At 50.3% G+C, this 109921-nt stretch overlaps 2 protein-coding genes across 5 annotated transcripts; one reads left to right on the forward strand and one right to left on the reverse strand.

Annotated features, from left to right (window-relative positions):
* The first annotated feature begins 11597 nt into the window (after positions 1-11597).
* On the forward strand, positions 11598-23532 carry FAM110A (family with sequence similarity 110 member A). 3 transcript variants are annotated; one of them, XM_059896837.1, is made up of 2 exons: positions 11598-11758; positions 21968-23532. In XM_059896837.1, exon 2 carries the CDS (start codon positions 22064-22066, stop codon positions 22949-22951), a length of 888 nt encoding a protein of 295 aa, XP_059752820.1. In that variant the 5' UTR covers positions 11598-11758; positions 21968-22063; the 3' UTR covers positions 22952-23532. The 3 variants fall into 3 exon arrangements, with proteins under 3 accessions (XP_059752820.1, XP_059752821.1, XP_059752819.1); XM_059896838.1 differs by lacking the exon at positions 11598-11758 and adding an exon at positions 18561-18597; XM_059896836.1 differs by lacking the exon at positions 11598-11758 and adding an exon at positions 18766-18962.
* Positions 23533-50738: 27206 nt separating this feature from the next.
* On the reverse strand, positions 50739-91202 carry ANGPT4 (angiopoietin 4). 2 transcript variants are annotated; one of them, XM_059896072.1, is made up of 9 exons: positions 90700-91202; positions 71614-71769; positions 70015-70136; positions 67251-67483; positions 63432-63547; positions 60724-60825; positions 59108-59274; positions 53886-54016; positions 50739-52915 (listed from the first exon to the last, which is right to left on the reverse strand). In XM_059896072.1, the coding sequence occupies exons 1-9, from the start codon at positions 91006-91008 to the stop codon at positions 52755-52757; spliced, it is 1497 nt and encodes a 498-aa protein (XP_059752055.1). In that variant the 5' UTR covers positions 91009-91202; the 3' UTR covers positions 50739-52754. The 2 variants fall into 2 exon arrangements, 1 of the variants encoding a protein (XP_059752055.1); XR_009497490.1 differs by lacking the exons at positions 50739-52915; positions 53886-54016 and adding exons at positions 57531-57623; positions 58510-58611.
* Between the last annotated feature and the right edge of the window lie 18719 nt (positions 91203-109921).

Consider the following 109921-nt stretch of genomic DNA (forward strand, 5'->3'; position numbering starts at 1 on the left):
GGAGGTGTGGGCGGGCCAGGAAAGTGGCCCATTCCCAAGACTCCAGAAGGTTCTGGGGAAGGACCTGGGATTCCTGGAAGACCATGCTGCAGTGGGAAGAACACTGGAGGGGAGTTGGGAAGGGGTGGATCTGTCCCTGCTCTGATTTGGGCCTCTGTGTTTCTGTCTGTAAAGCTGGGGAAATAGTGATGCCAGGACAGGTCTTCCACCCCACCCCTCCCCCACTCCTGCCAGGGATCCTGAGGACCTGCGTGACCTTCGTGCCCTGGCTTCCCATCTCTTCCAGCTCCATACCTCTTTCTCTGTTCCCCTCCTGTGCTCTGGCTGGGTCTTCCTGCTCACTCTCTGGGCTGCAGCCCAGACGTGACTTCCTTCTAGAAGCCTGCCCTGCCCCCTCGTCTGGACCCCACAGCTGCCCGTGATCACTCACAACTGTAATCCTTGTGCCTTCTCTGTCTCCCCCACTGGCTGTGGGCATGGAAAGCAGAGAGCTTCTGTCTTGTTCACCACTGTATCCCCAGCCCCTACCCCAGTGCCTGGCACATAGTAGGAGCTCATAAATTTGTTGAATGAACAAATGATTATTATTGCATTTCTCATCCCAATCTCTTTGCCTCTTCAGGGGTTTCAGAATGGGCATTTGGTCCTTCATTCACTCACATATATATATATATATATATATATATTTTTTTTTTTTTTTTTTTTTTTTTACATTTTCTTTCTCCATTCATCTGTTGATAGACACATTGTTTCCATGTTTTGGCTATTGTAAATAATGCTACAATGAATATGGGGGTGCAGAAATCTCCTTGAGATAGTGATTTCATTTCCTTTGGGGCTATACTTGGGAGTGGAATTGCTGGCATGGTAGTTCTATTTTTAATTTTTTGAGAAACTTCCATACTGTTTTCCAGAGTGGTTGTGCCAGTTTACCTTCTCACCAATAGTGCACAATGGTTTCCCTTTCTCCACATCCTCACCAACACTTGTTATCTCTTGTCTTTTTTTTTTTTTAAATCTCTTGTCTTTTTGATGACAATCATTCTAACAGGTGTGAGGTGATATCTCAGTGGTTTTGACTTGCATTTCCCTGATGATTAGTGATGGTGAGTACCTTTTCATGTACCTGTTGGCCATTTGTATGTCTTCCTTAGAGAAATGTCTATTCAAGGATCAATCCCTTGAAGCCCATGCACCGTAGTGAAGAATGGCCCCCCTGCTCGATGCAACTAGAGAAAGCCTGTGCACAGCGACGAAGACCCAACACAGCCAAAAATAAATTAAAAAAAGAAAAAGTACTTTACAGGATCAATTCCTTATGAGATATATGATTTGCAAATATTTTCTCCCATCCTTTAGGTTGCCTTTTTATTTTGTTAATTGTTTCTTCTTTTTTTAAAAATAAATTTATTTATTTATTTAGTTTTTGGCTACATTGGGTCTTGGTTGCTGCACGCAGGCTTTCTCTAGTTGCAGCCAGCGGGGGCTTCTCTTGTTGCAGAGCATGGGCTCTAGGCACGCAGGCTTCAGTAGTTGTGGCATGTGGGCTCAGTAGTTGTGGCTTGCAGGCTCTAGAGCGCAGGCTCAGTAGTTGTGGCACACGGGCTGAGTTGCTCTGTGGTATGTGGGATCTTCCCGGACCAGGGCTCAAACCCATGTTCCCTGCATTGGCAGGTGGATTCTTAACCACTGTGCCACGAGGAAGTCCTGTTAATTGTTTCTTCTGCTGTACAGAAGCTTTTTCGTTTGATGTAGTCCTAGTTGTTGACTTTTGCTTTTGTTGCTTGTGCTTTTGGTGTCATATCTAAAATATTGCCAAAACCAATGTCGAGGCATTTTATACTCATGTTTTCCTGTAGGAATTTCACAGTTTCAAATCTTAGGTTTAAGCTTTTAATCCATTTCCAGTTAATATTTTGAGTGTTGTAAGATAGGGGTCCAATTGCATTTTTTGCATGTGGATATCCACTTTTCCAAGCACTATTTATTGAAGAGACTATCTTTTCCTCATTGAGCATTCTTGGTTCCTTTGTCAAATATTAGTTGACCATATATGCATGGGTTTATTTCTGGGCCCTCGATTGTTTTTATACCAGTAACATACTGTTTTGATTACTATAGTTTTGTAATATTGATTGATATTTTTAAAAGATCTGCCTGCACTGGGTGGAAGATGGATGTGGGGAGAGAGGGCAGGAGTGACCCAGAGTCTGAAGCAGGGTCCAGGCATAGATGGGACAGGTGAGCCCATTTTGTGCCCATCCCCAGGGTGAGGAGTCTGAGGAATCTGTGCTGAGAATGGGCCTGGGGCTTGCAGTGTCTGGACCTGCGGGTTGGGCCCCAGCAAGAGAGAAGGGGAGGTGGGGCTCCTGCAGCACTGCAGGCTCATTTGCATCTGATTTGCATATAGAATAGAGAGGTCAAGTTGAAAGCTGAAAAGGCCTGCTCCAGGCCCTTAGGTGGAGGGTCTTGGGTGTTAAATTTCCACAAAGATTCTGTCTCTGGGGCCACGACCTTCCAGTTCTAGAGGGGCTCTACTCCCCCCAGCTGCACTCTGGCCTGGCCCTGCCATCTGGGGTTGGAACACTAGGAGGACAAAGGCCCCTCACTCTCAGAACACTCTTCCCCTGCAAAATCCCATCTGTCAGGCCCAGCCTCTGACCTTCCAGGCTCACAGGCTGTAGGATTGGGGAGGGGAGACCCCCGAGCCCTGAGGAGACCCAAGCCTCCCCTCCCAGCCTCCACCATCTGTCCTGGTCTGCACAGGCGTCCTTTTGCTTCTGCCGCCTCATCAGCGTGATCCAGGCTAGTCACCTCCCCTTTCTGGGCCTTGGTTTCCCCATGTGTCACACGCAGAGGTGGGATTGGGTGGAGTATCATTTGTCACAATTAGAAAATTACTGGGGAAAATATAATGGAATAGGAACAAAACGGTGTTATTAAATTCTAGTCTACCTTCAAGTAAAAGAAGCCGGGCACATTTACTTCCTTGAGGTAACCAGACTTGGTGCAAGGGAGGAGAAGAGGAGTAACTTTGACTCTAGAGCTATACTATTGAGTACAATAGCCACTAACCTTGTGTGGTTATTTTCATTTAAATTAATTAAAATTCAATAAAATTTAAAATTCAGTTCCTCAGTTGTGCTTAATCACATTTCAAGGTCTCAATATCCATGTGTGGCTAGTGGCTACTCTACAGGACAAATATAGAACATTTCACCCACACAGAACATTCTAGCAGACAGTGCTGCCCTAGAGGATTTATTTGGTACATCTAATTAAAAATAGTTATCCCTCTTTTCTCCTACTGTGGGAAACACTGGGTTTGATTTTTAACCTCACAGTGAAAACCACCATCTCTTTCTTTCTTTCTTTTTTTTTAGGGTATTGTACTTTAAAAAAAATTTTTTATTGAAATATAGTTGATTTGCAATATTGTGTTGGTTTCAGGTGTAGCACAAAGTGATTGAGTTTTATATATATATATATATATATATATATATATATATATATATATATATTCTTTTTTAGACTCTTTCCTATTATAGGTTATTACACGATACTGAGTATAGTTCCCTGTGCTATACAGTAGGACCTTGACTATCATCTCTTTCCACTCTGACTTGCCCTGGTGTCAGGTGATGGCCTAAGGACCATTTCACTATCACAGTCTAAGGGATGAACATGATGGGCATCTAGGGTTTTAGACTGAAGGGATTCTAAGGATTTGATGACCTCAGGATTTAAAAATTCTGGGATTTTCAGGTTCAAAACTTGTCCCCACTCCTGAAACCTGAAGGATTTGGGAGTGGAGAGCTGATGGAGCTCAGCTGGGGCCAAATCCCCCATGATCCTCAGGCTTGTCTGCTCCCTCCCCTACTTCCCTCAGCGGCCCACCTGCCCCCTACCCCCAGAAGACTGTTGGACGCCCTAGTTGTTTGTGCTGGCACCTGGTGCAGCTGGCTTCCTGGCTCCAGGACCCAAGCCCGTGTGCTCTCTGCCAGGATTTGAGGAGATCTATCAGGAGTCCCCGTGATTGTGCTGTATAATCTCTGACATTGTCATTAGCATAGCACCTTTTTTATTGAGCCACACTCTGGCCAGGTTTTGCTGGCATCATCTTGGGTACTCAAGGTAACACCTTACAATGTAGGTGAAATTATTCTTCTGATTACAGATGAGGAAACGGAAAGTTCAGAGTTTAAGGAACTTTCCCAAGTCAGGCAGCTAGTGGGTGGTAGAGCTAGATTGGAACCATGACTGGCTGACTCCAGAATTCCCAGTCTTGACCTTAAACTGCTTCTCTTTATGTTTAAAATCGAAACTCCCCTCTGTGGCCTACAGACTCTCAGCAATTTAATATCAGTCTCTTCCTCTGCCTCCATTCTAGCCACTGGCTTTTTGGCTCACATGTACTAAGCTCATTCTTACCCCAGGCCCTTTGCACATGCTGCTCCCTCTCATCCTTCCTCTTGATTTCCACGTGGCTGCCTCTTTCTTACCCTTCGTGTCTCACCTCAGAGGAGAGGCCTCCCTGACCATGCTATATAAAGCAGCCTCTTTTCTTTCATGCCTGTTTCTTTACTTTGCTTCATTTTTATTTATAACATTTCTCATTTCTTGGTTCACTTGCTCATCTATTGTTCTGTCTCCCTCACTAGAATGTAACTCCTTGTGTTTTCATCTCTCTTCTTAGTAATTGGCACAGACCAGGGGCTCAGATAATATTTGTTGAATGAGTGAATACATCTTGAAATAAGACAAGAGGAAGTCAAGGAGGGAGGTCTGCAGGGGCCTCCAAACAAGTAGCTGCCATCTCCTCATTGTCCAGACAGAAAGCTGAGCCTCAGAAAGATGGAGAGATGGAGGCATGCTCAGCCCCAGCAGCAGCTCAGTGATAACAGTCCCACCTGGACAGCTCAGCCCTGTTTTTATACTTGCCAAGCCCTTTCTCAGATGCTATATCCTGGGAGCTCTCATCACCTCCATTTACCTGATAAAAGCCCGAAGCCTGCAAGGTCAGGAGACTCTTCCCAGCTGGGAGGGTCACTGTAGTGTCAGAGCAGGGGTCCCAGGTTTCCTGTCTCTGCAGGTGCTGGCTTCACTCTCAGCCCTTGCTGGGGCAAGGGGTTGAAAACAACAGACTCTGAGTCCAATCTCCCTCCCCGACACAATAGAAAGGGGCCACAGACCTGTCCACAGTGAGCTTTACTCACTGTTGGGTTTTACTCTGATGGAACAGCCCAGGATTCAAGCCAGAAACTTTTTAGTGGAACCAGAATTTCACTCTGACCCATAACAGTAATTCCAATAGTAGTAGTGGTAGTAATCATGAGGTTTGTTGATCACTTACCATATGTGACAAGTCCCGTGCAGAATGCTTGGTTCCCATTACCTCATTTGACTCTCATAACATCCTTGTGAAGCGATATCACCATTCCCAGTTTGTAGTGGCGGAGATGTAGCTCAGAGAGGTGGAGCCACTTTTCCAGGATCACACAGCCAAGAGAATGTGGAACCAGCATTTGAACACATGTCCATCAGGGCCCCCGACCTGCACCAGTCTCCCCTCTGGAAGGCCCTTGGGAGGAGAGAAGCAGGGAGGATGGGGGATGTACAGGAGCAGTGGACAGGCTCTTTCTCAGTTCTGTTCTCAAATATTAATTGAGTGCCTGCTGTGTACACTGGGCTGGACCCTGGGGTGTGGGAGAGGAGCAGGCCAGTCCCTGCCACCCCTAGTGCTCACTGTTGCCTTCGTGGGGAGAGTGGACCTGTAAGTGGACATGCAACACAATCTGATACATCAGGAAAAATCCAGGAGACTCGGTAAAGGGTCTCCCAGCTCAGCCGGGGAGGGGGTCAGGAAAGGCTCCAGGAAGTGACTTCCACAGGACAAGGCGGAGTGAGCCAGGAAGAGCATGGCAGGCGGTGGGCACACAGGGGAACATCAGGGTGGCGGGTGGGCACAGCTCCAAGCAGCCGGATGTTGTAGGGTGGGCTGCACAGGGCTGGGGGTGGGAGAGTAGAGGCTGCGAGGGCTGGGCTCTCCGGGTGCTCCTCCTGAGCTGAGCTCTCCCCTGCTGCGTCTCCTGGCTGCTTCTTCCTGGGAATCCAGGGGGACTGGTGCCCCATGATCTCATGGCTCTGTGGTTGCTCTGATCCTGCCTAGTTTAGAATCAAATCCTTTCTAAGGACAGAAACCCAGAATCTCGCTTGGGTTGCGTATTCAGGGCACCTTTCTGAGTCCACTCAAGTTGAATGTTACTACCTCCATTGTACAGATGGAGCAATTGAGGCTCAGAGATAGGAAGGGCCAGCAGGGCGTGTCCTGGAATATCCCCATTGGAAGCTGGGCCTGATTCTTTGGCAGGTGGAACCTGGCCCCCTGGAGGCACTGCGGTAGTTTGAGAGGCATGTGTGGTGGGGACTGGAGACTGAGGACAGTTCCTGGGTCTGGGAAATCTGGTCCCAGGGGAAGCAGCCTGTACTTTAAGCGAGGCACTGGCAGAGGAGGAAGGGCCCCTTGTCACATCCTGGAGACGCACCTTCTATACATGGTGTTTTCACTGTTCCTGTGGGCTGTTTAGGAAGTGTTCTGAGGACACAGGACTTCAGGGTTGAGTATGTTTGGGAAACAATGGAGGAAGCAAAGAGAAAGAGGAGTTTCTGCTCCAGGCCTTCTCAGAGTCTTTACTATGGTTAAGTGCATTGCCAATCTCTAACTGCAGGAAAAGTGGGCAAAGAAGTGTGGACCCTGCCTTCTGGGAGCTCACAGTTGGTAGAGGAGACCCAGACACAAGAACACACTGAATGTCAGGAGGCTGGAGAGCTATGAAAAGAAATGTGAATGATGGGGGGGAGGATGAGGGTTTTCCCTGGGAGGATGACACTGAGCAGAGACTGGAAGGACGTGAGGGAGGAGGTGAGGAGGCAGCTGTGTCTAGGGGAAGAGAGGCCCAGGCAGTGGGAATAGCATGTGCAAAGGCCCTGAGGCAGGAGGGTGCTTGGTGTATTTGAGAAACAACAGGAGGTTCGGGGGCTGGAGCAAGATGGGCTGAGGGGGAAGGTGATAGGACATGGGGTTGACAGGGATCAGCTTCCAAAGGCCCCCGTATTCAAAGCTTGTTGGGGAGCCCTTGGAGGGTTTGGTCAGGGAGTGCCTGGGGACACGCTGCCTCAAGAGCTTGTACTATCAAACAACCTCATAAGAACGGTAGCAGAAACAACAGCCATAGGGTGTAGAGGGTCAGTCAGGGTATCATGCCTCTGATAAACCTGGGAGGTAGGCATGGTTAACACCTGTTTTCCAGGTGAGGAAACTTAGGCTTAGAAAGAAGTGCTTGCATCTACATAGTAGGTGCTCAAAAATATTTCTGGAACAAATAAATGAATTGAGAGAATATTTTAAAAATCTTTCCATATCACTTAATATTCTTCAAAAACATCATTTTTAATGGCTGTATGGCATTCTGTTCCAGTCCCATTCACCATGCATTGCCCTGTGGCCAGGAAATTAGGTTATGTTTTTTTTGGGGGGGGGGAGGGGCATTAATAGCAATGTTATAGTAAATATTATTGTTGTTAAATCTTTCTGAATCTCTTTCATTATTTGGTTAGGGTCAGTTTCTTTTTAGAAACAGTTGCTAGATCAGAATACAGGACTATTGACACAGCACAAAATTTCTCAAAATTTTTTGAGAAAAGTGACTCTGTTGCCCTCCAGAAAGAACATCTCAATTGACTCTCTCAGCTGCCGTGTTGGGAGGGACATATTTGGGCTGAGTTTTCTTTTAATTCACTACCTTATTCTGTTCTCTCATAGAATATCCTTAAAAGTGTTGTTTACTTTTTTAAAATAGATAATATGTTTATAAGGTACAAAATCCAAAAGGTTTAAAAAATACTTTCTAAAAAGCTTTTCTCTTTCCCCTGTTCCCCAGTCAGCCCAGTAGCCACCACTAGGACCAGTTTCTGGTGAGTCCTTCCAGAGAAATTCAGATACAAGGAAATGTGTATGGAGAGGACACCCTTTGAATTAAATGAAACAAAACAAAATACAGCCATGGGGTGCACAGAAAATAGGGAACTGACATCTGAGGCTGATTTCATCTTGGTTTCAAGCTGAGTGAAGAAAACACTGCCAAGCATACACCCTGAGCAAACCATAATTCAAAAAGACACATGCACCACAGTTCATTGCAGCACTATTTACAATAGCCAGATCATGGAAGCAACCTAAATGTCCATCAACAGATGAATGGGTAAAGAAGATGGGGTACATATATACAATGGAATATTACTCAGCCATAAAAAGGAATGAAATTGGGTCATTTATAGAGACGTGGATGGACCTAGAGACTCTCATACACAGTGAAGTAAGGCAGAAAGAGAAAAACAAATATTGTATATTAACACATATATGTGAAATCTAGAAAAATGGTACAGATTTGCCATTTGCCTGTTTGCAAGGCAGAAATAGAGACACAGATGTAGAGAACAAACGTATGGACACCAAGAGGGGAAAAGGGGGCATGGAATGAGATTGGGAGACTGGGATTGACATATATACACTAACATGTATAAAATAGATAACTAATGAGAGCCTGCTGTATAGCACAGGGAACTCTACTCAGTGCTCTGTGGTGACCTAAATGGGGAGGAAAACCAAAAAAGAGGGGATATATGTACACATATAGCTGATTCACTTCGCCGTACAGCAGAAACTAACACAACATTGTAAAGCAACTATACCCCAATTAAAAAAAAAAAAAGAAAACACTGCCAAGGTCAGGCTGCCGGAGGAGGCAGCGGAGCAGCCACAGGCCTGTGTACAGGGCGGGATGTTACTGTTGCTCATGTGCTGGGTCAAGATAAGGCATAAGGATCCTCCAGCTCCCTCCGCTCTGGACACACTAAGGACAGCTTGGCCACCTTCTTATTCTTACGGGCTCTCCCTCCCCACCCCACACAGTGGGGAAGGGGAAGGACTGGGACGCTTTCAATGACTCTCAACTGGCACCAGGTGCTTAACAAATCCTTGAAATAGAGGTCGTTCCCAGTATGTTGTTGGCACATGAAGATGCTCAGCGTCCTGGAATCTGAGTGTGTCCAAATAATCTCTCTTTGTGTGGCCTGATTTGGAATCCGGGGGAAGTTCCTTCTGCCCTCCGTTTGCCTCACTTTCTTAATCTGGGAATGAGGCTCAGGGTTTTGGTGGTGTTTGTTTTAAGCTCCAGGGCGTGCAGGGCAGAGGCAAGCTTCGAAGATGCAAGGGTCAGCAGGGCCTTTATCCAGGCATCTCAAATATCTCCCAGCTCCTGATTAAGACTATACATTTCGGAGAAAAATTAGACCATGGCACCATTGTTGTCATTCCTATTTTAATGACAGGGAAGCCGAGGTCTGAGAGGCACTCTAGTAATGTGTTCATATGGTCATAGGCTTTTGTAAAATTTTCCAAAGTGAGGTAATTTAACCTCATTCTGTTAATACCACCATCTCCTTCCAGTCCGACTTCCCCTTGTGTCAGCTGAGGTTGGAGTGAGTGTGAGCATTTTGGGGATCTGGCTAAGAGGACCTTGACATTTAATTTGGGTTCAGTGGTTTTATTTATGTTGTTTCCAGTCACTTTTGTGAGTAGATAATTATTACCAACTGCCCTAGTATAGGAATGGCTTCCAGGAATACCCCTACCTGGCACACTGAGCTGACTCACCTGGCACTGTGACATGAAAGTGCAGAGTCAGAGGTTGCAGCTCCATATACATGGATGGTCTTACGGTGCCCAATACCACCAGTATGAGGTAGTAGAGGAGAGGTTTGGAATGTATACATGGAACCGGAAGCTTGTTTATGGAAAGTTTTATGGAGGTATGTCAAACAGGTAATTCATAAAAATAATGTTATTTTTCTGGACTTTGTAATCTTCCTTTGTAGAATTTGTCATTTGTTGAGGTTTCTTTTATCTTTCTAACCAAATCACCACTTTATTACCTAATTTTATATCTGTAATTATGTAGTCCTTTTCTTAAATAACACTCCCTAAATTGTTTAAGCCCCAGGAAGTACAAAGTCTGGACCTGCTCCTACTCAGTTTTCTCTCTGTCTTTTAGGATCACAGACCCTCCTTGCCTCTCCTCACTGCTACTGTCAAACTGCAGTTACACGGTAATATAACAGAATGGCTGAGAGGACTCCTGCTGGATCCAGACAAACCTTAGTTTTCTCATCTATAAAATAGGAATATTAATAGAATCTCTCTCCTCAGACAGTAATGAAGGCAAATGAGAAAATGTGGGTACATTTGAGCACCATCTAGCAGAGGGCACAGTTAGTGCCAGGTTTGATATTTAGCTGGTCCTCACAGACTCCCTGTTTATGATAGTATCTGTTCTGATATGGTTAGTTGGTGCCCATGCCAGAACATGCAGTCATTGTTAGCTGTTTATTATTAGGCCTCCTCCCACACCTGTCCAAGGCATGTACACAGTCAGTGCTCAGTCACTGACAATTCAATCAGAGAATGAAAAACACCACCTGGGATAGAAAGAGGCTGAGTCCAAACTGAGCAATGCCCTACACCCAAACAGTGACTCACAGCTAAAAAATTTGCTCATCTGGAAGGGGTGTTAGAGTTAATTTTTCTAATCCTCTTTAAAAAAATGTATTCTTTTTTTCCCTTGACTGGTTTAACTATTGGAAATTTGGAAAATTCATACAAGCAGAAAGAAGAAATTAACTGCTGTTATTATAAATGTTTATACATAAATATAGTACATGTGATATTACCATTATGTATTTAATGCATATTTATGTTGTACATAGTGCTTTGAAACATACTTTTTAAAAATTTAATACTTTCTTAGTGTTTTCCCCATACTTTAAGTGTATTTTAACTGCATCATTTTTAATGACTGCATAATATTCCTCATCAGAAAGTGGGGATAATTAAAGGTACCTATCTCAGAGGGTTATGCCATGAGCACTGACAAGAGTTTTGTCATGCAAAGCTAACTGGTATGTAAAAAACTCAGTTCTTCTGCAGGATGGATTTATATAACCAGTCTCCTTTCACTGAGCACTGAAGTTATTTCCATTATTTTGCTATGATAAATAACGCTGGACTATATTAATCTTTGCTCACATCTTTGGTTATTTTCTTAGTAAATTTCTGGACTGCTGGGCATGCACATCTTAACGCTAACTCACTCATAATTGTGCAGTTAGGGGAACAGAGAGGGAAATGGGCTTGCACTGGCTCACACAGCGCGTTAGCTGAAGTCGGGACTAGCAAGGAAAAGAATTAGGTGCCTGAGCTAAAGAGGCTGCCGGAAGAACCTGAGGCCACTGGGGAGGTGAGCGGCGGGGAGGGGCTGCGGAGCCGGGGTGCTTCCTCGCCCGGCCGAAGCTAAGCGGTCGCCTGGCAACGCGGGCCGCGCGGCGTTCGAACGGAAGAGAGAAACCAATCAGGATTTCCAGGGCAAACCATTCCGGTGTCGGGGGTGGGAGTGGGGCGGCGCGCTCACTTCCCCTTCCCCTGCGCCCCAGGACCTTCGCTCTGTTGGGGGCCTTGGGACAGTCAGGTCCCCCGGCTTATCTCAGTTAAGGAGGACAGCTGCGAAGAGGCCCCGCGGGTCCTCACGTGGGGCTGAGGCCTCCCGAGCCGCGTTGGGTGCGGCCATTCCCCGCCTGGGTCCGAGCTGTCAGCCTCCTCAAGACCCGCACTGGAGGAGCCGGACTCGCCTAGCGTGGGCTCCAGGTGAGGGCACGGGTGGTCCGGGGCGCGAGCCCGGGTCAAGGGGCGGGGGGCTCCATTCACCGAGCGCGTGCGGTGCGCGTCCTCCCCGAGTCGTACCTGCCGAGAGGTTGTGGTACCCCATTTCACAGATGAGAACGCTGAGGCCCAGGAAGGCAAGTGTCTTGCTCAGGCGAAGTCTGGCAGAGAATCCGATTCAGGTCCTTCTGCTCCATCTCTCAGCCTCTAGTCTGGGTAGATCTAGATTTACCTTGAGAAACCCAGACGGGTAACCGGTGGTCACTTTCTTAGCCTCTTACCAACCAGAACATGGCCAGTAGAGCCCTGGCTGCATCCCCTCCCGGCTGCCTCTTCCCCGCAGCGTCCTGGGGTCTCCTCCAGGGCATCTGTCTTCACTTCTCCGGAAAGCCAGCGGGTGGATTTAGGGCTCACTTGGGATCCTTCCGCTCACGGGGCTCTGAATTACAGTGCTGTCCCCCTCAGAAAAAAGAGCTGGGGGGATCGGGAGGGACTGACATTCCTGAGCTAGGTGCCAGGTCAGCAGCTGATGGTTTGGTCCTGGACTCTTGGACCTTTGGCTGTAGGACTCTTGGGAATCTACCCCAGGTTGGGGGAAAGGGTAGAGGCACACCCTCAACGGAAGACACTAGTCACCAGAGACTTTGGAGTTGGGGGTGGGCCCGGGACCCCTCCTGGTAGAGCATCTGACCTGCACCAGTCCTTGCTTCCTGGGGAGCCCCCACCACAGGTTGCTATTGTTGTTTTCCTTTTGTAGGTGGGGAAACTGAGGTTCTAAGAGGTTAAGCCCCTTGCTCAAAGTCACATGGTCAGACTTGGCAACTCTGGGGCTGGTTCCCAGTCTATCTGGCTTCCATCTTAGAATCCTAGACACTCAGAATTGTAGCATCTGGGAGTCTTGAATCTCTTCAAGGGGAGTTACTTACCCTCTCTCCTCCAAACCCGTCTCCTGGCTTTGGGTAGAGGAGCTCTGGGAGATCAGAAAGAAAACAAGTCTTTCCTTCATTCTTTCAACAAATATTTACTGCCTTCCTATGCCCTGCCCTCCGCTTTGTCTATTTTGTTTTTCTCAGTCGCGTTTACCCCATCTGATGTCATATAATTTCACTTATTAGCGAGTTTATTATCTTCACTGACTGGAATGTGATACAGGGAGGGGCTAGGGTGAGACAAATGAGGTAGTTGCCTCCAGTGCAAAATTGAGGGGTACCCAAAGCCCCAGTAATCAAATGACTAAAGCTAACATTGATCATTTGCTCTGTGTTCTGCTGGTGGGAGACCAACTGGTATGGCCTCCATGGAGCACAGTCCCCCATCTCTGTCACAATTACACATGCATCCCCCTGACCTAGCTGTCCCACTTCTAGGCAGAATGACGTAGGCACAGTGAGGCTGCAGTGTGGTTTGTGATAGAGACTAGACACACACGCTCAATGGCCATCGGTAGGGGCTGATGGGCTCTTTATGTACTGATGTAGCACAACATATATTAAGTTTATTAATAACATTATAATTAATAATATGTTAATAACACGTATTATTAAGAACAACATATATTATTCAGTGAAAGAGCAAGACGAAAACAGTGCACAGAGCATGTTGCCACATGCATAAAAAATAGAAAGAATATATGTCCATCATTGCTTGTATGTGCCTAAAATCTCCGTGGAAGGACATACAACCGTTTGATCACACGATTCCTGCAGGGAGGGGAACTGGGTGGCTGGGGATAGGAATGGAGGGAGTTTTTTTTTTTTTTTGAACTTCATTCCCTTTATAGCTTTTGAATTTTGAGCCATGCACATGTATCATCTGGTTGAAAAAAGTATGTATGTATGTATTTTAGATTATTTATCTAATCATGAGACCACTGCCCTGTCTGTGATCTGTCATTAACTTGCTTGTGACTTTGGGCAAGTTTCTTCACTTCCTTGGGCCGAGAAAAGAAGCCATGATGGTGAGCTCAGGCCCAGGCAGAGGGCAATCTGGGCCAGGAAGTGGGCTAGGTTGTGGGTCTGTCCCAATCCCACCTTCCCTACCCTATCCTGCGTGCCAGGCCCTTCCCTAAGGCTTTGCATGTGGTATCTCTCTTACTCAGTCTCCACTGCTAGTCCCTTTGTCCTCATTTTGCAAGCTCGGGTGCAAACCTGAGGCCCAGCGGATTGAGTTGGTGGACGTGTGAGGTCGTAGGCCAAACAGTAGATCGCTGTCTTAGGTGGCTGCACCCACACCCCTCCCACAGCCTGTTTGCCTCTCCCTTCCTAAGGTCTGTGCAAGGTTGCCCTGGGCAAGGCTGACTCCAGGCAAGCCAGGGCACGAGCATCTGGGAAAATTCCAGAAATAGTGTGGGGTTTGGTGTGGCCCTGGAGGATGCCCAGCTGGCTGTCTCTGACCCTGACAGCTGGGCTGAAATCGAGCAGGGCTGTCCTACTGGCTGGCTGTCTCTGCTGCCAGGAGCCTTCCTGAATCCCTCTGGGGCAGGAGAGGGCCTCCCTGTCTCCGCCCAAGTCTGGGCCGAGCTTCTGCTGAATAGAATGAGAAGCAGGTGGAAGGGAGGGGTGAGGTGGGAGTGCACGATGTCATGAAAATGAAAAACATCAGAAACCACACCTCCTGCCCCCTTAGCAAAAAATAGAAATCCCTGACACCTCTTGAGCCCTTACTGTGTGCTAAGTACTTTGCAAGTATGAACTCCTTTAATTCTCTCAATTCTATGATGTATGGTAGTTATTATTGCTGTTATTTTCTCCTTATGAAGGGAAACTGAGCACAAGAGATGTTTAATAACTTGCACCTAGAGCTGGAATTGGAATCCAGGGAGTCTGGCTCCAGACTCTGCACCCTCTTTCTTTTCTTTTTCTTTTCTTTTTTTTTTTTAATGTATATAAAATACAATTTACCATTTTAACCATTTTTTTTTCTCTCTCTTCTCACAGCTTTTAAGGATTGCTTTTTTTTTTTTTTAATTTTATTTATTTATTTATTTATGGCTATGTTGGGTCTTCGTTTCTGTGCGAGGGCTTTCCCCAGTTGCGGCAAGTGGGGGCCACTCTTCATCGCGGTGCGCGGGCCTCTCACAATCGCAGCCTCTCTTGTTGCGGAGCACAGGCTCCAAACGCGCAGGCTCAGCAACTGTGGCTCACGGGCCTAGTCGCTGTGCGGCATGTGGGATCCTCCCAGACCAGGGCTCGAACCCGTGTCCCCTGCATTGGCAGGCAGATTCTCAACCACTACGCCACCAGGGAAGCCCCATTTTAACCATTTTTAAGTGTACAGTCCAGTGGCATTAAGTTCATTCACATTGTTGTGCAACCATCACTAATGGAAACTCCATACCCATTGAACAGTAGTAATTCCTCATTCTCTTCTCCCTCCAGCCCCTGGCAATCACCTTTCTACTTTCTGCCTCTATGAATTTGACTACTCGAGGTACATCATATAAGTGGAATCATACAGTATTTGTTCTTTTGTGGCTGGCTTATTTCACTTAGCGTAATGACTTCAAGGTTCGTCCATGTTGTAGCATGTGTCAGAATTTCCATCATTTTTAAGGTTAAATAACATTCCACTGTATGTATATACCATATACCACATTTTGTTTATTTATCTGTCAATGGACACTTGGGTTTTTTCCACCTTTTGGCTATTGTGAATAATGCTACTATGAACATTGGTGTACAAATGTCTGTTCAAGTCCCTGCTTTCAGTTCTTTTGGGCATATACCCAGAAGTAGAATTGCTGGATCCTATAGTAATTCTATTGAAAAATTTTGCCTAACCGCCACACCGTTTCCACAGTGGCTGCACCATTTTATATTCCCAACAGTGCACAAGGTTTCTAATTTCTCCTCATCCTCATCAACACTTGTTATTTTCTGTTTTTGTTTGTTTGTTTGTATGTTTGATAATGGCTATCTTATGGGTGTGATATGGTATCTCATTCTGGTTTTGATTTGCATTTCCCTAATGATAAGTGATGCTGAGCATCTTTTCTTGTGCTTATTGGCCATTTGTATACCTTCTTTTGGAGAAATAGCTACTCAAGTGAGTCTGCATTCTTAGATTTGTAACCTCTGAGAGAAGTGGTCAACATTCAGTCTGGGCTGATGAAGACCTCACCCAGGAGTTGGGCATTGGAGCATCTGTTTCGTGGAATAGTTATCACAGCTCACATTTTGGTGGCGCTTGTCATGTACAGGCCTCACACTGGGAGGGAGGCACTGTTAGGGATCCTGTTTTACAGCTGGGGAAATCAAAGCATGGAGAAGTTAAGTATCTTACCCAAGTTTCATAGCTAATCACTGGTGGACCTGGGATTTGAACTCACTCTGGCTGGTCCTAGAGTCCATTCTACAGGGGTGTCCAGGGCGCTGGAGTGGAAAAGGGCATTGCCGGCAGTGGACCCAGCGTGTGCAGAGATTTGGATGTGGCAGCTTTGGAGGACGGACAGGGCTCAGCTAGAGTTGTCTGGATTCCAGCTTGAATAGGGGCTCCTGGAGGCTGGAGGAGGAGTGGGACAGGTGGGGGAAGGCCTGGGTCAGGGTTTGGGGGTGGGAGGAGGCTTGGTGCTGAGGGGCCTTGGTCTTTGAGGTGGCCTGGGTTTTAGTCCTGCCACTTGGTCAATGGCATCCCCTCTTGTGCTTTGTCACTGGAGGAAGGAAATATGGAAGAGTGTGATGGAGTTCTTAGCCCAATGGGCGAGATAGGAAACAAGTGATAGTGAATATCTAAAATGACAGGGTGAGATGAATGCTTGGAAGGGAACAGACTGGGTAAGAGAGTTGGCAGGAGCCTCAGGGTGGTCAGGGAAGCCTCTCTGAAGAGGCGAAGAGGGAAGAGGTTCCAGGCAGAGAAAGGATGGTGCAAAGGCCCTGAGGCAGGAAAGACCTTGGTGTGCTCAGGAACAGCAGGGAGGACTCTATGGCTAGAGCAGGAAAAGCTGGAGATGAGGTGGGAGAGGAGGGCAGGGACTGGATCTTGGAGGGCCTGAGGGCCAAGTGGAGAGTTTGGATTTTATTCTCAGGAGATGGGGAGCCTTGGGGGCTGGGGATGGGGTGGTTTAAGCAGAGCTGTGATGACATCTGATTTCTGTTGGGAAAACATTGCCATTATTGCCCTCATTTTATAGCTGAGGAAACAAGACCCAGAACCATAGCCAGGGAGTGATTCCTAAGGTGGCTTCTCCCTCTGGGGCCCAGAGAGAGAGGCTATAGATTCCTTAGGAGTTCCCCAGTGAGTGGCCAAAGCCCAACACTGAGGACTGTCTTCTCCACACCCCTGCCCCCCAGACCCGGGCCTGGGTTCAAGTTCTGGCTCTGCCATTTACCAGCTGTGTGACCTCAGGCAAGTGGCCCCACCTCTCCATGCCTCAGTTTTCTCAACTGTAAAATGGTCATAATAGTAGTATCTACCTTATAGTGTAGGTGTGAGGATTAAATGTGTTTACACATATAAAGAGCTTAGAACAAATGCCAGGTACAAAGAAAGCACTTGGAAAAGGTCTTACCCATTTTATAAAAATTGTCACTGTTGTCTTGCTTTTACTACTGTTAGAACCTAACTGAGCACAACCACTCCCCCTAATCCTTCCCCACTGTTGCCTTAGTAGAGGGCTAGGCAGGGACACAGCAGGCTGCTGTGGAGAATGATGGTCTTGTCACCTCCCTTATCCCCCTAAAATCAGGACCCAGGGGCTGGAAGTGGCTTCAGGGCTGACTCACTCCCAGGTGGAGGAGAGCTGTTCCTTGAGTCACTTCCTGTCCCCTCATGCCCTCCACCTCAACCCTGGTGCAGCCCCTACCAGGCACAGACATGGAAGTGGGCCCTCTTTGACCTCCCTGGGGCTCAGGTCGGAGCCCAGTGCGCAATTCCTTCTCTGGGCCTCAGAATCCCAGTGGAAACTGGCTTAATCAAATGTCCCACCTGAAGTGACATAATAGAGCTTGGGCTGGCAGAAGAGACAATCACCTCCCTCCCAGGAGTTCCTTCCTGCAGGGCTACAGTCTCTTCATCTGTAAAATGGGGATCAAATAGTTCCTCCCTCCCAGGGCGGTCCAGAGATTTAAATAAGTACAGTGTCTGGCACTCAAAAATTCTAGTTATTATTATTTCTATTATTGCTATCCTTACTAATGTTTACAGCTTGCACAAAGCTTCTACAGGCACTCTCAAGCTCTAAGAACTCACACTGACCTGGCCTGGAAGGTGGGGCTTTCCTTTATTGACAGAATGGAAGGCCAGAGAGGTCCAGCAACCTGCTTGGGGACACACAGCTAGAAAGGGGTGGCATTAATTAAGGCTTGGTCTGGGGGGAAAGTGCCCAGGTTGGACTCTCCAGGGTGACTTTGGCAACTGACTCAGCCTGTCCCAGCCTCAGTTTTCCATTAGTCAAATGTGGATAATAATAGAGCTCCCCTTGTAGGGGTTGTTGGGAAGATTAAAATGGGTTAATTAACACCAGGAGAAGTTAATACATTAACTGGTGGTCATTGTGGCTGTGAGAAAGGGGGACTCAGTTTTTCCATCTCCAAGATGGGTGCGGTTGCCTGAGCTGGCCACTAAGACTCTGTGCGCCAGACGTGCGGGCCAGTGCAGCTGTGGGATAGGTGGGCCTGGCTCTCGGAAGAGCTTCCTGGGGTAGGCCGGGGGCGGCTGGGGTCGGGTCCCCGCCGCTGCCTGGCTTTCGTTCTCCCTTTTCGAGTAATACCTGGGCCGGCGTGTTCACCTGCCCGGGGCCGGCCGCCGGAAGTTGCGCAAACGCGTGTTACCTGAGCCCAGGTGGGCCGGGCCGGAGCAGCGCAGAGCGGCGGCAAGGGCGCAGCCAGGTACGTGCGGGCCGGAGCCGGGGGGCACCGGGCCGGGGTCGGGGGCTGCCTGGGCACCTCTCCCTCCTCCTTGGGGAAGGCGGGGCCCGGGCAGGGCCTCACCTTCAGGCCTAGACGAGGCTGTGGAATCGTGCCATCAGCTCCCTCATTTAAGAGCCAGGACAACCCGGGCTCAGAGAGGGGCGGCGAGCAGACAGAATCACAGAGCATGTCGCCGGGCTCTTGGCGTCCTGCGCCGCTGGGAGTCTCCAAGATTGCCCCCAATTGGGAAGGGCAAAAGCCAGACCAGGGATCCGTGCTCTCCGTACTCCCCCTCCGCAGCCACCTGAGGCTGACGCCAGGGAAGCCGGTGGGGAGTGAGCAAGGTGAGGCTGCGTGCCCCGGGGATGCCAATGAGAAGGGTCCGGGGCCGGCGCTTCTGCGGTCATTTGTGGATAGTGTTTGAAATCCGTGGGTGGGGCGTTGGGCGATGAGAGGAGGCCTCAGAGAGGACACGAGTCCCACGTGGGGACCGGGACCCTGGCTTCAACTTGCAGGAGCCACAGCACATCGTGCTTTGCCCACCTGTGAAATGAGTCTTGTTCACTGATTAGCCTCCTTTGTCCGCCGCTTAGGCTCGGGCAGACTCTTCTGGAGAATGCTTAGAGACCCCTGCGAGAGGGGCGGTCTCAGGAGTTAGGTCAAATTCATAATAAAAACAAGGAGTCCAGTTCATGCAGCGCCGCCTTTTTAACAGGTGCTGAGGAAAGTCCTCAACTTGTTTTTATCGCTCCATCCTCACGGTGACCTGGAGGATCAGGAAGGTGTATTTTTAACAGCATTTCACACATAAGGAAACCAAGTCTGGAAGAGGCGCAGCTGCTTGCGCAAGGCGCACAGCGGGCGAGGGGGCCAGCTCCGGGCGAGACGGCCAGCGGCCCCAAAGCCGGGCTTGGCTTCTAGCATCTGTCCGGGTCCCGCCGGAAGAGCCCCTGGGGTCTGCATGTCCGGCCGGAGGGGGTGGGGGCCCGAGCCGGGTGGAGGGCGGAGGGGGGGTGTCGCAGAACGTTTGCCCTAGCCCTGCCCATCTGAACTCCTTCCTCCTTCTGTTTCCCGGGATGGTGCCCGGGAGGAAACAGCTGCCACCAACGGGTTGGACTGGTTTGGGAGGCGGCGGCCGGGGGGTAGGGCAGAGTCTAGCTACATTGACAGGGCTCAGCAAGGCTGCCTTTCCCGTGACCCTTCCCTCCTGAGGTCTCCTTGGGGATGGGCCCTGAGTGGGGCAGCCTTTCTCTCCCACCTACTCTATCCCTTCTAACTCGGGAGCAGCTCTGGCTCTGGGCCAACAGCCTCCAAGGTTCTATTGTCAACTTGCCTTTGCTGCAGAGGTCTCAGACTGGGGGCTGGGGGCCAGACTGGGGCGGGGGGCAGATATGTTTGCAGGCATGTTTTGTTTGCCCTGTCCATGCACTGTTTTTAAAATTATTATTATCAAATATGCTAAGAATCTAGAGTTTCCATGCACTCTGGATTCCCAGCTTCCTAGAACATTCTATACCTACCATCTTGGACCCATATGCCTGCAGTAGGGTGGGTAGGCCCCTCTCTAGCTTATCCCTGGTCTGCCTGCTTACATTTGGTCCCCATAGGTATTTCAGCTCAGTAAAAATTTATTGACTGCCTATTATGTGTAAAGGGCAATATCTTGAAACTGAGATACAGTGAACAAAACAGACACCCCACCCCCACCCCCACCCCCTTCATGGAGCTGTTTTAGGAGAATGTGAGCAACAATGAGTACAACTATTCGGTTTTTTTAGATAAGTGAATTAGGCTTCATATGAATTTGTGTCTTATTTATTGTCTCTGGGACCTAGGTTGGTCACTTCTTTGAGTCTCAGTTTCTCCATCTGTAAAAATGAGGTGACAATGACCCGTATCCCAGACTTGGAAGATTACAGGAAAGGATGGTGTCAAATGTCTAGAAGACAGATTCCTCTCTCCCCTCCCCGATCCAGACTCTTCCCTCCTGGCATTCTGGATATCTAGGTGGGGCTGTCCAACATAGCTTTCTGCTATGGCCGGAAATGCTTTAATCTGTGCTGTCTAGTATAGTGACCACTGGCCACATATGACTATTGAGCCCTTAAAATGTGGCTAGTGTGATTCAGGAACTGAATTGTGTGTATTTACTATAAATTTAAAGTTAAGGCTGAGTAGCCATATGTGGCTAGTGACTGTTGAATTAGACAATACAGGTTTAGATGGCCTGAGCTACAGGTCCTCTTGAGGATCACCTAGACAGAGTCCCTTTCCCCCATTTTACACATGAAAGGGTTCAGGACTTGCTCTATGGGTTTTCTTCTGGCCCATCTCCAGGGGACTGCGGGGGGCACTTTGTGGCTCTAGCCCTTCCTTGGAAAAAGGGACAGGGGTGGCCTGATGGCTGGGGTACTGGGCCCTGATGCTTAGGTGATCATGTGGAGACTTGTGCATCCAGATGTGGGCCCTCCTGCCTATGCGTGTCCATCCTACTGCTGCTGGCAGATCCAGAGTCTGCTGGATGCTCCTAAGCAGGGCTGTGTGATCTTGGGCATTTCCAGCTTCTCTCAGAGCAGCATAGCTCAGGGCTGACGTTTCCACCTGACAGGCATCCATGGATCACTGTGGGCCTGGCATTGGAATTTCATACTGGAAGCTAATGGGTGTCTGGACTCCACTGGGGCAGGGGTGGGGACTTTCTACACTCCTCCTCCACAAGTTCTGCTGCTATGCCTGGGGCCTGGCATGTCTAGGCGGGTGGCACAGGGCAGCTTCCTGCCTGGGTGAGTGTGGGGTGGAGGTGGTACCAGGCTTCCTGTGGGTATTCCAGGTGGGGTGTGGGGTTGGAGCCCTTTCTCTTGGTCACTCAACCCCAAGACCCCTGCGCAAGCACCTCCCTGCTTGGAGGCAAGGGGCAGAGCCACCAACTTGCTGAATTAGGTTAATCAAGCTCGCCTCCCTGGGGTTCAGTTTACCCATTTGCAAGATGGAACTGTGAAGAGGACCCACTAAAGTTGAGCCGGCTGGTGCCCAGCACTCAGCCTGGAACCCCCTTTGCTTCCTTTAAAATGTGCCATGTCCCGTCTTTTCTGCACAGGCTGCCCGTGTCTTTCTTCTTTGGCACCTTTTTTTCTCTCTGCCTCAGCTGGGCTGGGCCCTCGGAGAAGGAGGGGGGGTGGGCGGAGCCACAGGGCCGTGAGCGGGTGCTTTCTGCCTGCTGATTGGCTCTCTGTGACTCAGAGGCGTGGCCTTTACCTTTTAATGGGGAAGGCGTCTTCAGCCTCTCTCAGTCTTTGCAGAGCCTTTGTCTGAGTGTGCTCTGACCCTTTCTTTCTTTCCTCCCCTGCAGCCGTTGCTGTGTCCAGCTGCCAGCTTTCTGCCTGGATCTCTGTCTCCTCATTTCTCCAGTCTCCTCAGACAGAAGCCCTCGGGGTATGTAACAGCCATGCCTGTGGACACGCTGACTCCGGGAACCCGAGACACCCCCGCCCTACCTTTCCGCCTACAGACCAAGGTCCCCGGCTACCTGCTACAGCGGCCAGCAGACTGTGGAGCCCGGAAACCTAGTGCTGTAGAGCGCCTGGAGGCCGACAAGTCCAAGTACGTCAAGAGCCTGCATGTGGCCAGTACCCGCCAGGAACCTGTGCAGCCCCTGCTGTGCAAACAGCCACTCTTCAGTGCTGGAACTCGTCGCACGGTGCTCACGCCTAGCCGCCGAGTCCTGCCTGGCCCCGGCCGCCGGCCCCAGCTGGACCTGGACATCCTGAGCAGCCTCATCAACTTGTGTGATAGTCCTGTGTCCCCTGCTGAGGCCAGCCGTACCCCCGGACAGTCAGAGGGGGCCCGCCAGGCTCCCCCAGCCACCCCCCCACGCCCACCACCCAGTATTGCTGCAGTCCGCCGAGTGGATGTCCTTCCCCTGCCAGCGTCACCTGCCCAGCCCTGCCCATCACCAGGCACTGCCGCCACCTCTAGCCCGGCCCGGCCCCCAGGTTTGCAACGCTCCAAGTCAGACCTGAGTGAGCGCTTCTCCCGGGCAGCAGCTGACCTGGAGCGATTTTTTAACTTCTGCGGCCTGGACCAGGAGGAGGCACGGGGATTGGGTGTGGCCCACCTAGCCCGGGCCAACTCAGACATCGTGTCCCTGGCTGGGCCCAGTGCTGGGCCGGCTAGCTCCGAGGGGGGCTGCTCCCGCCGCAGCTCTGCCACCATCGAGGAGCTGGCCCGGGAGCGCGTCCCCTATGGCGTGTCAGTGATAGAGCGCAACGCCCGGGTGATCAAATGGCTGTATGGGTTGCGACAAGCGCGGGAGACTCCAGCAGCTGAGGGCTAGGCCTCCATGGGACTCGACATTCGCCACGGGACAGATCTTAGAGAAGCCATAGGCCCCTTGACCTCTCCTGCATCCATTCCCTGGCTTGGGGCAGACCAGAGGCTGCTGCCTCGTGTGAACTTGCTATAGAGGCAAAGGCTCAGAGGCTGGACCAGCATCCATCTGACAAGGACTGACCTGGAGAGAGTTGGCTCTTGACTTTGGACTACCGCCTACGCCTCACATGTAGGGTTTTGACATGGATGTACCCCTGCTTGTGGGTTTGGATTTGGGGCACTTAGCCCTTCCCACTGAGAGTGAGGGACTAAGGGATCTCACCAGAGCTGTCTGCCCAGCAGCTCTGTTTCTTTCTTCCTTCCTTGGCCTCTGTCCTTTACTGACTTCCTCTTCCTTACCCAGTGGGCCTTGGTTCCCTGGGAACTCACCCTGGGGTGGGGGTAGGAAGGAGTGGCCTATCCACATTCTTCAAGGGGCTTGCCAGCCTGGGCCTAGGTGGGTAGACTACAGAAAGGACTGGTAGGAGTCTGCACTGCTCTGACTTCCCTCCTCTTGGTTAATAAACACAAATGCTTGTTTTTCAAGTGCTGGGTCATCAGACTCTTCTGTGTACACAAGGGGAAAGGGTGGGGGAAGTCTTGGGGTGGGGCCTTCAAAACTCAGTGATTGTCCACCCCAGTATCTGGGGGGGGCATGAGGCCAGTGGCTGGCTCTGCCTGAGGCTTGCCTCACAGGGCACCCTCATAACCCCTCTGGGAGGCTAGCTGATGGGCCTCCTTCTTAGTGGAGGACGCTGGGTCTGGCCACAGAGTGAATCGGGAAAGAACTGGGAAGAGGACTGGGGACTTGCCCCTGCACCAGGAAGGGGACCTGCCTGGGAAAGGCTGACAGGTACATGGACCCTCCCCAACCGTTAAGTGTTCTGCCCTTTCCCATCCCAGCCCAGTTCCCAAGAGGGCAGGAAGCTCAGAGAGGGCAAGCCCTGAACTTGAGGTCACCCAGGCCATCGACTGGAGATTGGAAGTGGAAATTCTTAGAGGAAGAGGGACTTGAGGTGGATAGCAAAAATGAGTGGCCTTGCCTCCAACTCTAGGTGACCCTCGGCAAGCCAGTCCTCCCTCTGTGGGCCTCAGTGGGAGAGTTGGAGGCATGGTCCTGTTTGGGTTGGGGGAAGGGGAAGGAGGTGGCTGGCACTGGGCTTTGAGGTCTCGGCTCCTTCCCGTCTCCCTCCAGGTTAGTTACCTGCTAGGAGACCCCTGTCCCCCACCCTTGGCTGGTGAAGCAGCCAGGGCCGGGCACACAAAGGGTGAAAGCCTGGGTGGCCTCTGTATCCCCTCTTCCCGCGGGGGGGTGGCAGGGCTGGGTGGTGCTTCCTCTCCCGCAGGCTGCCTGGGCTGCAGCACTCAGAAACAGGAAGCTCTAATGGGGGCCCTGGTGACAGGTTTGATGTAGGTTTTACTTTAAGCATAAAGAGGAGATTTCTGTTGGGCTGTTGACAGACATCCAGGTCAGCCCAGCTGTCTGTCTGTCTGACAGTCCACAACCAGTCCCCAGGGGACTTGGCTGGGCCTGGGCCATTTGGGGAAACAAGGGGAAATCGGGTTATAGAAGAGGATGGTGTTCAAATTCTTGAGAATGGAGTTCACCCCTCATGATACAGACGGGGAGACTGAGGCACAGGAGGGGAATGACCCGCCATAGGCTCCCAGCAAGTTTGGCAACGCAGGAGCTGCGCCTCCTGGTCCCCATGTTAAAGGAGTGATGGGGTCGGGGGGATAATCTGGGTAAGCTCTGCAGAGGTCATGTCCTTTGAGGTGTCAAAGAGCTTTCCCTCCAAGGCAACCCAGCCAGAATTCGGTGCTAAGGATTGCCCCTTGCCATGAGCTGCCAGACCCCCAGAAACACAAGAAGGCCGGAGTGTTGGCTGCATTTTACATGTGAAGAAATTGAGGTTCGGGTCACAGGACTGTTGGTGATGGGCTGGGAGACCCCTTGTTCCTGGAGGAAGTTTAAGTGCTGGGCTCAGACCTTTCATACTAAACCTGTCACTGAGTCCTCAAGGTGACTTTTTTATGGTCACCTGAGAAGGTCACCTCTTGTCTTAGAGCAGGGAGGGGTAGTGGCTTGTGGGCTGTCACAGAGCAGGCCTGCACTCCAGCCTGGGGTCACACCCTGGCCTGCTGGACACCCCAGTCACCGGCACTCTGGCTCCTTGATTCTCCCGACACACGCCTCACCTCTCTTCCCCATTCTGGCAGCCTTTCCTCCTAGTCACTATTGAGCACCTACTGGATGCCCAGCGGTTGACAAGACAGCCATGGGCCCTGCCAAGTCCAGGGGGAGGGAAGGGGCAGACAAGCAGAAACTAGTCATTTACACTCAGGGACTTCTGCCCTAAGACCAGAGCTGTTCCTAGGAGCTGGGCCGGGGCGAGCCGAGAGGAGCATTGGGAGGGTCTGTTGGAAGAGAGCAGGGAGGGATTCTTGGAAGTGGGGAAGGTGTCACATTGAGCCTTGACTTCTCTGACAGGGGCTGCCTGCTTCTGGGAGGGCTTCCCCTCCTCCAGGATTCTGTGGAGGGAGTGGCTAGGGGGTACCCACCGGTCTACCAGCCTCGGGGATCTGCAGAAACAGGCCCTCTATTGTTTTGCCTCCAGTTGGAGTGTGAGGGGCAGTGAGTGGCAGCCGCTGTGTTTCAGGCGCTCTGAGGGTCTGCACCTGCTGCCCTGTCCCCTGGGGCCGCCTGGCTGCCATAGCAGCTTCCCCAGGCCAGATTGGCCCCAGCTGCCTAGCCCCTAATTAGGCAGAGATGAGATCTGCTCCCTGATCTATTTCCCACTAGCTAATTACACACACGTGGGCTTGGGAGACTGGCAACCTGGCTGGTCACTTCTGTCATGAAGGTGTGATGGGCTCCCTGGGAAATGTACCCATCCCTACCTGCCGGACCTCAGTTTATCCTTCTGGCAGAGGATGGGATATAGCAAGGGGCATCGTTCATGTCCCTGATGGATGAAATGGTTCTGGCTTTGTTAATGAGTTGCTGAAGGGGACCAGGGGGAGGAGACCCCCATCCTGCCTGACATCCTGTGTCCAGCGGGAGTATGCGGGTCCATCCAGGCCCAAGACAGAAGCCCCATCCAGTTTTTTTTTAAAATTTAATATTATTTTTCAGATAGTATATTCATATATTTCCCCCAAAATTCTATTAAGAAAAATTTCAAACTTAAAAGTTGAAAGAATTATATAGTGAACACTTATATATCACCTACTAGATGCACAATTGTTAATATTTTGCTGTATTTCCTCTGTCAGACATCTACCCATCTATCCATCCATTAAAACAACTTGGTTTTTTTTGAAGCTTTTCAAAGTAGGCTGCAAACATCAATACACTTCCCCTTAAAGGCACTTCAGCATGCATATCATTAGCTAGAGTTCTGTATTTGTTTATGGTTATTCTTGGGAGTGGGAGGTAAAATTTATATACAGTGAAATGCATAGATCTTAAAGGTACCATTTGCTGAGTTTAGACAAGTACATACTGTACCCCAAACCCTAGTCAGGATATAGAGCCATGAAAAGTTCCCTCACGTTCCTTCCCTGTCAGTTCCTGTCCCCAACTCATGGATGGATCTATGTAAATTAAATACTACTAATAAAAACATTCCCTTGCCCTGTACTTCCCACTCCCAGCCCTGCTCCCCAAAGCAACCACAGTCAACTTTTTAAACTATTTCTTCTGGTACTTTACTCCGTATTTCTAAGTAACATTTTTTTTCCTGCTATTTTCTTGATTATTTTAGGCAAATATTTACTTTCAGATCTGATGTCCCCACAGCGTGGCTTCTGCAGCCTGACTGCCTGGGTTTGAATGCCAGCCCTTCTCCTTACTGGCCAGATGACCTTGGGCAAGTGACTTAACCACCTTATGCCTCAGTTTCCTCATCTGTAAAATGAGAGTAATAAGAATATTGAAGTTATTGGACTGTTACGAGGATTCAACATGTGAAGTGCCTAGAATAAGGCACATCACCCAGTAAGTGGTCAAAACTCTTTCTTTTTGTAGTTATTATTATCAAGGAAGACAATTTTTCTCACCCTCCTTTCCTTTCAAAATCTACATTTATCACAATTTTTCATTAAATGATTAATTAATGTTATTTATATTGTGACCATATAAATATTGTTTCTTGCCAAGATGCGTATTACAGTTACATTTCCCTTTTTGTGCAACTCTGTTCTTCCTGGAGTTACTACCTGCTTTGCTTTTCATTTGCTTAGTTTCCTCTTTACTCATCCTTAATTCTCTGACATCCTCAATTTCCCCATAGTTACACATAGAAGATACTTTATTGGTTCCAATTTTCTTCCTGAAACCCTTCATGTGCTTTTTAACAATCCCACCCCCCCTTTCAAAAACAACAATGGAACCAATTTAAAAAATAGAATTTCAAACACAAGTACAATTTGTAAGATAAGCATTTGTGAGCATCCACTCTCTGTCCCTGCTCACATGGGTCTCTAAGAGGAATAAAAACTGAGGCTGCGACCCCACTGCCAGGCCTCTCCATTTACCCACAGGAACCCCTCAGCACTGTCTGCTCACAGCTGCCAACCTCTGGCTTGTCCTGTGCCCTTCGCTTTATTCATCTATTCATTCAGCAAAAGTCTACTGGGTCCTTCTTCACCCCTGGAACTGTACTGGGCAGTGCCAGCAACATAGAGCTTGGGCAGTGTCAACCCATCTGTTCCCAGATTGGCATTTACATTGACATTACATTACATTGACAGCCAGGAGAGTGGTCTGAATAGAGGTGTATGTGGGGTTGGGTGATGGCTCTGTGTGTGTGTTTGTGTGTGTGTGTGTGTGTGTGTTTGTGAGACCTGTAGGGGCTAGTGAGTGTTGGTATGGGTGCCAACAGATTTTATATGAAAAGTCATCTGTGTGCATTTATGCGCATATGCTTATGTGCATAGATGTTGTCTGCACAGTGTGTGTTCACCAGGTATATGTATCAGATAGCCCTTGCTGTGTAACAGGCCACCCTAGACCCAGTGGCCTAAAACAACAAATTATTAGTTTACGATTCTATGAATTGGCAATCTGGTCTGGGATCAGCTGGGCAGTTCTGGTCTTACTTAGGCTCACTGATGTAGCTGCAGTCAGCTGGGGCTTGGTGGTCTTGGAGGGCCTCACTCACATGTCTGGCAGTTGGCAGGGTGCTGGGGTGCTTCAGTTCACCTCCAGGAGGCTAGCACGGGATCATTCACATGGTGATCTTGAGGTTTCGTGTTCAGCTCCAATGCACGAGTGCTTTTTAAAGCCTCTTCTTGAGTTATGATTACTAATGTTCCATTGGCCAAAGTGACATGGTCAAGTCAGATTCAAGGGGTAGAGAAATAGACTCCATTTCTTAGTCATATTGCAAAGGGCATGAGTACAGGCATGGAGGAATTTTTGCAGCTGGTTTTCAATTTATCACAGCCTATGTGTGCTGGGTAAAGTACCGGGGGAAGTTCCCACCTTTGGAATCAGAAAAATCTGGATTTTTTGTTGCCACCACTTGTTGTCTGATCTTCGTCAAGTTGCCTCGCCTCTCTGAGCTCTGTAAACTGGATAAAATTGAATGACGTGAGATGGTCTTTGTAAGTGCTTATTCTATTCATTTGTTCATTCATGCAACACATAATAATTAGGGCCTACTACATGCCAAACCCTTGGCACGCCCTGCGGAGGTTGCAGTGAACAAAATGAACCAAAACACTTGCCCTTGGGAGGCTTAGTCTAGGTTGCGGACAGACACCAATTGATCATCCCAATAATTTTATAATCACTAAGATTAGGTCCTGAAGGAAGGAGAGGTTGCTGACCTGACCAGGGAGGTCTCGGAAACCTGAGATATCTGAGCTGAGATGTGAAGGATAGGTAGGAGTTAACCAGGAGAAGAGAGGGTAGGAGTGGAAAAGGATTCCAGATTGAAGGACCAGCATGTGCAAAGGCCCTGTGGTGGGAGGAGTAGATTATTGGAACAGAGAGAGTAGAGTAGTTGAGGCTGAACTTGGAGCATAAGGGCCTGACTGTCTGAGGCTATCAGAGCCTTTGAACAATGTGAGGGTCTATCTTGCCAGGCAGCCTGAAAAAAAACCCCAAAGGTCTAACAGTGTTCTGCAAGGCCCTCATGACCAGGATCCCTGTTACTCCTCCCCCTTCCCCTTTACCTACTCTGATACAGCCCGCTGCTTCCCTGATGTTCCAGAAACACACTAGACACATTTCTACCTCAGGGCCTTTGTACTTACTATTTCCACCGCCAGCATCTATCCTACCCCAGGTATCCACATGACTCACGCCCTCACTTCATTCAGGTCTCTGCCCACATGTCACCTCCTCAGAGAGGCCTTCTCTGACCCACCCACTCACTGCCCTCCGCAGCTAAACCATCAGCACCCAACAGCCACTAGTTCCCTACCCTGGTTTATTTTTCTTGCTGGAAAAATACTCCCTCCCCCCACCTCCCACCGACACTTACAGTAAACAAAGGCCACATTATATTTCTTGTGTGTGTGTCTCTCACTAGAATGTAGCTCCAGGAGGCATGGGCTCTACTTTATCTAGGCTGTGTCCCCCACCCCTGGGGAACAAGAGGTGTTTCATAACCACTTGTTGGGTGAAGGAATGAATGAAAACAAGTGAGTGAATGGCATGCTGGAAAGAACTGACTCCTAGAAATTAGGAGATCTGGCTTCAAGCCCCAGCTGGGTGAGCTAGAGAAATCATTCACCTTTCTGTTCCTTGGTCTCCCCAGCTGTGCTGTGAGGTGTTTGTGGTCTCTAGGTTGGTTCTGGGTTTGGAAAGGAAGACTCCAGGCTATGGAGGGTTAGGGCCTATCAGGGAGGAAGGGAACTGGGGCCCTCCGCATGGCCTTCCTGGGGATGAAAATAGCCTAGCCCAACCCCTAGGTTGGCCCCTTACCCTCACTGTGGCACGCAGCTGGAGCCAGGGGGCTCTGTCTGGAGCCTGCCAGCCTGGCGCTGGGCTGGAATCAGACCGCCTGACAGCTGGGCCAGGCAGCCCTGGGAGGTTCTTAAGGGCAAACTGGGCCTATTGGATGCCCCCAACCTCCCTCTGCACCTCCCCTTCCTTTCTCAGTGTCCACTGGCAGGGTAAATCCCTTAATCCTCTACATGTCTGCAACCTTTGCAGCTTGCAAAACTCTTTCTTGGTCTGTGTCTAATTTCACTCTTCATGGTAGCTGCTTTACTGGTGGGAGCATTAAGCCTCAGAGGGGACAGCTGCCTCATTGGAGGTTACATAGCCAGGACCTAGTGCAGTTATGGGGGAACCCAGGTCTGGTGCAGCCCTGCGCTGCCCTGCCTGCCTCTGTGTGTGTGTGTCTTGTGTTGTGTGTGTGTGTGTGTGTGTGTGTGTGTGTGTGTGTGTAGGGTGGCATTATCATGGTTAAACCTCACTGCCAGTGCCCTCCCTTCACCACCAGCTCCCAGAGTCTCTGATAGGATGGGGGTTAACAGCTTGTGGAATCAAAATGCCTGGGTTGAGATCCCACCTTTGCTGCATCCTAACTGGGTGGACTGTTGTGTTACCACTGTCCCCCACCTCAACGGCTGCCAATAGGACAAATCCCTTAAATCTGGACACCAGTAGGACTAACATTATATGCATTGACCAGGTTTTAAAAAATTGAATTAGTTGCCAGTATTTAAGCATTTAAACAGTTGGAAGAGTCACATAGACAAACCAACTATGAGCATCTATGAGGCCCCAAGCCCCTACTGCGTGCCTGGCACAGAGCAAAGTGCTCCCAGGGGAGCTCATTCCTGGGCATGAGTGCCATTGTGACGTGGGTACCATTTACCACATCCTCCAACGAAGTCTCAGAAAGGTGAAGCCATGTGCTCAAGGTCACACGGCCAAGGAGGGCAGAGGTCGGGAGGGAGGTGAGTTTGAGGGGGCCGGGACCCCAGCACTCACTCTTCTGGGCTCCTTGAGACCGACCCAGTGGCGTTTATTCAGGCAGGTGTGTCACTCCCTCTCTGGGTCTCGGTGTTCCTCTTGGCAAAATGGGATGGGGCCCAGGTGAATGGAGAGGGCCTGCCCCGGCTTAAGGGGCAGTGGGGCCCTGTCCCAGCTCAGGCTCACTCCTGAGAACGGGGGCTCAGTGGGCCCAAAACTTCTGGGTTCTCATGAAAAGCGAGATCTCAAAAACCATTTATTTTATTTTATGTTTTTGGCCGCATCACACGGCTTGTGGGATCTTAGTTCCCCAACCAGGGATTGAATCTGGGCCCCCAGCAGTGGAAGCGTGGAGTCCTAACCACTGGACTGCCAGGGAATTCCCTCAAAAAGAATTTAGGATGTTGTTCTCTTGCTATTTAAATGTGGGCAAGTAACTACTTAAATGTAAAAATACCCCATACAAAGGCTATAGGTATTTATTACGCCATTGTTTGTAATAACAAACAACTGGAAATATGCATCAATGAGAAGTGGTTAAATCAGCTCAGCCCAGCCACGCAATGTCCCATTGCGGCACTGGGAAGATGCACTGCACGCACTGGTGTGGGCTGGCAAGGTACTTGGTTCCATGAACAGAGCAAGATGTGAGACCAGGCACCATGTGCTACGTTTGTGGAAACCAGAATACGTGCCCAAACCCTCTTGTACTGGCCTTCAGTCTCCTGGAGAGCTACACAGGGAACCCGATACACTGGCTGCCTGGGGGGAACTGGCTGGCTGGAGCCAGGGGTGGGAGGGAGACTCACTTCTTCCTCTTTGTACCATTTGAATTTTGAACCATGTGAATGTATTATCTATGCAGAAAAAATAAAAATAAATTCAAAATAAAGTAACATAAAGTAGACGGCAGGAAACCTGAAACAGACAGACAGACAAACCTCAGGCTGCAGGCCCAGTCGGCTCCGCATCTCCCCTGGGGCAGCCACGGCTGCATTCTGGGCTCTGCGTGGCTTGGTTTTGTGGCTCCACCCTCTACCGTAATATTTTGGTTTCCCCACACACGGCACTCACAGGAAACCCCAGCCAATGGGCATCAGGTTCCGGGCTGGACCGTCTGGTGGTGGGCATGACACATCCCTGGGAATGGCATCATCCAAATGCTCGAGTGATGACACAGCCCCCAGTGGAATGATGGCACTTCCCGCAGTCCCACAGGCCTGGCTGGTCTGGGGTTTGTCTCGCAACCTCCAGGTGGGCGTGTGGACACTGAAACAGCCACCCCCATTAACTAGCTCTGAGCCTTCAGGGACTGAATTCATCCATCTACCCAATACTCTTTAAGCACCTACTATGTGCCGAATACTCTTCTAGTCACTACAGAAACAGCAGAGAACCAAACAAATAAAACCTCGTGCCCTCCGGTGTGGGGAAAGGCAATACCTACCAGCGAGTGGAAGTGCTATGGAGGAAGAAGAAGCAGGGAAAGGAGGTGGGGCTCTAGGGTTTTTCCATTTTTACTGACGTAGAATTGATATACAATAAAACTGACCCATTTTAGGTATATAGTTTGGTGAGCTGACAGTTGTATACATGTGTGTATCCACCACTCCAGACAAGTTATAGACATTTCCATCCATCGTGTAAAGTTCCCACATGCACCTTTGCAGTCAATCCCCAACTCCCACCCCACTTCCCATCTGGAAAGCTGCTGGTCAGTCTTCCTTCACTGTGGATTGGGTTTGTCTTTTCTGGTGTTCATACAAGTGAAATCTGGCTTCTTTCACTCAGCGTAACGCATTTGCGATTCATCCATGCCGCTGCGTGTTAGTTCCTTCTGATCGCTGAGCATCCCGTGGTATGGCTGTCCACGTTTTGTTTATTCATCCAACCTATTGACGGTCATCTGGGGTGTTTCCGCTTTTTGGCTATTACGAATAAACCTGCTATGGATATTCATATACACTCTGGGAGTGGAATTGCTGGGTCTAGTAGGAAGTGTACGTGTAACTTTATTAAAAGTGAGAATTGTGCTTTTAAATAGGGTGGTGGGGGCAGGCTTCACCAGGTGACATTTCAGCAGAGGCCAGAAGGCGGTGAGGGGAGCCTTGTGGGTGTCTGCAGGGAAGAGTATTCTAGGCAGAGGGAACTGGGGGGTGGTGTGTCTGAAGAACAGCGTGGAGGCCAATGTGTTGGGATCAGGGTGAGTGAGGCGGAGAGGCCTAGGAGGTGAGGTCAGTGCGTAACAGGGCTGGATGGTGTCTGGCCCTGTAGGTCATGGTGAGGACATTGGCTTTTACTTTGAGAACCCACGGGAGGGTTCTGAGCAGAGGTGGGACAGGATTGGGCTTGTATTTTAACAACCCCCTTCCCAGATTTCCAAGTGGAGAATGGGCTGTAGGACAGGGAGCAGGGAGGCCAGCAAGAAGGCTAGTGCGATAGTCCTGGTGGGATAGCAGGAGCTGACTGGGGTTAAGGTGGCGGAGGGTGAGGAGTGTCAGATTGTGGGTCTACTCTGAAGGTGGAGCCACAGTGGAAGCATTGGATATGGGAGGTGAGGGAAATAAGGACATGAAGGATGGCTTGGCCCCGAGGTGGCCTTTAGGAGCTGAGAGTTACTGCCAGCCAACAGCCAGCAAGGAAATTTGTAACTCAGGCCAGCAACCCCAAGGAACTGGACTCTGCAGATCACCTGAATGAACTTGGAAGACCCTGCGCCTCTGCAACAGAACACAGCCCAGCTGACAGCTTGATTCAGCCTGGTGAGACCCTGAGCAGAGAACCCAGCTGTGCCATGCCCAGACTCTGATCCATAGAAACTGTAAGATGTTGTTTGCAGTCACTAAGTTTGTGATAATGTTTTACTCAGCAATAGATGACTAATACAGGCATCCTAGAATCCTACAATGTCAGAGCTCAAGAGGTCCTTGGCAACCACTGAGTCCAACCTCCTCTTCTACAGATGGGGAAACTGGGGCCCAGAGAGTAGCTAGGCCTCAAACCGTGGTCCCTGCAGGGAGGAAGTGTCAGGCAGAAGCTGCCCCAGCGCTGGAGGCCCTGCCAGGACCAGCCCCTCATCTCCTAGGAGGCTGCGGTACCAGCTCCTCTGCCAACCCCTCCTCCGTCTGGGCACTGGCCTCCTGGAGAGCTGGCTTCTGGCCACCCCCTGAATACCCTCAGCTCCCGGGCCAGCAAACTCAGGCAGGTTCCCTGTCAGGCCAGGCCCGGTGCCCAGGAGGGAGGAGCACCCTCGCCCCCAGCAGAGCAGGGCCCAAGGGCATAAGAGCCAGGCCTGAATCTGAGAGCCCCACGGAGAGGGACAAAGCACAGGCTTAGGTCAGAGGGACCGCGGCTAGAATCCCAGCTCTGCCATTCACTGGCTGTAAGACTCTGGCCAAGGGAAACCCCTTTGCTGAGCTGCAGTGTCCGATCTGTGAAATGGGAGCAGGAATGCCTTCCTCCAGATGGCCAGTGAGCTCAGGTACATGAAACTGTTAGTGGGAGCTCCGTAAATGCACAAATGCACGTCCCCAACCTCTTCCTTCCTATGGGCCTCAGTTTCCCCATCTGCTAATTGATCTCATGCCTTAGACGTGTTTTGGGGGCCCTTTTAGCTCTAACAGTTGACCATTTTAGGGTTCAAATTCTGGCTCTGCTTCTTATCAGCTGTGTGACCTTGGATAAGTCACTTAAGCTCTCTCAGCCCCAGTTTTTTAACTTGTAAAATGGGCTATTAATAATACATATCATTACCCGAGAGACGCAGGTCAGATACCTAGGCTAGTGTCTCAGAAAATGTCAGCTAGTTTTATTATTGTCATCATTATCATCGTTCCAAGAATGTGAGTTAGGTGGTGCCAACTCACAGGGGCAATAGGGCAGAGCCTCCCAGGGTGGGGGAAGTTTGGTTTCCTTGGAGACAAATGTTTGTGGGCTGGGCCTACAAACATTTCTGGGAAAATAAAACTAGTTCTTTTCCCCCAGCCCTCTGGCTCTGCACCCATCTTGAACCAAGCCTTGAGTATCACAGTGCTTATAAACGGCAACCCCACAGGCAGGTTTTGGGAAACAAAAATATGCATTTATTTCTCTTCCCAGTTCTGAGAACCACCTCTTGCTTTTCTTTAGAGGAATACCAGTAGCTTGTGCAAACACCTGGAGGTGGGGATGTGTGTCATAGACACAAACTGGGGTGGGCATCACCACGAGGTCCCCGCTGGCCATGTGTGAATTATGCACGCTGTCCTCTGACCACAGCTAATTCTCAGTTGCTTCCAGACACCTGACTGCAGGCTGGGCAGGCCAGAGTCTCTCCCAGGAATTTGAAACTTGAATGGAGGGCAGATAGGCAGAGCCCCTCCCATAAATCCACTGCAGGCCCTTGGTTAGTCACTTTCTGGTGTTTGTCACCCAACTTCACCTTGGCCAACATGGTGACTGGGGGGACAGAGCATTGTGGCGGGTTGAGGGCTGACTGTGGGATGGGACAGTAACCCTCTGGTCCATGCAGGAAGCTGTCAGTTGCTTCTGCCTGGAGAGAGCACTGGACTCGAAGTCTGGTTCTCCACAACTTTCTGGCTGTGTGACCTTAGGCAAATCACTCAGCCTCTCTGTGTGGTCCAGTGGGATGGGACCACAGGGGACCTCAATGAGCAGATGGGGAAACCGAGGACCAGGAAGAGGAGGGAGGGGTTTTACTTAAAGCCACACAGCAAGTTTAGGACAGACCCTGGAGAGCTCCTGGGTCCCCCAAATGTCAGACCTGGGGATGGGACAGTCCCTGGAGTAGGAAGTTTGTCTCTAATTAGTGGCAGGGCTTGTTTCCCCCAGGTGAACCTCAGACCCCAAGCACTTCACAGATCACAAATTCCTTTCCCAACCAGTTGTCACATTTGGCCCAGCAATATTATCAATGTCACATTCAGGGGCTGAGCAAACTGAGCCCAGCGAGCCCCAAGACAGACTTGTCCAACGTCACACCACAAGTTCATGGCAGTTTGAGCCAGATCTGAAAAGCCTGTGCTTTTTGCTCTAAATCAGTGTTTCCCAAGCTGGTATTTGGGGATGCACTGGGGGTAGTGGTTAATGAGCTCCCCATAAGACTTTTTAAGTTGCTTGCTTTCATTTTGACAGTAACCCTAAAAGAGTAACTTGAATATATCATGAATCATCTGCATGACCACAGGTGAGTCCTATCTGAGATTGTATTTGGATTTGGGGTCACACTGGCATCAAAGGATAACATTTATTGAGAACCAACCATGGGCTGGGTACTGTGTTTTGTACTTTTCATGTAGTATTCATTTAACCCTCACAACAACCCTATAAGATAGGTACTATTATTATCCCCATTTCACGGAGGAAGTTGAGGCACAGAGGGGTTAAGTAATTTGCAACAAGGTCAACAGCAAGTATGGAGTGCAGCCAAGATTGGAACCCAGGCTGACTTTGGAGCCTGTGATCTTGACCACAATGCTTTACCACTGTAACCAGCTCAGAGTGGTGAGAAAAGGCAGGCGTGGCCTTGATATGTAAAATGAATTCCTGCTAAGTGAAGGCCATGTGATGCAGAGGTAGAGGGTGGGAAGGAAGTTTTGCCATGGGTAAATTAGAGACAAGTGGTGGGAGAATAAAGTCAGCAGCACACAGAGTTGGGTGGAAGTATGTGACGAACCCAAAAGAAATGGCAGCACAATTGAGTGTCCCACATTCACACTGCTAGTGACAATTCAGGTTTAGCAAAGCAACATTGTCCATATCACTAAATTAATATTGTTACATTGATGCTGTGACAGTATAACTTAGTGGTTAGGGCTTAAGAGACACGATTCCTGAGTTCAAATCCATCTTCCTCCTTGCCTAGTCCTCAGACTATGGGCAAGTCACTCAACCTCTCTGAGCCTCAGTTTTCTCATCTCTAAAATGGAACTATAATAGCACTAGAAAGACTGCTGGTTCCCTATGCAATTCCCTTCTCTTCCTTTTCTTTGTTGACCAAACCCTGATTTTATTCCTGGTAGCAATGTACCCAGCCAAAACACTACATTCCTAGTCTGTCTTGCAGCTACCTGTAGCTAATGAGTGGAAGTTGCTAAGTGAGGTGTGTTGGAAATATCCTTAGAAGATGCTGATGCAGCTGAGAAGAAAACCAATTTGCTTTTTTTTCTCTTCCTACATGGAACTCGGGCATTAAGGCTGGAGCCCCAGCAGCCATCTTGGATCAAAAAGGACCTGGAGGATGAAACCATATATGGAAGGATGAAACAACATGAAGCCAGAAGGAACCTGAGACATTGGTGACACCATGGAGGCTGCACCAGCCCTGGCCCAGAATGATCTTTCCAGACTTCTTTTTTAAAATAAACTTTTTTTTTTTTTGAAAGAACAGTTTTAGGTTTACAGGATTATTGCAAAGATAATACAGAGACTTCCTATGTACCCCACACCCAGTTTTCCTTATTATTAACATCTTATATTAGTATGGTACATTTGTCACCATTAATGAACCAATATTGTTACATTATTATTAACTAAAAAGTCCATTCTTCATTCAGATTTCCTCAGTTTTCCCCAGATGTCCCTTTTCTATTCCAGGATCCCATCTAGGACACCACATTACATTTGGTCATCATGTCCCCTTAGGCTCCTCTTGGCTGTCAAAGTTTCTCAGACTTTTCTTGTTTTTGATGACCTTGACAGTTTTGAGGAATACTGGTCAGGTATTTTGTAAAATGTCCCTCAATTGGGATTTGTCTGATGATTTTCTTATAGTTGGACTGGGTGATGTGTTTGGGGAGGGAGGTCACAGACACGAAGTGGCAGCCTCCTCATGTTCTGTCGAGGGTAGATACTGTCAACATGACTTAGTGTGGAGGTGAACTTTGATCACTGTCAGGTTCCCTCTGTAAAGTTACTCCTTTTCCCCTCTTCCTATGCTGTGCTTTTTGGATTAAGGTCACTTTGCACAGCCCACACTCAAGGAGTGGGGAGTTAGTTAGGTTCCCTCCTTAAGGGTGGAGTATCTACATAAATTATTTGGAATTCTTAGGAGAGTTATCTCTTCTATTTGTTTGTTTATTTACTTATTTATATCAGTATGGGCTCATGGATATTTATTTTATTCTTTGGGGTGTAATCCAGTAAAACTTTATTTTTTTTTGCTCAAATTGTTCCACCTTTGGACCTTGGGATCCCGTTCTGTTGGTTCCCCAGACTTCTCGACTTGAGAGTAAAACAAACTGAGGTAGATTTTTAACAGCAATGGTCTCAAATTCCTCCCATTCCTCCATGCTCATGGCTTTGCAATGTGACTTTATAGCTTCTGGCATCAAGACCTGACCCTCTCTCCATCCCTGGAGTCTGGGCTGGGCCAAGTGACTTGCTTTGACCAATGGGAAGAGGCCAAAGCATGAAAGGGACTTGTGCATTGGGGCTGCTGCATCCAGGACCCTAAGACCACCATGTGAGCAAGCAGTGCTAGCCTGTGGAGGAAAAGAGGCCGTGTGGCCTAGTCACCTCCACTACCCTTGCCTACAGCCAGGCAGCAGCCGCGTGCGGGAGGCCTTCGACCATAGCTGACTGCAGATGGATGACAGACCCAGAGGCGAGCCATCCCCACTGAACCCAGGCCACACTGCCCACCCACAGGGTAATGAGCACATCAGTGGTCAGTTTAAGCCACTAGCTTGTGGGGTAGTTTGTTATGAAGCAAAAACTAACTGCTACACAAGCCACTTTCTTTTGCCAATCTGTTGAGTTTTCTGTTACATGAAGTCAAGCCTAATTCTAAAAGGACTCAGTATTTACTTCATAGGGAGGTTGTGGGACTTGAATGAGCGAGGCAGGGACAGTACATGTAATAGTACCTCGGTAGATTAATAGTAATAATAATAATAATAATAATTATGTAATTATATTCTATTTCTATAAGATATATAAGATATACAATATAACCATTATGGTTATATAATAGTTATTATTATTAGTTTTGTAGTGAGTTAGTATTTAATTTGTAACTTTGTGTCAGATTATAGTTGTTTGAAGACTATAAGCTTCAGGACCTGAGACCTCATTTTGTGAGCGGACACGAATCAGTAATTTTCTGTCCATGCCTCCAGCCCAAGACCACCAGGAGCACACCAGTGGTGGTTAAACACGGTGGCTTTATCACCCACTGCAGGGAGGGAATGCATGCCATGGGGAACCCAGGTGTCTCAGTAAGAGGGTGTCAGAGAAGGCTTATCATAGGATTTGGGCTTGTGTGAAGTGATTTTGAGGAGAGTTTAGGGAAGTGGGGTTTTTCTCTCGATTGGATGCTGTCAGGAATGGGAGTCATTACAGGCTTGGGATCTTGATAATCTTCTCTAAAGAGAAGGTCGGCTAGAGCCAGGCTAACTCTGGTAAGTGGTGAAGAAGCAGCAGTCACTGTGTCAGGCGGGGTAGGGGGACGGTGTCTCAGCAAAATGTTTGGTCATTCTGCCTGAGACATGATTACAAGTGGTCTTGGTTTTGTCTTGAGTCATCAGCCCCAGAGCACCTTGTCTGTCGCTGGTGTTCTGTGAAATTGTTTATGTTCGATGAGACATCAGCTGTCACCTGTGAGTGTCAGGCCAGTTTGCAGCAACGTGATCACCATCCACGCCAGCTCCTGGATGGCACGGCTGCTTTTCTCTTTCTCAGTTTAAGTCAACACTGGTGAGTCTGGGAGGATTCCTTCCCCCTTTTAAAGAGCTCAAGTTGAAGCAAAAGTTCACTCCTGCTCAAACCGGACAGCTATTTTTAGGCACTTTTCTTCTCCCAGAAGTTTTCCTCTCCCACTTACATATTATATTAACACTACCTTAACCATATAGTTATAGTATTAATTGTACATAAATGAATTATATAACTAATAAGATAATAGTAATAATAATATTTATCATGCACTTGCTATGTGTCAGGTACTGTTCCAAGCATTTTATATCTATTCGTTTAAGGATTCTTAACCTGGGGTCTTACCACAGTCCTTGGATGGAATTTATCTTCATTCATGTTTAATTAAATTCAGCACTTTCGGGCTTCCCTGGTGGCGCAGTGGTTGAGAATCTGCCTGCCAATGCAGGGGACACGGGTTCGAGCCCTGGTCTGGGAAGATCCCACATGCCGCGGAGCAACTAAGCCCGTGAGCCACAACTACTGAGCCTGCGCGTCTGGAGCCTGTGCTCCGCAACAAGAGAGGCTGCGACAGTGAGAGGCCCGCGCACCGCGATGAAGAGTGGCCCCCGCTCGCCACAACTAGAGAAAGCCCTTGCACAGAAATGAAAACCCAACACAGCCAAAAAAAAAAAAAAAAAAAAAAATTCAGCACTTTCTTCAGTTATGAACATGGAGACAAGCCACAGTGGTATTAGGGCCTGGAACTTTGTCACCATTAGAAACCATGGCTACTTTCATATCCTATCGGTGGTTTCAGATAGCTCAGAATGTTGTTCACATCCACCGTTACTTTGAAATTGCAGTACTAATGACATCCACCACTATATCGTGCAATAAGTGTTTTTTTTTAATTAAAAAATTTTAAAATTTTATATTGGAGTATAGTTGATTTACAATGTTGTGTTAACTTCAGGTGTACAGCAAAGTGATTCATTTATACAAATACATATATCCATTCTTTTTTAGATTCTTTTCCTATATAGGTTATTACAGAATACTGAGAAGAGTTCCCTGTGCTATACAGTAGGTCCTTGTTGATAACCTATTTTATATATAGTAGTGTATATATGTTAATCTCAAACTCCTAATTTATCACTCCCCCCCATAATAAGTGTTAACAAAGAATCATATATAATACTATGCCACAATTGTGTTCTTTAAAAATATTTTGATAACCACAATTTTAATAAATTTTTTTCCTTCAAAATCTGATGCATTTTATTTCAAGCATTTGAAAATATCATTCTGAGAAGTGCTCCATGGCTAGATCCAAAAGTATCCATGACAAGACAGATGTGAGGAGCCCTGTGCATTGATTAAATCCTCCAGTGACCCCCAGGAGCAGGTATTATTACCAGCATGTTACAGAGGGGGATATGAGGCACAGAGAGGTTGTACAGTTTGCTTAAGGTCACGCAGATATCAAGTTGTAGTGCGTTATTTAATCTGAGAGCTGCGTTTACAGCCTATGGTCTGCTGTGGGCTTGTTCTCTGTGTTATGCATATGCATGTGAATGTCCCTAGGCAGGTGTCATGCGTGTGGGTGTACGGATCTCCGTTTCTATACGTGGGTGTGTGTAGTGCATATAGAAAAGGGAACCAAAAACACCTGTCCACTCTGGGCCTTCTGTCTGACTTCTGGGATCACTTGGATTAATTGCATCTCCACATCCCTTGGGCCCTGGAAAGTGAAGGGCTGGGTTGGGGAAGGACAGTGGGGCCAGGCCCGGGGGAAGGGGCAGCAGGTGGAGGTGGGGTAGGAGGGCAAGCATGGCCCCAGGGCTCAGCCTCTGGCCTGGGTCTAGATATGTAACCTGGGCACAGCCTGGGGGGAGGGGAATTTGGAGGAAAGAGGAGGCAGTTCCCATAGTGAGCCCTTCTCTTGGGCACTTGTGACTGGAGGCAATCTGGGACCACAGTCCCTGTGCCAGGCTGCCTGTGGGGAGTGGCAGTGCTGGTGAGAACCGTAAAGGAAAACCCCACTGTTGGAGGGCTCCTCGGCTCTCAGGACCCCACTATAGCACCACTTCACTGCTGACGCCAGACTGGGTTTTCCACACATCAAGCAGTTCTGTGACACCAGCTGGGTGTGTTCTACAATTTAACTCAATTCTGACACTACCTGGAATTAGTGTCAGATCCTACAAGAGTGCCCTCCCTCCACTTCAGACACGAGTCTCAAGTTCAGGTTGTCACCTGTGCTTCTGACAGACCAGCTATCAATCGGAGTTTCCCAAGACCCCCTCCCCAGGTTTCATTAATTTGCCAGAGCAACTCAGAACTCAGGGAACCAGTTTACCTACTAGATCACAAGTTTATTGTAAAAGGATAAAACTTAGGAACAGCCAGATGGAAGAGATGCGGAGGGCAAGGCATGTGGAAGGGGGGGCGTCGCTCCTATGCCCCGCCTGGGTCCCCACTCTCCCTGCACCTCCACATGTTCTCCAGCCCAGAAGCTCTCTGAACCCCATCCTTCTGGGTTTTTATGGCAGCCTCATTACACAGGCACAGTTGATTAACTCATTGGTTGTTGGTGATAACCTCCAGCCTGTCTTCATTCCAAGGGTTTAGAACTGTGTGCCAGAAACAGAATGAAGACCAAATCTATACATTTCTTATTATAAATCACAATATCACAGTAGTCTAGTAAAGCCTGCCCCCTACCCACACAGGGGTCCTGGGGTTCATAGCCTGAGGAGACTGAATTTCCAGAGGGGTCTTTGGATGTGAGCCATCTGAGCCACAGAGCTAAAGGCTCTTCCCACCCCATGGCCCATGGGATAGGAGTCCCCCAGAAGGGGCCCTTAAATATTCTCCCTGAATATCTCTCCCTGCTCCTCAGCTGTACCTCTCAATATATCTTTCCAAAAATGCCAAGTCTAGTTAATTGTTTTCATCCCCAATGTTAAATGATATCAATAACAATAATACATATATCACATGGATTATTTGTGGTCATCATTTGCTAATCCTCATACTTGTGCCGCACTGGACCAATGATTATAGCTCTGTGATGTGCTTTCTAAGGAGTCGGGGCAGAATGGAAATAAATCACAGCAAGTCACCTCATCTCATTTTCTCATTTAAAGAACAGAGACGGTTACTTGCAGAATTGGTGAGGATTAAAAGAAATATCTGTATTTCCTCAATTCTATATGGTAGCCTCTATGTCTACCCAATGCTATGTCTGAGGAAATTCGGGCAGGAAGAGAAAATAACAACTTGTATCTTATCTAATAACTTAAAAAAAGAACAGCTTTACTGAAGTAAAACTGACATGATGAATTACACGTATTTAAAGCAAAGCATTTGGTAAGATTTAACATACGTATACACCCGTGAAACCACCGTAGTCAAGATAATGAACCATATCCATCACCTATAAACGTTTCCACGTGTGTAATTTAGAGCAGGGGCTCTGGGAGCTCCCATTTGTCTGTGATTTTCAGAAGGATCATTCTCTTGTTTCAATGCTCTGCTGTAGTCTTAACCTTCTTGATGACGGTATATTTGAACTTGTGTTTTGTAAATGAAGTCTGATGGGACGGTGGCTCATGTGGCCACACAGGAGATGTGTGTGCATTAGTTCCTTGCTACCTTATTAGTATATGCGTTTGTGATGCCTGCTACGTGGCTTCTGTAACAAGCTTATTTTGTATGTAGGGCCGCACGCTCAGAAGGGCTCCTCTCTTGTTTTAATGCTCTGCTGTCACATCTTGAAATTCTTAATAACTGTCATCTTGAAATTTTAAATTTTATCTTTGAACCTATGTATTGGAAGTGAAGTCCAATGGGCAATGGATCTTGTGTGTGAGCAGAAGAGATACATGCGATATGGGTGTTCACCATTCACATACAGTGTTCACAGTGCCCCATGAGCATAGAATCCTGGTGAACCCACAATGCATGGACGTTCAGCGAGACTCAAAATGAGTACAAGGGAAGCATGTTGTATCTTTGGTAAGGAGGGGCACAGCCCAAAGAGGCTATACTTTCTGTTCAAACTAGAAGTTTGAAAAAGTCACAGAAAAAAGGTAATGGTGTTCCAAGAAACAAGGACAATCAAGGAAACTTAACATATCCTTTCTTAGTCATGTTACTTCCCTGTTTTAGCCAATCACTTACACTGAAAATGAGGACATAGAAGGAAGGGGAAACATAGGACACCCCGTACTTCCCTTTCCTTTCAGCCTTCCTTATTCATTAGTAAGTAGGAAGTAGGGAGTGTTGGTAAAATGTGTGAATATCAAGAAGTGAAATAAAAGCAATTCAGTTGGTTTGGTGCAGCTGTGCACTGTCCTGGTAAGAATGTATGAACTATGAAATACCAATGGTGTAGTTTCAGTGATTCCACATATGAGTTAAATGCTCTTATATTGCATTTAAAACTGTCATTGCACAATATAAACACGAATGGTAAAATTCATGCTAATAATTTAAAATTAATTTTTCTTAGAACAACATTTAGTAGTAAATAAAAAACACCATGACAAGTTGAGAGAGACTAGAAGAGAGGAAACAGCTTTATATTTCAGTACTCCTACTGGCACGTTTTTCCTACTTTTTGAAAAAGGGGGACCACATTTTCATTTTGCATTGGGCCCTGCAAATTATGTTGCTGGCCCGGTTTGGAAAGCTTGCTGTCAGGACGCTTCCTCTCAGAACGCAGCTGCCATGTTGGGAGCAAGCCCAAGCCATACGGAAAGGGCACGTGTAGGTGCTCCAGTCAACAGTTCTGCCCAAGCCCAGCCTTTGGGGCATCCCAGCACAGGTGACAGAAATACAGCCTTCAGATGATTCCACTCCTACCTCTCCTAGCCCTCTCCCAGCCCCACCTCAACTTCCAGACACCTCCATCCATCTGGGTCTTCCAGCTGAGACCCAGCCTTCATGGAGTAGAGACAAGCCATCCCTGCAGTACCCTGTCTGAGTTCCTGATCTACAGAATCTGTAAACAAAATAAAACACATGGTTGTTATATTTTGCCAGAGATTAGGGTAATTTGATATGCAGAAATAAATGTATCCTAGTTTATTCATTCGGGTTGATTCCAATCTTCTGTTAATACAAATGAAGCTGCAATGAATAACTTTGTGCATAGTTTATGTATATTTAGGGCAGATTCCTAGAAATGAGGATTACTGTGTCAAAGGGTAAAATGCATACACAATTTTGTTAGTTATTGCCAAATTCCTCTCTAAACAGCCTTCTTTGTGTTTACAGTATATTTGTACATGTATAATTCCCCTCCCCAACATACCTACAGGGAAACATACATAGAGAAAAATGCATAGAGGTACAGCTTGATGAATTCTTGATGAAACTAAACACATGTGTACCCTCACCCAGGTCAAGAAACAAACATTCCTAGCAACCTAAAAGCTGCCCTAGTCCCCCTCCCCAGTGAATACACCCTTCCGTGGTATGAATTTACCACTATTTATCCAATTTCCTTTTGGTATTTCCCGTTAGGGGCTAATACATTCTATGCTCCTTGGTTTTTATTATAGTCATCAGAACCTGTTGCACAGATGTCAGGTTTGTTAGATCCTCCTCTATGGTTCTGCCATTCTGTTGGGTTATTGTTCTCAAACTAGGTTCCTATGGAACCCTGGTGTTCTTTCTCAAATGACAGGAAAAAGAACAAATGCATGGATTGGCTCTTCTCAGTGCAAAAATTTCCCTAAAACCTTTGGGGTTCGTTCCCACTTGTTGGCTACCAAGTTTTAGCAATGACAGATGTTCAAGAAACAGGAAATAATGGGAAGACCCAGAAATGCCATGGGCTGCTACTGAGAATAACCGTGGTCATCATCTATGGCAAAGTCTTTTGCATGGGGATAGGGTCTTTTATGTACAGTACATAGATCTCTAATCTTCAAAAGCCTTCGTGAAATAGGTATCGTGACCCCTCTTTCACTGGGAGTGAAAACCCAGGCTCTGAGAGGGGAAGTAACTTGCTCAAGGTTCATTGCTCACATTGGAGGATGGGAAAACCTATAGGCTCTGGGCTCCCCAACGGCCCTGGCTTCCTTCGGTTTAGACCACATCTTTGTGTCCTCTTCTCAGTCTGGCACCCAAGGCTCTGCCTCCTCTGCCTCTTTCAGAGCTCTGGCCTCTTCCTTCCGCTTCCTGAATGTTCTCAAGCTTTTCCCTGAGCCAGCCCCTGGGCCTTTGCACATGCTGCTCCCTCTGCTTGGAACCCTCTTTCTCCTCTTCACCTAACTCCTCCTCGTCCTTCAAGGATGCCTTCCCTAAGTTGGTATCCTTGCTCCAATAGCACTGTATAGTTCTCCTCTCACTGTCACTGTGCTTTTGGTTGTTTGGTATTGAATTTCTGTCTCCCCCCACCCACCCCAGACTGTAGGCACCTTAGAGCAGGTGTTTGTCTGTCTTGTTCATGGCTGTGTCCACAGAGCCTAGCACAGTTGCTGGCACACAGTAGGCACTCAATAACATTTGTTGAGGGAAGCGACCATCTTACTTGAGTCTCATGGCAACCCTGTGAAGCAAGCAGGGCTGGGCTGCTCACTCTCATTTTACAGATGAGGAGAGTGAAGCCCAGAGAGGGAAGGGTCCAGTCCCCTGTGATTTGTGAACACAACCAGGCCTGGGTGACTGTGGTCCTGACACATCTCCCAGACCGAGGGGTGGGGCCTCAGCCAGCCAGGGGGACTTCCAGGGCTCCCGTAGTCCTCCCTTGTTTCCCACATTGGAAGTGACAAGTGTGACCCTCCCCTGCCCAGGACCTGGTGGGCGGGGTGGGGGGGGTTGCGTGGGTGCAGCGGGAGGTGGGATCAGAGCGGCGAGAAGGCTGAGGAGGTAGACAAGGAAGAAAGCTAAGTCCTACTTGCAGAAGAGTTGGGGGAGGCGGAGCTGTGGTCACATTCTGAAGCCAGGGCAGGGGAGTCAGGAAGTCAGAAACAGGAAGGAAGCTCCCGTCCCTGCCCCAGGAGGATCCAGAGGACTCAATGGCCTTTATCTTCCTGTGTGTTTCAAGCACTGGCCAGCTTGGACTCAGCAATTGCTTATGTATGTATTTATTTTCCTTTAATCTTGGTCACAGGGAAGATAAGACTCTGGAGCAGGTGATTTGGGTCCAAAACCACCTCTGAAACCCCTCACTGTGTGACTTTGGCCAAGTATCTTGGCTTCTCTGGACCTCCATTTCCCCATCTGTAAAAGGGGGAGATGATAATAGTACCTATCCCATACGGTCATTATAGGGTTTCCCCAGATATTCTAAGGGAAGTTCTTCGTGGGGTGCCTGGCATAGAGAAATAATGCCACAGAGAACTTACTATGTACAGGCCCAGTACGAGGGCCCTTACAATTTACTAAGCCTTCATGTGGATTTTGGAGGCTCCAGCATGATCCTTGAAAGGGACAGAATTGGGACTTGGACCTAGCTCTCTACAGAACCAGAGGGCTGAACCAAAGAACCATGTTACTTAGAGAGAGCAGCTGCTGCATGCTGGGGCCCTGCATTCTGTTCCATAGGGCAATAAAGGTCAAGTGGAAATGGACAGTTCTTCTAGAACAACTGATGGCCATCTGGGACCCTTTCTTCCGAAGGAATACTTCAGGCCCGAAGCCTCTGCACTCCAGTTTAAGAACCCCTGGAGCAGGAGTGGAGCTGGAGAGGGGCTGAGCTAGGCGGTGAGGAGTCCTCCTTGTAGGCTGGGCTCAGGGTACTTGGGAGCCACTGAAGGCTCTAGGCAGGGGAAGTGACATGACTGTAGGCCAGGAGGGAGCAAACCTGGAGATGGGGCTCTATCGGGAGGCTGCTGGGATCTTCCAGGCAAAACATGAGGCTGGGGTGAGAGGGCAGGTGCTGGAGGGGAAGCCGTACCGGATGTCTTGCTTCCCTTCCTGCCAGCTGGGAAATGTCACCTTTGGGTACAGCTTGCCCTGCTCCCAGAGAAGGAAGCTGTGGTCGAGGATGGCAGAGCCACCCACCAGACATAGACGGCTCAACTCCAGACATACACAAAAGAGAAATATTTAACTTAACTGAGTTTTGGGGTCTTTCTGCTACAGCAGCTTATCCTGTACCAGAACTCACTGTGTGACCTCAGGCAAAGCACTTTACTTCTCTGAGCCTCAGTTTCCACATTTGTAAAACAGGGGCAATAATAGAACCCACTAGGATTCAGAAGTGGTGTGTGTAGAACTAACACGGAGGAGCCATGCAGTTAATGCCCCTTATCCCCACACAAGCCCCTGGTTGGCCCCTAACTCCCGTTTAGCCCAGTGGCAAGACTTTTATTTTCTCTTCCTCCTTCTGACTCCCTTGGTGGCACAGGCTCAGGGCAGTGGACACAACAGACGTTAGACCCAGGGTCTGGATGACTTTCAGACAGAGGTGATCCCTCTCCTGAATTTTACAGATTAGGAAACTGAGGTCCAGAGAGGGGCAGGAATTTGCCCCAGCTCCACAGCAACTCGGGCAGAGTGGTGCTGGATCCAGTCTTTCATGGGCACCAGGGTGGGGAGTTGATTTCCGATATAGATGTCGGGGGTACCTTTTCCCACCTCTCTCCCCTGGCTCACTGGCTCAGTGGCATCACTCTCCCACACTAGCCTCCTTATGGTTCCTCACAACTACCTCAGGGCCTTTGCACATGCTGTTCCCTCCAGTGGGCCTACTCTTCCCCCAGCTCCTCACCTGGCTGCCTCTTTCTCACCTTTAGTCCTCAATTTAAGTGTCCCTCTTCAGAGAGTCTTTCCCTGATCACCCTGCCTCTGAAATCTTTTATCTGTAACTCCTGTTTATTTTCTTCACTTACAATATATTAATTAATTTAGTTAAATAAAAAAATTTTTTTTGTAAAAATTTTGGCGAGTCTCTCTCTAGCCTGTTAAGCTCTATGATTTCAGGACTGTGGCCATCTGTCTGTCTCGTTTGCTGCTCCCTCCCCATCACCGAGGCAGGCCTTGGCCCAGGCAGGTCCTCAGTACGTCCTTGCCATGTGAATGAATGAATACGTGTATGAACGAATAAATACATGAGTGAATGTGCCAGGCTTGGATGTCCACCACTGCACTGAATTTGCACGACTTCCCCATGACTAGATCACAGTCTCTGCATTGTGCAGATGAGGAAAGTGAGGCTCAGAGAGGTCCCACAGGGGAGGGTGGGAATGTGTTGGATGTTAAAGGCCATTGGACATCCCTGCCCTCAGGACACAGGCAACAGCAGCTCACAGGCCACATTACACGTTAATCTAACACAAGAAAGTAACACATTTTTGCTGGATGTGGCCTGGACCAGATTCCATTCTCAGAAGGGCTGCTCCATCAAAAGATGCTGATGCTGCTGTTGCCAAGGCAACACTGTTAGCTTTCCGAAGCATCTTCAATGAGAGAGGTGAAGGCCCATATGGACACTGAGGGGGGGAAAGTCTGGAAAAAGGGGTCAAATCACCCAGCCAGCAAGACAAACCATCCTGATGCTGACTTATCCCCTGTCCCCTGCAAAGGGCCACCTCCTACCCCACCCATGATTGGTTGTCTCTGGGCTGTGCACAGTGAACTCTCTCCCCCAGTGTGGCAACTGCCTTTGCTGCGAACGTGCAGAGATCGCGGGAACAATGCATTCTGCCTGCCTGGCTCCATCGGGACATACCAGGTGCCAGTGGGAAAGACAGATTAGTCTTGGAAAACTTTCCAGAAAGTTCCATCAGCCCTTGATATAGGTGGAGGGGACACCACTCCAGCATTTCTGTGGTCAGTGCCAAGGTGCCTCCAGAGAGCTCTGGATGAGGGAGGCAGCTGATAGGTGCAAGTGCACTGGAGGCAGTGACTGGCTGTGCCGCTCGGATGAAACTCTTTCCCTCTCTGAGCTCTAATTTCTTCATTACTAAAATGGGGGAACGCTGGTCTGATGCAGGGAGAGGGGACAAGGATTCTACATAGGAACCTGCAGATGTAGGTATCTCAGAAGCCAGTTCCTGCAAGCGGTGGCCTCCAGGAGACCCATCCAAGGCCAAGACCTCGCCAGCCAGGCCCCCTAGGGCCTTGTGCACCCAGAATCCTTTAGCTGTTCATGTCTGCAGCCACGGTGAGTGAGCGTTGCTCTCTTTTAGATGTTTGCAGGCGCTCCATCTTTACTGCACAGATGAGAACTGGAGGCTTAGAGAGGGCAGGGGCTCTGCTCCAGCCACAGAGCCTGGACTGCGAACCAGGGTCTGACACCTCTGGGCAGAACACAGCAGTGTCCTTGATAGTCTGGGGCAAACCAGGGATTGGCTGGAGCCTGAGGGGCAGGCCTTGGGGGCAGGGAGGCTAGGAGAAGGGGCAGAGATGGAAATAAGAGAGATGGGAGTCTGAGAGATGGAAAGAGAAAAAGTGAACCTCTGTTCTTGCCTGCCCAGCATCCCTGCTTCCTAAAGCGGCTCCTCAGTTTCCCCAAGGCCAGTCCACACGACTTGGAGGGAACTAACCCCACCCCCTGGTTCCAGGCATGATAGTGTGACCCAGGTCTGGTCAACCAGAATCTCAGTGATAAGCGCAGGGATGGACACAGAACCAGTCCTGGCTGGAAAGAATCCTGCCTTTGCTGGAATCCCTGGGACAGGGGAGCTTTCTGTCTGAGGGATGCTAAGCAGGCAGGACACAAGCCTGGGGCTGCTGGAGCCGTCTTTCAGGAGAGAACCTGACTGAGAATGAGGTCAGCACGGTGAATGGCAGGCCTGAGAGGTGGGGAGGGACATCACTTGAGCAGCTGGATCTAACCACATTTGAATCCATCCCTAGACTCCCTGTATGTGAGTCAATCCATTCCTCAGGATAAGGTTTCTATCCCTTGCACTTGAGAGTCCTGGCACAGAGAAGGAAGGAAAGTAAGAAGGAAGGATGAATGTTTTAAAGAACAGATGTATGAGGGTTACCCAAATCGGCTTCTTGGTCTTCTTAGACAACTGGAGCGCAGACAGGGATTTGGGCCTTCACCCCACCCAGAGGAGTTCTGTCCCTGGGCCACACAGCATTGCCTATACACTTGTAGCACAAAAATAAATGCTGTAGATACAAAAAAAAAATACTTACCTTCCCTGGGTCCAGAAGAAGGGGTGGCATGCACTAGGGGGCCGATTTCTCCACCCTATTCACCTCTTTGGGAACTAACATTTATTAGGCACCTGTTTCATGCCAGGCTCTGTTAAGAAGTTGCAATACAAGGTTTCATTTCCTCCTGCCCCAGCACAGTAAGGAGGGAGTATCACCATCTCCATTTCACAGACCAGATGATTGAGGCCTTGAGAGGCTGAGCCACTGGCTTCAAGTTCAAGAGCTGGAGCAGGTCTGTCTGACTCCAAAGTCCTGCCAACAGCACCACACTGCACACCGTAGACACTAAATAAAGGCTTGCCGAGCAAATGCTGGATAAGGCTGTGTCAGCCTTCTGGGCAGCTACCTGCCCCTAAGTACTTTTCCCTCCTGCCTGAAGTCACCATTAGCAACCACAACCTTTGGTTTCCCTGAAGGAGATCAGCATTAATCTGTGCTGGGTTTAATCAGTGGATTGGCTGAGGTGGGACTCAGGGGCGGGGGCAGAGCCCAGTGGGATGAAGGTGCCCCATTTCCACCGTGCGGCCTCAGCCAGCAGAAAACCTTCTGAAGACAGAGGCGCAACCTGGCGGTAGGACAGGTCGGTCGTGGGCTGGGCCAGGGTGTTGGCTGAGGATGACAGGACTTTGGTGGCCTTATCAGATCTGAGGAGGGTGACACAGTAATGGGACTGGGTGGCAGAGTGGCTGCAGCCCCTCTCTGAAAGAAGTTCATGAGGAGCCCCTGGTCTCCCAGACTCAGCAAAGGCCCGCCCAGTCTCCATGGACCCCTAGCTGCAGCATCGCTGTTGGACAAGGCAAGAGGAGGCTAGGAGCTCTGGCTTGGAGGCAGGAGGGATCTGGACCCAGCGATTGGTGTCCTGTTCAAGGCAGAGTGGGCCCCAAGAGCCCCTGAACTTGAGCTGGTATGAGCTGGGGTCACAGGGAGTGCTGAGGGCAGCCCCCAGACAGAGATCTGGCTTTCTACGGCCAGAGAAGTCTTGGAGCGCAGACAGGAAACTTAGTTCTAGACCCTTCTTCAGCGGCGGTGTGTCTGTTTTAACCCAAAGGTTCCTTCCAGTTGTTTTTAGAGGCTGAGAATGTCACTGTGTCCCTCGTAGCTAGAAATGGTGAAAGCAGCCGGGGATGGGGATAGTGACCTGGGGTTTCAGCTCATGACATACGAGGACCAGCTTTTTCCAAGGGTATCCGCAGCCCAGAGAGATGCTCTGGGATAATCAGGGCCCATTTTCAAATAAATAAATTTGGGGAAAGCTGCCTACTCTAGCCCTTTCATGGGCAGTCACTAAGCACATGACCACAGTAATGGCTTTGACAAGGCCTGCAGCTAAGAATGCCTGTTCACGTTGATTTAACCTGGTGTTTCCCTCCCTCACTTGACCACAGGTACTTTTAGAGGGGAGTCCTAGTTATTCTCTCTGGAATATATTCTAGGACATTCAAGGGGTAAAGGAATCCCTCTTAGATCTCCTGGAGCCCCCGAGAAACCATGTCTGAGCTTTAGATGCTGGGGCCTAGGAGTGGTGGACAGTGTCGGTGGAAATAACTCCCGTTATAGGGTGGATGCAGCTCCTTCAGTCCTGAACAGAAAGTTCAAGGACATCTCGAGGCTGAGAAAGCTTGGAACAAGAGATGGCCTTCCCAACAACCCAGGGACAGAATCTGGGCCTCCATCTGGGCAGTTTCCTGCCTGTAAATACCTTCCCGCCTGCCTGACATCCCACCATTAGACGTGTATTCCTTTGAGGAGCCCAATTAAATCTGTTCTCAGCTCATCCAGGGTACTGTGACCCTCAAGCTGGCCGGAGGGCTCTGCAGGAGGCAGGAGGGAAGAGGAAATAGGGACAGTGCAGAGGCAGGAACCCCCAAGCACCCACCATTTCACAACTTGAGGGAAAAAGGGAGGGAGGTGACTCTTCTGGACTCCTGGGGTAAGGAGGGCTGGCTCAGGGGACCCAGGGTGTCCAGGACAAGGTCCTGGCATTGTGTCCTGTGTTCGGGTCCAGCTTGTTCAGAGGAAACCACATCCAGGTCCTCCCGCGGGACCAGCCTCCAGGCGTGGCTTCTCCTTAGATGTCTGTGGGACGCACCATCATGCGAGTAGAACGCAGTGAGTAGCTGGGGCCTTGGAAGTAGTGCCAGCGGATGCCGTTGAGCTTGCGCACGTGGTGGCGGGCCGGGTAGTAGATGCCATTGAGGTTTGAGAGGCCGCAGGCATCAAACCACCATCCTGGTGGAGGGGGAGGAAGAGGCTTTGGGGAGGTGCGGGCCCAGCCAGTGGGGTGAGGGCAGCCCCCTACCCCAAAGATGAATCAGGGCTGTTGGCTCCTCTGGGAAGCCAGCTCGCTGGAGACGGGGCTGGGTGGGAACGGGCATTGGGTGGTGGGGCGGGGGGAGGCTCCCAGACCCTCTGCTCAGTATGGGGCCTCCAAAGGCAGTGCACTCATGTCTGTCTCTCTGTGTCTCTCTCTGATCTCTCTGTCTCTCTTTGCTCTCCCTTACCCTACCTTTCTGGGTCTCTCTGTCTTTCACACACTTTGTCCATCTGTCTTTCTGTGGTCTGCGTTTCTCTCTCCATCTTTCCCTCTGTACTTCCCTCTGTCCCCGTGTAGCTCTGTGCCCAGCACTCTGTCTGTCCATCCTGATGTCTCTCTCGTCTCCATCTGTCCCTGTCTCTGTGCCTCTGGAGGTCTCCTCTGATCTCTGTCCTTCCCATTCTGTCTCTCACTCCTCATCTCCCACTCTCTGATGTCTCTCCCCACAGAAAACACTGCCTAAGCCAGAGTTGGTGGGCAGCTGCCCCTCTCCCCTCCAACCAGGTCTCCCTCCTCCGGATCCTGCTTGGCCCAGGAGGAGGGTTGGGGAGGAAGTCTCAGGCCTGGGGTTGGGGCAGATTAGGCATTGTACCCCCCTAGGGTGCACCCTGGGCCCCACTCTCAGTGCTTCTCAGAGGTCTCAGAGGAGAACTGGTGATGCCAGCTTTAGGAGGAGGTGAGACCTTGGAGGGGACCTCAGGGACCCTGTCGGGGGGAAGGTATGGATGAGGCACAGCCAGGCCAGGCCGTGGGTGAGCGAGACCCTGACCTGCACCCGCCTCTTGACGGCACCTGGCTGCACAAGGACCCAAGTGGGGAGGGGATGGGGGTATTCAGCCAGGCGTGCCTGTGGGGAGGTGGGGCTTCACCCCGCCCCGCACCCACCTCCAGACAGCATCTGGGCACACTTGCAGAGGCAGTTGTCGTTGTCTGCGTCGCGGGTGCTGAAGTTGGTGCCCTGCAGGACCAGGCTGCTCTGGCGCCCCGCCGAGCCGCTGTACCCACTCAGAGAAAGCCTGGAGGCCACCCGGAGGTGGTGATGGGAGAGGGGCCCACAGTCAGGTTGGGGATGGTTGCGGAAGGGGTTCCCCTCCGGTTGTGCTGAGGCATCTCCCCTCCCTGTCTGCTGCCTGCAGGGACAGAGCACTCACCGTGTGCCAGGCCTCCCTCAGCTGGCTGAACCTGAGTCTTGGACAGTTGTGAGAATGATCATGATAATAATAATGAGGACCATGGCTAACATTTTTTTGAACATCTACTATGTGCCAGGCATTGTTTAAAGCACTTTACATGGGTTAATTCATTCTCATTTAATCCTCAAAATATCTTAGCATTCCCATTTTACAGAAGACGAAACAGAGCCCCCAAGAGCCACAGGAGCCTGCCTGAGATCTCAGAACAAATGAGGGTGAGAGCCAGATCCCAGCCCCATTTGGCCTGACTTGGGAGCTGTGTGCATTACCTTCCCAGCTGACCATCCGGCAACCCCAGCCCTGTCACACCTCCTCACACTCACCCACGCCCTCTGGGAAGCCTTCCTTGACCACACCAGCCCACATGGATCAGGGCCCTGAGGCACCCCCAGCCCTGTGACTTCCACCCCTGCAGCCAGCTGGGGAGGGTTTCTATTTCTTGGTCAGGCTACGAGGCCCTGGCAGGCACATCCAGGCCTGTGTGGCGATTATGACCACAAGTTCTGGGGGTAAAATGCCTGGATTCAAATCCCAGCTGTGCCGCTCGTCAGCTGTGTGGCCTTGGGCAGATTGCTTCGCCTCTCAGCTTCAGTTTCTTCATCTGTTAAAACGGTAACGATAGTATATTAACCGTCATTGTGATGGGGTGACCTCAGCGTGTGACAGGCGCAGGGCAGCACTGGCACACGGTAAGTGCCTGGCACGTTCAGTGCCTGTTGATTCGTCCCGTCCTGTCCCTGTGTTCCCAGCCCGTGTGCATGGCTGGCACAGGCTTCCACCGAGCCTGGCAGGAGAGAGTGTTGGGGGCTTGTAGCAGGGCAGGGGCTGTACTGGCAGCTGAGGCGGGAGCCAGTTTGGGAGCAATAGAAGGTCCTACGGGTGGAGGCAAGTGGACACCAGCTGCAGCCGGGGCAGCTCAGGGAAGCCCTGGTTCCCCAGGGCAGGGCCTGCGAGATGCCCCCATTGGGATCCAGAGGGAATGTGGGGTCTGGGCATGAGGCCACCTCAGTCCCTGCACCTACCACCTGTGTTCTCTGTCTGTGGTGAGGGCAGGGCTGGCTCAGGGTGGCCAGCCGTGAAGCCTTAACTGTGCCCTTAAATATGCCACCCTGGGCTTGCATGAGTGGTGTTGCAAATCCCCCGCCAAGAGGCCCACCTGGCCAGGGGCTCCCTGGGGTGGGGACAGGCTGGCCGGCCCACCTGCTCATATGGTCCCAGCTTCTCCTTGTGGCCACTGAGGGCTCCATTTGAGGGCTCAGTCATGTCAGTTCAAGGCCAGGCTCGGGACGCAGGCTGAAGTTTGGTGTCACCTTTAGTCTGGGGCTGTGTGGAATCAGTGCTGGACAAAGCCGAATGATCTCGTGGGGTCACTGCAGCAGCACTGGCCCCAAGTCCTCAGCCTCCCTTCCCCTCCTCTCTGGGAGCCAGAAAGGGGATCTGTGATCTCTAAGGGACCCTCAAGTCATGAGCCGGGAAGCCCCACTTGACCCATTGCTCAGATGCACTTTGGACATAATCATGGCTCAGGCCTGGGGAACACAAACATACACACGAGTCCTTGGACACCCCCAAGTGAGATACACAAGGTGCGTGAGTCTGTGTCTGAGGTCGTGAGCATTTGGATACAAGTCTCTGTGACTGCGTGTTTATGTGTGCATTTAAGTTTGTGCAGCAATCTCTATGGTGGGTCTGAGTGTGTGCTCTGGAATATGTCTTTGTGCCTGAGATTGTGTGCGTGTTTACCTGAGAGGGCTTCTCTGAGGTATGTTTGCACATGTGCCTGGGTGTGTGTCTGTGCTTGTTTGTGTAGCTATGGCACTTGTGTAAGTCTGTGCTCTGAAGGTTCAAGTGTGTACCCGAGGGGTGTGGTGAGCCCCTCCACATGTGCATGTGTGTCTGTGTGTGTCCCTGTGTATCTCTGTGTGTATCTTGTGCTTGTTGCCGGGTCCGGGTGTGTGGGCACCTCTGGGAGGCCTGTGTCTGGTGTCAGCGTGTGTCTGTGCCTTGTCTGTGCCTCCCCCATCCCGCTCCGTGGGCCACTTCTCTGCAGGCTTATGCATGCACCCCAGCCGGGTTCCAGAGGGTTCCCATTATTGTGTCTGACAAATAATGGTGCCCCTCCCACCTTGATGCCCATGCCCCAGCTGCTGACTGCCCAGGTTTCGCCACCTCTAGGCTTCCCTATGGGGATCCACCCCACCTCACCAGGCAGCTGACTCTGTACGGTGGCGACCCAGGGACAGCACCTGTTTCTGTCACTCTCCCCTTAGCCCTTCTCTGGCAGTTTCCAGGTCCCTAGGTGTTTTCCAGGATCTTCCAAGCTTTTCCTGAATGAGCAGGGCCTATTCCTTATGATCCCCGGAGCCCTTGAAAGAGCCTTGCTCAGGTTTGGGGTTTCTGTGGCCAGCTGCATGTCAACTCTTCTTTCTGCTTTCTTTTCAGAATCTTCCTGCTGCCTGGGGAGCCCTTTCTATCCTCTCTCTGTCTGGAGAATCCCTACTCTTCATAGGCACCACCTCCTCCAGGGAGCCCTCCCCGATAGCACAAGCATCTCTAAGCCCCTGTGCTTTCCCCTTAGGCAGCTCCTGTCGGGAGTGTGGGTTTGCTTGTGGACACACTCGACACACTGGACTGTGAACAACTTTGAGGGGTAGAGCGCAGGTCTGATTCTTCCACAAATGACCAGAGCCAGCCCATGCCTGGCACAGGGCAAGTGTTCAATATATAATTATTATTATTTAGGGCTCTGCAAAGGGTCACATAGATGTGGGCCCTTTGAAACCTGAGCATAACAGTCTGGAACCATGGGCAGGGAGCTCTCCATGTCTCAGATAAAAAGCCAGTGGCAGCGCATCAAATTCACAGGGGACAGCACAGCAAGGGGTTCTAAATGTAACATACATGTATATGTTTGTATAAATGGACATAAATAATTGAGATATACATAAATGCAGAAATATTATATTTCTGTCTTTGAATATATTGTTTGTATATCTCTAACATTTATGTAACACTTACCATATTCTATGCGTTTTCTGCAGATTATCTCAATTATGACATAGATACTATATTTTACAGATGAGGAGACTGAGGCACAGAGAGGTAAGTAACTTGTCTAAGGTCACGAATCCAACAAGTGATAGAGTCAGGGTTCATACCCAGGCAATCTGGCTCCAGGGCCATGTTCTTTAGCACAATGAGATACTTTTCCCGATGTTTCTTCCCCAAGAAAAATGGCAGATCCTGGACTTAGGGCCACAGAAGCTGCTGCCAAAGAATTGGGTCATGGAGATGAGGTTTAACTGTTACTTGTGTAGGAAAGGGAGGCTTCCCCAGCTTCCTGTTATGTACTTACCATGTCCCAGGAACTGGAGATGGGAACAGCAGTGAAGTCTCATAGAGCAGTCCAGCCAAGTGTGTGAAGGGCTGGCTTGGGGACAGTAATTATAATATTATAATATAATGTTATAATATTATTTGCTGAACATATACTAAGTGCCAGCATTAATGCTCTATGTGTAGTATCTCATTCAAGCTTCACAACACTTTAAATGAGGTAGGTACACCTGTGGCACCCATTTTGCAGATGAGAAGGTGAAGGGACTTGCTCAGGGTCACTCAGAGAGATAGGGATAAAGTCAGGATTTAAGCCTTGGCTTTGGTGGTCAGTGGCTTAAAGAGGAGTCAGCAGGGTGTTGTGGCTACTCACTGGTCAGCGTAAGGAGTCGGAGGCATCCAGCTGAGCCCCGCCTAGCCCAGACCCGGGGATGTTTCATTCAGCTCTAGACATTGCACTTTAAGGAGGAACATTAACAGACTGGGTTGGGTCCCATAGAAGGGATGTCAGAACCAGCTAGCTGGAGGAACCAGGGGCATTTAATAGAGGGGTTGGGGGCACATCACCGAGAAGCTCTCAGAGGTGGAATTAGGCATACAATGCAGGCAGACAGAGAGTCATCAGAGATTCTTTGGGAGGAAGTGACCTCCCATCAGTGAAGGCATTCCAGCATGGCTGGATGATGAATGTGGCTGTGGAGGAGATTCTAGCATCACGTGAAGAACCAGACGACATGTGAGGTCCTTTGCGGCCCTAGAGCATGAGTCTATGAATTCAGTTCTGTCCTGGTTCCAAGATAGCTTATCTTTAAGATCCTTGAGTTTCTCAGAGACGTAACATTATGTAGGAGAAACACCATGAGTTTTGGCAGCAAAACTGAGTTCAAAACCAGGCCCTACCTGTTTTGTAACTTTGGGCAGGGGACTTAAGCTCTGTGTCTCAGTTTCCACATCGCTAAAGCAGGTAGAGCAATGCTTACCTCAGAAGGTTGTGGGGAGGATTAAATGGAGTCATGTGCCTGGAACATAATAGGCGCTCAAGAAATGTTCATTCCTTTTCCTGAACAGAGCCAAGAACCAGGCTGAGGGAGGGGTGAGAGACCTTGATGATTTTATAATGTGCTCATATTTAAGCCCATCCTGTGGTTAAGAAGCAGAGGTACAGAGAAGCCCACTTGACTTGCCTGAGTTCACACACTGAGCTGGAGCAGGGCCAGAATGAGCCCAGTTCCCCTGATTCCCAGCCTGGAATTTCCACCTCACCCCACAGCATAGGACAGGCTGGGAAAGTCACCTCCCCACTTCTGGGCCTCTGTAAAATGACCGCCTCGGGGTGACTGACCTTGGAAGGCCCCTTCCTGTTCCTGGCATGGCAGTGTCAGCGACATTCTCTCCACCCCACCCAGTGGCCAGGATGTGCTGAGCGCTAACCAGCCACCTCCGGATCCCATGACGTGCGCCCAAATGGGGGACAGATGGCAGGAACTGGAGACGCCCAGGGACTGACCGCTGGTGCATACCCTGTAGCCACTAGCCCAGGGCTCCCAGCCCACCCATGAGCCTGGGCCCCAAGCCCACCTGTACAGCTGCCCCTCGCTGCCCAGCTGGAAATGCTCATACTGGGCGTAGGCCTCGTTGCCTTCCCAATCTTGCAGCTCCACGCGCAGAGAGTAGGGTGCCCTGCTGGTGAGCTGGTGCACCACCTCGTTACCTAACCAGTGCTCCCCGGCTGGGTTGCCAAAGCCCTAGGGGAGAGGAGAATGGGGGTAGGCTGCATGCCGAGGAGGAAGCTTATGTCTCTGGTTAAGGAGCTGGGCTGGGCCGGGCTCTGGGGACACTTACCCAAAACCACTTGGCTAGGAGCTCCCCAACTCCTAGAGCAAAAAGACTAAGACTTTTGTAAATGTAAAAGCCTGTTAAAAATAATGGAAATCACATGAATCATAATTGAAATCTATGAAGTTCAAGAACAGGCAAAAAAAAGTCTGTGGTGGTAGAAGTCAGAATAGCTACTACCTTTAGGGGAGTCTTGACTTGGAGGGGACACAAGGAGGGTTTCTGGGGTGCTGGAAGTGTTGTATATCTAGCTTTGAATGGTGGTCACATGGGTGAATACATATGTGAAAATTCACTGAGTCTTACACTTGAGATTTGTGCACTTAGCTGCATGAATATTAAATCTCAATTAAAAAATTAAAAACTTAAATCAGCTGCATAAGCGGTAGAGCAAACATTGTTCAGTGACATGGCAGCCACTGCAAAATTTCAGTCACATAGGAATGTAAAGCTAAGAGCATTGGGAGTCACCAGTGTCCCAGAGTGACACGTGACCAGTGCCCTTGGCCAGAACAATAATTCAGCACCGAGGACAGGGCACACCTAAGCCCCACTCCCCATTTTAGTTATGCTGTACCACTTATTAGCCTAATGGTTAATATTCAGCAGTCTTTTGTGTATTTCTGCTTCTGAGCACCCTGTTTCTCTTTGCCATTTGAATGATTCTTTAAAACCCAATTGGTTCAAGAACACTCATAGATTAATTTGGTACCTTTTAAAAAGTATTTATCAAAGGAACAGCAAGCAGACACACAAAAAATAGTATTGTTGTATTTCTGTGTATCTTTTTCTATTTCTTTTGCTCTTAAAGACTTTAAGAGCTTTTAAGTCAGCTTGCCAAAAATCCTTTATCCAAAATTTAATTAAAAAATTGGAAGACAATCAGGCACTATTCCTCGTCTTGTAAAATGCATGGGGTCTTTAAGCCAGCAATTCTGAATTTAAAAAATCTCTCCTGCAGATGTAGTCATGTATGTGTGCTAAGACAAAGACATTCATTTAAGCAATGCAGCCAGGGGTGAGCAGCGGAGATCACTTTTTTCTGTTCCGTTTTTTGTATTCTTTAAAAATTTTTAGCAATGTATATGTATTATCTTTTCCAAAAATTAAAACAAAATAAAACTTAAACTTTCGTTCTTAGGATATATGTCAGGACTTGCCAAAAGAGGGTTCAATTTCGGGTGATGGAGTCCCTGATAGTGTATTTGCACTGGTCAAATCTGTTTGAAGGCAGTTGGTTTAGGTGGGCTGATTTTTTTTCTGAGAAGGGTTGGGGGCAAACCAGACCCCTGCCCACAACCCACTTCCTGCCCCAGGTTTCAGAGCTGACAAGCTCCTCCCCAGGGCAGAAATGTTACCTGTTTGTAATCCCTCCAGTTGCGTTGGAAATTCATGCTGCCATTCTCACGGCGCTGGATGAGGGTCCACCCACCTCCACTGGCCTCCATGTCACAGAACACCTGGAGGAAATTGGGGAGGTGGGAAGTTGGAAGTCCCAGGAGGCAGCCAGAAGCCAGGTCTGGGCCAGCCCGAGGGTGATTTGGCTGACAGAACCTCACAGAGCAACAGGTGAGCTTGGTGGTCAAGGGCATCCCAAGGATCCAGGTCCAAGTCCCCCACCCGTTGTCTTCATTTTTCTAAAATGGTGGGCAAGTGATGTCCTCTCGGAGCCTTCTTTTCCTCAGTTGTAAAATGGGGATGTTAATATCTTAACCTTTTTGTGCCTCAGTTTCTCATCTGCACGCTGGGATTGTTGTGAAAATTAAATGAGATGAGTCATCCATCAAAAGAACAGAGCCTGGCACATAACATACTAGGAACTCAGTAAATGGAGGCCTTTCACTGGCTATTATTGCAGGGTTGCTGTAAGAATTAAATGCCAAGAGGTGTAAAGTGCTTGGCACATGGTGTAGACTCAGGAAATGTTATTACAGGGGTTCCCTGGTGGCCTAATGGTTGGGATTCCGTGCTTTCATTGTGGAAGCCCAGGTTCGATCCCTGGTTGGGGAACCATCCTGCATGCCAGGCGGCACGGCCAAAATACGAAAAAAAAAAAAGGAAATGTTATTACATTCAGCAGACAAATGTTTTCTGAGCACTTACTAGGTGCCAGGTTCCGTTCAAGGCATGGGGAATGCCAATATGGATAAGACAGAATGATTCTTTCAAAGAGCTTACCATCCACCACAATCACATCTTTCAGTTTAACTTTTGTTCACATATTATTTTTCCAGCCAGCTCAGTACATTTCAATGTTTGATGAGGAAACACTTGGTGCCTGCCCCTGTACTAGGTGAATCAGAGACAAATCAGAGATAAATTAACCCCCAGGGCTGGCTTGGTCTGGAGGAGGCTAGCAGACTGATAGGGCTGGCAGACTATTGAATATGAATATTTGGGCAGCTACACAGAGAGTTCCCAGGGAGTCACAGGGCAATCCTGGAAGGCTTCCCAGGGGAGGTGGCATTGGAACAAGGCTTTGGATGATGATGTGCCTGCCAGACAGAGATGAGTGGGAATAGCGTTTCCAGTGGAGGGAGCAGCAGGAGTAGAGGCTCTGAGATGGTGAAGGTCTGCTCAGGGAGAGAAGACAGTGGTATCTGTTGTGAGGGTAGCAGAGGTTGCAGGAAGGGAAACTGAGGCCCAGAGAAGGGAAAGGACTTGCTCAAGGCAAATGAGTCAAAAGTAAAGCTGAGGTTTGAGCCCAGATCTCTTGCCTCCCAAGCCAGCTCTTCCCTCTCTATCAGTGTTCCCAAATTTTAGTTATTCACACCTTCCCAAATTCCACCATAGCTGAACTAATTTCATATAAAATATTTACTTCAAAAATGGTATCTTTCATAGAGAATGGACTTGAGGATACGGGGAGTGGGAAGGGTAAGCTGGGACGAAGTGAGAGAGTGGCATGGACATATATACACTACCAAATGTAAAATAGATAGCTTATGGGAAGCAGCTGCATAGCACAGGGAGATCAGCTCGGTGCTTTGTGACCACCTAGAGGGGTGGGATAGGGAGGGTGGGAGGGAGATGCAAGAGGGAGGAGATATGGGGATGTATGTATATGTATAGCTGATTCACTTTATTATACAGCAGAAACTAACACACCATTGTAAAGCAATTATACTCCAATAAAGATGTTAAAAAAAATGGTGTCTTTTTTTTTTTACTTAAATAAATACTCAGACTAAATGCATCTTAAAAGGAAATCTTATTAGTACCATAGAGGGAAAATTAGTAACACTTGCCTTTATTCAGATAATTTTAAAAAAATATATAAAGAAAACAAAATAGTGTTACAAAATTCTAGCTAGAGGTTGAGGGCCTGATCTCTCTTTGTAAAAAGGGGGATTTAGCAGGTGTGTGAGAACTGTTAAAGATAATCTGAGCCATTCTCCTTGATATATTCAGCAGGGTTGAAAGAAAACTGAAAAGGGAATATGAAGTGGGAAGACTGGCTAGTTGTTCCCCAAACTCTTCCACTTCTGGGCCTGGCCCCCAAACCCTCCCTCCTGACATCCACATTTTCCCTTGACTGCCCTCCCCCCCCACATCTGATAACTGGACCTCAAAGTTCTGGGTAACCTTGGGAGCCACTCACTGAAGATGGTGGAGCTTCCATCAGCCCCGGTCTCTAATTTCCCATATAAAGCAAGCTCCCACAACTGCCTTCAACTGGACTGTAAGTAAATTAGAAATAAACTTCTTTGTGTTAAGCCCCTGGAACTGAAATTCTTGCAGGTTTGTTTGCTGTATCAGCTGGCATTATCTGAACCAACACAGAACCATTTATTGCTATTCCAACTTAAAAGCATCCCAGGAAAACATGCTGGAGAAGGATGCATTGCCAACTTTGGGAACTTCTGCTTTAACCGCATGATCTGACCCCTGAATGAGTGGGGGCTCTAGAGGGTAGGGTCACCCCCACCTTCTCTGGAATCTCAGATGTTGGACAAGGCCTGGAGGTGATGTTGGTGGGGGCAGGGTGGGGTTGGGTGGAGGGTTGTCTGAGAGTCCTTTGGCTCAGCACCCTCTGATAGCCTCAGCCCTCAGGGAGCCCCCTAACCTTTCTGGGCTCTGTCACATTGGCCACATGGATGGTGTAGATGCCACTGGCATTGGCCCCGGAGCGCTGGATCTCTGCACAGTCCTGGAACACCTGCTCAGCTGCCCTCATGGACGCTGCAATGGGACAAGGTAAAAACAATTGGAAGTGAGCTAAGGAGAGAGGGAAGGGGTCAGGTGGGCACTCCCGTCTGCTCTGTGCCAGGTTCTGGGCTGGGAGATGTTGGGGATAGGGAGATGTATCGGACCCTGGAAGGTTTCGTAGAGGAGCTGACAGTGAGCTGGGACCTGGACGAGGAGCAGAGGCCACCCAGGTGGAGAAGGGGCGAGTGTCTCCAGCAGAGGGAACAGCATATGCAGGGGCTCCAAGGTGGGAACAGTCCTGTGTGTGCAGGGATTGGGGTGTGGTGAGGGGAATTTGGCTGAGGCCACAAAGAGGAGATGACTCACACCCAGATCCAGAGCTAAGGCCAGAGGAAGCTCTGGCTGTTTGAGGGACCAGAGAGTATCATTAAGGAAGGAGAGATGAGGCTGAGATTTCATCCTTGAATGCCAGGCTGAGGAGCCCAGACTGTGCAGAAGAAGAGCCCTCTGGCCAGAGTATAGAACAGAGATTGGAGGGGATGAGACTCAAAGCAGGAAGGCCAGAGATGAGGCTGCTAGAGTCTTCCAGGACAGGTAATTGGGGCTTGAACTCCACTGAGGTACTTCCCCATTTCACAGACCAGGAAACTGAGGCCCAAAAGTGAGGTAACTGGCTCAAGGGCACACAGCTGGGTCGGGTGGGAGGGGTTGGGCAGGGCTTTCCCTCTCTCCAGGTCTTATGGGGGATTTGTCCTTGGAGCTCCCTGAGGTAGGACACCCAGGGTCCCCTCCACAGCCCACTCTACCAGCTGGGTATCCCTGCAGCTCTTAGGTGGGCCCCCCTCATTATGCCCTCCCTGGGAGCTGACCTCTGGCCTTAAGGGAGAATATTAATTTAATGGCCAAATCCCACCAGGGCCCTGGAGGCCTCCAGGATTAACCTGAAAAAAGTGACTGTTGGTAAAAAAACTACAGAGGTTTCAAACACCCTCTCTGGCTCCTTTTTTGGGATCCAATTAGAGGTTTGGGCTATGATTCCACCAGAAACCAATCTTTGGGTAGGTGGGTATCCAAGGATAGGGCTAAAGTTCCAGATGGATAGGTATCCTGACCAGTGAGGAGCCAGGAAGCTACCAAGGGGTGGGACTTCCTGTTTTGGCCTCATTCTTGAACCTGGATCCTGGGTCCTGGAGCTGAGGCCCTGTTAAAATGAGGCTGTTATTCCCAGATCACAAATGAAGGGACAAAGGCCCCAAATCCATCCCAGTCTGTGCACAAACATTCCCTGGGCAGGGTCTCCACGGCCCCATCTGCCAGGCCCCTGGTCCCTGGGGAACTGGAGTCTAGCCAAGCCTGGTAGTTTGCTGGCCTAGAGGCAAGCTGGGACAGGCCCAACTTTCCCAGCTAGGCAAGGGCAGAGCTAGGAGGTGGCCTCAGATTTCCAGCCACTCTTCTCAGGGTCTGTCCACTATTGTTTTCCTTAGTCAACAACAATAGCCTTAACGACAATCATAGCAATTAAAGTGAAATACCCACCATGCATTGTGGTGTTTCTTAGCCAGGTACTGTCAGGGGCAGTCTGGTGCCAGGAAAAGTATTTTCAGGGAGCATAACGGCAAGGATGGACCAGTATTGACATGCAACATAGTTTGGCCTCAGCCTGGACCCCCCCTTAAACTTTGTACCAGCTTCACCCCCTTTTGGCCCTAGGCACCATGCTCAGCCCCTTCATGTGTATTAACTCATCTGATGCTCTGCGCCAGAACTCTGAGAGATAGGAGCTATTATTATTCCCATTTTATAGGTCAGGAAAATCAAGACTCTGAGATGTTAAATGACCTGTGCAAAGTGCCAGTGCTAGTAAGTGAAGGAGTCAGAGCTTGAACTCTGGTCCATTTGACTGGAGAGCCAGTACCTTTCCTACTACCCACCTCCCCTTGGGTCTCCACTACTGAGCCCATACAAGGCTGGACAAACAGACCTCGTTAACGAATGCTGCTTCTGATACCATGCATGGGTTAGGTCTTTTCTACTTGTGTCCCCGTCCTTCTAACCTTCTGAATGCCCTGAGTTCTCCACCCCTTGCCAGCCTCCACCTGCCTAGGACAAAGCTGTGCAGAGAGGGGGTGCAGGCTTCCTGCTGGCCTTCATGGATGCCTGGTTCCTGTGCCCGTCTCCGTCCAATCTTCTGTTCTACACCTGGTGACTAATCTTCCTCCAGTTTCTCCATCTAGACAGTAGGGAGAAACAACCCGTAGTGCCTCTCCCTGGTGACAGTGGGGCAGGACATGCATTTGGTCAAAGGGTGCCTGAGGCAAAGTCCCCTATACAACCTCTCACCCAGACTGGTGAGCAGACATTGGGCCACAGCTGGAGACTGGGTTAGCGGTGAGCCTGTGGGGAGAGGTGTTGGGCCCAGGCCCCGTGCCTTTGGCTGAGCTACAGGATTAATTTTGGCAGCCTCATTGCTACGGCTCTATGCACAAGCCAGTGATGGGTTCGGGTCACTCCTAATCTCATGGTTTGGAAGGTGTTCACCTCTCTTGCCTGTGGCTACCTCAGGCCTCACACTCCTATCTGGTGGGGCCTGCCCACCTTAGATGCAGCCATGGTGCCATCCTCTGTCTCTAAATCGCTGCCAGCCATAGTGTCTGGAATCCATCACTATTGGTTTTTTTTTTTTTTGGCTGCATTGGGTCTTCGTTGCTGCGCGCGGGCTTTCTCTAGTTGTAGCGAGTGGGGGCTACTCTTCCTTGTGGTGCGTGGGCTTCTCATTGCGGTGGCTTCTCTTACTGTGGAGCACGGGCTCTAGGCACGTGCGCTTCAGTGGTTGCAGCACGGGCTTAGTTGCCCCGTGGCATGTGGGATCTTCCCAGAGGACCAGGGATCGAACCCATGCCCCCTGCATTGGCAGGCGGATTCTTAACCACTGGAAACTTCAGGAACACTGCTAGCAGGGCATCTAGCACATAGTAGGCACTTAGCAAATATGTATTCCCTCCTCCTTCCCTCAGAGACCCACAGACGGGGGTTGGGCATCTTTTGCAAGAGACAGTTGTGGAACTATGCTGTTCACAGCTGTATCCGCAGCACCCAGCACTGGGTCTGGCTCAGTAAGTGCTTGTTGACTGAGTGATTGAAGCTGGAACTGAGTGATTGAAGTCGGTCCCATTAGAAGTGAGGGCTGGGGAGCGGGGCCAGCCATTGTCCTCCTTTCTCAGAAGCCTGGGTAGGCCACAGGTGCCTCCGCACTTCTGTTTGGCCCTCTTGGGCTTAGGCGCAGGGGGCATTAGGGCGAGAGAAGTCCTTGGGAGGCATTGAGTCCAACCTCTCCATTCTGCAGATAGGGAAACTGAGGCCTGGGGAGGGGGGCAAGCCCAAGCAAGTGAGGATGGAGGGTGGATCCTGGACCCCGGACTTGTCCGTCTGGGCTGGTGGTATCCTCCTTCTTATCATCACCTCCATTAAATGCATGGGGAAACGAAGGCCTAGAGAGGGACAGGGGTACGGTCAAGGTCACTCATGGAGTCGAGGAAAGAGTCTGGATTGGTTCCTCTTAGGACTGTTGTCGTCACCATTATTACTACTGTTTGGTGTTATTTCTGTTTCATAGGTGGGGGCGGGGGGTGGTCTTCCCCGAGGTGGCTTCCAGGACTGGCGTGAACCAGGAGGGTAAGCGGGGTCTCCCTCCCCTCTCTTCCCCTCCTCCCGCGTCTGGCGGGCCCCCTTTGCTCACCCGGGCCCTGGGCCACGACGCGCACCAGGCGCTGCACCGACTCCAGCAGCTGGCTCTGCTGGCGCTGCAGGAGGCTGGAGTTGCTGCTGGCGGCGCGCAGGCTGCGCTCAAGGCCGGCGAGGGCGCCGCTCTGGCGGCCCAACAGGCGCCGCAGCCGCTCCTTCTCGCCGCGGAGGCTGGCCAGCTCCGCCTGCTGCTGCGTCTCCAGGGCCTGCACCCGCGTCTCCAGCGCGCTGCGGGGCGGGGGGCGCACAGGCGTGAACCCGCCGTCCCCACCTGGCAGTCACACTCACGGGCTTTCCCCTGGGCCCCGGGGTGAGGCTCAGACCCGCGCTGAGGCTCAGAGCGGTAGCGTCCCGCCCAGGGTTACACAGCCCGGAGGTCCGTCCCCACAGATAGCACAGAGTGAGGAGGGGAGGAAATAGAGACCTGGCCTTGGAGTAAAATGGATTGGAGCCCAGTAGAGGAAAGAGGTGGGGTGGGAGGGACACAGCAGCAACCTGGTAGCCATTATCAAATCCCAAATATGCGTGCCCTTTAACCTCGCAGTCCACTCACCGGAGATAACCTCCAGGGAGCATGGGCATGAATGCCCTTTGGAGGATGGGTTGTAATAGGGAAAAACAAAACAGCCAAAATGCCAACAGCCAGGACTGGCTGAGTCTGTTCTGTTCTGGTGTCCCTGGAAATGTTCTGGAGCGGTGAAGAGGAGGGAGGCTGAGAGCATTTGCGCAGAACTGGAAAGATGCCGGGGACTTGGAGTGGGCGCCCTGGCGCATCAGTACCTCATGTAGTCTAACCCCACGTGTGGGAAATTAGAAAGAAAAATGTATTAATGTAAATGTAGAGGGATACTGGGGAGCTTATAGGAAAAGGCGTGGACGGACACGTGGAAGGACATAGTGGCGCCTGTGTTTCTAGAGAATGTGAACGAAAATCCAGTAAGTGCTGTTACTTCTGCAGAGCAGGTTTGAGCAGATGGGGGTGGAGAGGAGGGGTTGGGTGGAGGGGACTGACTTTCCCTTTCATTTTGCACAGGTCTCTATTCTCTGATAAGTAAGGTTGTCTAATAAGCATGAGGCATTTTTGTAATGAGTTTAAAAAAAAGAGTCTTAAAAAAGAAAGAAGCTTTTGACTCAGCTCTTGCACTTTTGGCATTTTATCCTACAGATTTGCTCACATGTGTGTGCAATAAGATATGGGAATGTTATTCATAGCATCACTGGTTGGAATCGTAAAAGACTGGAACGACCTCAATACCCATTAATTGGGGACTGGGAAATAAATGCGGGGACAGCCATACAGTGGAATATTATGCAGCTGGAGGAAAGAACGGGCAAGTGTGTCATACAGTTATGGAACCATCTCTCGGATAACTGAAAAAACGAGACAGAAAACCAATGTGCCAAGGAGTAGTCTGCTTCACTTGGGTTTAAAAAGGGACTGTGCATACGTATTTGCCGCTGCTGTGGGTGGGTGGGTGGCTGAGGGATAGGGGTAGGAGGGAGATGTTTTCCTATACATGAGGCTATGCCCACCCATCCGCCAGACTAGGAAAATGAGTCCAGCCAGGGCAGGAGGAATTTCCCCTGGACCCCAGATTACGCCGCAGGAAAAGAGAGAATTTGGGCACACTTGGATTCTAGAATTTTAGCTGTCTCCATGGGCCAAGAGCTTATTGATGATATCCTCCACCTTCACTGGTCTCTAGGCACTTGGTAATTCAATTCAGAGTGATTGCTAGTGTCCCAGTCCTTCCCCCCTCAGGGTGGAGAGTAAGAATAAGAAGGTGCACGAACTATCATTAACGGTCCCCAGATCACAGGGAGCCGGAGGATCCTTATGCCTTATCTTGACCCAGCACGTGAGCAACAATAATATCTCGCCCTGTACACAGGCCTGTGGCTTCTCCGGTGCCTCCTCCGGCAGCCTGACCTTGGCAGTGTTTTCTCTACTCCGCTCGAAACCAAGATGAAATCAGCTTCGGATGTCCATGTCTCTGCCTTATCTGTACCCCAGGACTCTTTCTTTCTTTGTAATTTAAAGGGTGTTCCCCTTGTGTGTCTTTGCTTATAAATGCAGAGACTGTCTGCTAATGCAGAAAAGAAACTGGTCACTGTGGTTGCTTCTGGGAAGGAGAGTTGATAGATGAGATCAGATTTATGTATTTACAAATAAGTAAATCAAATTAAAATGCACAGGGTGAATGGTATGGTATGTAAATGGTAGTTCAATAAAGCTGTTAAAAATTTATGAAATAAATAAAGGAAGAAAGAAAAGAAGGAAAGAAAGAGAGAGAGAGGGAGAGAGAGAGGGAAAGATAGAAAGAACAGAGAAAGAATCAGCGTGTCCTGAGCCCCAGGAGAATGCCTGTCCCCTGTCCCACCAGGATGGGGTAGCCAGGCCGTATGCCTGCCTGGCCGCCAGCCCCAGGATTCACATTCACTATCGGCTTCAGTCTGATCCCCAGCCCTGGTTTCAGTCTTTTCCCCAGCCCTGGCCACGTCCCAGCTTTAGCTCCAGCCCTAGTCCCCCAAGTGTCCCCTCACTCCAGTCTTAACCCAGGCCCCTAGCTCTGGCCCCAACCCCCATCCCAGGCACTAGCCCAAGTCCAGCTTCCAACCTCGGCCCCGGCCCGAGCCCAGCCCTGGCCGGCTCTGGTGCTCACCCTCGGTCTCACGCCCACGTGGGTCCCGGCTGGCCCTGGCCCTCAACCCTGGTCCCAGCCCTTGTCCCTGTCCAGTGCCAGGGTGCCAGCACCCACCTGTTGTGGCCCTGCAGCTGGTGGAGCTCGTGGTCCTGCAGCAGCAGCTGCTTCTCCAGCTTGTTGGTGGACAGTGAGGTCTCCAGAAGCTGGATCTCCATTCTCGATGTCTGGTTCAGGACCTGCCCCGGCAAGTGGGGGGATGGGGGGAGGTGGGGGCCCATGTAAGCCCTGCAGGAGCCCTGCCAACCACCACACGCCTGACCTTGGGCCCTGCCGTTCCAGAAACTTGCTGACCTATTTCCACCCTCTCAGTATTTCCTCACTCACTCACTCACAGACCCTCACTGAGCTTATGATCTGCTTCTTAAATTTACTCTTCCCCATCACCGTGCATGGCAGCTCCATTCCTCCTGCTGCTCAGACCCCAGGAGGACTCACCCTTGACCCACCCCCCCCCCCCCGTATCTAATCCATCAGCAAGTCCCATCAGCTCCACCTTCCAAACGGGTACCTGACCACTTCCCTGCCCTTCCCCGTCCGCACTCAGGCCCTGGCCTCCATCTCTCGCCGTATCCCGCGCCAGCCTACTCACAGGGCTCTCTGTTCCTGCCCTTGCTCACTACAGTCCTTGTCTGCTCGGTAGTCTGAGGCAGACTTAAAAAGCAGGCCCTATGCTCAAAATCTCCCTGTGGCTCCCGCCTCACACGGCAGTGGCCTGCAAAGCCCTGTGATGCCATCTGCCCCCATCACCTGTCTGAGCCCACCCGTCTCCCTGGGTCACTCCAGCCATACCGGCCTCCTTGATGCTCCTGGAGCTTCCCAGCACCGTTCCACCCCGGGGCCTTGGCATATACTGTTCTCCCTGTCTGGAAGGTTCTCCCAGTAAGCCTGGCTCCAGTCCTACCCTCCCAGTGGTGCCTTCCTGGCCGTACTGTCTAAACTTGCAACTCGCCCCTCCCGCCACTCCCGGCACACACTCCCCACTGATCTCGTCCATGCTGCTTTCTCCCTAGTGCTACCACCGTCTCACACACATATGTTATTTATCCTGTTTGTTTTCTTGGTGCTCGTTAGAAAGGAAGCTTCATGGGGAGTAAGGATCCACGCCTGTTTTATTTACTGCTGTAAACTAGAACCAGGCCTATCCAACAGTGCCTGGCACATAGTAGGGTTTAACAAACATGTGCCCATTTGTCAGTGTCTTTTCAGCCATTCACTTACCCTCTCGTTTATATTCCCGTCCTCTCCTTCCCTCTCGGCTGCTCCCTGTGGCCTCCTCTTTCAGAGTCATTGGCCCCCTGAGTTCTAATGAATTGTTTATTATCCACCTTCCCCTGGAGCACTGTGAGTCCTTTGTGGGGGGTGTGTGCTGCTGCATCCCCTCATCCCAGTGCCCAGCACGGACCCGGACACTGGAGTCGCAGAGGCAGAAGAGCCAAACCCAGGGTCTACCCTCCCCCCTCTCCCTACCCTGGCTCATGGCCTGGTGGGAGAGAGCTTTGTAACGGGGTCATCAGGGAGGAGCCCCAGGAGGCTACAGGGTCAGAGGAGGCCCTGACCTCACCCAGGGACAGGGGTCAGGGCAAGATGACTGGGGCTGTGAGCCAGCCTGGCCAGCCACAGGCCCCCCAGTGCTGCCCCCTCACCCTTCGGTACCTGAGCCTCCACGTCGGTCAGCTTGCGGGTCTGGGCGGTGGTCTGGTTCAGGAGGCTGGTGCCCAGCTCCAGCATGGTGGCTGTCTGGTTCTGGACCATGTGCTGCTGGGCCTGCGCCAGCTCCAACCTCAGGTTCATCTGGATGTACCTTTCTAGCTGTGGGGAGACAGACGGTGGGCTGGGGTCATGGGTAGGGCCTGGGGGAAGCCTCCTGTCCCTTCCATATGTCCCCATGGAAGGACATAGAGCAACCAGGGCCATCCTCCACTCAGCAGCCAGAGGGATCCTGTTAAACCTAAGTCAAATCACATTTCTCCTCTGCTCAAAACCCTCCCAGGGTTCCTGTCTCACTCAGAGGAAAAGCCAAAATCCTCTCTGACCGCAGGTTCTTTTATGACCTGGCCTCCTGCTACCACTCTGATTTCCTCTCCTTGCCTTCTCTCTCTCACTCAGCTCCAGACACACTGGCCTCTGTAACACCCCTCCAACAGAGCAAGCACACAACCACCTCAGGGCCTTTGCACATGCTGTTCCCTCTGTGTGGATCCTCCCCACCCACACACCATCTACAAGGCTCACTCCCTCATGTCATTTCAGGTCTCTTCCTACCACTTATCACTCCCTGACTTTGTATTACATATTTATCTGTTTATTGCCTTTTAAAATTTACCCTTGGAATGTCAGTGCCATGAAGCAAGGGGCTTGGTCTTGCTTTATCTCCATATCTAACACAATGCTTAGCTTACAGTGGGTGCTCAAAAAAAATGTGTTCAATGAGTCGATGAAAAGGGGAAGCAGCAAGCGTCAGAGCATAGCCCCCAGTGTCATGCCCGTTACCCAGCTTCCTAGGGCTGACTCAGTAGCAGGAAGTAGGGATGCATCTTTCCCCGTACAAGAGTTTGCAGGTCCATCCACCATGCTGGACTTTCTATTTTCTGGCCCCCTCCATCTATGAAATGGAGCTGAACTGGCCAGTCTCCAAGGGTTCTCCCAGCTCAGATGTTTTGGGATCTGACAAGCTAATGTTCATTTCTTTGACAGAGCGGCTCTCTTTCCCAAGAGCAGGAGAAACTGGTCTGGTGTGAGACCAGGATCAGATTGCAAAGGTGAACAGCATGTTCTCAGGGCTCAGTGCCTGAAGGCAGAGAGCCGGTGCCCCTCCTCCACTCCCTCTCCATTTGGCATACTTGCTGGCCTCTTGCCACAGTCTCTATCCCCCAGCCCTGGCTCCTTCCCTTCTCCTGTCAGTCTTCCAGGAGGTCCAAAAGGGCAGCTCCCAGGGTCCCTGGGAAGACTGGTGCTTCCAAGAGAAAGGCAGTGACCTTGGCTGGCGGTCAGGTTCCAGCTGCTTCTTCCTTAGTCTCTTCCATCTCAAGTGTCTGCTCCCATACCTTCCTCCCTTGAGTGCTTTAGAAGGGGCATGGTCCATTGTAGTGCAATGTTAAATCCTGAAGGGGGCGCAAGTGGTGTCGATTAGAGCAGTGGTTCTCAAATTGTGGTCCTTGTGGCAGCATCGCCAGGGAGCTTGTGAGAAATGCAAGTTTCTAGGTCCCACTCCAGACCTACTGAATCGGAAATTCTGCGGAGAGGCCCAGCCAGCTGATGCCCGCTTAAGTGTGAGAACCCGTGGTGCAGAGGTCACAAAGGGGACTTGAGGACCAGGGAGACAAGTACGTCCGAGCTTCTCAAGCCTTTGTCCCTTTGGCCCCTTCTTTCCTCCTCTGCACCGTCAGCGCCCCCACCCCCCACCCCAACACACAAATGTGCTCCAAGGGCTCCCAGCTAAAAGTTAAAGAAAAAGAATATCCTTGACTCCACAGCCCCCCTCTGTCTGTGTCTCCAGTTTCTCTGCTCCCCCAAACAACAAAACTTCTTGAACAAGTTGTCTCCATTTTCACCTCCATTCCCACGCTCGCCTTTTAATTTTTTTATTTTTAATTAATTAATTAATTAATTTTTGGGCTGTGGCATGCGGGATCTTTGTTCCCCAACCAGGGATCGAACCCTTGCGCCCTGCAGTGGAAGCATGGAGTCTTAACCACTGGACCACCAGGAAGTCCCCACCTTTTAAAAAAATTAATAATATTATTATGGTGTACTTCACGCACACACACAAAGCATAAAGAACAGTATAATAAAATCTGTGTATTTACCACACTCAAGAAAAAAATACAATCCATATTGTTGAATCCTGTGCACCCGCCGACCTATCCCCAGCCCCAGGGAGCCCCTTCACTCTTTAACGCACCTCGTTATAACCCTCCTTGACGAGGGAGGGTCAGGGGACGCTTCTATGCCCTCAGCTTACTCTCCACCTCAGCAGCAGTCAACCCCTATTGCCGCTCCCTTTTTCTGGAAGTATTTCCCAGATGTACCCTCCTTGAGTTTTCCTTCTCCCCTCCTCCTTCCTTTCCCCTCCCCTCCCATCACCCCCTCTCTGAGTCCTCCTTTTTTAGGCTTCTTAGGGAGCTCTCATAAGCCCCATCCTGGGCCCTTGTCAAGGGTGTTTACGTTCTCTACCTAGGTCAAGGGTGCTTAATGGGGGACCACAGGGCCTGTGAAGAGAATTCAGGGGGTCCATGAACTTGGATGAGAGAAAAACTACGTTTTTGTTCACTAACCTGTAATTAAAATTTGGTATTTTCTTCAATTATGAGCATAGGCCCCAAATCATAGCACTATTAGCTGATTCTACAACTTCATTACCAACAGAAATCACAAATATTTTCACATCACAGCACCGATGTTACAGTATCTTAAAATATTATATTGATCATCACTTCAGAATGACAGACATTCTCAAACCCACCACTGGATAATGTGACAACTGTGGCACAGATTTAATTTTTAATGTTTTGATTATAATTGCTATATCACTGGGTGTTCTTATGCTTTTATTTTATGCATTTAAAAGTAATATTCTGAAAAGGGATCCATAAGCTCCACCCAGGACCAGATGGCAAAGTGCCCAAGGCCCCAGATGCATCAGGGCCCTGCCGCTCCAGTGGGTCCTAGGATTTTCACATCCCCCTGTGTGCTGACTGCGTGGTCTCCATCCCACCCAGATTTCTCCCCTGAATGTCCCACCAGCTTGGCGTCGCCACCCGGGCTTCCAAAAGCATCTCAGGCAGAAGCATCCAACACGTAACCCTTGATTCCCCAGCTCCCACAGCACCCCGTCCCTGCCTCCCCAACCCATTCTCCTCCCTCTTTCCCATCACAGTAAATGGCCTCAGTTCTTAAGCCCCAAATCCAGACTTCATCCTTGACTCTTTCTGTCACCCACTGCACTCAATCCGCTAGCAAGTTCTGGTCACTATGATCCTAATGTGAGTTGCCAATCTGTTCACTTCCCTGCACCCTGGGCCAGGCTACCAGCATCCCCACAGGTCAGCCTCCTCGCCATGCCTCTATCAACACTCTGGGGATTCTACCATGTGGCCCAGCGTGCATTCATGTGCACAAGGGTAAGCAGAGCTATACTGAGGCTGCTCTCAGACTATCCCATGTGTCACAAGCCTCCTGGAGCCTGGTTTAAAATATAGACTCCCAGGCCCTGAGCTTTTGCTCCACACAGACAAACAGCAAGTTTATTCCTGCCATGAGACCTTCTCAAGCCTCTCCCCCAAGAGTCTCATTTGCAGATGGTCAAACTGAGACCCAGAAGACTTGCCGAAGGTCACCAGCTGCTGGGCTGTGTTCCAAGACTCCTCAGGTCTGCAGAGCAGGGTAGCTTGGGATCCTCTCGAGCGATGGGAGCTCACTAAGCACTCTTATTAGTCCCCCACTTGTCCTGTGGCTGCCAATGGCTGGGTGGGGCAAAGGCCACCCACAGCTGGGGCCCATCATCCAATCTGCCATGCATGCTCATGGGCCCTAGGATGGGTAATCTGGGCAAGATGGGCACCGTTCAGCCAGCCCGCAGCTCTGGTGACTGATGTCAGCCTGTGTGGTGGGAGCTTGGCCCAGCCCGGGCTCAGGCACCAGCTGGAAGGGTGGAGGAAGGACCCCCATGGAGAAACAGGCCCTGGTGGGATCTGCCATGGCCCCCCCTCACGCAGGACTGGACTTCCCCATTCTCTGCCACCCTCATGCTGGTAAACTCTCAGGGCTGAGATGGGGGGAATGGGGCTCTGAACTCCCACCAACCCTCTGGCCTGCAAAGAGACTGATCTTTGGCCCTTGAGCTACCCCCTCTCCCCTTGGCCCTGGGTTTGACTTCTGGCTCTGCTACACTCTAGCTGTGGGCCTCTAGCAGGTGAGGGCTACCTTTCTCTGAGCCTCACTTTACCAACCTGTGACACGGGGACAGTAAACCCTGCTCCTTGTTGGGGAGGGGGCATTTGAAAAGGGCCTTGAAGGAAAGGAAAGGAGTTTTGACAGGCAGGGGCTGGGGGAGGAAGGAGGCTACCCCGGACAGACGAGGGATGAGCATGCAGGCATGAGCAGCCTCAGTGGCCCAGGGGATCTGCTCAAGCCAGCTTCTCTCCTGCATTATCTAAATGAGAAAGACTTCAACTGGTAAATGCATAAACAACTGTGGTCCATTCATCCAATGAACTCTACTCAGCAATGAGAAGGAATGAATTACTGACGCATGCAACAGCACAGAGGCACCTCCGATTATGCTGCACGAGAAGAGCCAGGCTCAAGAGGCTACATACTGTAGGATTCTATTCATATGACTTTCTGGAAAAGTCAGCATTAGCTGTTGTCAGGGGCTGGGGCCCGGGGGTAGGGATTCACAGCAAAGGGACACAGGGGAACTTTTTTGGGGTGTTGGCAATATTCTATATCATGTGATAGTGGTTACATGACTATATACATTTGTCAAAATTCATAGAACTGTACATTAAAAGAGTGAATTTCACTGTATCCACATATTGAGACTATATCTCAATATAAAACAAACCCAGCAACACAAGGTTCTATAAAATGTCCCATATAAAAACGTGTTATAATAACAAATGTGTTTCCTCAAACTAATCCCTCACCCTCTGAGTTTCATTCATGTATTCACTCAGAAATTATTTCTTGAGCATCCCATCTTGGGATGGGAATTAGGGTGAAGCAGGACAGGCTGAACCTTGCACCCAGGGTAGGAAGGGCAGAGATTAGAGGCTAATGAAGGAGAAAGGGCTTCAGCAGGGGTCCCCCAGGCACTGGGCCCCAGGCAGGGAGGGATACAGGAGCAGAGACCTGGCGAGCCTGGAGGACATGCAGGGCCCAGTCAGCCCAGCCCCATTTCACATACAGGGAAACTGAGGCCCCAATCAGGAAAGTAACTTGCAGGAGGTTACACACAGGAGCTACTGCCCTGTCTAGCCGGACATATGGACATCTGGAAGGTCAGAGCTTTGATGGTTTTGTGTATGTGTTTCAACTTAAACGCAAATTCTTGTAATGTTAATTTTAATTTTAATTTTTCAAATGGGTAATATAAGCCCTGCCTTGTTTCCCCTACTCACAGGCCACTGAAGGGGCTTCCAGGTTTCCTCTCAGAGAAACTCTAAGCATGTACCAGCAGTAAGTATGCCTATATCCCCCTGCTTTTAGTCTATAAAAATGTCAGCTCACCATCCTGCACCCTGTGTCTTTTTTCTTAATATAATTTGGAGATTGTTCTAGATTCATCCAGAGAGACTCGCCTTGCTGTTTTAACAGCCTCCCACTGTTTGCTTATAGTTGGCTGTAGGTTATTTCCAGGCTTTTGCCATCACACCAGGGCTGCTGGGAACATCCTGTCCACTTGTCATTAACTCTCTTGCAAGGCTGCTTGGGGATAAATCCCTTAAACCAGAACTGCCGAGTTAAAGGGTGTGTACACTAGTGATGTGGACAAACTGCCCTGGGCAGAGGTTGTGTCTGTGGTTCCCACACTGCGTTTGGAGGAGGGGCCCTGGGGTCTAGCCGTGGAGCCAGGGTGTTACCTACTCGAATCCTCCAACACACATCCACACGTCCCTATCTCAGGAGCTCCCAGAGCTTCTCCTGTCAGCTCCCTTCTGACTTTCAGGTCTGCCCATAAGTGTCACCCCCTCTGAGAAGCGTTCCCTGGCCGCCCCATCAAAGGTAACTGTGCCCCAGCCCTACTCCACCTGCCATGACTGTGGTTTCTTCACAGCATGTCACGCATCTGAAATCACTGCAGTCGTTTCCTATTTGTCTCTTCCCCACCACAGGAATATCAGCCCCAGGAGCGCAGGGCTGCCCTGTTCATGGCCGCGCCCTCTGTGCCTCTAACAGTGCCAGGCACATAAGAGGTGCTCAGAAACTATTTGTTAAAAAGAACAAATAGGTCCATTTTATGTAAGGAGCACTGGATTTCCACTGAATCATTGTTTGGCTGTTAGAAATAAGTTTAGACATCCTAACCCAGCCCCAGCTGCCCCTGGAGCCCTGTGAGAGGTATGGCCAGAGGGCCAGAGTGCTGGGGAGACCACTGGTCCAAGGGCAGGAAGAAATGCCGCACAGGGACTGGAGGGCAAGGGGGAGGAGCCGAGGGAGGCCCACGGCAAGGGAGGGAGCCAGCTTGTGGTATCTGCAGGAAAAATGTTCCAGAGACCTGACACAGTCTCGGGGCTCATCCGTCTGTTCAACAAACTCATTCAGAAGTGCCAGGACTCTTGCGGGGCACTGGGGAGAGAGCGGTGACCAGAGCAGGCTGGTTCCTGCTTGAGGAGGGGTGCCAGGTGTGGCCCCAAGGGCCTTACTTAGCCCGTTTAGTCCTTGGTCTCATCGCTCCCATTTCACAGGTGAGGAAAAGAAGCACAGAGAAGATGAGCCCACTCCCCAGGTCTCACAGCTTGGGAGTGGCAGAGGCTGGCTTGGGACACAGGCCTTCGGGCTCCTGAGACCACAGCCTTCACCACTCCAGTGGGCTGCTTGTAGCAGCCAGACTCCAAGGCAGCCCTAATGATACCCCTCCCAGTACTCATGCCCCAGTGTAGTCAGACTGGCCAGTGTGACCAACAGGATACTGTAGAAATGTTGGTGGTGAGCCCGTGGTGACATCGTCACATTGTGGCTTCTGCTTTGCCCCCTCTTGAATCTCTTGCCTGGGGGGAAGCTGGCCGCAATGTTCTGAGGACCCTCAAGCAGCCCTGAGGAGGGACCCATCTGGAGAGGAACAGAGGGCTCCCACCACCAGCTGGTACCACCCTCCCGGCCCTGTGCTGGGGCCACCTTAGGGGCTGATCCTCCAGCCTTAGTCAAGCCTTCAGGTGACCACAGCCCTGGCTGACATCCGAGTGTAACTGCATGGAAAATAACCCAAGTCGGAACTACCTTGTTAAGGGGCTCCCGATTCCTGACTCTCAGAAACTGTGAGAGATAATAAATGCTTGTGGTTACTTTAACTTGCTGAACATCTTAGGGTAATTCGTCGCGCCACAATAGATGACTATAACTACTGTACTGCTTTTGCGGAGGTCACAGAAGTCAGACCCTCTATCTCGCCGGCCCTGCCGCCTTGGCCTGGCCCATCACATCCCGCCCTGCCATCCCCAGGCTTCAGTTTCCTCATTTTCCCAATGGCACTAACTTTGTGGCTGTGAGCCTGATGGCCGCTCCTCCTCCGCCTGGCTCCAGCCCTTCCCTTCCCCTCGGGGCCCACACAGGCCCTGACCCCTTGGCTCAAGGCAGAGGGGGTTGTCTTGTTTTTTCTGAGCCGCCAGGCCCAGCCTTCCTAGGCTATTTTCCTCCCTGCAGGAGATTCTGTTGCTTTTCTTCTGGGTCAGGGCTCAGAGTAAGCAGAGTGAGCGGGCAGGGAGCCAGGAGTGGAGAGTGTCAGGGACCAGCGGGGCTGTTGAGGAGGATTGCGCTTTTCAACTCTCAGCTCAAGCTGCGATTCCCAGCACAGGCCCGGCTTCGCCAAACTTCCAGCTGGAGCACTGAGTCTAGTGTGGGCCTGGTGCATTGGCGCGGGGAGTCAGGCGCTGGTGCAATCACAGCTTTGGTGTTTGCTTTCCGAGCCAGTGGTGGAGCTTCTCTGAGCCTCAGTGGCCTCATCAGAAAATGGGCTCATTGATTCCTCCTTGCAGAGGGGCTGGCGTGGGTGCCTCTGCCGCCTGGATGTGGGTGCCTCTCATAAGCTGGGAAGGAGCTGCCAGGGCTCTGGCCTCAGGTTCAGCTATTCCTTTGTGGTTGTCTGTATCTAAACCTTGATCTTGGAAGGATTGTCTACAATGAGGCCCAGTGGATGAGGCTTCCTTATTCTCCCGAGTGTAGGAATTGGGAGTTTAATCAAGAGGAAGTGAAGAAGCACATTTCTTGCAGTCACTCACCTCCCTGCCACCTGTGCATCTGCCCTTACACAGAGTGGGCTGGTGTGTCCATTTTGCTTGGCAAGTGTCTACTTAGTGCTTGTTATGTGCTGGACACTGTTCTAACCTCTATGTTTATTAAATCCCACCCTCTATGGTAGGAGATATTATCAACCCATTTTACAGATGAGGCACATAGAAGTTAAGCAACTTGTCCAAGGACAGACAGCTCATCGAGGGCAAATCCAGGCTGTCTGGGAGTGACTCTCCCAGGCTGCACTTCAAAGCTGGCTTGACTGAAGTGATCATGTGACAGTAACCCCAGCTCCCCTCCCAGCCCCAGCTCCACCTGGGGGAATGGAGTCAAGTGTGTTCTAGATGGAAGGAGGCCTTGCTGGGGTATCTCCCCATGCAGCAACAGGGTTTCCTGCCTGCACAACTCTGGTGTGTAACTCTGATCCCCAGCAGCCTGGAGGAAAAGAGAGATTGCTCCACCCTTGACAAATGAGTTAACTGAGGCCCAGAGAGGCCAAGCTTTACCCACAGCTGGTAAGTGAGGATTTGAATCCAATGGCTAAGCTCTTTCCCTCACCCATCCCCCCATCCCCCATCTCTGGTGGGCAAGGCTGATATTGAAGACAGGGTGACAGGGATAGGACCAGGGTCAGGCAAGGAGGGGAGGAGCAGGTCCAGATGTCCATTGCCACTGCCCATCACTGGGGGCAGGACAGAAAGTGGCCACATCAGTTCCCAGCACCCGAAAGCCTCGAGAGCAGGGTCAGGCCCAGGGAGGTTGGGTCTGGGCCTTGATGGACACACTGGTCTCATCTTGGCCACACTCTGCTGACCCTCTGTGTTCCAGCCACACCAAACATTTTTCACTCCTTCAAAATCACTTTGCTCCATTCTACCTCAGGGCCTTTGCACTTGCCATTCCCTGTGCTTGGAATGTTTTTCCTTTCTCTTCCTTGCCTAGGAACTGCTAATCCACTCTTTAGATCTCAGCTCTGTCCTTCCTCTTGGAGCCGACCCTCCATCAAGGTTGGGGCCCCTCTTAGAACAGGTGAGCCCCTCCCTCACAGCATGTATCATGGTTGATCATTACACATGAGAAATTACTAGGTTAGTGTCTCTTCCTCTGCTCCCAGAGGGGAAAGACCAAGTCTTCCTTGCTTACTGCTGAATCCTCGTCACCTGCACAGTGCCTAGCGTGTAAGCTTGCAGTAAACATCACTGGAGGGGAAGATGAAGTGCATGGAGGAATGAACACTCTACCTGGCAAATTAAGTTCAGAACGGTGCATGTGTGCACGTGTGCAGGCCTGTATTTCTGCACATAATCCCAGAGCTTCATAACTGTAAGGACGCATGGATTTTTCATGAGGTTTCTGACATGCTGTGTGTCCTGTCACCACAAGATTGTCCCTGCCAATGACCCCGGGGTGAATGTAGTCGAGTCATTCCTCCACCCAGGGTCAGTGTACTCATCTGTAAAATGGGTGGCATGGAGAGGCAGTGTAGTGATTAAGAGTGTGAGGTCTGGAGCCAGCTTGCCTGGGTTCAAGCCTACCTCCCTCACTTCCTAGATGTGTGAACTCTCTGGGCCTCAGTTTCCCCACAATAAATGGGGATCATAACAGTCCTCACCTTTTAGGGTATCATGAGGTTCAATGAGTCAATGTTTGTAAAACATGTATGATAGTGCCTGGCACAGAGACAGTCCTGTTTGTGGAGTAGCCACAGCAACGCATTCACCCCGGAAGAGAGAAGAAGCAATAACAGCATCTCCTACTTCCCTGCAAGCAGATGCAGCGCCAGGCACACTCCCAGACCTCGGCATGCACTAGTTATTTGGGCCTCACAGCAAACTCAGGCATGTGCTTACCATTGTCCCCAGCTTACAGATGGAAAAACTGAGACTCAGGCTTTTCCCACACTTGCAGAGCTATAAATCTCCCAGATACAAGGTCGAGTGAACAAAAGCAAATTGTAGAAAGAGATAGACAGGGTGACCACTTATATAGGAAACAAATATACATCGGTTAGGGAGGTACCTGGAGTAGGAGGTCATCAACACAGAATTCACAGTAGCCATCTCTGGTGGGGGAAGGAGGCAGGAGAGGGTCAGGGGCTTAACTGGGTTGGTAAGGTTTTGTTCCTTAAGCTGAGTTGTGGGGACAAGAAATTTCATCTGATTTTTCTCTCTACCTTTTCATACATCTAAAGCATTTCAGTAAAAATTTCAAATGCATAGAATGAACAGCAAGGAAACTAACCAGGAGATGATCAGGGGATTGGGATGACAGTGATTTTTTTCCCTCTGTGTCTTCACACACTTCCATATTTCCCAATTTTTGCATGCTGAAAATTCGTCAAAAGCTGAGAAAAAAAACTGGGCTGTTGGCAAGAGGTAGAGCTGGAACTGGACCCTAGGTCAGCGTGACCCCAGCCGCTTTATTTACAGCCTCTCTTTAGCTCATCTCTGTTCCTGGGGGACCCATTTACAGTCTCTGCAGAGCTTTCATATGGGGGTTCCCCTCAGCTGCTTGGGAATCACCTTCCATCCTTCAGCCCTACTTGGTAGACCAACGAGTGTTGGACTGGAGTCAGGAGTAAAGGGCCACAAGGCTCCGCCAGCCTGAGCTGCTGAGGCTCTGTTCCTCTGTCCAAAGGAAGCCGTTTTGCTTTCAGCTTCAAGAGTCCCCAGTCATCTCCTCGCCTGCAGACCCCACCAGATCTCTGCATGCTTTACTTCATCTTGTCCTCACCTGAGGTACTTGTTTTCATGCTCCCCACTTGGCAGATGAGGAAACTGAAGCCCAGGGAGGAGAAAAAGGGACTTTCCCAAGATCACACAAGGCGGGACACAGAGAAGGTGGAGTCGGGCTCCTGTGCTGACTCCAAGGTGGATTGCCTTCCTGTGCCGAGCACCCCAAGCATGTTTTCAACAGCTAGCTTCCCTGGGCTCTGACTCTATGCCGGGCGCTGTCTTCAGCCCTGCATGTGTATTAATTCATTTAATCTCCACGACAACCTGCAAAGTGGCTTCTACTAGTGTCCTTGTTTCACAGACAAGAAAACTGAGGCACAGACTGGCAAAGTGATTGAGAACACACACCCAGCAAACAGTAGAGATGTGATTCAAATTGAGTCAGTGGGGCCCCAAGGCCCACGCTCAGTCTCTGTGGGATTTACCCTGGGCCCTGGGCCAAGGATGGAGGTTGTAACGAGGACGCCTAGACGGAAGTTCAGGGTTCCCTCAGCTTTCAAGGGCTGCCCCTGATGACTGAGGTTCTACCTGAATTTACTCTGGCAAAAGAGCCCTAGAGAAGTTCTCTTTGGCTGAGGGCCTCCTGGGAGAAGGGGAAAATCCAGCACCTGTGAGTTTTCCCTCTGATGGCCAAGGGCCTCTCTGTTCCCCAGGCCTCAGTTAGGTACCCAGGGACCAGGTCACAATGGACATGTCTTGTTTATTGTGTTGAGAGCGTGGTTTCTGGCATCAGACAGCCTGAGTGTGAACCTGACCTCACCCTTCCTGGTCTTGTGACCTTGGGCAAGTCACCTCACCTCTTGGTGCCTCAGTTTCCTCATCTGTTAATGGGCAAACAATCTTAGGCTCATTGTGAGAATTCAGTGCAATAATTCTCACAAGGCACATAGGACAGTGTCTGGCACACAGGAAGTGTTCCATAAACGCTGGCCATAACACCTGTTCTGTTTGTCTTACCTTCTTGCTGGGAGAAGTATTTTAAATTCCACTTTGCAGAGGAACTACTTGATGCAGGTGGCTTCCCCAGGGCCCACAGCTGGTCGGTGGCCCCCCTGGGACATGACCCCTGACTCAGGCTCCATTCCAGACATTTCAGAGCTGACTCTGGGGTTAAGCAAACGCTCAGAGGCCAGAGTCCAGGCAGAGGTTTAGGCTGAGGGGCAGACCTGGGGCCTGTTTTCTCATATTTCCTGCCCAAGGAGTGAAGGGGAAAGGGTCTGTGTATACCCCAGCCAGGCCGAGCTCTGGGGCCCGGGAGGAGAGAGCCAGAAGCTGCCCGTATGGGATGGCCTGTTCCTTTGGGGAATCCTGCATGAGGGGCCACACTGCCTCTGCTCCCTGGTCATCCCTACGCCCAGGGCATCTGTGCAATCCATTTCTAGGTTCCCTCCTTGGAACAATAACCCCATTCTTCCAAGAAGTAGATGCTGTTCTCCCCACCCCCTTCCCCAGGCCCAGACTCTTTAGAGGAGCCAGCGGTGAGGTTAGGAAATCAAACCTCAAGACATTTTGTTCGGCAACCAAGATTCATTCCTTGTTTGGATAACTGAAGGCCGAAAATGCCAAGAATTTACGGGCAGCCTGGGGAGGCCAGGGCAGCTGGGAGCCCCAGCCAGTTTGGGAGGATCTTGGGCTGGGCCAGGACCCCACGCTGCGCTCCCGCTGGATGCACTTTCGATCCTCGTTCAGCCAGGCAAGGCCTCACGACCGCTGGGCCGAGGGGCCGAGTTATTCTGAGGTTTGACGTCAGAGACCTGGAGCGAACAGCAGAGGCTGGGGGGCTCCTGCCCAGCTCCTGACCCTTCCCTGCTTGGCTTTGGGTGCAGAAGGGGAAGAGAAAGAGGCCCTAGCTGAGCCTGGCTGAGGGGTGGGGTGCTAGCCATTGGGCCGGTGTGTCCCGGGTCCTCCAGTGTGGACAGAGCATGTGGACACCCGGGGAGGTAGAGGCAGGAGAGATGGATGGCCTAGGGGTGAGGGGAGACCTGAGCAAGAGACTGGGAGAGACTCAGGTAGACGCCAGCCAGACAGGAGAGAGAATAAGAGTGACAGAGGCACCCACGGAGTTAGAGAAAGCGAGTCAGGCCACCGTGAGAGCCCTAGGACAAGAGGCAGACAGACACAGAGACAGAGTGAGGCAGAGACACACAGAGAGATCGGCAGAGAGGGCCAGCAGTTCTCGGTACAGGTAAGAAAGTGGAGGGCTCCATGGTTTCTGGGTTCAGAGTCTGCCCCACTCTTAGCGGAAGCTTTGCTGCCCTCAGGTGCTGGGGGTGGGACGGGAGCCTGGACACTTGCGTTTCCTCACGCTCCTCATGTGAAGGAACGGGTCTCCTTGCGGGGCACGGGAGAGGGCCAAGTATGGCACTTCCTGGCTGGGAGGCCTGGGGCGCTGGGGACGTGACAGGACAAGAGTGGGGCTTTATCGAGCACCTGCTACGGGCAGATGCTTTCCGGACTCTGCCTCTCTTGACCCTACATCAAATGTCAGGAGTAGGAGCTTTCACTCTCCATCTTGCAGCTGAGACTCACAGAGCTAATCCGTGGTGGACTCAGGAGCCAGGCGCTAACCACTGGTCTGCACGGCCCAGCGAGGGAAGCCTGCTCTCCAGCTGGCTCTGTCCCCCCAACCCCTGTCCCCCCAACATTCCTGCTGCAGCTCTTCACCCAGATGAAGGGGTGGAGCAGAGCCAAGAGCTGATGTGCATCCCACTGAGCTGATTGCCGGCTCCAGACGTGAGTCATTGGGGCAGAGGCTTCCAGGAGGAGGGAGAGGGAGGAGGAGGGAGAGGGAAGAGGAAGAGGAGACTAGTAAAAGGAAGGGAAGGGGAAGGGTGCGTGGAGGGGAGTGAGGATGGGGGAGGGGGAGCAGGGGTGGGGCACCCCCCACGCACCCTGAGCATAGGCAGGAGGACACCACAGCAGAGTGCTGCAAGAAGAGAGTAGGTACTGGGGATTCAGGAATTCTGAGGCAGAAGGGAGCACCCCTTGTCTCAGATAGGGCTTCCCCCACATCGTTGACACCCTGCAGAGTTGGAGAAGGAAGCTGGACTTTGGGTCTCGCTGCTGTGCCATTCTGCCAAGTTCCTTCCCCTCCCTGGCCTCAGTTTGCTCGCCTGTATACTGCGAACAGGGAGAGGGGCTGGGGGCATGGGCTGAGCAGGTATTGGCTATGGCGAGCTTGCAACAGGGAGGCTCTTCGCTGCGCCCTCCCAGCTGAACGAATCTTGCTGAGAGCTCCGTCTGGGAGGCCAGTCCTCCCCAGTCATCCCTGGTTATCCCTGATGGCGATGGTGATGAGAATATTTTGAAACTCATTTTTTTTCTCTTCTGGGAGATTGCAGCAGAAGCCAAAAAGAGGCCCTCAAGTTTCAAATACTCTGAGATAAGCCCAGACCAAGAGAATACACAAGAGAAGAGCCAGAGGCAGGTCACGGTCACAGAAGGTAGCAAGCATCCCTGACCAGAGGGAGAGAGATGACTGTTCAGGGGCCTTGTATCTCTGAGCCAGGGGCCACATGTCTCATCTGGGGGAGGAAGAACTCAAGAATCGCAGGATTTGTGTTTCTTTCCAGGGAGAACTCCTAATAGAAACAGCCAACACTGATTGAGAATTTACTGTACGCCTGGTGCCAGGCCAAGGACTTCATATGCATCATCTCATTAAATATTCATAAAGGTAGATAGTGTTGTCACCACATTTTATAGGTGAGGAAACTGAGGCTCAGAGGGGTGATGCAACTTGCCTCAAGTCACACAGTCAGAAAGGGGCAGAATGGGTCTCGAATCCCAGAAGTTGGGCTCCAGAGTTGGGGCTCTCACCTTCCAGGCTATGCTGCTGCCAAGGAGGTGACAGGGTCCAGAGGAAAGTGACTGCCAATGGCTCTGACCTTGTGGCAGGCTCCACTGGCACAGGGTGACCTGGCAGTAACCCAAAGACCAAAGGGCATGAAGGGGGCACTCAACCCAAGGGTACCCAGGAGATGGCACAACAAACCTCTGCTTGGACCCCAACAGAGACCAGGCAGGATTGGGGACGCCCGAGAATACCAGCATGGACAAGTGACACTCCCTGTCCCGAGGTTACCTGCCACCCTTGGACTGACTTGACCGGGATTGAGCTTCCCCCACCCAGTGGTGCAGGGCTCCAAATAGAGATGATGTTGAATTAAGTAAAAGCCTACTGAGCTACTGTATCCTTGCCCAGGTGAGCTACCCCACGTCTTCATATGTTGTAGCCGGGCAGCAGGCTGTGAGTGGTGCTTGAGTGGTCTCACTGGTCCTCCCAGCCACCCACTTAACATACTGTTCTTTTCTCCACTTTGCAGAAGGGAAAACTGAGCCTTGCTCATCCACAGCCACGTGGCAAGTAAGTGCTGGGGCCGGGATGTGAACTCAGGTCCACCTGATTCCCACATCAGTACTCTTTAGCCTCATGGTGCTCCATGGTGACCCCTGCCTGGGATTACCAGGCTACGTGGACAGATACCTGGAGAGGACACTCCACTGCCAGATAAAGAGGCGAGGTGGGTGACCTCCTAACCTGAAAGCCATTGGTTTAAATCCATCATTTGGCTCAGCCAATGTTATCCAAGCACTAGGCACCCAGGGGAGTCAAAGATGGATGAGAGGGTGAGACCTGGGGGAGAAAAAGCAGGTGGGAGGTGAGAGAAGTGTCCACAGGAGAGGTGACAAGGCCTGAGCCAGGGCAGTGGCCAGGAAGACAGGAGGATGGCCTGAGAAGCTGAGGCAACAGGATGCATGGGACCTGCTGCCTGTGGGTGAGTTGGGGGTGAAGGACACCCCAGGGCCATAGATGACCTACTGGCTGGGTGGTAATGTCTTCAACAGGACAGGCGGGCAGGGGAGGGAAGAGCTGAGTTTCAGGCAGCTTTGGAGTTGAGACACTGTGAGCCCTCGGAGAGGAGATCAGGAGCCCATCAGATGTTGGTTTGGTGTCACTGGGGGGCAGGTTGGAGACGGTGCTGCTGGAAGTGACAGGGGCAGCCCTGTGGGTTGTGCCACGAAGTGTGAGAGGAAGCAAAGAATGGAGACTGTGTCCTAGGAAACACCAACATTTCAGGGTGGGGGGAGGAGCAGGAGTGGCCTGAGAGATTGGAGGACCCTTGTGCGTCCATGCATTCATCCATTCAACAGACATGTATTGAGCACCTACTATGTGCCAGGCACTGTTCTAGGCCCTGGGAACCCAGCAGTGAACAAAACAGACATGGCTCCTCCCTTCTTGGAGCTCACAGACCAAAAGGAATGCTTTTAAGAACAGGTGGTGGTAGGTGTTAAGGGAGAAAACCAAAGCTGAGAAAAGGGACAGAGAGTGGCAGAAGGACTGTGGCTATTTTCAATGGGGTGGACAGGCAGGGCCTTTCTGAGCAGGTGACATTTAAGCACTAGGCCTGAGGTGGGTCAGGAGTGAGCCACGTAAGTGTCTGGGTGAGGGGTGTTCCAGGCTGTACGGATTTTCGTTCAGTAAGAGAATAACTAAAGAGAATGGGAGTCCCAGGAGGGTTTTGAGGAGAGGATCTAACTTAGGTTTTAACGGGACCCCTCTGTCTGCTGAGTGCAGAATGAACTATGGGGGTCAGGGTGGAAATGGAGCCCAGGGCAGTGGATGTGACGACCATACAGGTAGGAGATGGAGGTGGCTGGTCCTGGGTGGAGGTAGGGAAAGTAGTCGGAGTAGCAGCTGAGGACTGGCTGATGGAGACTGTTTCTAGAAGGATGATATTGGTCAGCAATATTAAATTTGCCAAGAGGTCAAGTAAGATGAAGACTGAGCCGTGGCCATTGGATGTGGGAAGTGGGAAGTGGGAAGTGGGAGGCTACTTAAGGAAAGGAGAGAATGGAGGAGGAAGTGGAGGCAGAGCTTGTGGATTTCTGAGAGCCAGGCCAGACATCAGAGGGGGTGGGGGTTGGAGAAGGGGCTTGTTCTCCCTCCTCCTCATTCTCTTCTTTCTCCTTCTTTTTTAACATGGGAGATAGTTGGATGCAAATAAAGACTGAGGGGAAGGAACAGCAGAGAGGGAGGTGTTGTTAGAGACACAGGAGGGCATGGTTGGTTTCAGGAGGTTGAGGGCCTGCAGGCAGGGAAGAGTGGCCTTGGCTCATGGAGGAACACTTCCCTCTGAGCCAGAGAAAGGCCCTGGGGACTGGTGGGTGCACGGGTGAACCTGCAAGTGTGGGGCAGGCCCCATTTCTCTTTGAAGTAGGAGGTCCATGGTCTGGTGAGAGGATGGGCAGGGGGTGAAGATGGAGGCCTGAGGAGGAGGTGAGGTTTGGCACGACCCTTATGGGACTGGAAACAACTGCCTGAAGAGACACACACAGATTTCAAGGCAGCATGGAGCCCCCTGGGTTGGGCTCTGGTGTATGAGGCCAAGAGCTCCCTTGAAGGGGGATCTAGGGATGGGATGGTGGCAGCTGGAAGTGCTGCCGGGCAGGAGGGGTGGAAGGCAAGTAGGCAGGGACTATGGGAAGATGATGAGTGGGGGGCTAAGGAGATAGATGGCCAGGGCAGGAATGAAACAGGAGGTTAAGTGTGTATTCGAGTGTGTGCACAAATCAGCTTGATTAGATACATATAGGGCAACCTCTCCACCTGGGGGATGGATCAACCCAGGGTATGCAGAAGGCAATCCTTTGGAAAACAGGAGGAAACCACCAGAACTTCAGTTTATATGATCTCATATCTTATCTTCTTAAAGTTCCATTTTCATTTGTCTCATACCCTGTACATACTATATTAATATGGGCGCACGTGCGTAAATTCTAAATAAATATGCGTGTATTGGGGGAGCGAAACATTGTTTGCTGATTGGGCGAATGATTTGAAAAATTTGGAAACCATGGGTAAGGTGGGACTGCTCCCCATCTTGGACACCACAGGATGCCTTTCCCGCCCCCACCCCACCCAGGGCCAAACCTGCCTTGTTCACCTCTGTACTTCAGTGTCTTGCTTAGGGCCTGGCACATGGAGGGTGCTCAGAGTGTCTGCTGAAAGTATGAGGACAGGAGACCCTAGAGTGGCCCTGGCCTTGGGCCAAAATGGCAGTGGGGTCCTCAGCTCCTTGATCTGTGCCACGCCATATTCAATTCATCAGCAGAGCCCATTCGCGCCCTCTTCAGAATATACTAGAACCTGACGGGCCACACCCCCTCCCCCCGCCCTGTCCTGCTCCACACCTCCATCACTTCTTGCCTGGTGGCTGCAGTGGTCTCTTCCCTGGGCTCCCAGCATCGAATCTGTCTCCTACAGTCTATTCTGTTAAAACTAAATCAGGTGTTTCTCACCTGCTCAAAACCCTGCAGTGGCTCCCATGATGCTCAGAGAAAGAGCCAAAATCCTTCCCAGTGGCCTCCAAGGCCCGACATGCTCTGCCCTCCCCTCATCTCTCGGATTTTGTCCCTCACCCCTCTGTCCTCCTCCTTTCTGCTCCAGCCACGCTGGCCTCCCTGCTGTTCCCCAGGTAACCCAACCACATTCCCACCACACAGCCTTTGTACTTACTGATCCTTTTGCCAGGAATGCCCTCCCACCAGATACCTTCCTGGGTTGCCTCATCATTTTGCTTGTCCTCTGGGCTCAAACATCACCTCCTCCGAGAAGTCCTCTCGGATTATCTGACCTCAAATAGTCACCTCTGGTCATTCCTTGCCTTTTTCCCTTTTTCATTTTGCTTCACCATCTGACAGAATAGATATTTATTGTTCATCTCTTTATTGCCTCTTTCTTCCACTAGTCCAGACGGGGATGTACGGTTCTGTTTACTGTTGTATCCCCAGCGCCTAGGATGGGCCTGGCCCTTAATCGGATGAATGAATGAATGGCAGTTAGGGAGTCAGGTTTCCAGCTCTGACTCCACCCAGTCTTGCTGTGTGGCCTCAGGCTCCTCTGTTTCTGGGCCTCATCATCCCAACCCGTACAATTCGGAGACAAAGGTCCTATCAGCCTGGCCATCTGTGTCCGGGGCAGGCCTCTGGGGTAGATGTTTCACCTGCTGCTCGCTGCCCACCAGCCCCCTGCAGGCCCAACCCTTACCTTCTGCAGCCACTGTGTGTTGTTCTCTAGCATTTTTTCCAGCTGTCGTACCCGCTGGCTCGGCCAGTCCCCTAGGTTCAGCGCGGCTGCTGGGGAGTCCCTCTGGAGGCTGTTGGAGCCCCCGAAGGCGTGGGGCTCGGGCGGGCAGGGCTCAGGCTCGGGCAGCACGAAGGTGTAGCTGCACTGGCCATGCTGGACTCGGTGTGCCCGGCGGCGCCCGCCGGCCTCCTGCCCCCTCCGCTGGGCCACAGTCGTGGTGGCCACAATGAGGAGGAGGCCACTCAGCAGCATGGCTGGCCGGGAAGGCATCCAGAGATGTGATGGCGAGGGGTGTCAGGTCAGAGCCCAGGGGCCGTGCCTGTCCACCGCCTGTCTCCCTGCCCAGTTTGCACCCACCGTGGCCAACAGTGGCCAGTCCCGCCTGCACAGCCGCTGCAGCTGCAAAGCCCTGTTTGGCCAAGCTCCGTCCAGGCGGCTATTTATACTTGCTCCAAATACCACAGCTGCTCTGCTTCCTCCCACCGCCTCAGGCTCCCGCCCCAGACACCCCCTCACCTCTCTTCTTCCCCCTTTCCCTTCTTGCCTCCTTACTCTTGTCCGCACGCTGCCATGTCCATTCACTGGCTTGCCTGCCTCACCTCTGAGTCCTTGGATTATCCAGGGGAGGCCTGGCCTCCCTGCCTGAGCGGAGGAAAGAAAACAACACACACACACACACGCACACACACACACATACACAAACCCCCAAGCTGCCCGCTTTGGAAAACCAAAGACAACTGAATTCTCTCTTCCTGTCTCTGTCTCTCTGTGTCTCTCTCTCCAACCTCCCCCGACAGGGAGGCTGGGATCTCAAATTTCAGCCCCCAACGCCTTCCCCTTCTCTCCCTGCTCCACGTTCCCCCCTTTGATTCCCAGTTAGCCTTGGAACACAGGGAAGTGACCTTAGAGGGAGCAAAGGGGAGGGGGGCAGACGGGTGAGGCTGGGAAGAAGGCAGCCAGTTCAATCTGTTTCTAGAGACAGAGAACATCCTTGCAAAGCCAGGGAAGTGGGCGCCCCAGCCGGAGTGGGCTCCCATCCTCCCTTCTCCCTCAGGGCCTGGAGGGACATTGGGCCTTAAGGTGGCCCTGGCTCCGTTGCTGTGACAGTAATGAGAGATTGTCCTGTCTTGTGGCAGATTGTTCTGGGGCCGCCTTTGGCTGGAGTGGAGAAGTAGATTTCGGGGAGAAGAGCTTGGGGTGCAGCAGTGTCTTGACCAGCTCCCGAGTTAGCGGCAGCTGGCTCTAAATCCTCCTGCCCCAACTACTGGCCCTGAGACCTTGGGTGGGCAACTTCACCTCTCTCGGCTTCCATACCCTGGTGTGTAGGCTGGGTAAACCCCATCTCTTGCATGAGGAATATATATGGGTTCTGCGCGTGGGGACTGAGGAATTTTGGATTTACTTGTTAACTTGTTTACTGATTCAAATCCTGGCTCCACCACTTATCAGCTGTGTGACTTTGGGCAAGTCGCTTAACCTCTCTGTGCTTACCTTTCCTCTTGGTGAACAGAGAGAAATAATACCATGCACTTCACAGGGTGTGAAAATTCTGAGTTACAGCAGTGCTGGCACAAGGTGAGCGCTAGATAAATGCTTTTGGTTGTTGTCATCAGTGTCATAGTTATTAAGTACCTCCCCTCCCCCACCCTGCTGGAATGTAAACACCACAGGGGCAAGGATTTGTCCTTGGGGGACCTGGTTGCTGGACAGGAGGTGCCCAGGAGTTGGTTGGGCCCCTCCTGTGTGGGCTGCCTTCTGGCTTTCTCTGCTTGTTTTCCCAGAGTGGGGGCTTATCCGGCTGTTTGGTATTGTTTTTTTCCCTTTGTTTTCCCAAATCCTGACGGAGTTTTGAAGTGGGCAGCCTGCTTGGGACAGCAGCAAAGTAGGGGCTCATCCGGGGGACTGAGAACATGAAACCAGATGTGTGAGGCTTTGGCAGGAAAAGGAAAGGCAGCTGGTCATCAGCCACCGGCATTCACAGAGCCCTGCTTGCCCACCTCTGCCTCCACTGTCTCCACTGTAAAGGGGGTCACACCACCTCTGCCCTTGCAAGAAAGAAGAATGTTAACATAAGTCACGAGTTTATCACAGTGCCAGGCGCAGATGAGCCCAGAGTAAGGGCAGCTATCGTTAAGATTGTGTAGGTTGAGCCTCGAGATAATCTCAGTAAGGCCAGCATTATTATCCTCCCCATTTTACAGAGGAGAAAACTGAAACCCAGAGAAGGAAAGTGAATTGCCCAAAGTCACACAGCCTGGAGGGGCTTGACCCGGAAGTGGCGAAGGAGGGCAGGCTCAACAGCCATGCTGGCCCCAGAGCCCATCCCACCTCCTCCCACGTACCTGTCAAGGCCATGTGTGAGGACGCCTGCCCCCCAGCCTCAGCCTCCTCATCTGTGCACCGCAGGGAGCATTAACACCTCCTCGTGGGCACCAATATGACAAGGGAAGCTCCTGGCACAGACAATGCATTTAATCTTATTGATTGAAAGAAAGAATGAATGTTAATTTCTACCCCCCACCCCGCCCCACCCAGGGCTTCATTAAATAGACATGGGCCCCATAACTGCACTAACACAGAATGGCTCTCTGCACAGAAGAGGAAATAGGATTGTCTGTTCACAGGAGAAATGCAGGTAGAATCAAAAGAAGAGTTCTGGAAAGCCTGGGAGATGGCCCTGCCTACCTCTGCACCTTCATTGTAGCACCTCCTTCTCACCTCAGGACCTTTGCATATGCTGCTTTCTCTGTCCAGAACACTGCTGTCCACATGCCCTCACCCCCACCTTTCATCAGTGTTCCAGTTACTATGGCTGCCAGAAAATGACCCCAACACTTAGTGGTTTAAAACAAAAATAACCATGTAGTATCTCTCAGGGTTTCTGTGGGTCAGGGATTCAGGAGCAGCTCAGCTGGACAGTCTGTTCCATTCACTCATGAAGTTGAAATCAGATGGTGGCTCTGAGCCGAGGTCATCCTGAAGGCTTCTCTCACCTGTCAGTACCTGGGAATCCTCCTCACTCCACACGGTGGTGTCTGGAGCACGGTGGCTACAAAGGCACATGTCCTCAGAGAGCCAGGTGGAAGTTACCTCACCTTTTATGATCTAGCCTCGGAAGGCATTCAGTGGAAGCTCTACCATGTGCTATTGGTTGGGGTCTGCCCAGGTTCACGGCAGGAATGTAGACACCATCCCTTGATGGAGGAGTGTCATTGTCACAAGAGGAGCTTGCAGGACAGGAGGTGCGTTAGTGTAGCCGCCTCTGGGAAATGCTACAGGCCGGAGAACTGACACATGATTACACGGCCCCCCTCAGCCCTGTTCAAACCAGACCCGCCCCTCTTGGAGCCCTACCCCTTTATCTTAACCCTCCTCAAGATGCTCAGAGGTTAATTACTTGTGTAATTACTTATCTCCCTCTGTTCCCAGCATTTGATATACAGTATGTTCTCAGTAAATAAATATCTGTCAGATGAATGCATGAATGAATGAATGAGTGAATGAATGCTTGAGCCAGGCTCTCGCCGTCGGGCTGATGAGGGGCAGGAGGCGGGATGCCGTGGATCTGCCACGGGGCTGTGGCACCAGGGCAAGTCCCAGCTGGCACAACGCTGGGAGGCCTCGGGCAGATCACCATTTGGGGCCAAAGCTACCTCCTCCTCAGTCGGAGGGCGGAGGGCGTGAACAGGTTCACCAGGTCTCCGGAGATCTCGCAGAGGAGAGCTCTAGGGAAAGTTTACAAACTCTCAGGCCGCTGAAAATCTTTGAACACAGGGCCTCAGGGCCAGTGTCGGAGGTGGTTTGGGCATAGGTCTAGCCAGGAGACGGAGGTTTTACAAAGTGACCTCTTGGCCTTCCGGGAAAAGGGAACCAGCCAGTCCCACGAGAAGCAGCAAGTGCCCAGGTGGCAGCAGGCAGCAGGAGCTGGTGCCTAGACCCAGAGAGGAAACTGGAAAGATGCCGTCTGGGGTCGGTTAGCGAGCTCAGGGAGCCTAGAGGCAACATTGAACTTTGGACCTGAAGGGTCTTTGGTAACCAGCATGCTCTGTGCTGTGGACTCCTGGCCCCGAATTCCCTCCTGAGCACCAGACCCATTCGCCTTCTGGACCTGACCTCCTAGGTCTCAAACGGAACTCCTCATTTTCTCCTCCCCTACTCCACTCCAAATGAACTTCTTCTGGATTCTTCCATCCCTGGGAATTGCCCCACCTTGACCAGGCACTTGGACCAGAAACCTGGAAGCAGGGCCGGCCGGCTTCATGGGTGTGTGACCTCTGTAGTCATACAGGGCCCCACGCTTAGAAGGGTCCCACACTTGGTTTAATGCTCTGCTGTCACCATCTTTAGATTCTTAATAAGTTCTGAACAAAGGGTCCAGCCCTTTCATTCTGCACTGGGCCCCTCAAATTATGTAGCCGGTCCTGCCAGGGAGACACAAGGCCCCACCACCCCCCTAACCCCACTTGCCATCCAATCAGACCTGTTCTGCCAATGACCCTTTAAATATTTCTCCCTTCTGCCCCTCTTCACTGTTCTGGGCATACTGGAGCCAGCCTGTCTGGGTTGGAATTCTGGCTTTCCCATCTCCCAAATGTATGGTCTAGGCCAATTTGCTTAACCTGTTTGTACCTCAGTTTTCTCTTCTGTCAAATGGGGTTGATACTAGCAATTATCTGGTAAGGTTGTTAAAAGGATTAAAAAGCCTATCCCTGTAAAGGCTTAACACAGAGTCTGGCACATACGAAGTGCTCAATAAATGGCAGTCATCATTCCCCCCACTGTCACTCTTTTAACCCAGTGTCTTCATCCCTTGCCAAAGGGAGAATAACAGCCTCAGAATCGAACTCCTGTTAATCCATCTTTGATGCTGCAGTCAGTGATTTTTCTAAGACACAAATCCAGCTCTTGACTCCTTTGCTTAAGACCCTTCAGTTTTAAACTCCAAATTCTTTACATGGTTTATAAATCTCTGCAGGATCTGGCCTCCAGCCTCACCACTCTTATCCTAGGACTTGGTACTTTGTGATGAGGAATTGGTTTTAATTTCCAACACTCTCTCTGCTATCTCCAGCCTCAGTTCCTTTGTTTTTGTAGTCGCTCTGCTTGGAGAATCCTCCTCACATTTATTCACTGGCTTCCTTCTACCTGTCTTCTGGGTCTTATCTCAGGCATCACCTTCTCTGGGAAGCCTTCGCCGTCAGCCTCCCTCCTTTGGTGGAAATAGGCCCTCTTCCTCTGGGACCCCAGGGCCCCCTGCCTGTGCTTCCCCATCAGAGCTCTCACCCTGTATTATAAAGCCTTGTTTGTGTGCCTTTATCCCCCTCTGGTTTGATAACTCTTTCAGGGCATCAGCCCCACTTTCCATTTCTGTGTCTGTTGCCTCTCCTAAGGTCAACTTCATAGTAAGTCCTCAAGAGTGTTGAATCAATAGTCTCCACTTTGGTGTGGGGACAGGAGCTGCAGTCCCCAGGTGGAGACTCAGGAAATCACCCTTTCCAGGGCAAGGGAAGCAGGAAGTTTCTGTTTGGGGTATTTCAAGTATCTTGCCTCCAAATACTTAAAAGAGCCCCTCTACCCCCAGTTTATTTTCCCTTTGCTGGCCTGCTGTTGCCGTGGAGCCAGAATGTGGAGAAAATACTCATATCCATCTGGAGAATTTGGCTTTTGCTCAAATGTCTTGGGCAAAAAGAGAACTTATTGGCCGATGTAACTGAAAAGTGTAGGGGTACCTGGCTTCAGGCATAGCCTGGATCCAGGTACTCAGATGATATTAGGAATTCTTTTTTCCCCCTTTTTCTCTAGCGCTAGGCTCTTGTTTTCCTCTGTTAGCTTATCGCCAGACAGTTCTCACCACCATCACCTCTACCATTGATGAGGGCAGCTCCAATCTATCAACTTAGCCACCCCCCCAGAAATGGAGTACCCCTTTCCTGACAGCTCCTGGGAAAATTCTGGCTTGGGTCACATGGACATTCCTGAACCGACTACTGTAGCCAGAGGGATGAGGTACCCTGGTAGGTCAGGCTGGGCCATGTGCCTCATGGGTCAACCTCATGGGACCCAAAGGGATTGAGGGAAGGGTGGGGTGGCTCTCAAGGAAACCTGGGGTAGAGAGACCAGAAGGGAGATGGATGTTGATGGGCACAGACCACCTGCCCACTGCTTCCCCATCCTAGTCACTCACCAAGTGAACTGGCTTCCTGCCCCCCTGCCCCCAGCCAGGGGAGCCTTGGCATAACCAGGGATACCATGGTGTCTCACCTCGCATTTAGCTCATGAGGCGACTTGCCCCAAGTCACACACTGGGGTCGATTCTCCTGGAAGTATGGCTCTTCCTGCTCCTGGGGACAAAGGCGGGGAAAACGGGATCATTCTTGGAGAGTCACTTACTGATTTTGGATCCAAAGAAGAGGATTTAGTCACAAGTCTGAGTCTCCTACTCCTGGCTTCATCTCCACAATCCAGCACTTCCCCCGCCCGCCTCCCTTTTCAGCTTCCTACATTTCAACACCCAGGGTGATAATTGAGGGTTGCAAGTGGGCAGCCTGAAGTGCCCCCAAGCCTCTTGTTCTCTACTCTTCACATTCCTGAGAACATGGCCTGGCATCTGCTAGGGCTGCTGATTGCAACAGAGCGAGTCTTGGCAGGAAGCTTTGGGGTTGCTGACCACCGGGGGGATGGTCTGTCAGTGTCCCCAGGAGGCCAAGGCGGGGATCTTTGGAGCACGAATCATGGTGCCCCCGTGAGACTTTCCACTCAAGACAAGTCTGTCAACTGTTCCCTGCCTCTGCTTTCTGCCACCCCAACCCTAGAGCCACAGCATAGTTGATGCATCAGGAGGGGCCCAGGCTAGGTATTGAGGTCACTCCTGTGACACACACCTATCAATTAAGAGCTCCCCACTCATGGTACTGAATCTTGATTCCATTTTAGTAGGTGAGAATTGGTTTCTTCATCTATATAATGAGAGAGCCGTCCCTCATTAGCAAGGTGATTTTGGGGGGGCTTCCAGTTCCCAGGGTTGTGTAATAAAACACCCAACACTTAGTGGTTTAAAGCAATGGCAACACCTATTTTACTCATAAACGTGCAGTTTGGGCCAGATTTAGCAGGGACAGCTTGACATGACTCCATTTGACATCAGCGGGGACAGCTTGAAGGCTAGAGCCTGGAATCATCTGAAAGCTCATCCATTCATATAGCTGAGACCTCAGCTGGGGCTGTCAGCCCTAAAGACTACGTACAGCCTCCGCATGTCATGGGGCGGGGTGGTCCTCACGACGTGGTGGCTGGCTATCAAGGGGGAGAATCTCAAGAGAATCAGGCAGAAGGCATATGACCTTTACGACCTAGCCTCATGAATCATTGCAAGGCCAGCTCACAAAGTCCCATCCAAGTTCAAGAAGCAAGGGAATAGACTACCTCTTAATGGAGAGTGGCAAAGTTTTAGAAGAGCATGTGGGACGGGAGATGTGGCCTTTTTTGGAAAATATAATCTGCCACAGAAGGGCAGGATGAGAAAATGTCATTTAAGTGTTTAGCACAAAAGTGCTTAATAGTTGGTAGCTGTTATTATTATCCCTGCTATTATGGGCAAGATCCAGCATCTCTTTGCATGAAAATGTCCTTCAGCCCTTCTAATGGCTAAAGGTGCAGCAGGAAGTGGGATTATTTCCATCGGGGGTGCCAGAAAAATTGGCCCAGAAATGCTCTGAGATTTGTCCAAAGCCACCCAGCATATCAGCACTCAGTCCAGTCCCAGCCAGATGGGCCTCGGACAGAGCTCTCTCTGCTGTTAGCGACACTTGCCTCGCCCTGGGGTATCCCCTCTGGCCTCGGTTTCCCCTCTGAACAATGGCAGGCCTGACTCTGCTACCCCAGAGTTTGAGGGGACCAGGGTGGAGGACACGTACCTCTTAGCTGTGCCACTCAGCCTGGGCCACTATCCATATCCATCCTTTCTCAGGCCTGGGGAGCCCCACTGCCTCTGAGCCCACGCCTGGCACTCGCTGCAGGACGTGAAGAGTGAGGCTGCCAGGTCGAAGGGCAGATCTATTTTGGAACCTGGCACCCCCCGGAGGCCCAGGGGAGCCTGTGACCCAGAGAACCAACAGGCCCCTCTGTATTGTGTTTGTTTTTATTAAACGAGCACAGCATGTCCCTCATAGAAAAGTCAGAAAATACATACTTAGCAAGTAGGAAAAAAAATACATGTTGCCTGTGCTCTCACCAGCCAGAGGCAAAACCACAGCTAACATTTTGGAGTATTTTTCCCCCAATCATTCTCTCTACATAGAGACACATATATTTTGGGGTGGTTTTCTAGCAATCCCCCAAAACAAAAAATCTTCCAGAACCTCAAAGGAACATTTCTAAGCTATTTAAAAATTTGTTTTACTTACATTGGTGTTACTTTTTGAAAAACAAAATATAAAAAATGCACAGGGTAATATAATACAACCCCATATACCCATCACTCCAAATGGGCACCTGTCCACATTTTGCAAATTTTCCCAGATTTTTTTTAAAGAAATGAAATATGGTTACAGGTTAAGTTGGCATCCCTTACATCCTCCTCCCCAGTCTCATTTTCTCTTCTCCCTGCCCACAGGTCCATATGTATGTATCCATAAATAATGATACTATTTCTGTGTTTCCAAAACTCAAACATATGCTATTAAGCTGTAAGCAATGTCCTGCGTGCACACCATGTTTTCCAGATCTATACAAACTTCACAGATAGATCCCGTGACTGGGGTCATCTTCTTTTCACTGCTGTGCAGCATTGCATCAATAATCACACTACTCTTTATTTATTCAGCCTCTGCGAATGGACATTTGGGTTGACTCAGTTCTTCTGTAGTTCCTAACGAGGCTTCTGTGGCTTTCTTTTACACTAGCCCTGTACCATGAGCAAGCGTTTCTCTAGGGTATTAATGGAGGGGTGCTCCTCCTGGGATGTGGGGTATGTGCATTGCCAGCCTGAGTAGATTTCCAGTCTGTGTTTCCAAGAGGCTGCACTGAGGTACCACCCACCAGCAGGCAGGAGAGTCTCTGCTGCTCAACACTCCTGCCATCCCTTGGTATCGTCAGGCTTTACTTTTATGGCAATCTGATGGCTGTGAAATCAACGTGAAGTTATGTACACGTAATTTTATAGCCTGTGTTTCCTACTTAACACTCTATGTATTATGAAGTACTTTCTACAGCAGAAGGTTCTTCTATAAGCACATGTTTAATGGTGGCGTAAGCCTCCACTGGTGCAGCCAAGGTTTTCTCAATTCATTCTCTGTTGTTGGACACTGGGCTTTGTTTTGGGGTAGATTGCAAAACTGGCCACAGATTCCGGTCCCTGTAAGCACGCTTCTTTGCAATGTGACTTCCCAGCTCCTCCCTTTAAGAGGTGGAGTCTATGTTACCACCCCTCGAAGCTGGCTTTGGTCATGTGACTTGCTTTCGCCAATGGGACCCCTTCAAATGTGAGGCTCCTGAGGCTTGAAAGAGACTGTGCCCTGGGGCTTGCTCTCTCACTCACCTGGAATCCTGGGACCACAGGGTGAGTGAGCTCCTGCTAGCCTGCTGGATGATGATGGACATGTGGTCAAGTCATCCTATCACCTCAGCTGACATTGAACCAACCCCCAGATGAGTGAGGCCATCCTTGACCACCAGGCCAGCTGAAGACATCCTAGGCCACACATCTCAGACCAGAAGAATTGTCCAGTTGACTCACAGAAAGGTGGGGATAGTAAATATTTGTTGTGTTAAGCCACTGAATTTGGGAATGATTTGTGAGATACTAAAAGCTGATGCAGATCCAGTCAGGTTTTCCCTTTGCTCAGCTCATTAAGGCTGTGTATCTTAGGCAGGTTGCTGAGTCTCAATTCCTCTTCAGTAAAATGGGGGTTAATATCTATCCCTCAAAGTCGTTGTGAGGATTGAATGAGATGGTGCATGTCAGTATCACCCAGTGAGGACTTGGTACCTGACAGGTCCTCTTTCATGTCCTGGTGGTCTTAGACTTGTGACTTTTCTTATGTCCCCTTTGTTCTCCCTGCTGCCCCTCTTTATCCAAAACTTCCTCATCCTTCCAGGTTTTCTGGAGGGTATCACTATTTAAATGTAAAGGCAAACGTAATAATTTAAGTATTTGATGTTCACTTAAGTAAACATCCCTAGTGCTAGATTTCCACGTCTCTTCTCCTTCCAGGACACTCCTTCTTGAAGTTACGCATGGCCATGTGACTTGCTTTGACCACAGAATGTGACTGGACACTTTTAAGAACCACTGTGGGATTCTCTGCTTCCTTTCCTTACTGCAGAGAAACTGAAGCCTTGTGTTAAGACAGCAGCAACATCAAATGGTCAAAATTCTTGGTCCCAGTGAGGTTTCCATAAGCTTACCTGATGATCCCCATTGGGGACAAGAAGGAGGAGAAAGACGAAAAGAACCTTTGTTGTATTGTGCTGTTTGTTATGGCAGCATAACAACTATTTTAGGCTGACCTGTGTCCCTCAAAATATATGTTGAAGTCCTAACCCCAGTACCTCAAAATGTGACCTTATTTGGAAAAAGGGGCATTGCAGAGGTAATTAGTTAAGGTGAGGTCATACTGGAGTAGGGTGGGCCCTTAATCCAATATGCCTGTTGTCCTCATAAGAAGATGATGTGAAGATACTGTTACCAAATGGAATTCAGCTCCGCTAGCCCCTGGGCAGCAAAGTCAATCTATTGACACTGGGTTGTGTTGAAGGAAAGTACAGTGTTTACTGCAGGGTGCAAAGCAAGGAGAATGGGCAGTGCATGCTCAGAAGACTCGAACTCCCCACTGGCTTTTTTTTTTTTTTTTAAGTTTAATTTTTATTTATTTATTTATTTATGGCTGTGTTGGGTCTTCGTTTCTGTGCGAGGGCTTTCTCTAGTTGTGGCAAGTGGGGGCCACTCTTCATCGTGGTGCGCGGGCCTCTCACTATCGCGACCTCTCTTGTCGCAGAGCACAGGCTCCAGACGCGCAGGCTCAGAAGTTGTGGCTCACGGGCCTAATTGCTCCGTGGCATGTGGGATCTTCCCAGACCAGGGCTCGAACCCGTGTCCCCTGCATTGGCAGGCAGATTCTCAACCACTGCGCCACCAGGGAAGCCCCTCCCCACTGGCTTTTAAGGAAGGGTTTTTAAAGGCAACATTTGGGGTGAGGGTTGCGGGAATCTTAATCATCAACATTCTGGTTCCAACCAGTCTGGGGTCAGCATGTAGTCACCATCTTCCACCTGGGTGGGGGTGTTCAGATTGTTATGTACATCACTTGAGGAGGAACTAGGACTCTGTTTTATCACTGAATCATTGTTTGAGCTATCATCACTTTTCTTGCTTGCCTTCTTTTCCTTTGTTTCTGCACTCCCTCACTTCCCTAATTAGTAACCGAATGTGTCTGCTCTTTGGAACTCAGGGAAGGCCTAGGAGACTAAAGCCTTTTTTCTACAAATAAGAAACGGGGAACACAGAGGGGCTTTTGTACCTGTGAAGGCCCCACAGGGTCCTGCTCAGCTTCAATACCAGGGCAGAACACCATGTGAAGGTGGAGGCAGAGGTTGTAGTGAGGCAGCTGCAAGCCAAGGAACACCAAGGATTGATGGCCATCACTGGAAACCAGAGGCTAGGAAGGATCTACCCAGAGTCTCCGAGGAAACATGGCTCTGCTGATACCTTGATTTCTAGCTTCCAGAGCTGTGAGAAAATCCATTTCTGTTGTTTGAAGCCACCAGGTTTGCTGTACTTTGTTATGGTAGCCCCAGGAAACGAATTCACCAACTTACACTAGCTAATACAACAGTCAATGAAGGTTCCCTCTTGCAGTCGTCACAGTGTCTGTTCAGTGAGATTTTCTGTGCACCAGGCACATTGCTCAGTGCTCCACATACAATATTCATTCACTCATTTTTATTATTTATTTTCCTGTTTATTTTATTTACCACATGCCTACTGTATGCCCAGCACTTCTCTCTAGGCAACGAGGAAGGACTGTGAACAAAACGGCCCCTCCTCACAGAGCTGCCTGACTAGGGGGTGTCAACACTGAGCAGGGTGACTAGGTGGATGTGTGTGTGGCTTTTCCGAGGCGATGGCATTTGTAGAGACGGGAAGGAGGCTCCACAGGTCCAGCTTTGGGGATTTAGAGGCCCTCTGTCTGGATTCCTCTTCCAGAAGGGGAATAAGAAACTGTAGCAAGTTCGTGGGCTGAAAAACCAAGGAGCTATTAAAAGTGAGGTTGTTGGAAAGATCCATGATATATTAAGTTACAAAAACAACTTCAGCCAAGATTTCTAAGGACGCCAAAAGCATGAATCATAAGAGAAAAGATTGATAAATTGACAAAACAGTGTGGTATTGGCACAAAAACAGACATATAGATCAGAGATTGATAAACTGAACATCATTAAAGTTAATTGCTTTTGTTCTTCTAAGACACGATTAAAATAATGAAAAGGCAAGTCACAGATGAGGAGAAAATATTTGCAAAACATATATCTGATAAAGGATTTATATCCAGGGTATATAAAGAAATCTCAAAACTCAAGAATAAAAAAACAAACGACCCCCCAAAAATATGGGCTAAAGTTTTGAACAAAAACTCTCAATGAAGAAAGAGACACAAATGGCAAATAAGCACATGAAAAGTCATTAGGGAAATGCAAATTAAAGCCACAGTGAGATGCTTACTACACATTCACCAAATGACTACAATCAAAAAGACTGACAACAGATGCTGGTGAAGATGCGGAGCAGTTGGAACTCCCATTCATTGCTGGTGGGAATGCAAAATGGTACAGCCACTTCGGAAAACAATTTGGCAGTTTCTTATAAAGTTAAACATATACTTACCATACAACTCAGCAATTCTCTGCTTAGGTGTTTATCCAAAGGAAATGAAAACATATGCCTACACATATGTATTCAAATGTTCCTATGAATAACATTATTCATAATTAAAAATCACCCCCAAATGAAAATTGGCCCCAAATGAAAACAACCAAATGTCACAATTTGTGAATGGATAAACAAATTGTGGTACATGCAAACAGTGGAGTACTACTTAGCAACGAAAAGGAATGAATTATGTAGAACAACATAGATGAATCTCAAAAGCATTACCCCAAGTAAAAGAAGTCAAAACCACAAAAGAATTCATAGTGATTCCATTCATATGGAACTCTAGCAAAGACAAATCTAATCTATAGCTACAGAAAGCAGATCAGTGGTTGCCTGGGCTGGGGCCTGAAAGGTAGAGATTGACTGGGAAGGAACATCACAAAGGAACATTTTAGGGTGATGGAGGTGCTCTATTCTGGATTGGAGTGGTAGCTACCTAGGTGTACAAATTTGTTAAAACACAACAAACTATAAACATAAATGCGTGAATTTTATTGTATGCAAATTATACCTTAATGAAGCTGATTAAAACGATAACAGGTAGTGTCAGTAGGAAGATGCTTGACTCTTGGTGATCACCAAGGTGCTGGAACACTGCCTGCCTCTGAAACAAAGTGCAAGGCACTGTACCTCATCAGCAAATGGGAATCACCACCTGCCTCATTGTATGATCCCTTGTGAGGATTGGAAATGATGCAGGAAAAGAGCCCCAAAGACCATAGTAAGTGATGGTGAAGATTGTTACCTCTAATAAACATAAGGATGGGTGAGTTTCCTTAAGGAGCCTAAGCATCCTCTCCCCATCTACTAAGAATTCATCCATCCATGCCTCCACCCATGCCTCCATCTGTCCATTCATCCATCCATCCACTTGTCCATCTAATACATATCTATTGAGCACTTGCTACTTGCCTAGAACTATGCTTGGCCCTGTGGATTCAGGAACAAACAAGGAGAAATGCTATCCTTGTTGGTTTATGTTTTAGTGCAAGAAAGTGATGCCAAGCAAAAAATAGACAGAAAATGAATCCATTTGTGACAAACGCTGGGAAGGAGGCTCCAGGGAACCCCAGGCCAGTGTAACAGGGTCTCAACCTAGTCAGGGTCAGGAAATGCAGCCTTGTAAAGGCACATTTGAGTCGGGCTAGAGGGTGGTGAGGAGCTGCTCAGGCATGGGGTCGGGAGGCTCCTTCCAGCAGAAGGCACAGCAGGGGCAAAGGCCTGACACAGGGAAGAAGGCATGAAGAAGGAAGACCTCCCTCGTATGTGTGTCAGGAAGATCTGGGCTCCAAATGAGAATGGAGTGGCCCCTCTGTCACTTCATCCCCCTGCAGGGCTGGGATCTGGCCGGGCGGGCTGGGTGGCTGCTCTCCAGCTTTCTGTCCAGTAACTTCCCCACCCCTCCCCCACCTACCACAGAAGCAGGGGGAGTCAGAGCCAGGAAGGTGCTGGGGACCTCAGGGAGGCCTGATAGGGCTATGGGTTGGGCTCAAATCTGGACCAGGTACATAGGCTGGCACAGGAATGGGAGAGCTGGTGGCAGGACCTTGCCAGGCCTGGGATGCCCCAGGTAGGGAGGAAGTATGTCTGCAGGAGAGGAGGGAGTGTGGCATGATGCCATGGGTTTGAGCTCAGCTTTACAGACAGAGCTGGGTTCGAGTTCCACCTCTTCCACTATAATTATGAGACAGTGGGAAAGTCACTTCATGTCTCTGGCCTCCAATTCCTCCTCTGAAGAAGAGAATAATAGAAAAACAGAGAAGTTAGTAATACGATCTCCTTGGCCAGCACAGAGAGGCAGCAGAGCATAGGCCTGTGATCTCATCACATCTGCCCTGCTGACCAGCTGTGTGACCTTAGCCAAGATCTTTAACCTCTCTGTGCCTCAGCATTCTTCTCTGTAAGATGAAGTTAGAGACCATGAGTTGTTCCCAACATCTATGTCCCTCTTCTTCATCAATTATACAAACTGTGAATTTTAGCTGGGCTAAAGATGGAATTTCCCAGCCTCCCTTGCGATTAAATTCTGGCCAATGAGATCTAAGCCAAGGTTTGTATAACGTCTGGGGTAGGGATGGGGCTCTTTTTTTCTCCTGCCCTTTTTCTCCTTCTTGCTGTCTAGAATGCAGATGTGATGGCTGGAGCTGGAGCACCCATCCTGGACCATGAGCTGAACCTGGGAATTGAGGTCACATATGGCAGAGCAGCAGATAGAAGGAGCCTGGATCCCAGACCTGATTGTCTTCCCCTGGCTGGTAACTGAGATAGAAACAAACTTCTCTGTTGATTAAGCCAAACCACTCCAAATGCTGTAGTTTCTACCTCATGGAGGTCTTGAGAAGACGAAATGAATGAATACACGTGAAACAGTCAGGACAGAGGTTGGCACAGCATACGCTCCAGAAAGTGCTGTGTTATAGATATCACCTCTCAGCAATGCAGGGAAGAGTGAAGGAGCTAGTGAGAGCCACGTGCCTGGCACACCGCCTTGCAAACAGTAAGCCTCTCCGTGAACGATAGCTGGTATTTTTGTTGCTGACGATATTTCATTATCATTGCCCAAGATAAAATGTTGGGGCATGCATAGCCAGCAGTGCATCAAAGAGGAGGGTGACAGCAAGGCCTGGGCCCTGACGGAGCAGACTCTGAGCCCCTGAGGGTGGGGGGCTGGCTCAGTCCACACTGCTGCACACACCGGCTGCAGGAGGGCGCCAGGCTCACTGGCTTCTGGCCTGGGACATTTTGGGCTCATCCCTCCCTCTCACTGAGTGATCCTGGGCGAGCCACGTGACCTTCTTGAACTGGGGTGGGGGGGCGGCGAGGGGGTCTGCCTGTGGAAAGTGAGATAATTTTCCTTACCTCACAGGGGTTGTGGGAGGATTACGTGAGTGAGTGGATGTGAAGGCTGAGCCCAAGACCTGGAAATCCTGGAGGACAAGCGTATTCCCTCACAGATATCACCTCCTTGGCAGAAATGATCCTCTGAAAGTTGGCAGCCAAGAAGAAGTTCCATCAGTGACAGACATTCTCATATTGGCCTCTTTTCTTAAGTGGATCATGTTTTCATTCCACATTGGGGTGAGAGGAGTATTTGGCCTGGCGGGTGCTGTACGTAGGTTCATTCATTCATTTAGACATTTCCTGCGTGTGGGTCACCTAGGACCAACCTGGGCATCTTTGTGTTTGCTGTTCCCTCTGCCTGGATCACTGTTCCCCCAGTGGATATCTTATCATTCGAGCTAGGTTCCAGTATCTGCCCTCGAAGAGGTCTTCCCTGGGCACCCTATCAAACAAACTCTTTATCCCTTTCCCCTCTGTGGTTTCTTCATGGCACTCTTACTATCTGACATCGGGTTTTATTTATCTATTTTCTGTCTGTCTCCTTCATTAGATTGTGAGCCCCCGAGAGCATGGACTATGTCTAAGGCATTTGCTTTCGTCTCCCCATTGGGTACCTGGCACACAGTAGGTGTTCAGTAAATATTTGTTAAGTGGATAAGTGAAGTGTTGTAGTCTCCAATTCAAACGTTTCCTGAGTATCATCGAAAGCCTATGGGCTGTGGATACGAAAATAAATCAGACATAGTCCTTGGCCTCAAGGAGCACTTGATCTAAAGGAAAAAGAGGAAGTTGGACAGATGCCATAGCAAAACATAGCTGGGAAATTCATCTCCAGTTTCTGCAAACTGAATGCAAGGAGGGAGGAAGGCAGTTACCGTGTGCTGAGGCCTGCTTGGGACAGGACCTCTCACACACCACATTTGGCTCAATTCACACGATAGCCTGCTTCACAGAGTAAGCATTGGGAATTCAGAAAGGTGAAATGACTTGGCGAAAATCAAACTCAAGGCAGAGCCAGAACTGGAAACTGGGTGGCCTGATTCTAAACTCTGAGTACTGTTTCTTCTACCATGAGGCCTTTCTTATGGAAGAGAAAAAAGTTAAGTCCAGCCTAAGGGGGCAGGCAAAAAACAATATATATACTATTTTATATAAAATAAATTATAAATAAAATACTTTATAAAATATTTTACATGATATATTTTTATATTTTAAATTTCAATAAAATTTTAAAAATAAATATAATATTTCATTGTTATTATTAATTTTTGCTCATGTAATAGATATATCCATGAGGGGCAGCCTTCAGGCATGGCTGGATCTAAGGTCTCAAACAACACCATCAAAATAGGCTCCATTCTCGGATGGCCTCTCATGTCATAGTAGCAAGATGGCTGCTTGCAATGCCAGCCCTCCCATCCCTTCCTCCCCTCCCCAAAGAACCAAGTGTTGAGGGAGAAAGAATGTCTAATCGCAGTCCTTGGGCTTGGCTAATCAAGTGCCCATTCCTATCGGCTTTCTTCCACTATAGAGGCTGTGTAGCCAAATATCCACCTGTTCAGCCTCTTCTACAGCTGTGGGGACACATGACATACTGCTGGTCAATATGACATAAGCCAAAGCCAGCTGGCAGGAAGAGAGTTTTTGCTACTCTAATAACAAGGGCAGCAGTGGCTGGAGCTGCCTTTCCTCACTTTGTCTTGCGTTGTACATATAAAAAATTAATTAACAGAAACCTCGATTAAAGGGAGTCGAGAGACCAGAACGGGGAGCCCTCACAGCCTGTGATGGTAGCAGAGCAACAGGAAGAAGAAAGACTCCTCTTCTCTCCTGGCAAGGACTCAGCCAATGAAAAACCACGGACATTTTGTTTACTACAGCCTTCCCAATTCCTTCTCCTCTCTATAAAATTGTTCTCCTTTCCTTGCCGTGCAGGGAGTTGCATGTGGCTCACCGTGGTTACCGACCCCAAATTGCAATTCTCTGCCGATTCTGAATAAACCCATCTTTGCGGGAGAAATGTCTAGCTGTCTGTTTACTTCAGGTCAATGAAAACAAGCCTGATGCTTGGAGCATGGACCATCTTGCAACCTCGAGGGAAAGGCCAAAAAAATCATCATGACATTAGCTCTGACATTGTTAATCAGCTGAATTCCTACCTTCAGACTTCTTCCTAAAGAGAAAAATAAGCCTCTATTGTTTAAGCCACTGCATTAAATGCCCTGTTACTTGCAGCAGAAACCGTTCCTGACTGCTGCACCTCTCTGTCAAGTCCCCATAAAATCTCTGGGAAGGCATCACATTGGCTCCAATGGGGTCCTGTTCCTACTGCTGGACCAACCGTGGTGGCCCGCAGGGATGGGCTCTGCCAGCTAACCACCCCGGCGGCCACCTTCACCGCACAGGCTGAGAGTGGGCAGGGATGGCTCCCCCGTGGGCGAGCGGGGGGCTGTCAGCAGAGGAGGGAAGTGGGGGCTGCTCTTCCTACACCCCAGGATCCAGGGAGACAACAGACTCCTTGTTCTTGGTCTGGGTTTCCGTCCATCATTTCCTGGGACAATGAGGGAGATAACAGCTCGTTTATCCTGCAGGTGTTTTATTGGGGAGGTGGAGGGAGAATAATGCAGGGGAACTGTCCAGATAGGGCATCTTCCTGGGAGTAAAGGACAAGCCGTAAAGCGTGTACAGGACCAAGCTGTGACCTTCCTGAATTCATCCTATCACATCGCAATCCTTGCTACCTTGAAAGCAGAGGAAGACAATCCTTTCCCTCCTCAGTCCTCTCCGCTTTCCCTGTAAGACTTCTGAGCCACTCAGGCCCTGGGCCTCACCTCAAAGTACCTGCATCTCCAGCATGGGGGACAGAATGGCCCTCTGGTGGAGGACGGCATGAGAGACAGTGGCTGGCCCCGGTGGCCCTGTGCCAGCAGCAACAGCCAGGGTGCTTTCTCTGCAAAGCCTTCCCCGACAATCCTAGAATCCCAGGTAGCAAATCTGCTCCCACCAGAGGCAGGAACCACCCGGCGGTAAGCAAACCCAGGCAGGTGGCGAGGCCATATTCCCCAGCCTCCTTTGCAGGTAGCAGTGGGCATGTCCCTGAGTTCCGCTCCACCACACGCCTTCCCCTTCCGTGGGCTTGATGCACGCAGGCCTGGAGACCTCGGGGTGGAAATGGTGGCTCACGAGATGGAAGGAGCTTGGGTCCTGGAATCATTGCTGGTGAGAGTCGCTCACTCGTTGGGAGCACCCATGGTGGACTTCGGGTGAGTGAGAAATAAACCTCTATGGTGTTTGGTGCATTCTGTCTCTTGGGCTTACTAATGTTGCCCTCACTCATCCACTGCCCGGGGGTCCTGTAAAGTCTTGTGGGGTGGGAATGGACGGCCAGCCATGGAGGGCACACCATGTGGGCGC

This window comes from Balaenoptera ricei, chromosome 15 (genome assembly GCF_028023285.1).
Source record: "Balaenoptera ricei isolate mBalRic1 chromosome 15, mBalRic1.hap2, whole genome shotgun sequence".
NCBI lineage: Eukaryota > Metazoa > Chordata > Mammalia > Artiodactyla > Balaenopteridae > Balaenoptera > Balaenoptera ricei.

Coding starts and splice junctions, on each gene's coding strand:
- ANGPT4 (XM_059896072.1), bottom strand. CDS start 91,008: ATGCCTTCCCGGCCAGCCATGCTGCTGAGTGGCCTCCTCCTCATTGTG. Junction 63,548..67,250: donor CGTCGTGGCCCAGGGCCCGG/GTGAGCAAAGGG, acceptor GTCCCATTGCAG/CGTCCATGAGGGCAGCTGAG. Junction 60,826..63,431: donor ATGTGACAGAGCCCAGAAAG/GTTAGGGGGCTC, acceptor AATTTCCTCCAG/GTGTTCTGTGACATGGAGGC.
- FAM110A (XM_059896837.1), top strand. CDS start 22,064: ATGCCTGTGGACACGCTGACTCCGGGAACCCGAGACACCCCCGCCCTA.